At 44.9% G+C, this 126,626-nt stretch overlaps 24 protein-coding genes and 3 non-coding genes across 32 annotated transcripts in view; 13 read left to right on the forward strand and 14 right to left on the reverse strand.

Moving 5' to 3' along the window:
* LOC101765171 (DNA mismatch repair protein MLH1) overlaps nt 1-3,865 on the forward strand; it is a 6,406-nt gene extending 2,541 nt beyond the window's left edge. Inside the window, exons 8-16 of the mRNA XM_004971271.2 lie at nt 45-117; nt 306-438; nt 771-865; nt 950-1,058; nt 1,419-1,578; nt 1,726-1,887; nt 2,241-2,406; nt 2,732-2,880; nt 3,500-3,865. Coding sequence (XP_004971328.1) covers nt 45-117; nt 306-438; nt 771-865; nt 950-1,058; nt 1,419-1,578; nt 1,726-1,887; nt 2,241-2,406; nt 2,732-2,880; nt 3,500-3,544 — 1,092 coding nt within the window. The 3' untranslated portion in view covers nt 3,545-3,865. The remainder of the gene's footprint in view (nt 1-44; nt 118-305; nt 439-770; nt 866-949; nt 1,059-1,418; nt 1,579-1,725; nt 1,888-2,240; nt 2,407-2,731; nt 2,881-3,499) is intronic.
* A 345-nt stretch (nt 3,866-4,210) lies between these two features.
* Nucleotides 4,211-8,504, forward strand: LOC101765576 (serine/arginine-rich splicing factor SR45). 2 transcript variants are annotated; one of them, XM_022826264.1, is made up of 12 exons: nt 4,211-4,493; nt 5,281-5,406; nt 5,913-6,001; nt 6,257-6,303; nt 6,400-6,480; nt 6,571-6,736; nt 6,833-7,073; nt 7,150-7,218; nt 7,529-7,648; nt 7,736-7,808; nt 7,935-7,972; nt 8,063-8,504. In XM_022826264.1, the coding sequence occupies exons 1-12, from the start codon at nt 4,315-4,317 to the stop codon at nt 8,130-8,132; spliced, it is 1,299 nt and encodes a 432-aa protein (XP_022681999.1). In that variant the 5' UTR covers nt 4,211-4,314; the 3' UTR covers nt 8,133-8,504. The 2 variants fall into 2 exon arrangements, with proteins under 2 accessions (XP_022681999.1, XP_004971329.1); XM_004971272.4 differs by having other exon boundaries at nt 4,212-4,493; nt 5,281-5,391.
* A 108-nt stretch (nt 8,505-8,612) lies between these two features.
* LOC101765989 (pentatricopeptide repeat-containing protein At3g13880) lies at nt 8,613-12,035 on the forward strand. Its single transcript, XM_004971273.4, has 2 exons — nt 8,613-10,848; nt 10,960-12,035. The coding sequence occupies exons 1-2, from the start codon at nt 9,224-9,226 to the stop codon at nt 11,708-11,710; spliced, it is 2,376 nt and encodes a 791-aa protein (XP_004971330.1). The 5' UTR covers nt 8,613-9,223; the 3' UTR covers nt 11,711-12,035.
* Nucleotides 12,036-12,184: 149 nt separating this feature from the next.
* On the forward strand, nt 12,185-12,257 carry TRNAA-UGC. Its single transcript has one exon. It is a non-coding gene; the product is annotated as a tRNA-Ala (tRNA).
* A 1,327-nt stretch (nt 12,258-13,584) lies between these two features.
* LOC101766397 (phosphatidylserine decarboxylase proenzyme 2) lies at nt 13,585-21,826 on the reverse strand. The gene is made up of 21 exons (XM_004971274.2): nt 21,524-21,826; nt 21,294-21,373; nt 20,971-20,995; nt 20,447-20,506; nt 20,172-20,240; nt 19,736-19,828; nt 19,594-19,644; nt 18,707-18,790; nt 18,536-18,627; nt 18,276-18,431; nt 18,071-18,155; nt 17,852-17,963; nt 17,162-17,262; nt 16,202-16,249; nt 15,889-16,035; nt 15,118-15,213; nt 14,904-14,978; nt 14,693-14,785; nt 14,210-14,296; nt 14,058-14,108; nt 13,585-13,933 (listed from the first exon to the last, which is right to left on the reverse strand). Exons 1-21 carry the CDS (start codon nt 21,704-21,706, stop codon nt 13,790-13,792), a joined length of 1,932 nt encoding a protein of 643 aa, XP_004971331.1. The 5' UTR covers nt 21,707-21,826; the 3' UTR covers nt 13,585-13,789.
* Nucleotides 21,827-23,204: 1,378 nt separating this feature from the next.
* On the forward strand, nt 23,205-24,760 carry LOC101767228 (NAD(P)H-quinone oxidoreductase subunit O, chloroplastic). The gene is made up of 6 exons (XM_004971276.3): nt 23,205-23,530; nt 23,646-23,701; nt 23,834-23,899; nt 24,010-24,051; nt 24,162-24,221; nt 24,460-24,760. Exons 1-6 carry the CDS (start codon nt 23,284-23,286, stop codon nt 24,487-24,489), a joined length of 501 nt encoding a protein of 166 aa, XP_004971333.1. The 5' UTR covers nt 23,205-23,283; the 3' UTR covers nt 24,490-24,760.
* Nucleotides 24,761-27,851: 3,091 nt separating this feature from the next.
* On the forward strand, nt 27,852-29,788 carry LOC101767627 (probable gamma-secretase subunit PEN-2). The gene is made up of 2 exons (XM_004971277.3): nt 27,852-28,209; nt 29,224-29,788. The coding sequence occupies exons 1-2, from the start codon at nt 27,906-27,908 to the stop codon at nt 29,385-29,387; spliced, it is 468 nt and encodes a 155-aa protein (XP_004971334.1). The 5' UTR covers nt 27,852-27,905; the 3' UTR covers nt 29,388-29,788.
* A 331-nt stretch (nt 29,789-30,119) lies between these two features.
* TRNAF-GAA lies at nt 30,120-30,192 on the reverse strand. The gene has a single exon. It is a non-coding gene; the product is annotated as a tRNA-Phe (tRNA).
* An 8,190-nt stretch (nt 30,193-38,382) lies between these two features.
* Nucleotides 38,383-42,016, forward strand: LOC101768027. The gene is made up of 4 exons (XM_012845864.2): nt 38,383-40,146; nt 40,259-40,452; nt 40,590-40,813; nt 40,900-42,016. Exons 1-4 carry the CDS (start codon nt 38,670-38,672, stop codon nt 41,645-41,647), a joined length of 2,643 nt encoding a protein of 880 aa, XP_012701318.1. The 5' UTR covers nt 38,383-38,669; the 3' UTR covers nt 41,648-42,016.
* Nucleotides 42,017-42,482: 466 nt separating this feature from the next.
* Nucleotides 42,483-49,304, reverse strand: LOC101768424 (tRNA uridine 5-carboxymethylaminomethyl modification enzyme MnmG). 2 transcript variants are annotated; one of them, XM_004971279.2, is made up of 13 exons: nt 49,060-49,302; nt 48,757-48,902; nt 48,155-48,246; nt 47,904-48,017; nt 47,081-47,411; nt 46,221-46,400; nt 45,957-46,037; nt 45,536-45,754; nt 45,290-45,432; nt 44,535-44,701; nt 43,839-44,056; nt 43,377-43,469; nt 42,483-42,999 (listed from the first exon to the last, which is right to left on the reverse strand). In XM_004971279.2, exons 1-13 carry the CDS (start codon nt 49,232-49,234, stop codon nt 42,808-42,810), a joined length of 2,151 nt encoding a protein of 716 aa, XP_004971336.1. In that variant the 5' UTR covers nt 49,235-49,302; the 3' UTR covers nt 42,483-42,807. The 2 variants fall into 2 exon arrangements, with proteins under 2 accessions (XP_004971336.1, XP_022682650.1); XM_022826915.1 differs by lacking the exons at nt 42,483-42,999; nt 43,377-43,469 and adding an exon at nt 43,476-43,656 and having other exon boundaries at nt 49,060-49,304.
* Nucleotides 49,305-49,883: 579 nt separating this feature from the next.
* LOC101769100 (E3 ubiquitin-protein ligase RGLG3) lies at nt 49,884-54,001 on the reverse strand. The gene is made up of 12 exons (XM_004971283.4): nt 53,756-54,001; nt 53,184-53,325; nt 52,526-52,610; nt 52,269-52,409; nt 52,054-52,167; nt 51,662-51,759; nt 51,512-51,588; nt 51,336-51,441; nt 50,956-51,083; nt 50,697-50,841; nt 50,568-50,624; nt 49,884-50,326 (listed from the first exon to the last, which is right to left on the reverse strand). Exons 2-12 carry the CDS (start codon nt 53,310-53,312, stop codon nt 50,243-50,245), a joined length of 1,164 nt encoding a protein of 387 aa, XP_004971340.1. The 5' UTR covers nt 53,313-53,325; nt 53,756-54,001; the 3' UTR covers nt 49,884-50,242.
* Nucleotides 54,002-55,510: 1,509 nt separating this feature from the next.
* On the reverse strand, nt 55,511-55,583 carry TRNAR-UCU. Its single transcript has one exon. It is a non-coding gene; the product is annotated as a tRNA-Arg (tRNA).
* Nucleotides 55,584-56,266: 683 nt separating this feature from the next.
* LOC101770051 (mitochondrial import inner membrane translocase subunit PAM16 like 2) lies at nt 56,267-58,360 on the reverse strand. Its single transcript, XM_004971284.4, has 4 exons — nt 58,103-58,360; nt 57,883-57,970; nt 56,705-56,835; nt 56,267-56,568 (listed from the first exon to the last, which is right to left on the reverse strand). Exons 1-4 carry the CDS (start codon nt 58,103-58,105, stop codon nt 56,449-56,451), a joined length of 342 nt encoding a protein of 113 aa, XP_004971341.1. The 5' UTR covers nt 58,106-58,360; the 3' UTR covers nt 56,267-56,448.
* Nucleotides 58,361-59,835: 1,475 nt separating this feature from the next.
* On the reverse strand, nt 59,836-62,213 carry LOC101770452 (protein NRT1/ PTR FAMILY 2.7). The gene is made up of 4 exons (XM_004971285.3): nt 62,082-62,213; nt 61,743-61,960; nt 61,020-61,609; nt 59,836-60,862 (listed from the first exon to the last, which is right to left on the reverse strand). Exons 1-4 carry the CDS (start codon nt 62,170-62,172, stop codon nt 60,037-60,039), a joined length of 1,725 nt encoding a protein of 574 aa, XP_004971342.1. The 5' UTR covers nt 62,173-62,213; the 3' UTR covers nt 59,836-60,036.
* A 3,801-nt stretch (nt 62,214-66,014) lies between these two features.
* Nucleotides 66,015-66,679, forward strand: LOC101770868. Its single transcript, XM_012846584.3, has one exon. The coding sequence runs from the start codon at nt 66,214-66,216 to the stop codon at nt 66,481-66,483; it is 270 nt and encodes an 89-aa protein (XP_012702038.1). The 5' UTR covers nt 66,015-66,213; the 3' UTR covers nt 66,484-66,679.
* Nucleotides 66,680-69,722: 3,043 nt separating this feature from the next.
* Nucleotides 69,723-73,057, forward strand: LOC101771253 (melanoma-associated antigen 1). 3 transcript variants are annotated; one of them, XM_022827078.1, is made up of 7 exons: nt 69,736-70,864; nt 70,944-71,193; nt 71,321-71,473; nt 71,556-71,664; nt 71,739-71,853; nt 72,487-72,547; nt 72,666-73,057. In XM_022827078.1, the coding sequence occupies exons 1-6, from the start codon at nt 70,820-70,822 to the stop codon at nt 72,526-72,528; spliced, it is 714 nt and encodes a 237-aa protein (XP_022682813.1). In that variant the 5' UTR covers nt 69,736-70,819; the 3' UTR covers nt 72,529-72,547; nt 72,666-73,057. The 3 variants fall into 3 exon arrangements, with proteins under 3 accessions (XP_022682811.1, XP_022682813.1, XP_022682812.1); XM_022827077.1 differs by having other exon boundaries at nt 69,742-70,864; nt 72,487-72,551; XM_022827076.1 differs by lacking the exon at nt 72,487-72,547 and having other exon boundaries at nt 69,723-70,864.
* A 2,149-nt stretch (nt 73,058-75,206) lies between these two features.
* Nucleotides 75,207-79,724, forward strand: LOC101772182 (CBS domain-containing protein CBSCBSPB3). Of its 2 annotated transcripts, none has more exons than XM_012846596.2 (14): nt 75,207-75,487; nt 75,568-75,727; nt 76,085-76,217; nt 76,645-76,815; nt 76,931-77,009; nt 77,090-77,203; nt 77,340-77,406; nt 77,534-77,639; nt 77,715-77,773; nt 78,020-78,123; nt 78,205-78,329; nt 78,420-78,502; nt 78,846-78,935; nt 79,039-79,724. In XM_012846596.2, the coding sequence occupies exons 2-14, from the start codon at nt 75,653-75,655 to the stop codon at nt 79,219-79,221; spliced, it is 1,389 nt and encodes a 462-aa protein (XP_012702050.1). In that variant the 5' UTR covers nt 75,207-75,487; nt 75,568-75,652; the 3' UTR covers nt 79,222-79,724. The 2 variants fall into 2 exon arrangements, with proteins under 2 accessions (XP_012702050.1, XP_004971347.1); XM_004971290.3 differs by having other exon boundaries at nt 75,216-75,483.
* A 318-nt stretch (nt 79,725-80,042) lies between these two features.
* LOC101772585 lies at nt 80,043-82,405 on the forward strand. Its single transcript, XM_004971291.4, has 3 exons — nt 80,043-81,090; nt 81,181-81,360; nt 81,479-82,405. Exons 1-3 carry the CDS (start codon nt 80,926-80,928, stop codon nt 82,127-82,129), a joined length of 996 nt encoding a protein of 331 aa, XP_004971348.1. The 5' UTR covers nt 80,043-80,925; the 3' UTR covers nt 82,130-82,405.
* Nucleotides 82,406-82,790: 385 nt separating this feature from the next.
* LOC101772993 (chlorophyllide a oxygenase, chloroplastic) lies at nt 82,791-86,405 on the reverse strand. Its single transcript, XM_004971292.4, has 9 exons — nt 86,225-86,405; nt 85,674-85,916; nt 85,367-85,471; nt 85,012-85,290; nt 84,773-84,920; nt 84,215-84,399; nt 84,017-84,129; nt 83,608-83,902; nt 82,791-83,349 (listed from the first exon to the last, which is right to left on the reverse strand). Exons 1-9 carry the CDS (start codon nt 86,297-86,299, stop codon nt 83,167-83,169), a joined length of 1,626 nt encoding a protein of 541 aa, XP_004971349.1. The 5' UTR covers nt 86,300-86,405; the 3' UTR covers nt 82,791-83,166.
* A 3,073-nt stretch (nt 86,406-89,478) lies between these two features.
* Nucleotides 89,479-92,703, reverse strand: LOC101773401. The gene is made up of 7 exons (XM_004971293.3): nt 92,325-92,703; nt 91,810-91,909; nt 91,601-91,721; nt 91,131-91,252; nt 90,917-91,038; nt 90,396-90,555; nt 89,479-89,795 (listed from the first exon to the last, which is right to left on the reverse strand). The coding sequence occupies exons 1-7, from the start codon at nt 92,461-92,463 to the stop codon at nt 89,672-89,674; spliced, it is 888 nt and encodes a 295-aa protein (XP_004971350.1). The 5' UTR covers nt 92,464-92,703; the 3' UTR covers nt 89,479-89,671.
* A 138-nt stretch (nt 92,704-92,841) lies between these two features.
* LOC101773816 (V-type proton ATPase 16 kDa proteolipid subunit-like) lies at nt 92,842-93,911 on the forward strand. Its single transcript, XM_004971294.3, has 2 exons — nt 92,842-93,262; nt 93,337-93,911. The coding sequence occupies exons 1-2, from the start codon at nt 93,181-93,183 to the stop codon at nt 93,753-93,755; spliced, it is 501 nt and encodes a 166-aa protein (XP_004971351.1). The 5' UTR covers nt 92,842-93,180; the 3' UTR covers nt 93,756-93,911.
* A 1,440-nt stretch (nt 93,912-95,351) lies between these two features.
* Nucleotides 95,352-97,660, reverse strand: LOC101774220 (ubiquitin-fold modifier 1). Its single transcript, XM_004971295.3, has 4 exons — nt 97,425-97,660; nt 97,231-97,328; nt 96,107-96,139; nt 95,352-95,600 (listed from the first exon to the last, which is right to left on the reverse strand). Exons 1-4 carry the CDS (start codon nt 97,511-97,513, stop codon nt 95,521-95,523), a joined length of 300 nt encoding a protein of 99 aa, XP_004971352.1. The 5' UTR covers nt 97,514-97,660; the 3' UTR covers nt 95,352-95,520.
* Nucleotides 97,661-98,094: 434 nt separating this feature from the next.
* LOC101774626 (putative box C/D snoRNA protein SPCC613.07) lies at nt 98,095-101,640 on the reverse strand. Its single transcript, XM_004971296.3, has 5 exons — nt 101,051-101,640; nt 100,755-100,968; nt 100,122-100,190; nt 99,574-99,706; nt 98,095-99,479 (listed from the first exon to the last, which is right to left on the reverse strand). The coding sequence occupies exons 1-5, from the start codon at nt 101,316-101,318 to the stop codon at nt 98,496-98,498; spliced, it is 1,668 nt and encodes a 555-aa protein (XP_004971353.1). The 5' UTR covers nt 101,319-101,640; the 3' UTR covers nt 98,095-98,495.
* Nucleotides 101,641-101,899: 259 nt separating this feature from the next.
* LOC101775018 (40S ribosomal protein S10-1) lies at nt 101,900-104,186 on the reverse strand. Its single transcript, XM_004971300.3, has 5 exons — nt 104,052-104,186; nt 103,904-103,952; nt 103,144-103,426; nt 102,650-102,785; nt 101,900-102,240 (listed from the first exon to the last, which is right to left on the reverse strand). Exons 1-5 carry the CDS (start codon nt 104,052-104,054, stop codon nt 102,172-102,174), a joined length of 540 nt encoding a protein of 179 aa, XP_004971357.1. The 5' UTR covers nt 104,055-104,186; the 3' UTR covers nt 101,900-102,171.
* A 2,979-nt stretch (nt 104,187-107,165) lies between these two features.
* On the forward strand, nt 107,166-109,227 carry LOC101776237 (cationic peroxidase SPC4). The gene has a single exon (XM_004971301.4). It carries the CDS (start codon nt 107,666-107,668, stop codon nt 108,737-108,739), a length of 1,074 nt encoding a protein of 357 aa, XP_004971358.1. The 5' UTR covers nt 107,166-107,665; the 3' UTR covers nt 108,740-109,227.
* Nucleotides 109,228-111,353: 2,126 nt separating this feature from the next.
* LOC101776639 lies at nt 111,354-118,618 on the reverse strand. Its single transcript, XM_004971302.4, is given in 2 exon segments — nt 111,354-112,405; nt 117,561-118,618. Coding segments are annotated over 2 exon segments (2,007 nt in total). The 5' UTR covers nt 118,516-118,618.
* A 6,355-nt stretch (nt 118,619-124,973) lies between these two features.
* On the reverse strand, nt 124,974-126,332 carry LOC101777066 (cytosolic sulfotransferase 18). Its single transcript, XM_004972305.3, has one exon. It carries the CDS (start codon nt 126,292-126,294, stop codon nt 125,332-125,334), a length of 963 nt encoding a protein of 320 aa, XP_004972362.2. The 5' UTR covers nt 126,295-126,332; the 3' UTR covers nt 124,974-125,331.
* Nucleotides 126,333-126,626: the final 294 nt, after the last annotated feature.

Genomic DNA, 126,626 nt, shown 5'->3' on the forward strand with positions numbered 1-126,626 from the left:
TTTTCTGCCCATTGATGGTGCTGTTACATGCACGTTGTGTGCAGGCAATAAACCCCTCGGCACTTACTCAAGCTAACACGCAGAAGGAAAAGGGTACTGAGGTCAAAATGGCATCTGGTATGCAGAATGTCAACCAACGCTTATATTGGATCTTATCTCTTTAAGCTTAGATGTGTTCTAGTGATGCCCTAGGCGGCCATGGCACGCTAGCTAATTATTTATTACTATTTGTTAACAAATTAGTGGTACCTGAAACCTCCACTGCACCCAGCATATCATCTCACTGTAACCATCTTGTACTGTAGGAATGAAATCTCAAAAGACTCCTGTTAGCCAAATGGTCAGAACTGATCCACGTGATCCATCAGGAAGGTTGCACACTTACTGGCACGGGCAATCTTCAAATCTTGAAAAGAAATCTGACCTTGTTTCTGTAAGGTATGGTCCTAATTAGCAAGCTGGCAACCATCTAGCGTTCATTTTAGATTTTCTGCCAGATTTGATTTGATCTTGTATTTGTTTCATGGAGCCCCACTCACATGCACCCGCTAACTTTTTGTTTACAAAGCACCTATTCTATGCCTTTCATCATGTAAAGATTTTTTTTGTTTACATGCTGTTGGTTGTTTGGTTGGAAGTACTGTCTTTTTTTGTCCTTATTTCTACATTGGTTGTTAATTCAAAACAATATACTTTTAAACGCAAAAAAGTGCGATTTTTAGTTGATTTTTCTGTGGCTGATTTTCTTTTTCAATGTTTGGTTCTACTAGAAATGTAGTAAGATCAAGGAGAAATCCAAAAGATGCTTGTGATTTATCCAGTCGTCATGAGCTTCTTACAGAAGTTGATTCTCAATGCCATCCCGGTGAGCTCATCAGTCATCTCAGCCTTTGATGACTGAAAGGAGTGCCTCTATTATTTTTGAATGATGTTTTATCTATTGCTGCAGGTCTGTTAGAGGTTGTTAAGAATTGCACATATGTTGGACTGACTGATGAAGTTTTCGCTTTGATACAGCACAATACTCGCTTATACCTTGTCAATGTTGTAAATGTTAGGTAAACTCTAGTGAATTACTGTATCTCTCATCCTTTCCACATATGAATAGTGTCTTATCCAAGCTAAAACTTTCAATTTTTGTCGTAGAAGGTACGAGAAACCCAATTTCACTCTACCCATAAAAGGATAACGTGCATGCATGGCTACATAAAATTGTTCAGGGCTTTAGACTGCCATGCCAGACCATCATAAAACTGCTTCCCTATGCATCTAATATCCATCTGTTCTAAAAAAAACAACATCTGCAAGCTTGCAATTACTGCCACCACTTCAAATAACGGATTGATATTTATTTATTTATTGGGACGTTTTGGCATTTGCTTTCATGTGGTATGTTTGTTGTTCAATTTGTGGTGCAGTAAAGAACTCATGTACCAGCAAGCACTTTGCCGTTTTGGAAACTTCAATGCTATACAGCTTAGCGAACCAGCTCCTCTTCGGGAGCTGCTACTGATGGCACTGAAGGATGATGAACTAATGGGTGATGAAAATGATGAGGAGAAAATGGAAATTGCAGAAGTAAGTTGTTTTCTGAATGGCTCAATTCTTTGTTAATGTAGTAGGTGTCTAGGTGATATTTGTATTTCTGAATTCTTTTATTGCAGTTAAGTCCACTGACTTTTTGTTGCATAGCTCCTTTGATGAACATGACATATTTTGTTGCAGGTAAACTCCGAGATACTGAAAGAAAACGCCGAGATGATTAATGAGTACTTCTCTATTCACGTTGACAAAGATGGAAACCTGACCAGGCTTCCAGTTGTACTTGATCAGTACACCCCTGATATGGACCATCTCCCAGAATTTGTGCTGACTATGGCGAATGATGTAGGTTTTCTCTTATCAAGTCATCAAGTTCATCATATATGCTAATTTAAAGTCAAGCATGGCATTAGACTATGCACTCCCTGTTGAGATGGCAAGTAATACATTTTTTTTAGAAAAAGGAAATCATTCCGGCCTCTGCGAGCAAGTAATACATTTGCAAATCAGTTTCAAAGTTTCAAATTTAAATGGTTTTCGTGTAGATATGGCAGCTAAATATCTGAACTTAATTTTTTTAAAAAAGAAAAACTTATTTCATAGTTTGAACCCAGTACGTGTTGCTTCATTACTTTTTTAACCCTCTGCAGTTCTAGTTCTGGCAATCCTGATTTTTAGCAATTACGATCTTTCAATAGGTTACTTGGGATGATGAAAAAGAGTGCTTCCGGACGGCAGCTGCTGCTATTGGGAATTTTTACGCTCTCCATCCTCCCATCCTTCCAAATCCATATGGGAGTGGCATTCAGTTGTACAAGAAAAATAAAGATTGCATGGCAAGTGGTAAATGTGTTGATAATACAGGTGAGCTTATTGGATATATGTACTCTACAACAATTACTCATTGAAGTGCTAGTGGTGCCAGGACATAATCAAGATCTGCCAAAGTTTACACCTTAGTAGATACTTATTATCAAGATTATTGATCCTGGAATTTGTCCCAGTTGACAACTCTGAAACCACTCAGATGACATGAGATGGAGTTTAATGGCACACAAATTTCCGTGATATATGATGCCAGGGCTACATCCTCCATAGGCTCAACTGTAGCACAAAAATTTCCCTGATATATGATGTCTTTTCATCAATATTAAATTGCTATTATTGCTAAAATTAAATTGCACCACAGATGAAGATGATATTGATCAAGAACTACTTGCGGAAGCAGAAACAGCATGGTCTCAACGAGAGTGGACCATTCAGCATGTCTTGTTTCCATCCATGCGACTTTTCCTAAAGCCCCCAAAGTCAATGGCAACAGATGGAACATTTGTTCAGGTTTGTTCTTGTGTTTCGAAACTTATGGAAGTCCAGAGACACCATTAGATATGGCTAGGCTCCTGATGCTGCACTTTTGCCTGTTGATGGTTTAATTGCTGCACCTAGTTCCTTGTCATGCTTTATGTACAAGTTCCTTGGTATTTCTCATCAGCTTGGCATTGAATTGTTTGACAAATTGGTGATACGGGTTCCCCATTTATAGATGCATGTACATGTGCTATTGGCTATTGCTACCGTCAGTGTCTCCAGAGTCCAGATTTGTACATACTTCCAAAATTGAGAGCACTATCCCATCTTCTAACCATTGCAATGTCCTTGGCACGATCTTGAGGCATTCTGGAGGGTCAAGGCAGCACATGTAAATGTGGTTTTGCATTTTCTTAAAATTGCTAGTAGCTGCAAATCATTTCAGACAAATCATAGTGTCAGCTTTTAACCCTGTTCACCTATGGGTTACATTGTTATGAGTAGATTATCTCATTCTCTGTCAACAGGTGACCAGAAGCTTTGAAATGAATTTTAGTGTTACCACTTGTGCATGATTTGCCTTTGCCAATGATGATAATAACAATGGTTGCTAATCTTTTCCATTGTTATTTCTCAACTGTGCATGCAGGTTGCTTCTCTGGAGAAACTTTACAAGATTTTTGAGAGATGTTAGCTCACGCAAGTGCAACTTACGTAGAGGACGAAGTAACACCCTACTGAAACATTTTGCGCTGTATATATTTTGTACGGATAGTGCCGTAAAGGTTTGAGTAGTAGACAGATTGAAGTGTACCACCACCTGCAAACCACGCGTGTACTGTCAATTGCACAATCCTCTTGCTGTGTGGCTAAATTTTATGTTTCTGATGTGTTGGTAACTTGTTGAAATTGTCTGCGCTTAGGTTCATATGGTGTTGCCCGCACAGTTCGCCTAGGTTCATATTTTTGTTTTATCCGAGTGGTGCAAGTTTATACTTTAAGCCCATGTCATAAACTATACTCCATTTGTTTCTAAATATTTCAAGTTTAAAAACAAGAGGGCGTACTCAATTTACCTCCCAATAAACTGCACTTATTTGAAAAAACTTTTCAGTTTATTTTCTGTGAAATTCACCTGTTCTGTTCTTTCGTTTTCCAATCCATCGCGTCTGCCCAGAACAGGTGAATTTCTCAGAAAATAAACTGAAAATGCCTTGTCCAGCTGTCCGAGGCTGCAGGTGGGCCCGACGAAATGCCTTGCCCAGTGGTCCTATTCTGCATGTGGGCCCGACGAGTACGACTACCAATCCCACACGTCCACCACGTAGGCGGTAGGCCGGAGCCATAAACTCCAACCTCATCTTTGCCCCCAAACCCGCCGGATTCCTCCTCCTCCCTACCCGCTCTAAACCCTAGCCCAACACCACCAAGCCGCCCCCGCTCGCCCGGCCGCCGCCGGGGACGATGGCGAAGCCTCGGCGCGGCCGCTCCGCGTCGCGCTCCTCCTCGGGCTCCTCCTCCCGCTCGCCGTCCCGCTCCGTCTCCTCGGGCTCCGTCTCGTCTCGCTCCCGGTCGCGCTCCCGCTCCTTCTCGTCGTCGTCCTCCCAGTCCCGGAGCCGCTCCCCTCCCCCGGCTAAGCGCAGGTGAGGCACGACTCTCCACGATATGGATCCACTTATTTTACCCTTGTTCCTTCTGAATGGATGCTGTTTAAGCCTTTTCGATTTACTGATTCGAGTGGCACTTCGTCAAAACAACGAAACCCTAGGTGTTCCGTTACTTCATCCTAAGGCATTGGGTGGCTGCAACTGGAGTGTTTAGTATGAGGCTGGTTGATTCAGATAATTGCACAGTTACATTCTGTGGGGGTTCCTTGTGTGTTAAACTACCTTCTGTTAATACAGTTAGTCCTTGTGGCACTGAACAGTATGGATGCAGTCATTTCAGTGTAAAATAGAACCAGAGTTTGGTAATAGTTCTACTGATCCTTTGCAAATTCATTTTTTATTATTCTCGTGATAGGCTGTAAACCTAAGTTAAATGTTGGACCCTGCATTCGGAATTCAGATGAACACCTTGAGTTGTTCAATTCCTTGCTGTGAGCTTATTGTTTAGCCGTGCTTTTGTTATCCTGTAGTGGTGGAGGCCTGTGGTGACCAGCATTTGCTACTGAAATCATATTGTTGACACTGTTTATTAAATTCATCATGCCTCATGCTTTTGTTTGTTCCTGTTGCCACATTTTCTATTGCTGAAATGGGCTCTTGGCAATTTAAAGTTATTCTTATATATGAATTTACTTGATTACACTACAAGCGTTCTGCTTTTGTGAACATGGATATTTGGTATTTTTCTCATGAACTATAATTTTCTTATGCTGGTTCTCTCTAACCGGAGTGCATTCACTTATGGATACTGTTATCTGCCCAGCTCACCTGGAGCACGGAAAGGTCGATCACCTTCACCACCTCCTAAAAGAGGTTCACCCTCAAAGAAAGTCCGTTCGCCATCACCACCACCTAAAAAGGCTTCATCCCCTAGGTACAAGCTTGCATGGTAACTGCATATTTTACTTTAATTCCCTGCTGTTATGTTGATTATATTTAAGCATGTTGTTTCACTTGTTAGTTACGTATTACCATCATGTTTATCTTTTATGAAATAAATGTAGTTTTCAAAACTGGATGCTGTTTGTGGGGTAACAATACAAAAGCTTGTTCAAAATTCCTGTTATATTGGATGTTTCAATCCTCATGTTAGCAAGAAAAATGCAATAGTAGCCTCTGATACAATTTCTCTTGTAGGTATGATATTGCTACTTACTATTCATAATTTGATTGACTTTTTTACACTGTTTTCTGGGGAACTTGTCATGTACATAACCTGCTTCTGGACGTTTACTTCTTGTCTCCCATATTTGGAGTTATATTTTATTTCCAGAGATTTTGTAGAGTTCCCAGGCAATATTGACTTTGCATTGTTTTTTTGCTCCCTGAGTGTCTTGACCTCTACATCTGACTCTTGTGCCCTAGATTACTGAAAAAGTGATTATTTGATTTCAGGAAAGCGTCTCCTCCTGCTGAGTCCACTGTTATCTGCATTGACCATTTATCAAGGAATGTTAATGAGGCTCACTTGAAAGAGATATTTGGTGAGCTTACTTTCTTGTGCTTTATTCTGTTGGAAGTTCAGTGTTATGATTTTAGTTATTATGGCTCGGACAGTGAAACTAGATTTATATTTGCTTCTGCATGAATTTGCCTTGTGCAATTGTTACCTGAATGACCTCTTAGTGTTTAGGGACTCTTTTGATGGCATGCATTTTGTTTAGTATTTAAGTCTATAAGCTTTGGAGCCATTTATTTTATATTTCTATCTCCAACTACCATGTTTTCTGTATTTCTAGGAAATTTTGGCGAAGTGGTGAATGTGGAGCTATCAATGGACCGATTGGTAAGTGAATTTGTTTCTCTTGTTCTCTCTTATTATGGAAATCTGTACCTGGCACTCTCCTCTTAAGTCTTAACACCTATTATTTGTTTTTCGTAGGTAAATCTTCCTCGTGGGTATGGATATGTTGAATTCAAGAAGAGAGCTGATGCTGAGAAGGCTCTTCTTTACATGGATGGTGTATGCATTCTACCCTATGCTTTTGCTTTTGCTTTTTTTTTTCCGGTTGATAAGTAAGTGGCTTGCATGTTCTACTAAAAATGTTTTCAGGGTCAAATTGATGGGAATGTTGTTAAGTTGAGATTCACTCTTCAACCACGCCAAAGGGCTGCATCACCTATGAAGGTGCCTCCCCCTCCTCCAAAAAGAGATGCTCCTCAGACTGACAAGGGTGCTGGCAGTGCTGAAAAGGATGCTCAGCAGCGTCCTAGGGAATGTAAGCTTGTTACTTCTCCTACCAAGGATTTCTTTTCTTCTGAAGGTGCATATTTCAGCTTAATAATTATTTAATTGTTTACATACGTGCTTGCAGCATCTCCACGGAAGAAGCCTGCTTCACCTCCACGGAAGCGATCTCCCCCAAATCGAAGGGTTGAGTCACCCAGGCGCCCACCTGACCCATCTCCTAGGCGTCGTCCTGATTCTCCACCTATCCGTCGCCGACCAGATCCTTCTCCTGTCAGGCGTGGTGACACACCTCCTCGCAGGAGACCACTGTCTCCCCTTAGGAGGCGTTCTCCCTCTCCACCCAGAAGGCATAGGTCACCGATGCGGTAATCACTGCTCACATACATTCTATAAGTTTAAGGTATTGTAACTAGAATTGCTGACAATATTTTGCAACAACAGTCCTTCACCTAGGAGGGGTCGTGGCAGCCCATCGCCACGCAGGCGCTCCCCTGGACCTCTTAGGCGGCGGTGAGTCCATTTGAGCATGTCTCTAATTTCCATTTATTTGCAATGCCCTGCAGTACGATATATTGTGCACTTCCTGATGCGCTGAATGTGTCGTCAATTGTTCACCTCCATTTTACCTATTGCACATGATCATGCTATTTGCTCAAATTACCCTTCCTAGTGTTTGGATAATTGTTTTACCTGCTTGTTTTTTGTCTTGGGTTTTGTTCTTCTGTTGTGTACGAAGGTTCTATTGATCTTTTTTTGGTCCTCCCCCTTATTGTGCCAGTTTAGCCATTTTGTTCATTCCTTTCTCTTTTTCTCTCTCTAGCTCACCACCACCAAGGCGGTTGAGGAGCCCACCAAGAAGGCCACCACCTCCACGTCGTTATAGTCGTTCTCCTCCTCGCCGACCCCTTCGCTCCCGCTCCAGATCGATTTCTCCAAGAAGGTAGTGGATCTGATGCTCAAATCTTTCAGCAGAGGTTGTGCCTCTTTTGCATCTTGACAGTTCTAAAATCCTGTTTGTATAATGCAGGGGTCGAGGGCCTCCATTGAGGCGTGGAAGGTCAGACTCATCATATTCTCGATCGCCTAGTCCACCAAGAAAGGTGAGTTCTACATCTGCCGTGGTATTTGTAGCCTCAGAGGAAATAATGTTGAATTCTTGCTTCTATTGCTGGTCATGCTATGTAATACTAATAAGCGGTTAAATGTGACTTTATTTTCTCGTATAGGGGCCAAGAAGGGTATCAAGGAGTCGTAGCCCTAGGAGGTAACCCATTTTTGAAATGTTGCAATTTTTTTTTTGTATTTTGCATATGTCAAGAATATTCCGTTGCTGAAAATGTCTTGTTTTGTGCAGGCCTCCTAGAGGAAGAAGCATCTCTAGTGACAGCCGAAGCAGCAGCTCACCATCCCCTAGACGCAGGTAGAACGAACTTGTGGTATTGTGTTTCCGGCAGGTAAAACCTTTTATCCCTTCACTCAATCTGTATCGTTTGCCTGTGCTTGTGACTTGCTGTGAGCTCAAGTGTTGGTTCGAGGAGATGATAAGAGAAACCTACGGCAATGCTTCCAATGGATCTGCTTAACATGCTTGGTGGACTCTCTAGCTTGTGATATGTACCCAAGACGATTATCTGCTATGTTTGGCTTATGTACTTGATGCATGTACCGAAGTATTTTGAATTTCTGAAGTTGTTTCCGGTTAGAACTCTGGGTCTAAAGTTTCTGTGGTAAACCTTGTGCGACTCAGTGTTGAAAGTGTTGTTGAACTTTTGTTTCGTGTGTGCTGCTTACTGCTATTCTGTTGTGCAAGACTGCTGGTCGTTGTATCTTCGTTCCTGTTTACAAGCTTTGTGCCTGTTATTCTGCGTCGTATAATTTTCAGTCTCGACCAAAGATATTAGTGAGGCGGCGAATGTGTATTGTTGGATCAAAAATGACAGCGAGTCACGACCATCTGCAGCACGCTTGGCCGCCTCCCTCCGGCGTCCCCGGTGCTGAGGCCGCCCGACCCTGACCGGTAACCGCTCCAGTTTTGTGCTCCCCCGCCATAGCCCATCCACCCAGCATTCGTCGCAATGCCATCACTGCATCACATGATCAACTCCGAGACGGTGGTCTGCTTCAGTAGTCGAATTATTGACGTGTCATAACATTGTTTGCCGAAACGGCTGTTTAGCCTGTTTATTAAACATGACATTAGCTAGTGGTCTCTTGTTTAATTAGCCGTTTAGCCTGGTAGGATGTTTGCCATTTTAGTGGTTAGGTGAAGTTTGCATGTAGAATGTTCACAGGTAACAGGGCCTCGTGCCATTTTCCTGCTCCGAAGGAAACGATGCTCTCTCTCTGTTCGAGGCGTGCACGACCGCCTGCGGTTGTGCTCGTGTGAAAAGTGCTGGCCGTCTCCTCGCTCCCCCTCGATCTTGACCGCGAACTGCTGATCGAACGGCTACTGATCACACCAAATGCCAGTTCAAGCTTCTCCCGCCTCTCCCCCTAGCGGAGACGGGAGGCCAAGATGCTGCCGCCGCCGCCGTTCGCCTCCATGGACGCCTTCTACCTCCACCTGCTCCGCTCCTGCGCAGCGCTGCCGCACGTGGCCGCCGTGCACGCCCACATCGCTCGCGCCCACCCCGCCGCCTCCCTCTTCCTCCGCAACTCCCTCCTCTCAGCCTACTGCCGCCTCGGGGGGCCCCTTCCCGCCGCCCGCCTGCTCGACGAAATGCCCCGCCGCAACTCTGTCTCCTTCAACCTCCTCATCGACGCCTACTCCCGCGCCGGCCTCGCGGACCGCTCCCTGGGGACCTTCGAACGCGCGCGGGCCGCGGGGGTCAAGGCCGACCGGTTCACGTTCGCCGCGGCGCTCGCCGCGTGCTCGCGGGCGGGCGACGTGAGGACTGGAAAGGCCGTGCACGCGCTAGCCGTTCTGGATGGTCTCGCCAAGGGGATGCTTGTGTCCAACTCGCTCATCAGCATGTACGCCAGGTGCTGCGAGATGGACGAGGCCCGACGTGTGTTTGATGCCGCCGACGAGCATGACGATGTCTCGTGGAACTCGCTCCTCTCTGGGTACGTCCGGGCCGGTGCACACCAGGAGATGCTGAAGGTGTTCACTCTGATGTGCCGATGCGGCATGGGTTGGAATTCGTTCGCGCTCGGGAGCATCATCAAGTGTTGTCCTTCTGGTGTTGATATTGCCGGGCACATTGCAGAGGCAGTCCATGGGTGCGTGGTGAAGACTGGGCTTGCGACTGACGTGTTTCTTGCAAGCGCATTGATCGACATGTATGCTAAGAAAGGCGCATTGAGCAATGCTGTTGCGCTTTTCAAGTCAGTGCAAGACCCAAATGTGATTGTTTTCAATGCAATGATTGCAGGATTCTGTCGGGATGAAGCTGCAGTTGGCAAGGAAGTCACGAGAGAAGCTTTGAATCTGTATTCAGAGCTGCTGAGCCGAGGGATGGAACCTACTGAGTTCACATTCTCGAGTGTTGTACGGGCATGTAACTTGGCTGGTGAATTTGAATTTGGGAAACAATTACATGGTCAAGTGCTCAAACACAGTCTCCAAGGCGATGACTATATCGGCAGTGCACTCATCGACTTGTACTCCAACTCTGGTTGCACGGAAGATGGGTACAGGTGCTTCAGATCTCTTTATAAGCAAGACATTGTCACCTGGACATCAATGATTTCAGGGTTTGTTCAGAACGAGCTTTTCGAGAAGGCACTGAGATTGTTCCAAGAATTATTATGTTATGGATTGAAACCTGATCTTTTCACCATATCGAGCGTGATGAATGCATGTGCCAGTTTGGCTGTTGCAAGGACTGGTGAGCAGATCCAGTGCCTTGCCACGAAATCAGGTTTTAACCGGTTCACTGTCATGGGGAATTCCTGCATACATATGTATGCTAGGTCAGGGGATGTTGATGCTGCAACTCTGAGGTTTAAGGAAATGGAATCACGTGATGTTGTCTCTTGGTCCGCAGTGATATCAAGCCATGCTCAGCATGGTTGTGCAAAGGATGCTTTATGCATTTTCAATGAAATGATGGATGCAAAGGTTGTGCCTAATGAGATTACTTTTCTTGGTGTCCTTACTGCATGTAGTCATGGAGGACTGGTTGATGAGGGACTCAGGTAAGCATGCAATTTCTTCTTCTTTTTTATCAGAGTATTCATTCAACTGGCAATGCAACTTATTTTGTTATACATATCTCATATGTCCATCTCATTAATGGTCTCATGCAGGTATTATGAAATTATGAATAAGGAATATGGGCTGGCCCCAACCATAAAGCATTGTACTTGTGTTGTTGATCTCCTTGGACGGGCTGGGAGGCTAGGTGATGCTGAGGCTTTTATAAGGGATTCAGTCTTCCTCGATGACCCTGTCATTTGGCGGTCTCTGTTGGCCTCATGTCGTATCCATGGAGACATGGAGAGAGGTCAACTTGCTGCAGATCGGATAATGGAGCTGGAACCCACCACCTCGGCATCATATGTAATTCTTTACAACATGTACCTGGATGCTGGGGAGCTTTCCCTAGCTTCAAAAACTAGAGATCTGATGAAAGAGCGAGGTGTAAAGAAAGAACCTGGTCTTAGCTGGATTGAACTGAAGTCTGGAGTTCACTCTTTTGTTGCTGGTGACAAGTCCCATCCAGAGAGCAATGCAATATACGAAAAACTGTCAGAGATGCTTTCCAAGATAGAAAAGCTTGGAAGCACTGGTAATGCTAGCACAGAGTCAACTGGCATCTCTGGCAGGGAACAAAATTTAGTGGGTTGCCACAGTGAGAAACTAGCTGTGGCATTTGGAATGATTCATTTACCACAATCAGCTCCGGTTCGAGTAATGAAGAACCTGAGAGTTTGCCGCGAATGCCACTCAACTATGAAACTAATATCCAGGAGTGAGAATAGAGAAATAATTTTGAGAGATGCAATTCGATTCCATCACTTCAGAGGCGGAGCTTGTTCCTGTGGTGATTACTGGTGATGACTTAATCTAGGTTTTGAGTCCAGGAAGGTAGATATGACACTTGCTGTACATTACATGGTGCCATAGCATGAAAGGAAAGACCTGTGTGCTGATGAAATATTTCAATTTTCACATGATATCTTAAAGTATAGCAGTTTATGCATTGGACACCTGTGAGTGCACGTACACGGAGCCTTTGTCCTGTTTTCTATATAGGTGTGATGAAGTAGTTGATATGTGCTCCAATCTTGAGTTCTTCCCTGATGTAGTGTGCTTCGAGGGTGATGATCAGTGTTGGCTTACTGGAGCGTGCTATGTAAAGGCGAATGATATCTTTCAGTTTTGTGAAACTTGTGGTAGCCATTCGCTGTAGAATCTTATTTTTATCTGGAGTTTGTTCACGAAAACTCCGTGACTAGCAGGTGACACGGATTGTTTCTGTGCCCGTGGGACACTGTTAAGTAGGGTCTTAGGCAACCACTTATCACAATTGGGGATGTAGCTCAAATGGTAGAGCGCTCGCTTTGCATGCGAGAGGCACGGGGTTCGATCCCCCGCATCTCCACTACGTATTTTGTTTGTTTTGTTTTTTCGTTTTTTTTTTTTGCGTTCTCTCTAGCGTGCGGTAAATATCCGAGTCGGATAAAAGGGCTTCAGTTTATTTTCCCCCCTTTTGTTACGTTCTCTCTGGCAAGCCGCTGAACGATCGATTTCTACCATGCGTGTTGCTCTCAACCTCTTAAGGAGTGAAAAAGCAAAAACTGAACAATCAGAAGTAGACCGGAATAGATTCCATTCCATCCGAGCAGAGCATTGCTCATTGGCAGTCCTCCAACCAGATAACTCTGAACTTGACAACCTTGTCTACCAAGAAACCACCTCGATCAGCTTCTCGGTCGTCGGTCAGAGCAGCATGGATGGAATGGTATAGTCACCAGTAGAGTGAGTGTCATTGATGACCGAAGCAAGACAGTTAGTTCTCAGAGATGACACCTCACGTGCAGTGAGCTCTTGGTCCATGACAGCTGGGCCCAAGCCCACGTGTCAGACTAGCGTTTACATCACATCAGCGATCGTGACTCCTTAAGCATAATAATCACACTTACCTGCTCCATCCCGAGAGATATAATACTTAATACTACTCTACTACAATAGGCCAATAGCTCATCGCTTACCTTGACCTACGGTTAAATAAATAAATAAAGTCAAATAAAAAAACCCGATAGGACTAAACTTATACTCCTTGCTTACCCTGACCTACAGTTAATTAACCTTTAATATACTTAAGTAGTATCTAAATATTCGATGTGACAGGGACTAAACTCTAATCTCCGGAACCAAACACCCCCTGAATTAAAAAAACGAGGGCAGCAGAAGCAAGAATCGAAGTGGCAATCTTCCGCAGGAAGCTTGGAGGCAGAATAGAGAGTGGCAGCCTATAAATTGGTGCTTGCCCAGACCTCAGAGCATCAACACACATTCAGAGTCACGCACTCCCACGCCCCCCCAGTAAAAAGGCACAAGAGCTGAAGAAGCCATGAGTCTCTCCTGCATGCCATCGCTCGCCAAGGTGTTCCCCAAGAAGCCGTCGTCCTCCTCATCTTCGGCGTCTTCATTCAGGTCGCATGATGATGATGATGCCATCAAGAAGCAACACGAGAAGCAGCAGCAACTGGAGAAGCAGAAGAAGCAAGACGAAGGGAAGAGGAAGAAGAGTAGCAATCTTGCTGGCGCCGCCTCGACGACGCCCTACTTCCCCTTCCAATCTAGGCCAGGGCTCCTCTAGGATGTTCGGCTTCCATGTGCTATTTCCATTATTATTTGGATGTTGCGTATGATCTGAGAGTATATATATATGCGTATATATCCTCTCGTGAGTCGTGACCAGGAACTTTTCAAAGCTTGTTTACTTTTTCTTTGGAGAGAGTAAAAAAAACTGTGTACTTGAGCACCATAAAGAACGTAGTTCAAATGAATATATGACGCTAGTTCTTCCTTGCTAATTGTCAAATCAAATGGCAGCTGCTAGCTAAATACACCCTACTATTAACCCATTTGCGATTAACTTACAGCTCTGTACCATGTCGCACCTCTCTGTCAATCAAGCGAACATTTCTGCAGCTCGGGCACTTGCAGCCCCTTGTTCCTTGTGGAAACGCCCAGAGTCATGCCAACAGAAACAAGGGTTTCCAGTGACCTTTCGCTGTTGGCAACAAGATCAGCATCGAACTGGATCGCATCCTGCCATAGGAAGTGAACTTTTCTTGAGCAACTACTCTGGTTTGAGAATCTGTTTGTATGGGTGGCATCGATTTTTCTTTTAAAAGTAGAAAAGAAAACCGTTACTAAGGGAGGATGAGCATACCTTCTCAAAGACGCATATCACTGTGCTCCCTCCAAAGGAGAAATACCCAAACTGGACCAAGAAAGATAAAATAAGGTAATGTTACACCTTGACACAAGCAACAGAAGAAATTCTTATTAAGATATGATAAGTGGTAATGCGTGAATGCAAACCTCATCTCCTTTCTGGACGTAATCACCCTCCTTTTTCAAGAAAGTGATGCTTCCTACCATGGTTGCTCCAATCGCGACAAACGCTACCTGAACCATGCCATCAGAAAAAGCATTGCATGATGAGTGACGGAGAAGTATACAAGCTACTGGCAACACTCCAGGATGTTCTGAGTTCATCTCAAGGCTATGGTAAACAAATGAATTAAGCAATATACTGACAATTTTTAAGATCCTGGTAAGACAAGATAGGCTACAGACATATATCACAAATTCCACCATAGCATCGAGCCTACTGCTCCCAAAGATTTAATAGAAAATGGGGAAAGAAGTCCAAGCTACACGGGCATTCAACATCCTTTTCTGTAAACTTTTCTCACAAGAGATAACTGAATGAGTACAACTAATCCAACATTCTGACAGCAGCGATAGTGATAGGTGGATCGATGCCTGGTCATATACAAGGAAAAGAACAGAAATACAAACCTTTCCAAACTCTGAAGTTGATATTATTGAGATAACTCTCTTATTTTCTGTGAATACATTGCAATACTTGCTATTCACAGCAATGGGATTGACCTATCAAATGAAAAGATACTAGCATCAGCCAGATGCTAAGAAATGGTAGAAAGAGAACAGAACACAGACAGATCCCTTTCCACAAAGATGAAAGCATGCAAATATAAGTATTCTATACCGTGTACAGGCATCCAGGAATTTCCACAAATTTCTCCACGGTTCCTGAGACTGGTACATGAAACCTATGGTAATCCTGCATACTAGAAAGTGTAAGATTCACAATTGCATAGTATGCTTCCAACAAAAAATTGAGCCTCTAGGAACCAAATAGATATACGCATATTAAATCACAAGTGATGATCCTTTTTCTTAAAGGAGATTAAAACCTGTACCTGAGGTGCAAGCCGGAAAATGACCAACGATCCATTGCTTAAAGCATTCGAGTGGGCACTGGTCCCTAGGAGACCCTCAATTGAAAATTTGCGGCCCTAGGAATGGAAAAGGGGTCATGCTGTGATTGCATGAACATATCTCAACACACATAATATAGGTAAAATTAATTTGTTTACACATTGGAGTTGTGATAATGCGTCTTAAGAATCGTGTTATATTTACAGTGTCCTGAAAGTACAAGCAAAGCAATCAATGCATCGTGTCAGATTTTATACAGACATTATCTTGGCCGGATAGGAAAGCTACCCACTATATGCTGGTTCATAAAATGCTACAATTGCTATCTGTAACCGAACCATTGAATTAACGGCCAATAGAAAAGTGACAAGCATTGAGGACCAGCTAGACAGACCGCACTATGAATTACTGCTTACGCTACTAATGTGGTGAGCTTTCCTAAATATGATGTAATGGCCAATAGAAATGACAGGCATTGAAGGCCAACTATACAGAGAAAAATATGCATTATTGACAGCATGAAATATACTTTGACATGATTGTTTACCCTTTACCATGCGCATGAAAGAGAAAATCAGGACATATTGCAGGAATAGATACCTTTTAGTGAGATTATATTTTTTATGAGATTATACTGGTCCAAGGAAATATTGGTGTCCATTTATTGCAAGCACTTAGGCTTTTATATAGAACTTAAACCCTAATATTGTGATGTACTGATTCAGTTAAAATTAGTCAACTAATGCCCTTACCTTGATCCAAAGTCTTGTGCTCTCATCAACAGAACTGAAAGCCATTAAACGGCTATCAGCAGCACAGGTGGCGATACCATCTTGATCACAATATGCAATTGGTCTGGCACCAGGTTTCAGTCCTCTTATGAAAAATTCATTAAAAGTCTACAAACAAGAAGTAATTCAGTGCATACCGAAAGCTTTCCAAAAATCAAATGTGCCATCCAATCGATGCCTCGTTTCATTCCAAAATTATTAGCATTATGGGAAGTCCAAAAGATAAGATAATGAACACAATAATGGGGGCTAGGTTACTGTAATAGTTACACACCTTAAAACTTTCAATAGGATCCTTGACCTCGTCCATGTTAATTTGATCCTGCAGTTATATACAAAGGAATATTTATGGTGTCAACATCTGTCTTATATAAATGTAAATGATTGACATATATTAGAATTTGAGATAGATAACCAAGAAAATAGATCGATAGATAAATAACAAGACCAAACGATCAGTATTTTAGCCAAGTAATAATTATGGAGATGGTCAAAGTATTGACAAGGATAGAAATTTATTAACCAAATTCAGACTAAACAGCTAAGATTGAGCTGGGGGGGAAATCAGAAATGTAGACTGCATAGCAAACATGTTTCAGAAGATGTAGAACTTTGCATACCTCTAAGGACTCAATCTAATTAAAAAGAATTTCGCATTTCTTCCAAGACTATCTAAATTAAAAAAATAGCAACTGCATGGGGAAAATGAGGTGTGTTGTTCTCCTGCTTTTGTGGTTTCAATGTGTTTCCAAAAACAGGCCTTCAGTAACCAGCATAGATTTCTTGAATCACATATCCTTCAACACATAATGTATATTCTGCATGTCATCTGACCGCATACTATTTGAAGGATAGGAAAACACCAAACATGATAAAAGTACACTATTTTCAGAAATTTGTTGTAATTCACTTTATATCCAAGAACAAGGACTTTCAGTTCCACAGTACTTATGTTGCTTGAAAATGACAGGTGAAATATACCAAATGCTGAAATTAAAAGGGCTCCGACAGACATGAAATGTGTGTATTGTAGGTGCATGTTACTGTGCTATGAAAAGAAAATAAGGGGAAAAAGGAACACTGAGAAACGGCATAACTTCAGGCAGGGCTGACAATAAGCAATTGCAACATACATAAAGGATCCCAGGATATCTCCACATCATATGGTTTCTAGATTTTGTTAGGTTGGTACATCAAGCATGCTCTTTAGAAAAGGCTTAGTTATATTCTGCACCTTAAATGACTCAAGGAACTTGGGAATATCTTTTGCAGATTCCGGTGAGTTCATCTTTTTCCCTTGCTTCTCAGATAGGTTCTTCAAGAGGTCTTTAACACCTACATGACAACAATCACAACTATATCTAAGGTATCAATCCATATAAAGACGCACATACTAGATGGTGATCAAGACCAACTCTAGAAAAGAGAAAAACATTGTGATAAGTTTACATATCACTGTATATCAGACATCCTAATTCTAATATAGCAGACAATCCCTCAAGGCTGTACCAAAAACACTAGTCATAATTCCAACATCTTTCTTGCAATGACTTCTGTGTGCTGGTTTCTTAAGCAGCTCATAGTGATCGAGGTTTGCCTTGTCTACAACTACACAAGCACAATGGCGTGATGAGCTACAAAAATGTAGAACTTTTCAAAATTCAAGATTGTAGTTAGTGATCAAAAGTTAATTTCTTGTTCATAACCTGCTTCACCAACTAAATATTGATTAGAAAAATTATTATACATCACAATAGGACAATAAGCAAACCAGAATTCTTAAGTGTGATTCCATTGTTGTGAATTTACGAGTGAAAAAACTCAGATAATTTTGAGTGAATCTAGTACACCTTGTCAGGATATTACTACGTAATTTATTAATGGGAAATATGAAAAGAGCTAAGACTATATGGTTCCAACATACCTGTATTGATGAGAGTGAGCCCTACTTTTGATTGGTATAAAGCCCTCATGGACAACACAATTTTTCCATCAATAACTTCTTCAACTATCCTCTTTGTTCGCCGGTCGAAAACCTTATATCATAGTACTGATTTATTAAAAGAAAGGAGCAATAAAATTGGCACATCTTCCTTCATTCAAAACTTAAAGTTACTTTAACATATGGAGTAACTTAACACACCAGGATATGGGAAGCTGTAGAGCCGGAGTGCAAACCAACATCATACGTAGAAAAATGTGCCCATTCACTGAGCTTGAACATCCACCTGCATGCAACAACTATATGACTATGGCATAACTTGTTCACATTTGCATGATATTTCAGAACAAAAAAGCTTAAATGGCAGTAGTCACAGTCAGAATCATCAATAAATGAAGCATCTTACCCATAAGAAGCCTGCTTATCAGTTAGAAATCCACCAGTCATTATCTGATTACCAGTTCCCTCATCGAAGCAAAGTGTCATATGTATCATATCATTTATTTTATCATATTTTCCAAGATCTTCACCACATACAGGGCAGTTACTTATAAGTGGTTCTCTGAAAAAAGAGGGTGGCGTAATCAATGATACTGCTACATTCGGGTGCAAATCAATAACTAATTTTGAAACATAACTAAATATGAAGAAGTAGCAAGTTGTTACTTCTCTTGTTGATCGGCCAGTAAGGCTGCCAGTTCATCTATATCAACTATGCCATCACCATTTTTATCCGCTTGACGGAAAAGCTCTTCAATCTAATGCAGGAAAGAAATTAAAGGGACTGCATACAAGTACAAGGAACATACTCTCAAAGGAAATGGAATACACCCTGACCTTTGCAACTGCAAAGTTATTGCCAAAAGCTTTGATCAAGTCTGAGAATTCAGATAACGAAAGCGTTCCATCTTCATTGTAATCCTATGGTAGCACAAGCAGTGTCATGTTTTGCAGGTTGGAATACAAAGAAATAAAGGCAACACATGCAATGTGAAATTGACAAGCAGCATATTCAAAAGAATGCAGCAATGTTGTGAGCACCGTAAATGAAAGAATATTGCCTTTTTAAGTCAAACAATTGGTAGAGGACAATAGTGACAGCAATAACAAACTAGAAGAGGCACATGCACAGTAAATAAGGCATATCATAATACAAGCACAATTGAACATCCATTTAAGAAAAGTATATTAGAAAAGAAACAAGGAAGAGTTGAAGGCTTAGAAGTCATAAAGGATTTTAAATAGGAAAACCGTCAGTCCAGCAGGACGAGCACACCCCAATACATTTTTCTTTAACAGTTCTGCTAGAACTCTACCTTACATTCCTTAGTTAAGCTATGATACCAATTCAATTTGTATGATTGTATCACATATTCACATGTACTTAGTTCCATGTTCCCTAAGGGGGAAATCATGTCTAATTAAAAGTTTAGACTATCATAGCAGCACAACTAAACCTAGTTTCATGATTAGGGTAAACAACAGTCTTCAAATTATTGAAGAGTCTGTGGTTTTGCTATGCTGGCCTCAAACAGTCAATGCAGGCTGAGAAATGCTGCAGTACCTATCCACCCACTTGTTATAGCTTTACACTTTCACAGCTAAAAGCTTTTATATACAAACATAACACGAACACAGTTAATCAAAAACAGCATACAAAACTTTGGCATGATTCTTATCTACTAATCATATATGAAGACACGGTATTGGTACTAGGAGAATACCACTATAGCTAACACACGACGGGCAAAGCTTTGTTCTGTTTCAACAGGATCCTGCAACAGAACCAACGGACAAAAATAAAATCAGCACTTGTATGATGTTCCCTGAGTTCTGATCATAAAATAAATAAGCAAGAGCACTTACTTCGATGTAACATGAGATGGTTATGCTACCCACGGTAGTATTGGGTGATGATGGGTCCAACAGAGGAAGCTCCTCAGAGTGTTCGTCCAAGTCCTGATAGGGAAAACTTGAGTTATAATAATCAAGTTCAGGTCCATCAGATAGTTTTGAAACATTTCAAAATTGTCTAATACAGAGCATGAGATGTATGTCCAAAGGAATAGAAAACTTGATCAGCCGGGGGAAATGCGCTATATCTGGACTTGAAAATCCAGATACTCTACATCATGTAACTAACTTAAAAGAAACACAAAACATTGCCTATGATCTTCTCTTGATAAAAGGTATACAGCCTATTAGACTGGAAAAGAACATGAGCCTCTTCAATAGAAAACCAAGAAACAGCCCAGATAGAGAGATGAACGTATTTTAAGAATGAGATGAAGAACAGTGTTACCTTAGTAAGAATTTCAAGGAGATCAACTTCGCAGTAACCAACCAAAGTATTCTTGGAGAACCGGTTAGTCTGCAAAAATGTACAGAGCATGTAACGGCACTGTATAGCAACTGCAGTTTGACTTGTACTTCCATGAGTACAGATTCTTCTGAAGCTATCCACCAATAATTTGCTTTATGTGGAAGCATTGTATACAAAATGATTACATTCAATCAGAAATAACACAGCTAGGCATGTAGACAAACTTATTTTTAGTTAATGCAAGGGCAGCATACCTCAAAAACAGAGATGCGTGCAATATGAGGCCCTTTTGTCTCGACTATAATTTTCTTTTCCTGCAAATTTATCGGCATTATCATAAACAATGCGTAACTAGATGCCTTAGAGCAACTCCAAGAGTACTCCAAAAAATTCTTCCCCAAAACTATGTATTGGGGGTTCTTTCAAAAAAAATTTCCCCCAAAAACATATCAATCCATAGCCGATCACTAATAAATAGCCCCCAATATTTTAAAACAGGCCACGTCATCGTATTGGGCCCATCGGAAGGGACGCGCGAGCGTGCGGGAATCAGGATTGGGGGAGGAATGCCAACGCTAAAATATACGCGGTGGTAGGCTGTTTTTTAGCGTTGCTAAAAAATTGGGGAAGGTTTGGGTGGACTGTTGGAGTTCGTTTTTTCTCCTTTTTTCCCTAAAAAAAGTATTGGGGGTAAGATTAGCGGCCTCTTGGAGTTGCTCTTAGCAATCTGAAATTGACATTTCAGAAGGATCACAGCGGAAAAGTGAAGCTTACTCACCGAGTCCCATACAGGCCTGTACGTACTGCAAAAAAAAAGTCCATAGATTCCAAATGAGAAAAAAAAATAGATATGTCTCATCATTACGAGGCTAACGAATACATAAGTAAGAAGGAAGTAGAAGCAATTAACAACATGAAGTGGGTGTGGTGTTTTCCAGGAAACCCGTGTGTAAGTTAAATTGTACTGAATTGGAGTTGGAGGGCTCAGAAACGTGAGGGTCGCCATTTCGAGGGGCGCTGACAGCACAGGTATGAACAGTTTTGGTGACGGATGGAAGAGACATGGTGAGAGTAAAGGTAGCGGGAGCAAAGGCAACGCACTTGTCGGACGTCTCGGTGCGGTAGGTGCGCTCCCCTAGCGAAAGGCAGGCGAAGAACTTGTCCTTGAACCGCATATCCGCCTGCGGCCACCACCAACCGGGGATCAAATAAAACACGAAGTCAACAGAGATGCGAATCAAATCCTCCATGGATTCCGCCCGCGCAAGCATGCATAACCTAGAAAGCAGCGGTAACGTAGCACTAGCAGCAGAGTCGATCAGTCGCCCTACCTTGACTATCCGGATGCGCGCGATGCCGGCGAACTCGTCCTCGGCGATGGCCTTGGCGGAGTCGTCGCCGCCGCTGCGGCGGCGGCGGTGCAGGCGGAGCCGGCGGCGGAAGCGCGCGAAGCGGGACGGCAGCGGGTCGCCGGCGCCGGCGCAGGCATTGGGCCGCGACGGCGAGTGGCCCATCCGTCAGTGAAGGAGGAGGAGTTGGTGAGGACGAACCGAACCGCGCGGCGTAGCGGGTGGGGCCCGGCTAGTGGGGTGGGCGTCAGAGGAGAGACTACCCGGCAGACGGGGCGGTGTTGGAATTGACGCCCCCCTAAAGCCGAGCGCCTTTTGAATCCAGGCAAACAGCCCACGCGCACGCGTCGAGGGAAGAGGAGGTTCATCCTGGGCCCACGTGCCAGTGGGTCTTTGGTGGCGCATGTGCAGGACCGGTCCCACGAGTCAGTGGGGTTTGCGAGGGTCGTCCGGCCGGCGGGTTCCAATTCCAGTCAGCGGCGAATACGCGCCTCACTGAGACTGCCGTGTGGCCCCCTCCCTTGACCCTCGCAACCTGCCTTTGTCGTCTTCCGCTAGCGCATCGTCGGACGTGGTTGGCCCCGCTCGCCAGTGACTGGGAAGGCAGATAGTGTTGAGAGTCAAATTGTAGCATCACATTATCAAATCATGTACTAATTAATTTTAATAGATTCGTCTCACGAATTAGTCTCTATCTGTGCAATAGATTTTATAAATAGCTCATATTTAGTTCTCATAATTAGTATCTAAATATTTGATGTGAAGATCACGGCCAGCGGCTTCATTAATGCCATGGACGATCTCTTCATCTTGTACATTTCGTTTTGAAACTCGTAGCAGCTGTTACATTTTGGATAGGAATCGGTCGTTCTTGGTGGCGCACACGCCTGCAGCCTCAGGGCAGCGATAAAAGTAGACCGTGATTTGGATTTCGAAAAGGACGGGGAACAAAAAGTTGACGATGATTTGCACATTTGTAAAATATCGCAAACTTTTTCCCAACCACTTGCCTTTGTTCACACTTTTCTTTTTTTGCGCTGTAAAAGCAAAGACTAGTTATTTTTTAATTAAAAAAAGTAAAGGAAGCAATGTCTAGTTATTACATCATTTTTATTTTCCAGGCTATACACACGGTCAAAGTGGAAAACAATTGTTTATTGCTACATGTTTCAATTCTTGCGGGTTAAGCAACCACAAATGCTGGCCTTACTCTCCCTTGAATACAGGTGTCATATGCTAAACTATGACAATGATTTCAGAGTTAGAGCTCCTAATTTCTTTCTTTCTTTCTTTCTTTCTTTCTTTCTTTCTTTCTTTTTCATCGGTAGAGCTCTGTCTCTCGGATCGGTACAACCCCTAATTTCATCATCACACAGAAAAAAGAAGAGATGCGAGTAAATGAAGCTGGGTCGTAGTTTGCGAAAACATTTTGCATACCTTTCAACCTATTTTTTTTTAAAAAAAACGAAAACTTTGTAAAATTGGGCTAGCTATGTGGGCGGGCTGGTATCCAGGTCCATGGACCATCATCCATCGTGGCTCAAATGGGCCGGTGCGTGTGCGGCCCGATTTGCAGCCCGACCGATGGATGGATGATACGATTCACCGCGACGCGCGCGCGCGCGCGTCGCCGTCGCGTCGTATCGTCTTATCCGCCACGGCGCAGTTCGTGTGGCGGCACGTCCAGACTCGCCTGCCACACCACACCACACCAGGTTGAGCTGCTATCTCTCTCCGACGCCATGGAGACCCTCGCCGCGACGCCTCGGCCGCTCTTCCCGGGCGCGTCCCCGGCGGCATTGATGGCAACGGCGGCGAGACGGACGACGCCACCGGCCCGGCGTCGCTGCGCCGGCGCCGCTCCTGTCAGAGCCGCCTCCGCTGCGGCCGCCGGGGAGGAGAAGCCGGCTGCGGCTCCGAAGGCAGCCGCCGCGGCCGGGGATGGCGCGGCGCCCAAGAAGCTCCTGAAGAAGAAGCCAGTCTACTCGAGTAAGATACCGGATGCATGGATCCCGCAGAACAGTTGATTGATTCTGCATATCGTAGCCTTGATGAACTGAACTGAACTTTGGATCCTTCTCTCTCTGTTTGTGGCTGCGTGCAGTGAAGAAAGGGCAGATTGTGCGCGTGGACAAGGAGAAGTACCTGAACAGCATCAACGTGCGTTGGGTTCATACTTTCAATTAGTCGTCGATCGTTTCTCTCATGCGTGCGTGTAGTGTATAGTGCAGTGCAGTACAGTACAGTATGCAATTCGCTGACTGCTAGCTGCACATGATGTGTGTATTTCAGTACCTGTCAGTGGGACATCCACCCTTCTACAAAGGCCTGGACTACATCTACGAAGACCGCGGCGAGGTATATAACTAGCTAATTTCTCATGACTCCATTCAGTTCAGTGAGGTGATCAACCATCAGCTCAGCAACAAGACCGCTACGAGTTTGATGATTTGTATCGACGAGTGCAGGTCTTGGACATCAAAATCTTTGAAACCGGAGAATACGCCCTGGTCAGTCAATTCCAGCTGCATGCATGCTACCTGCTCTTTAATCTGCCGTTCTGATCTTCTTCAGATCAAATCGTGCCTTGCTGATCGATGTGATTTCCTGACGCATGCAGATCGCGTGGGTGGGGATTCCGACACCACCGGCATGGCTGCCAACTTACATGCTCATCAAGGTATCTTAATACTACTGCATCACTTGGCATTATTATTCTGCTGCGTGCGTCCGTGCGTATAAACGACGATGCCATTAACCGTGCCTTGCTGATCGATCTGATTTCCCAGCCGATGATCTGCCCGCTGTCTGAGTAAATAGAAATCAGCAGTAGCTTAAGTTACCGAAACCGATTGCCTCTACAGTATATATGAATCAGGGAAGCACTCACCTCTCTCGTGACATGTGATTGTTTGCAGTCGGACAAGCTGGACTACGAGAGGATATGATGGCCGCGGCCGGCCTCGCAAGGACCTTTTTCAGTTAACAGTTCTCAGTTCATCCGGCGGAGCACGCGCCATCGCCATGCCACATGTTCAGTCTGTTGTACTAGATGCAAAATGCCAACACAGTCAAGAGGCAATCTGCCGTTACACCACCTGAGCTGAATAATAAGGAAGAAAGGCCAAAGTGACGACAAGATTCAAATTTATTTGCTGTACTGCACTTGTTATTATACAAAAAAAACTCATATTTTGTGTTGAGACCAGGATTCGAACATGAATGTGTAGCAGGATAGGTACGGCCTCAGAAAATCTTATACTAACAGCAAAATTCACCAACTTTTAAAGAACAAGCCAACGTTATTAGGTTAGACTCGGCACTTGTTCCTCCCCTTCCTCCGCTCGTCGACCGCATTCTTCCCGCCCGCCGCCTTCTGCCCCATCCGCCCCTGTAAGACGCCGACCCCTTCTCCCCCCTCCCTCCTCGTCCCATCCCTTCGTTCTCGTCTGCCGTAATGCTTGTACGCGACGCGTTGGGGGTTCGACATTCTCTTGACCTAGCTATCTGGACCGTAGTTTTGGTTCGAATCCTTCCGTCCTGCATGGACAGGAGCATCTTTAGTGGTTCTCTTAAAATGCTGGACGCTGAAACTTTTCCCATTGTGCACTAACTTTGGTTATTCAGAGATTAACTGAGCCGAACCTAGTATGATTCTGGAGTTAGATTGGTTCACAGATTGCTTTTTTCTCCCTTCTTACATTTATCAACATTTATTTGGGGCTTACTGGAAACCTTATTGGTCATGAGCAATCACAGAACCTGTATTTCTGACCTTTTGATTAGTTGGCCTGTGTTAGTGTCATGGCATTTGCTTTACCGGTTTGACCCAAAGTTGGACATCTGCTTCAGTGTTGGGAAGATGCCGGAATGTCAGAGGGGTGGCGTTGATCCCACAAGAAGCTGGAAGAGGAATGAAATAGCTGATGATCTCACAGGAAGCTCAACAGAGAACAAAACGATTTGCAAGAGAGAAGAGACAACTGGATTATCGATTTCAGGTCTGCTGGTCCTATTTATTTTCTTGCAAACACTTAGACCTCTTCTGTGGTTGGCGTACCGTACACCCCTGTATGATCTTAAACTTCCTACACGGTTGAACACTAATCGAGAAGGTGAGCACACAGCCACACATTAACACCATTGAATATTTGTTATTATGCAATTCATGCAATGATAATTATTTTTGAAATTGTCTCAAATGGTGTAAATTTAGCTTTTATGCTTTGTACTCTACTGAATGGTAACAATCAAAATAATGGTATGCAGGAGAAAAAAAGTTTTTTTTTTTTGCATGCAATGGGTTTTTCATAAAATGGAATGGACGTACAACTATTCTGACTTCAGCGAGCTTGATTAGAGATCCTGATGATAATGCAAAGATTCTTGAAAATTTGAGGGTTAGTGATAATTATTCTTTGATCCGCATTCTTTCAATATACTTTTTTTTATTAAGTCTCAGTTGTGTCATATGCAAATTGAAGTCTTACGATCCAAACAACCAGCATGCTACAACATTATAATTTGCATTACAACGTTGCTCTAGTCTATGTTGAGGATTTTTGTTCTCACGAACCAGCAATTATTCAAGATGGGTGGTACGACAATTGTAAATTACTAGCTGTAGGGTGTTGCTTCAAATCCGGCATGTTGATGGCTTCAACAGGGTATCAGTTTGTCGGGCCGTTCATATTCGATTGCGAATATCTTGAACACACTAAATGCAGAATCACTAAGGTACGGTTGTTTTCTTTTCTTTACCTACTTTTTACATGGTTAAATCAAATAGTTGCTTCAGAATGTGTTAGCTGCAATATCTTTTCGGCATTAACAACGACTTCATGCCACCTGGTTAGGCTGGCATTGAAGGACCTCTCCTTAAATTTGACGGGACATTTGTTGGCATGAACTTCTATGATCAGATGGGGAATACTTGTCATCGAGTGTGATTTTGGCTATCCTAGATAATTTCAAGACAAAAAGGTATGTCTAGATTTCATTTTGGGTTTTCAAGTGCTAGTCATGTACTGCATTCAGGTATCAAGGACGCTCACTTGGCTATAAGATTTGTAGAACCAATTTAAAAATCTTATTGAAGCAGGCTCCGTGAAGTAGAGTTTTCAGTTAAATATGTTCTTTGGTTTTTGATAGGAATGTCTCTGAAGGTGGTCATGACAGGAAGAAATCTCGTGTGCTTGACTGGACTATGGATGATGACGATAGTTATCGACCTAATAGGTATTCTAATACATATACCATTACTAACAGATTAAATGTTCCATATATATTTATGGATCACATTGCATTATTGTTCGCAAAATGTCATTACTATCAGATTAAACGTTACATATATATTTGTGGATCACATTGCATTGTTTGCAAAATGTCTAATGACAGTTGGCCCGTGCCCAAGCCCTTTTGGTGTCATACCGGCGATCTTAAGAAGCATAAAGCTAAAATTTGGCGCAGAAGGCCCCCCATCTCATAGATATGCGAATGGAGATGATTGTACACATGGAAGCCATCAATTTTATTTCGGTTTGAGTTGTAATAACGAAAATAACCTGTTGCGACATCTATGGTACTGCCTTCTTAAGTGCGATGATACAATATTGTCTAGTACTATGTAGCAGTGCAAAGTATATATGGTGGTAAAGTTTTACTGCAACATCACTTGGTGTTGTGCTAAGTACTGTTGTTGAACTCAGAATCTTGAATCTTGAAGATGATTTGGCATGGGTAAGCTACACATCACATGCTCCAAATAGCAGCATTTTTTCGTACGGTCATCCGTGAAATCAAATGCTGAACTAATTTTTGGAAGGTCCATCCTTTTCATTTTCGTGTTATGACAACATTTGTTTTCATTTTTTTAATCATTTGAAGCTTCAAAGTGTCATTCTTTTCGTTTTCGTGTTATGACAACATTTGTTTTCATTTTTTTAATCATTTGAAGCTTCAAAGTGTCATACTGGTATGCTATATTATTGTTAGTTTGTTACTTGGTGGTGCTATGGAGACAATCGTCTAATTTTTTCCATCTGACTTTCACTTTCTTATGATGTACGAAATAGCGGACTATAGCAGTTGATGCTAGCTGCCGATACAACAGCGTTGTACTAATTAGCGGGCTATAACGGTGCTATAGTGGTTGAGCACAGCTCTACGCTAAATCCTATAGCCCGCTATTTTGTATGTTGCTTTCTTACGCCTCCTGAGAATACTCACATGAGATAAATCCTTTTCTCAGAATTAAAAGAAAAGGATTTCAAAGGGCTGAAATAAAACCAAATCCAAAAGCAGCAATACAAAGGGGTTAACCGAGTAAACTCGGAAGAGGAAAAGGGGGAAGAGCAACACAGCAATGGAGGCGAGGGTTGCAGGAGTGCCCGAAGACGAGGAGTCCGGCCTCCTCCCCCGCCCGTCCGCCGCCGGCCGCCGTCCATCCTCGCGTGGTCCCCGCTTGCCGCCTCCACCGCCTGCCTGGGCGACGGTGGACGGCCCCCTCGGGCTGCCGCTGGAGGAGGCGGAGGGCCATGCCCGGCGCTTCTTCCTGTGGGGTTTCGCGTGCCTCCCCTTTCTCTGGGCCATCAACTGCTGCTACTTCTGGCCGCTCCTCCGCTCGCCGGCGGCATCCTCACCCGCCGCCTTCGGGCCCATCCGCCCCTGTAAGACTTGCGGTCCCTTCTTCCCCCTCCTCGTCCCATCTCTTTGTTCTCGTGTGAAAGATCTGATCTGTCGTAATGGCAATATGTGACGCGGCGGGGGCTTTGACCTGCTCTTTACCTTTCTGGATCGTATAATTTAGGTTCGAATCATCTCGTGCTGCATTTGACAGTAGCATCTTTAGTGATTTTCTTAGGACTTTGGATGCTGAAATATTTCATTGTTCACTAACTTTGTGCAGAAAGTGTAGTTGTAGGGGATCTCCAGAGATTAACCGAACCTAGTATGATTCTGGAGTAGATCGGTTCATTTTTTTAAAATAAACTGGAGGCTACTGTTGATGTGTTATCTTTAGTTCAGGGAAACATTAATTCTATCTTGACAATTCGATTTTGTCTGCAGAATCAAACTGTACTTAGTATTGTTGTCTCAAAAGTGTACAATGAGTTGGGCCATCCCCTGAGTAAGAATTTGTTACATACAGTACATGTGATTGCATCAGCATTCTTTGCAATTGAGTATCACTTCTAATAGCAGCATTTTGTATGGGGCTATGGGCCACCTATGAATTTGAATGCTGAACTAATTTTTGGAAGAGACAACATAATCGTTCTTGTTATGACAATATTGAGGGCACCATTTTTAGAACCATTTGAGGTTTTTCATGTGGCATACTGTTACTCGTTGTTGGTTGCTATGAGGTTCACTAGGATATATGCCTATGGAGATAAGGGATTGATCCAATCTGTTTCATCTGAAAAGGCTTTCACTTTCTTACGCCTCTTGAGAATAGATGTCTAATTTCATAGAGCCATATTACTCACAGGAGCTAAACAGTGTAGTTGATCTCTAGTAGTTTGTTGATTGAATATGCAAATTATAAGCTTTGACTTCCTTTGGTAACTGCTATATAAACAAAAAAATCACAACTATAGGTTAACAAGCTCAACTGGTACCCTCTCTATCTTGTGGTGTTATCATTTCCAGTTTCTTACACATGTGAACATTCTGTGCAGATGTTGTGCGATCAGCGATTGGCTTTACCATATTTTCTGTTGTTCTGATCACTTGGGCCACGACTTTCATTGTTGGAGGCGAACGATTGTTTGGACCAGCGTGGAATGATCTCGTAATGTACAATGTTGCTGACAAGCTTGGCCTCTCTGGATTTATGGGATAGCCTCCGCTGGCTCCGACCATCTCACTGGTTGTACTCCATTGCTTTTCCCTGGAGGAGATAGTTTCGTCTTCGTGGGGCTTGGTACTATTTGCTGTTATCTAATATCAATGGCTGGTTAGACTGAAGGTTAGTGTGGGCTGTGTTGTAGAAAGGGATGAATGATTTGTGTTGGAGAGGTCATGTTACCATAGATCTGAGGTAAATATCTATGAAGAAACCGGACTCAAGGATAATGCTTTTGTATTGCTAGACATTCTGATATGTGTTTTATGATACGACGTTGCACCGTGCTTTGTGTCCGTTTTGCTGGTGTCCGTTTTGCTGGAATGAATCGGGCATTTGTATTCCCTCATATGAGAAATCAGACTCAATTTGATGGATAATGCTTTTGTATTGCTAGACATTCTGATATACGTTTTACGATACGACGTCGCACTCTGCTTTGTGTCCGTTTTGCTGGAATGAATCAGGTATTTGTATGCCCTCGTTTGAAATTAAATATTGACGTCAGTGAAATAGAGGCACATCCAATGAGAAACCAAGCTGGTTTGGTGCTTACAAAGTTACAATAAAAACAATAAGTTTTAACTGTTATATATGTCCAGTTTTAGTAATTGAAGATGGAATAGCTCGATCATCTTGTGCATAGAAGGGAAAAAAGGGGGGGAAAATTGACCTTGACTGGATGAGCTTGCATTTCGGCCCAGAAGAACAAAAAAAACATAACAAAAATGCGGTGAGCGTGGATCGAACACGCGACCTTCAGATCTTCAGTCTGACGCTCTCCCAACTGAGCTATCCCCGCTTTGTGTTCTGGTGACGCAAGGATTCCAGATGAACTCTGTCTTTCTCCCGCAGCCATTGGCTCTGCCAAACTGCATCCACAACAGCCGTACGCGCCCGCTATTTCCGCTCCAGCCTCCAGCTTCTTCTTCCAGCCGAAATTGACCTTTGAACACGTGATGTGGCTGCAAGCTAGCCTCCTACCATATGACACAGCAGCTACACACAGATAGGATGGCTATGCAGAAATTTCAAGACCAAGAGGAGGCTGTTGGACTGGATGGAAATGGAAGCGGCTTGCGAAGCAACCGGTTCGTTATTAGTTGACTGAGCCTGTTTTTGCGAAGTTGATACTCTTTTTTTGCGAAGAGTTGACTGTGCCTTTTCTTTGGCCATCTTACTTAATTTTGATTGAAAAAAAAATAAGGATTCATATGTACTCAAGGCAGGGTCTAGCGGGTAGCTAGGAATGCACATTGACATTATTCCGTTGAATCTCCTAACCCCTTGAACAAGTTTTGGACCAAAAGTCAGATGGAGAGGGAAAACGTCAATAACTGTAATGTATATGTTGTGTCACAAGTGTCAACCATGGTGGTTCCATCCACGTACGACTTGATGTTACAGCTGATGATGAATACAATGTGAGGGGGGTCATTAAAGTCAATGTATCGCCCACTGGTGTACATGCATGGCTCTAGTAGTTGCTACCCTCCATCCCCAAAGTGCTCACATGAGGTGATGGTCTTATTCAACTGCAAACACACTTGAGGTGAGCCAGTAACATTGTTTGGGTGCTCATGTTTTTGTCCTGCATACTGTCTACTACTAGTAGCTAGTATGTCCCTAGCTAGGGGAGAAAGACAGCAGGAACCTTATATAAGCTACACTGCTCACTAACTATGTTAGCTAGCTAATCATGCAAGGTAGGGAGCAATAATGGACCTGCATGTTGTGATATAACCGGCAGGTCAATGTACTGTAATTGATTAAGCAATACGTATACATGTATTTAAATAAAGCTCAACGTAGTACATATTTAGCAACAAATTGCAACCACTATTGGTTGGTTGCGTTGAGTACAAGTTTGCAACAATTATATAAGTTTCATTTTCTACGATCGTGTACATGTGACGACTGCATGTTGTTCCTGCTGGCAGCTACGTGTAGCTAACTGGGATCAGTGTCCGTTTCTTGCTTCCCAACTCATACTAGTATTTCCTATACGTTACCCCTATCATTGCAATGGCCCAGCGAGAAGCGACTCGCCTAGCTACTAGTACTAGCTAGCAACTAAAATAGCAGACGATGGAAGAAGCAGCAACAATATTAAGTTAATTACCTAGCTAGCAGCAGCTAAATTAAATTAATTAGCCTTAATTACCTGCTATACTACATATGCATATAGATGTGTTAATGCAATGCGCGCAATCACCAATGATTCGATATACACATGATGATGGTGTCCGATGGATCGATGAATGAATAGCATAATAAGCAGCGTGCCCATTACACATGATGATGAATGATCGATCAATTTTGTTTAGTTCCACTGATCGCAGCAAGCCTGTGTGCTTGCAAATGATTAGTAGTTTTGATTATTATTACATAAGTAAGTATTATTTGTTTTGCGATGGATTGATGTTTACGCAAGTCGCAAGTACGACGACCTGGCCGACAGCTAGCTCGTGCACTGGATCATTATGCATGTGGATGCAGTTAGCTAGCTCTCTCGATACTGATCCCTTCGTCCCAAATTACTATTCGTTTTGGTTTTTCTAGGTATATATAACTTTTTGCTATATATCTAGACATAATATATATCTATTGACAGACGGTGATCCTGTTTCCATAAGTCATCCGGGGACTCATTGCCTATATATACTTGTACTCTTGTATCTCCTATAATCAATCTATTATCCCCGGCAATCTCTGTTACTTACATGGTATCACGAGTCCAGGATTCTCCCCATTAGCTTTCGTAACCCTAAGCGCACCGCCGGCCAACATCCCGTCAATGACACCGCCGCCAACAAGCGCGCGAAAGACTAGCGCGTCGCGAAGGAAGAGCGCGGCCACTAGGAGTGCAATTCCCAAATGGAGAAAGATGGAACAAGACCAAATCGATCGAGGTATCGTACCAGCAACTATTGACTGTCCTGATCGATCGAAGAATTGGTATTACGCTCACGGAGGCACCCTTAGCCCTGAGGATAGGACACTTATTTTCAACGAAACAATACTTGAGAAGGCCCTCAGGCTTATCGAAAACATTGAAGATTCTAAAGCGGGAAAGTTCAAGCCTGATAGAGAGAACGATGAGCTAACTTTGGTACTCGGGAATCCCGAACACCCAGGAAGTTGCCGAGGCTTCGGGATGGTTCCGTGGTAGTTTGCTTTCCGTAGAGACATCGACATGTACAGAAGCCGGAAGAGAAAAAAGGAACATCAAGAGGAGAGGTGGCAACACATGTTAGAAGCTAAAGTGCATGAAGAAGACGTAAGAATGCAGGAAGAAATTAATCGACGAGTGGCTCTGGCAGTTACTGAGATGGCCCAATCTGGAGCACTGCCCTTCTCAACACCGAAGCAGTTGTGCTTCCACAGGGGTCCCTGATGAGAACATGCCATTACCCGTGGTTGCGCAGGACAACCAATGGTACCCTGTGGATGACACCACTCAGCGCACCTCATATAAGCTGTACATACCATTTGGCAATTTGGCACTCACTATTAAGGTATACATATATATAATTTATACAATTATCTCAATTGATCCATGCCTCAGGAGTTTAATAACTTATTTATTTCTCCTATATGTACAGGTGACGTATGGAAGTGCTTTACCAATCCTGCCAGGACAGACAAGCCATGGCATGGCGATTCCACCTGGCTACTCTAGCGTTGGGGTGGAATAGATTTGTGATAGTCAATATGAAGGCCTATAGCTCGACCTCCCGGGAGGTGACAGGGAAAGGATACTAGGAGATGCACTTCACGGTGTCATTCTATGGCGCAAACGTTACATCATCATCTCCGGCTAAGAGGTATCATTTCTTCCCATAGATCCCCCGCAGCCACCATCTCCTCAGAACTCAAGACTGTCATCTCCAGCACATCCACCTCCAGGACCGTCGTCACCACCGGGACCGTTGCATCCACCAAAACACCCCTCCCTGATCACCGTCGGCAGCACCGGGACAAAAGTCTGGTACGAGCAAGGAACCTGTAGCACCTCTCAAGAAGTCACGACCACCGCCTTCCAAGCCAAAGCAACCAAAGGTAAAAGAACTGAGGAAGAAAACAAAGAAGTATGAACCTATTAAGAAGCTAGCAGGCGATATGACTCCTGAGGAATTGGAGGAGGCATCGCAAGCATATGTAAGGGAGTGGTTTGAAAAAAATCACTGCAGAAACAAAAGCGAAGGAGATGGAGCCTAACCCAGTAGATCCAGCCAAATTAAAGTTTTTTATTGGCATGAAAAAAGAAGTCAAGAAGACGTTACTATCGAACTACGATCGTTCGTTAGTTAAGTCTTATCGAAAGAAAAAACAAGGAGAGTTGTCGTACTGACCCCCAGCTCGGGTAGCAAGATCAGCAAGTAGATAAAGACACTCTAGCTATAGCAGCTATACCTTTAGAACAACAAATCAACGTCATTAAGTTTATAGAAGACATAGGTCTCTCGCTTGCTGAAGCTCTAGGGCCAGCCGAACCGCCACCTCCAGAAAAGACTATACCTAAATGGCCCTTTGAGTTAGGCAAGCCTTTAGTCAAGCATGAATTGGTACAAAAGCTCTCAACTAAGATGTATGAATTCCATCAGTGGTACATAGAGCAGTTGGCCAAGGAAAGGTCATGTTCGCTCTTCTTGTTAAACCGATTGATTTTTTTGGTGAAGGTGAGAAACTGTTGTGGTTGGAATTCAAGAATATTTATGAAGTGTACCATCAAGATGCCCTTGATGCCTCTCTCATCAACGCCTGGGTTCTGTAAGTGTGTGTTTATTAGATGTTAATTTTAGCTCAGGTCATTATTTTATGTGTGTATGTGTCACCCTACTAACTTTGTCATTCATTTTATGTAGGATGCAAATTCAGAGGTGCTGCCAAGAATCGTACTCTAACATTGGCTTCATGGACCCAACGCTTGTTAACCAAGATCAGATTCGGGATCACCCAAAGGATACATTGGACCGAATATACAAATTCTTGGAGGAACAGAATTACAAGAAATACATACTGCTGCCTTACAACTTTAAGTAAGTGTGGGTACCGTCTATTTTTGTTTTCCTTTTCCTTACCTAATTAATATTAGTTAGTTCTAATATGAACATTTATGTACGCAGTTTTCACCAGATTCTCCTTATAATTATGATTGATCAAATCAACATTTTAATTCGCGGAGCATGGAAATGATTCCGTAAGCAACACCGTGGTGATTTCAAAGAAAAACTTACATTCAGTACAACGTTCCTGGTACGTACGAAGTTTGCACATTTTGTACATTCTATAATACGAATATTTCATAACTTATTTTTTTCCAATAAAGTGCTTGAGATAGGAACAAGGGAATAATTTATGTGGATACTAGTCTGTGAGCACATGTACCATTTCGTGAGGGGCAAGATGATATGGGACAATATAACTATACTATTAATGTGAGCACATGTACCATTTCGCGAGGGGCAAGATGATATGGGACAATATAACTATACTATTAATAATCAATCGTTTTCTAGCTCCTTATATTTAATTGTTGGTGTAACATTCACATATTTTCCAAATTACAGATGATGCATATTAGAGAAGAACTCTTGGAGAAGGAGAGGCTTTTGGCAATCCAAGAAACTCTCATAGGATTTCTAGTGGACGAGGTGATAAATTCCAATGGAGAATTTTATTACGATGGACCAAACCGAGCAACACCATGACGGGAGAATCCTAAGAATTACGAGGACAAATTATTGTATATATAGTAATTATATAAATACTAGTTTGATGTGTATAAACTACTAAGAATTGTTATATAGTGGTTAAAATTAATATTATGAATATACTATCATGAAATATATATACGACATGCATACAATACGAGCATATACGTGTAAGTAGTGTACGCTAAGGATGTATACGTATAGAAATAAGTAGCATTAATATGGAAAAGAATTCAGGGTAAAAAAAGAAAAAAGTCTTTAGTCCCGGTTGTTAATACCAACCGAGACTAAAGGGGCCACGTGCATGCGCCTACATGGCGGCTTATTACCAACCGGGACTAAATGAGGTCTTTAGTCCTGGGTGAATGACCTGGAACTAGAGGGCTTTAGTTTCGAAAGATTAGTCATGGTTAAAATTTCGAGATATATGAGTCTATCCAATTGAGACTAATGTCGTTTTTCAACCGGTAGATTGTTGTCGCATTCTTCGCAAGGGGGACAAGGAAAGGTTCTAGTATGCAGGTTAGTCGTCGTTAAGTTGGTGACTGATGATTGTGAATAACACACTGTGTGTGTATGTGTGTGTGTATATATATATAGTTTATCAACAACTTAATTAACGACGAAAGCAACAGACATACACTAGCAACAAGCTTATTAGCCTTTATTAGAGGACGACAAGCATGCATTGCAGCGTGATGGAGTTGGTTCTCTGCTACTAGCCGAGCCGGGGTAAAAAGAGGACGCGGCATGCATGGTACGAGCTCGAGGAGGAGGAGGATACGATCGAGCGAATCTTTCAAACCCAACAGCTAGCTAGCTAGCTAGAGGACGACAAGGATCGATAGATGTGCACCCAATAATGCATGTATCCACCGCCTTTATTTTTGTTGCACAAAACTGGACGGGCACTGCATGCATTGCAGTGTGATGGCACAAAGCTAAGCTAGCCGAGCCGGGGTATGGAAAAAAGAGGACGCGGCATGGTTCTAGGTAGTGCTAGATTCATCAGTTCACACATCTCTAGTACGTACGTAGTATGCTTTTGCTTTGCTTGGCTACATTTCTTTCTTTTGAAAAGAATCTTGGCTACATTTCCTTAGTGGCCACCGATGTAATCGCCGATCTAAGATTCCAAACAGTTTCTCCCCAAAACCCCAAAACGACTTCACCGGTAAAGCTAAAGTCAAAATAAACCCTATCTAATTAGCTAGGAGCAGCTAAGCAAACCTTTTGATTACTTGTGGGGGCAGCAGCCCAAGAAATAGAAACTTGTCGTCCAGGGACCTCTCCTGTCCTGCGGTTCAATGGATGCTTGCCTTGCTTTTCATCAGGCCGCCTTTTTCCACGCGGCTTGTGGACTTTAGTTTCTTTGGTTGAGACAAAAACAAAACAAAACCCACCGCACGGTTACTAGGAGTTTACCTCTGAAATTGGATTGAGACTATACATAATATAATCAATACAGTTACAGTACTGCAGACTACTGCACACCCCAATGCTTTCTGTTCGTCAGGATCGAATCATATTGTGCCATCACAGCTTCAACAATGCAAACTCTCTAGTCTAGCTACATGTATATGTAGCTAGAGTCCACCACTCTCGGATGAAAGTTTAAATTTGGTCCCAAATTCTCCATCAATTCAGAACACCGATTACATACTAGTATATGTTAGCTGATATTCCACAGCAAAAAGAAACCATGTTTGTTCTTTTTTTTAAAAAAAAAGGTCACCCGATTTACACTTTTTGTACGTACTAGCCGCCGAGTACTAGCGCTAGGACCAATTTGCACTCTCCAAAATTCAAACCAAGTGTCAAACCATGGGGGTTTTTGTTTCTCCATGCGCCTTTCAGCCAGGGCAAGGACAAGCAAAGCTAGCAAGCTTTCGTTACGGTGGTATAGAGGCTGCCACGTGGGCCACAGCTAAGCAGCCATCAAGGACGGAAATCTTCGAGGTCTCCGTCAGACTCCGCGTGCGATTGCGTTGCATGGCAAGCGCTCCTTCCGTTTCCGTCCCGTTTGTGACCGCGTTGGGGAGGACAAAACCAAGCTCCTGTTGGACTCCGTCGACCGGGTGCTTTTGCACAAAGGTCCTCGCACAACTACTGTAATCTTTTCTGAGAAATATATAACTAATGCTTCTGGCAGCTCTAATAATGTGCCAATTAAGTGGCATGTATATATAATATATTCTCCATCGCCACTAATTAATTTGCCAACGGAAGGTGGGAGGCACGCTTACAAGTTTATAGAATTTATTTATAAAATCTTCTTTATAAAACTATGAAATCAATATGTTCTCAAATTGCCAGTAAGCTGTATTTTTTAGGCTTTATGATTCTTCTCTCTGTTCTAAAATCATGGAACAAATTAAACAAGTTCTATAAGAATCAGTATGTGTCTCAATAACTTTGTGAAATCAATGGAAAGAAAGCATAGACTATACGGTTTAATGGTTGTCATGTTAATCGCAATACACCTGTGATCACATAAACAACCAAGAAAGGAGGAAACAATAGGGAGAATTGATTATTTTATGAAATCAGGTGACGGTTATAGATGCTGAATAACTTTATGGAGGGCCCAGCCGACCACTAATGGGTCGGCCCGACTTGATGAAAAAGGTTGAAGATGGAGTTCGAGTAGGACTCCCCACGTGTTGTACGACTAGATCTCATCTATAGCAACTAACTAGGGGACTTGCCATATAACACTACCCCTCGGAGTATATAAGAGGAGGTAGGGGTATCCATCTAATCCCACCATACGAACCCAACGCATGTTAACTCTTCACACCTGCGATCAGTAATACAATCCACCAAAACACAGGACATAGGGTATTACTCACCGAAGACCCGAACCTGTCTAAACCTTGCGCCCCTGTGTTACCATTCGAGTTTTTGTCTTACGATCTCCCCCGCCTACAAATCTACTACGTGGGTAACCCCTGATGGACCGTCGGTCACTAAATTCGACATCAGGTTTCCTCACAATTTGTGACATAAAAACCTCATATAAATCTATTATACAGATTTAACAGTGAAGTAAAAGAGAAGAAGCTATTATAATTTATACCCCCACTTAATGGTTGTCATGTGTATACTAATCTCACTCAATACACCTCTGATCAGAATCAGATCACGCAAAGGTGAAAGAAAGCAAATCAGACGAAACGGAAGGGCGAGAAAGCAAAAAAAAGAAGGAGAGGACACCGAAACCGAAGAGAAAAGGCCCAACTACTCCTTCCATTCTCGTCTCCCCCCTCCGTCTCATCACACTGTGCCCGCCTGCCGTGCCGCCTCTCCCTCTCTCCACGCGCCTTCCGCCTCCCCTCCCGATTCCGCCGGCGCCGGCGCCGCCTTCCGCCTTCCATCTCCATCACCGCCTCACCGTTGCCGCCATATTCCGTGCCCCGTTCCCGAACCCGAGTCGGAGACGCGGACCCCGCGCGCCGGACCGACCCGACCCACGCCGCCTTATAATGGACGGCGACGAGCCACCGGAGCGCAACCTCTCCGTACGCCGCCGCCGTTGCAGCTAGGGTTTTCGCGCTCGCGAATGGGCTGCACTACCTCCCACGACGCGTTCGCCGCCGCGGTCACCTCCAGGGCGCGCCGCGCCGCCTCGTCGTCCTCGTCGCGCCCGCGGGGCGCCGCCGACCCCGCGGCGCTGTGCCGCGAGCGCGTGGCGCTCATCCGCGCCGCGGCCGACCGGAGGTTCGCGCTCGCCGCCGCGCACGCCGCCTACTTCCGCTCGCTTGCCGCCGTCGGGGACGCGCTCCGGCGCTTCGCGGCGGCAGCGCTCGCGCAGGCCTCGCCCGCGCCCGGCTCCTCGCCGGTGCTCAGGCTCCCGCCTTCCCCCACCAAGCAGGTCGCCTCCTCTGCCGCGGCCACTGCGTCCAGCCTCCCGCCGTCGCCGTCCTCGTCCTCTACCGTCTCGTCGCTCTCGCACTCCCTCTCCGACGACGACGGCGACATCGAGGAGGCGCTCCATGACGCCAAGCACGGACGCGGCGGCGGAAGCGACAAGGCGTCGTCGTCGTCCACGAAGCACCACCACCACTACATGAGGAGGTCGTCCACCGTGCCCACCGTGGTCTACGAGGACCCCAACGCCCAGGTCCAGTACACCCAACCCGAGGCCAGCTATGGATACGGCTACGCCTACGAGTACCCGTACGGGCCCTACGGCGAAGTGGTTGCGGGAGAGAGACCGGAGCGGGCGCCGAGGCCGCCCGGACCGCCGCCTTCGCCGCCGACCGCGGAGGTTTCGCCGTGGGATTTCTTTGACCCCTTCACGCAGTACGACCAGTTTATGGAGGACTACTCTCGCGGGAATCTGCCAACCAACAGCCCCAACTACGCCGAGCTCAGGAGGATGGAGGGAATCCCGGAGCTTGAGGACGAGGCGGAAATGGAGGCAAAGGCGCCGGCAGAGGCACCCAAGCCATCGACTTCTGGGGTTGCTGATCAAAATGCCAAGGGGAAGGGACCAATTGCAGACAATGCCGCTTCAAACGGCAATCCTTCCAAGGAATCGGAAGAACCAGCTTCTGGTGGCAAGCTACAGAGTAAGGGATCGGGGACATCTCCTGCTGGCAAGTTACAGAGGAAGGGATCAGAGACAGCTCCTGATGCCAATGCCGAGGCAGGGAAACTGGTGTCCAGGAACGACTCAGTGCCAAGCAATGCCAGCTCGAAGAGCAGGGAAGGGAGGAAGAACACGGCCAGCCTAAAGGGTACCTTTAGCGGTAACATTGATGGCAGCAGCACCGATGGGAAGAAGAAAGCTGTGGCCTTCGATGACAAACAGTCCATCAGAGCAGAAGGAGGTGGTGACAGCCATGGCAAGTCAGTGCAGTCGGTGGTGAGCAGCGAGCCATTCTCGCCATTGCATCATGGAACGAGAGATGTCAGGGAGGCAATGGACGAGGTCAAGGAGCTGTTCGACGAGGCGGTAAACTGCAGCGCAGAGGTCTCAAGGCTGCTGGAGGTGGGGAAAATGCCTCCCCAGAGCACCCCCAGAGTTCTTAGATGTGGGTAATGCGTTGCTTTATTTGAGTGCAAACATACTTGAAATTGCTTTTAGCTTTGTAGGTTGTGTTATATGTGCTATCGCAATAATGTAAAACCATTTTTTTTTTGCAGATATCTCTTCCAGAGTAGTCGATCCTCTAGGTCTTACCGTGTCGACATCATCTTGCCTCCCAAGACCACATGGCAGGAATTCAAGAGCATCAAACAGCAAGGCGAGCACTTCAGCCTCGTCAAGTGCTGGCCACCTCTCATCAACTCTGGAGAAGCTGTGGGCCTGGGAAAAGAAGCTCTATCAGGAGATTAAGGTACGCACCTGTACTTTCATAGGAAAAAACTTATAAATGAAGTAGTTGGGTTATTAGTATAGGGCAAGAAACTCTAGGTGCTATTTATCTGATTTACTGCCAAATATGTGTTGAGCGCCGTTAGGTGGTTGTTCTAGGATGAAGAGAAGCTACGGATGCAGTATGAGAAGAACCACAGGAGGTTGAAATCTCTGGATAAACGAGGGGCTGAATCAAGTACAATCGACTCCACCCGGCTGTCAGTAAGGCTTCTACGGTCCAAGATCAGCATCAGCGTTAGAACCGCCAATGCCTTCTCGTCAAAGATACAGAAGATTCGAGATGAAGAACTTTACCCTCAACTGGTTGATCTCATCCAAAGGTATGAATATTCCTTCTTTGAATTGTCTGGTCTTCAAAAGATTGAATTTATCTAATGCAATATGGTTGCTTGTTCCAAATTTACAGGTTCAGAAGATTGTGGGAAGGTGTTCTGGAATGCCATGAGAAGCAGCTATTGGCCATACATGACAGCGAATTTCACCAGCTGAAGGCGATGACCATAAGCCAATCTGGTGTTGCTTCAGAGGCCTCAAGGGAATTGGAGAGGGAGCTCACAAAATGGTATCGCTGCTTCAACAAGTGGATCAGCTCACAAAGGTCTTGTGTCGAGGCGCTGAATGGATGGCTCAAGAAATGGTTCCCTGAGGCTGAGGCGCCACAGGAAGATACAGCCGATGGAGTCCCACCTTTCTCTCCTGGAAGGCTTGGCGCCCCACCTGTATTCGTCACCTCAAATGATTGGTTCCAAGCGATTGAGATGGTCTCCAAGACTGATGCACTGAGAGCAATCGACCATTTCTCTAAGCTTGTGCATGAATTCAAGAAGAGCCTGGAAGAAGAGCAGCGGCAGAAGCGGAAAGCTGACCATGCTTCCAGAGATTATAACAGAAAGTCTGAGGTTTTGCAGGAAGAACTTGGGCTGAGTACAATGGAGAACCCTCACTACAGCCATGATGACCGAGTAATGGACTTGGAAAGGTTGAGGAAAAGAAGGGACGAGGAGAGGACCAGCCATGAAAAGATCCTAAACCATGCTCATGTTGCAGCCTCAGCCACTCTGCTGATTGGTTTGGTTCCTGTGCTGCAACAGATCACCACCTTCTTTCAGAAAAATCAGCAGGTCTACATGGGAATCAGAATTCTAGGCACTTGAGCTGCAGACCACATAGAAATAGATTTCAGTGGAAGATTAACACACGAGAGTTCAGTTTACGACAGGCACATTTGTGGCTGATGCGGCGACCAATAGTAGTGCACTTTTTGTATAGAATTATAGATGTGATTTGGGGTTAGGCTCTGATTAGCTCTTACAATTCTTGCAGAATGTTAGGGTTCTACGTTACTCTGACCCTTGCTTTGTACAGGGTAGTGCTACTAACTATCCATATATTGTTCGGAAGTTTTAGCGATTATTATTTATTCTGTACATGATATACAAATTAGTGATTTATTCACTTGGTAGTATATGTGTTCATAGCTTCATATGCTACTTATTTGAAGCCCAAATTAGTACTTCAACCAAGACTACACTTGCTTTACATTCTGTTCTTCTTTACCACTCAAGTTCTAAACTTCTGATGATACAACCGCGCATGTGCAGACATGGTCTCTCTGTAAAAATTATATGACTCTTGCATTCAGGTACTTGAAAAGATTCCATGTGTTTGCACAGATGAACCGTGACCTCTCTCTGTTGTCATTCTTTACACTCTGCCTTGGGGTGTACATACATTTTGAATCTCTACAATTTGTATTCGCCAAACTGATGTGACATTTTGAATTTCTAAGCTACAACCTTCTTCGCCCCAAGGGCTCACGTTCTTCAAGGGGTAAAATGATCTTTTCATAGGAAATTTAACGGTGGTTGGATGAAAAAACGAATAGAGTGTCAATTTGGGAACGAAAGTCAAATAAGGAATGAAAAAATTTTGAGGACAAAAATGGAATGGGTCATTTTTCTGGTGTCAAATAGGGAATTCTCTCGGATTCCATGCTACAAGGATGAACGGTGAGAGCTCTCTATTATCATACCGCATTTTCGTGGTTGTCATTCTTTACAATCTGCCTTCTGATTCAAATAGCATTAGAAACTCTCTACAATTGTAACTGGCCAAGCCGATCAGATATTCTAGTTCCTAAAGCCAGCATATCCGCTCCACAACAGGAAGGGCCAGAGGACCACTACATTTCTTCAGGTCGTCGAAATAGCCCCATCATATCCACTCCACATGCATTATTTTGCACCTCCTGCATAATTTTTACCGAGTACCTCACCAAACTTGTTGCTTCCAGTTCAGTTGCCTGGAGATTCTCCTATGCAGTGCTGGCACGGGCCACTTCCTCTGAAGAATCATCAACCTTCACCGCAGCTGCTCTCAGCTGGTCTTGCTGCCTCCTGTGGTTAGCCATGCGACGGTTGCTCTCCATCCAGATGAGGAGAACAGTCATGTCAGCTGGGCTCACCCCGCCAATTCTGCTAGCCTGACCTATTGTTTGCGGACGTACCTACAGATCAGTCACGATACAATATAGATAAAATTAGACCACAAAACTGAATCCTGATCTGCATCGCTGCAAGCTTAAGAGATAGAGATGTAAGCACAGTTATGTCAGGTTCATGTTTTCTTTTATGGCTTATTTTGAGCTTCTGCTTGCATACGACACCAGGTTTCAGGCAAGACATGGCCCAGTAGTCCAAATTTATAGTAACTGATATCTTAAAAGTTCAGTCATGGGTTGTCACAAAAGATTGAACCTGTTTTATGGGGCCAAAAGAAACAAAGGGAAATGTCCTTAATAAATGAAGAACTGCAGAATGGTTGTTGTTTACGTTCACAGGTTATCTTTTACTGAACATTTCTCACAGCAGGTGAGTCGCTTACCCTGGAAAGTTTCTCACGAGCTTCAATTGACAGATTTTTCATTGAGTGGTAATCCAAATCTTCAGGAAGTTTCCTGTGTTCTTGGTTCACAATCTCAACAGAGGGAAAAGATACAATGAAGAGTTAGCTGCCTTTTCAATTAAATAAATAAACAAAACAAATGAACTCATCAATATCAATGAACGTGCACCTTTTCTTAAGCAAAGGAAGAAAAAAAATTACACTGACGAAGATAAAGAACCAACCACTGCCCCCATAATCTCAACAGAACACCAAAGAGCTGAACAAGTTACTCGGTATAAAAAAAATAAATCCATAGAATGGCAAATATACCAATATCATACAAGGGATGCATAATGCATATTGTTGGACATCTTGAATGATGTATGTACCATTTTTCTAGCACTAACTTCCTTCATAAATCTACTCCTGTACAAAAACACATAATCATAAGCAAATTACCTGGTGTAATTGACTCTGTTGTCGTGCAATGAAACCTTCATACTTGATATCAATCTCTATGCATTCCTTCTCAATTCGAGATAAATTTTCATTTCCAAATCCATGCTTATCAAGAAGCTTATATTGCACATGTGGCTTCTTTAGTATAGCTTCAAGTGTAGATGAATCCTTTACTGGTTGGTTGGATACTGCACTAACTTCAGCAGCAAATTCACCTCCTGATAACAGGAAATTTTGAATTACAGCAAGTGAATTCTAATGACATGATAGCAACAGCAAGTAATATATCAACACCAGTCAAAATACATGTCTCCCACCTCCCTCCTTTCTGCTGATGTCAATCAGGACATCAACAGTCTCCAATAAATGTATTTGACCATTCCTCCTAATTATATGCTAGCAGAACTCCTAGCTTTGATGACATATCTAGTTATGAAATTTTGTGTGACAAAATTTAAATACTTTTATGTAAAATTTTAATGAATGCATTCGAGGATACCTAACAAAATGAATGATGCAGTATTTTGAAATGTCATTATTCATTAGCTTAGAAAATATGTAATGCCCACTGGTACTTTGTAATCAGAGAACCAGGGTGTGTGTGGGGTGTGTTTGTATGGCTATTTTGGCCTTTTTCTCTCCTATCTCAATGCAATGATACACAGCTCTCCTGTGTATTCGAGAAAAAATGCCCACCTGGTACTTTTGTAGATTTCAACCGTTCTTTTTCTTGCTTAATGCGAGCTTGCTTTGACTGATAAAGCTCCCAGCGTCTGTCATCTATTAAACCAATATCTCGTCCCAAAGGGGTCAAACGACTATCAGCATTATCTGCTCGAAGCAACAACCGGTGTTCTGATCGGCTGGATATCCATAAATGCCCCAGAAATAAAAAGAAGTTAAGAAATTTATGAACAGAAAAGTCATGTTGAATTAGACAACATATGTTTCAAAGCACTCAGCATGTAATTTTATTTTACTAAAACAAAACCATGTGTACTCTAGTTAGGAATTTACAATCGCAAATACTGTTAAACTAGCTCCATCTGATACACATTGCATGATGAGAATCATGATGAAAGGGTCCATTGCTGTACTCACATTTTTAGCTTACCAAAAGATGAGCAAATATCTGGTGCCCAAGAGTATATTGGTGAACATATGTACAAATTCAATCCCTCCCTCTGATCCAAGAGGCCCAAAGTTGAGGGTGGGAGTTCTCTCATCCCTCCTGTGCTGATTTAGGTCAATTTAGCCTAATTAAAAGGTGGACAAGGTAATGAGGGATTCCCACCTCTCACTTGGACCGCTCATATTGGATCTACTAAAAAATAAAAAATGCAAATATTGCACAACACTACTTAGGCTTACTACATAGGAGCCTATAACTATTTTTGGCATCGGTTCTTTAAGCATCAATAATAAGAATATTTTCTACAGAAATTATGCACCTTGTTAGCATGCGATAGGGCTCCCTAAGATCTTTTGTAACAAGATCATCAATAAGAGTCCCTATATAACTGCTTTCCCTCTCAAGAATAATTAACGATTTTCCATCAGAATGCCTAGCTGCATTGACTCCAGAAATTATACCCTACAAACAAAAGTCAGAAAGCTTAGGATCCAGCAAATCTAGTTCAGCCAACTTATCAAATACAATTAACTCAAGAAGAACAGAGCAGGAACAATGAATAAACCTGAGCTGCAGCTTCTTCATATCCTGTTGTTCCATTTATCTGGCCAGAGAAGAATAAGCCCTCAAACTTCTTTGTCATAAGTGATCTTGAGCATTGATATGCAGGTAAGTAATCATATTCGACAGCATAAGCAGGCCTTAGCATTAGACAGTTCTCCAGCCCTGGTATAGTTCGCACAAGTGATAACTGCAATCTTTCAGGAAGCCCAGTGGAAAAGCCCTGATAAAGATGTATAAATGATCATAAGTAGTAGGTTTCACATCTAGAAAAAAGGAGGGCTTGGGTAAGCAACAGTGCCTAAATATTACTTTCACACACAGACAGGGACAGCTAGGAAAAAAGCACAATGTATGTCAATGTCTGGATTAATAAATTTGACCAAAGAAAAGGAAAGAATGGAGAGAGGTTAGAAGGAAGATACCTGCAGATACAGTTCAGGAACATTTCTACCCTCAGGTTCAAGAAAGATCTGATGAGACTCTTTATCTTTGAACCTTACAATCTGAAAACAATGAACTTGGTTATCTTCAGAATAGTGGGTAGTACATGTTTTTAAAGGTATAATGCTTAATTCTTTGCAAGAAATTACAAAAGTTTTTTTGAAGGGAAAGTTATGTTGCCAATCCAAGAAACAAAATAAAAAAGGTTGCCATGTAACAAACCAAAAAGGTCCATGATATAGTACCTTATCTTCAATTGCTGGGCAGTATCTTGGTCCCTTTGCTTCAACCCACCCACCATAAGTTGGTGTTTCATCTAAGTTGTCTCTAACAATTTGGTGTGTCTCTTTTGTGGTTCGTGTTAAATAGCAACACATCTGCTCTCTCTCAACATGAAATTCAGGATCGAAACTAAACCAACCTACCTGTTTCAAAAGGCACCATCCTTTTATTAAAATATATATATGAAACATAAAAGAAACTTGAATTCAAGATTAACCATCCTGACAAGCCCTAAATTTAAAAAATACAATTGATTTCCTTGAACATGTGGGTGCAAAGCTGCAAGGTACACAGCATATACTTGATGCAGGAAAAGTTGTGAAACTTCTGTGGGAAAATACACCCTATACAGTTGAAAAGGTGGGATCAGCTAAATCAGCTGGTGAATGGATATACATTATTATGTGCAAGTCTTCCAGTGCACTTAAAGCAAGGCTTCTTTTGATCTTACATGCAAGGAATACTGTTCATGGGATACTTTGTTATCAGATTTGTAAACTTTCCTTTTAAAAAAAAAAAGATTTGTAAACTACAAATTCATGCATAGAAATGACTAATTAAAGAGAAACCAGTCTAACTGGGTCATTTCAAATGCAGTCTTACTATGTCTAACTACTAGACGATACACAAATGCAGCATTTAATTTGAAATTACTGATTTCGTTATTTGCCCCAATATGCAATGCAATACAACTGAATAAAAAAGGACAGTAATGAAAAGCTATTGAATTAACCTACAATTCTTGATAAGTGGGGGAAATTCTACAGATGCAGATAACCAAGAATATGCCAACAATAAAGTTTGGTGCATGTATTATGTATACCTCTTCATCACCATGCTGGGGTTCCAATCCAGAAAAGTCAACTGTCCTGCGATCAATTCGTGGTGGTGTACCAGTTTTTAAGCGGTCAGTTTCAAAACCCAGCTGCTGCAAGTTTTCAGTAAGTCCATGAGAAGCTGATTCTCCAGCTCGCCCAGCAGGCATTGATGTCCTACCAACCCAAATCTTACCACTCATAAATGTTCCGGTGGTAAGTACAACAGATGGTGCATAAAAGTCCATGCCGAAGAAAGTGTGAACACCCTCAACACTATCATTTTTTCCAATCAACACTTCTGTAGCCATTGCCTCTCTAATGAAAAGATTTTCTGTACTGAAGCATAGTACATGGCGAAGTCAATAAGCAGTGTGAAAGATATCACACTAGAGTATATGCGATCAACAATAGTAAACATCAACATAGCATCACAATATTTCACCTCTATTCACTTATTTGGTAGGCAGAGAAATATTAAACTCTTGTGTCAGAAACAATTTTAAGAATAAAATATTTACCTCTACCTTAAGACTAGTCAAGTAGAACCACGGACTGAATCCGGTAATGAAAACATCGCATGCCAAAATTGTGAGGGCATCACGTATGGTATAGTTTAAACTAAAGAAGATCACAAGTTTGTGAGTACAACCTAAGAACCTCTGAAATGGTGACCAAGTTAACATAATTAACATAATTAAATGAGATCACCAAAATGAAACATAATCAGAATTTATGTAGCATTAACTACTTTTGGAGCTGCCAGCCAAGAGCACAAATTCAAGTGAAGTGTTAGCAAATTATGACTAAAGCAGTTTAGTATACACTGACCTTTCCACGATGTTCTTCATCTCTATTGCGTACTCTCTCTTATCAGTCTGAGCACGCAGCGCACGAACAGCAGGGCCTTTTGAGCTGTTCAGTACACGCTTTTGCAAATAGCACCTATCAGATGATGTAATGAGTACACTAAGGTATCTTTGTTGATTTGCTAGTAAATGAAGTCTGAACTCTCAGCCCAATACATACAAAAGCAAAAGAGAGAATTCACTCTCCATATAAGTGCACATTTGAACTTGTACCTATCAGCAATTTTTCCAATTTCACCACCAAGGGCATCTACCTCATGGACAAGTTGAGACTTTGCAGGCCCACCCACAGCTGGGTTACAAGGCTGCATATGGCAGAGAACGAGTCAGGAAGCAGAACCACACTTCTAATAAGTGTAAAATAGCATAAAATCTACATGCAATTCCTTGGCAAAGGATGCTTCCTTATAGCATACTGAGATATGTAACATCATAAAAATTCGTCTTTTTACCATACCTTTGAACAGTTTCAGTTTCTGCATTATACTATTCTTTCATCAAATACAAATACCACATACTGACATACAAATTTTGAACAGAATCTGTGCCCTGTAAACATGCTGTCACAGATTAATTCCTAGTTTCCTACGCACAGGGAAAGATGTATCAATTCTTCATATACAGGGCTTGAATTTTACTATGTGACATCAGGACTCAATGTTTACAACTTTTTTTTGACACATGAACTTTACTAGAATATTTAACATCAGGAATCAGAAAGAATGGTTTGTTGATTCCAAGGCTAAGTTAATATGTAACTGCAAATGAATACAAGAAATGTAGAACTGAAAACGGCAAGAAAACTCAGTGCAGACCTGCCATGCAATCCTATCAATGTTGAGCGTAAGAAGAAGGGTGCGTGCGCCGAGGCGAGCCGACGCAAGCGCGGCCTCACATCCGGCATGGCCACCTCCGACAACAATGACGTCGTACCGCTCCGAATCCAATCGGCCTCTAGAATCTAGTGCCACAAGAGAAACTCGTCAGTAAGCATTCCCTCGTTTTCAGTTAGCATCAGCTAGCTTGAAAAAACAAAGGGAAACCGTCTCTCAACAGCCTATAGAGCTCAATTTGTCGAATCAACGACAATTACGATGGAACAAGGAGAAAGGCGTTACCCTTCGCGACGGCGGCGGCGGCGGCGGTGGAGAGGCGGCGCCGGGGAGGGGTCCGCCAGGATGTTAAGGGAAGGAGGTCGCGGAATGAAGGGGAGGGGAGGAAGGACGAGAGTCTCGCAGCAGCAGCTGCAGCCGCGGTGGCCGGCTGCGGCGGCGGGCGGAGGCGGAGCAGCATGGCCGCCGACGGGAGAGCGGAGGCTGAGAGCTATCTTCTCTACTCTTCTCGCGGTGTGGCTCTCAAATCTCTTGACGACGGAGGAGAAAATTTACAAAAACACCCATACAGTTTAGGATTTCTGTCAATTACATTTTTTTCCTCATTTTTTATTTACATTTCCTGTACACAGTATAAGCGTCAACCCTTTGCATGTCAAATTGGAAAGAAAATTTGGCAGTGATTTCTTGAACGTGAGCTAATTATAAAACCAATTGCATAAATGGAGACTAGTTCGCGAGACGAATCTCTTAAACCTAATTATGGATAATTTGATAATGTGATGCTACAGTAAACATGTGTTGATCATGAATTAATTAGGCTTAATAGATTCATCTCGCGAATTAGCCTCCATCTGTGCAATTGATTTTGTAATTAATTTATATTTAATATTTCTAATTAGTATCTAACATTCGATGTGTCAGAAACTAAATTTTAGTCCGTGGAACCAAAACCCCCTCTAAAAGCACATAGAGCCGTATTCCAATTTGCTCCACTTCCTGCCATGGTGCAGTGCAGCTCTTACAAATGCCAAACGAAATTGTAACTGCATTTCTCAGAATATATGAGAACTTAAAGCAATCGTTTTCCAAACTTGCACAAGACTACAAGAGTTAACCGTTCCCGAACATAACAGAGCACAATTCATCCATCAAAAGTATCTGTCCTCTGGTATGATGATATGAACATAGATATGTGACACGATTGCTGGTATAGCATTCAACACAAGAACACAATTTCCCTGCTACTGATGCCTGATAACGATAAACTTTTACATGCAATAGGATGAAATTATTCATCAGCCAACATTACTGAATAGGCACGGAGAAGTTTCTGTACATGGTTTTCATGACATTCACATCTCGAGACCGTAGCGCAAAGTCCTGCGCTTCCGAGATCTTGCTCCTTACTGATTGGCATCCCATGGATGGAGCGGTCAATCCCTTCTCTCCAGAACATCGCATCATCTTAAGAATAGATCCTCACGCGCATGGTAATTGGCTTACGGCACAATGGGCAGGTTGGTAGAGTTGGGCCACATTCCTTGCATGTCTTACACAAAGAAAAAAAGGGTCTATCAATCACTCATCCAACAAAAGAACTTGTCTGAATTTTTATCCATGTTCTGTCACTATTCAACTTAATTTAGGTTAACCATACTTTCAAATCTTAAGTTAGGTTACTTTATTTGGGTAAGTTCACTAGCAATAGGTACTTAATTATTGTTGACCATTTCACCCTTTTGCAATTAGATACTTCACCCTTGGAGATAGCACGTGGATAGAAATCTTACCAGGTGACCACACTGAAAAGCCATGTCCTTTGGATTGGTTAAACATATGGGGCATACCTGTACGTGCCAAAGATACAGTTTAAGGTTCCATCACTCCAATATAGGGAAGAGTTACTGGTCCCAAAGTACCTGCTCGTCGGCAGCACTTTTGCCAATGCCAGTTGACCGGGAGCTTGCGGTTGGAGGAGGATGTGAAGCTGCTGCATTATCATGTTCAAGAACTTTGTTTGGAGGAGGAAGAATCCTAGGAGAGCCAATCCTTTGTGCATGCTTTCTGGGAGATTAGTTTGAATAACACAACAAATAGAAGATCAGAAGATGGACAAGAAATAGCAATGATGCCAAGAAACTAATTCAGGAGTGCAAACAGCTGAGTAAGAACAAGTACTCTGAAGGTCGGAGGCCTTGAGTTGCTTTATACTGAGAAGGTATTTCCATAAGAGCTGCAAGAGCAAATGCAGCCTCCTTCTTTGACATATCCTTACTTGTTGACATAATACCAGTGAAGTTCACAAACTGCAATGGCCTATCAGTAAGATTTTTGGAAGAGCAACAGGCAAGAAATTGAAATTGCACCACGTACTCAAAAGGCAATGGCAGAATAAAAAAATATTTCAAGTCAGTATATTTTTTCTTACTGGAATAATCAATACACCCGCAACATTGTGTTTTTAAAAACAGGTACAATAACTAGCCCGGGGTATTGTTACAAGTGGAGCAACATTAACAATTTGGAATTTAAACATCGTATAGTAGTATTATAATCACCTGGAAATTGTCAAAAGCTCTTTCAGGGATACAGTCATCAAAATGCTGCATGGCATCCCATGGTCCATCACCCACTCCAACCATTACTATTGAAAGAGGATAGTAGCTGGCAACCAAATAAATAGGTTTCACTAATGCTGCAAAACCAAAACAACCAAATGAAGAAGTGAATTTACCTAGCATCAACAATTGCTTGTATAGTTGCCTGTTCCTGTGGACTTAATCTTCCATCATTTGTATTAGCAGCAGTCACCTACAACTTTTGCTCAGGTCAAACATGTTGATGCTTATAGCGAAGTATTTTGCTGCTATTATGAACATGTCACCTGTCCATCGGCTATGATTACGAGGACATGGTATTGCCAATTACTATTTTCAACAACAGAAATCGCTGCATAAATCAGAGGTGCAAAAGAAGTTGGTCCTGCACACCAAATAAGTAACACGTAAGCATAGACCAGTACTGCCAAGAGTGGATCATAACAAGTAGCAAGGAGTTTAACGACCTGCACAACTAGGCTATATACAGTAGTTTTGCAGGACCTTGAAACTTTTTCTCTTCTGAAAATATAAGCTATAAAATAAAGCATAGCAAAGCATTGCCTATTTTAAGTCATAATATATCCAGGACTCCAGGTTCTGGAAGTTACTGAAATATCCAGCCTTCTATTTGTGCGCAATATCTACTGTACAAAAGGGGGGGAACAAGCCTTGTTACCTGAAAGATTCAAATGTGGAACAATTTGTCGATACCTTACAAGAACCTCCTCAAAGCCACGACAGGGATGGTTGTCCTGGTAGAAGCTGAAGACAGAGTGATCATGCGTAGAAGCTACAGAATGAATTACATTTTGTCAATTCATGTATGACTGTACCAATTTCCTCAAATCAAAGTCATAATGAGAAAATAACAGAACAAGGGTAAATACTTACCATCACCAAATCCAAAACATGGTATTAAGTTATCATCATCAAAAGGTGACAGTGTTCGCCCGATTATAGAGATAGCTTGCTCATATGGATTTGGGTTACCGTTAATGGCATGCAAAGATTTTCTTCCAAAGGAATGCCTACCTGCAGGATTCAGAAGAGCACATCTTCATAACAAGGAGGATCTCAAGTAAAGCTGCTATTAAGCCAAGATGTAGAAGCGGACAGCAGATATGATAGGATTATGGGAGTAATATCACCTGACCACTCATTGCTTTTGGTGAAGTCAATACCAAGAATTAGATTTGATGATTCGAGACCAGCTTCTCTCAGTGCAGTAATGACCTTTGTAAATCGAAATGAATAAAAAAATCATACAGCAGAACAAACAAATGCAGCGGGTTTTCTTTTTTCTTGGAAAACAGAAAAGGAAATGGGGTGGTTCAAGGGCATGAGCAGTGTTGACTGTTGACTACAAGAAATGAAATACATACATGTTGTGGTCAAGGACTTATACACTAAAGGGATGATGCTAGATTCTCGTTTTAAACACTGACAGTGCCATGACTTAACTGCCGTTTTCCATGTTTATTAAGCCTAGATGCCGAAGCTTGAACTATTAGCATACAAGATTTAGGGTAGTTTCCAAAACTTTTAGAGAAAGAAAAAAGAAGAAGAAAGGTAGGGCCAGCTCGCAGACCTCAATTTGAACTTTTCTGGGTTTAACTTTCTTCTAAGATAATGGAACTTATCTGTTTCTGAAAAGTCAACTTATGTTCAACACAGATTCTCATCAAAAAGAAAAAGGAGGATGACAGGAGAGATTATGGCTCAAAGCAGGCTGAAAATTTTGTTTAAGACTTCAGATATATATACAAGATGACATCATGAGATTCTTACTGGTGCAGTGGTGCTTACCTCATCAACCGAGCTATAATTGTCTGGTATAAATTTGGGCTGCTGTTTGCCATGTTTCTCGCCCTTGGAACTTCCAGATGGACCATGACCTTGATGCCAGTGCTTGTGATGAGTTTTCTCACCCCACATTATAAGAAATGATCTGCCAAAGGACTTGGAGGTCACATTTTTGCAGCTGAAGCTAAGAAAACAAGAAGAAACCAGCCAGAGCATATGTCGGTATGAATAATTTTGTTGAGTGTTAGAAAAAATAAGCCGAATCATGGAATTTTCTGATCCGTTGCTGGGTGACATCCCAGCTAGTAGAAAACTTGTGATCTAACAACAACAGATGGATCTAGTAAAGTGGGTCAGCAGTAACTAAGATTGCTAACTGCCCCCAACCAACCTGCTAACCTAACCTCAGTCAGGAATCGATCGAAACCAGATATCTTGCTTGGGAAATTCCTTTCGCCCCCGTGACCCCATCAGTGGCGCAAGTCACCCACCCCACAGCTAAAATTCCCGCACCAAATCGAACTACCCTGTTGCTACGCTAGAGGAGGGGGCAGAGAGAGGATTGCGTTCGTTACCAGGCGATTGACGCGGCGGGGACTGGTGCCGCCGGGACTGGCTGCTGAGCAGCAGCGGGCTAGCGGTGAGGACAGACCGACCACGGGCGCAGGGAGAGCAGAGCAAGTCAGAGGAGACTGGACGAGTCGCCCTCCCTGGTGTGGAGAGCTTCGAGGATGCTGCGAGGAGCGGGCAAGGCCAGCGGAAGCGTGCACGACGGTGCTGGAAGTAACCGAGCAGAGCAGACCATCGCAAGCAACCCAAAAGGAGAGAGATCCCGCCGCGGTCACATGATACGGCATCATCCCCATAGATTTCGCTTTCGGGGCTGTTTGGATACGAGGTGCTAAACTTTAACAGTGTCACATCGGATGTTTGGATGCTAATTAGAAGGATTAAACATGAGCTAATTATAAAACTAATTGCAGAACCCTGTGCTAGTTCGCGAGACAAATCTATTAAGCCTAATTAATCCATCATTAGCAAATGGTTATTGTAGCACCACATTGTCAAATCATGGAGTAATTAGACTTAATAGATTCATCTCGCGAATTAGACTCCATCTGTGCAATTAGTTTTGTAATTAGCCTATGTTTAATACTCCTAATTAGCATCCAAACATCTGATATGACAGGTGCAAACTTTAATAGGGGTATCAAAACACCCCCTTACTCCATCGCTGCAAAAGTGTGGCTTTCAATCCCAACCTTATCTAAAGACATATTCCATCACAGTCCAATGGCATATGATTTACAGCACAAGGGAGGCACTGTCTGGTTCCCTTGCTTATTTTTAGTACGTGTCACATCGAATGTTTAGATATTAATTAGGAGTATTAAACGTAGGCTATTTACAAAACTCATTACATAAGTGGAGTTAGCACGTGTCACATCGAATGTTTAGATATTAATTAGGAGTACCTAAACATAAGCTGGAGGCTAAACGGCGAGATGAATCTATTAAACCTAATTAAACCATCATTAACAAATGTTTACTGTAGCAACCCATTGTCAAATTATGGACTAATTAGGCTTAATAGATTCGTCTCGCCGTTTAGCCTCCACTTATGTAATGGGTTTTGTAAATAGTCTACGTTTAATACTCCTAATTAGTATCTAAACATTCGATGTGACAGGTGCTAAAAATAAGTCAGAGGAACCAAACCAGGTCTAAGTTCGTTTGGTTAAAAACAGTTCCACCCCCGGAGTTGTTTTATATGGATAAAGCTCTAACTTCTGTTAGAGAGGGTGTTTGGATACCACCCGTTAAAGTTTAGCATATGTCACATTTGATGTTTAATACTAATTAGATATTAAATATAGGCTAATTATAAAATTAATTGCACAGATGGAGTTTAATTCGCGAGACGAATCTATTAAGCCTAATTAGTCCATGATCTGATAATGTGGTGCCACAGTAACCATTTGCTAATGATGGATTAATTAGGCTTAATAGATTTGTCTCGCGATTTAGCCTCGGGGTCTGCAATTAGTTTTATAATTAGCTCATATTTAATCCTCCTAATTAGCATCTGAACATGTGATGTAACACTAGCACATAGTATCCAAACACCTCTACTAAAATTTAGCACATAGTAGTAGGAGTTCGAGGCCTACCAAGAACTAGCCCCATTACATCAATCTTTTTTTTTGTCCTCGTTTGTGTAAAAAAAAATTATCCTCGTTTGTGTAAAAGAAAAAAAGAGGCTAGAGGTTTCTACAGGCGCCCAGGTCCCCAAAAAATACTAAAGAACGTAACAGTAATAAAAAATAAATCACGCCCGGTGGGACTCGAACCCACAATCGCCTGATTAGAAGTCAGACGCCTTATCCATTAGGCCACGGGCGCTTTCTTGATACAAGTCGAGAGGAAACATATAGGTACATACTTACAACTTCAGGGTTTTACTTACAACCCACCTGCGCCTCTGCCTGAGCAGGAACCTCAAGCTATTCTTGCTAATAGAACGCACACGGATACTTATATTCTGTGTCCACATGCGTGTGGATCTCCATCCAATCTGTTGGGCTAATTCAAGTTTCAAGGGAAAAGGGGAAGGTACTACCAACCAATATTTAGAGGGGTTTGATACTGTATGCTAAACTTTAGTAGTGTCACATCAGATGTTTGGATGCTAATTAGAAGGATTAAACATGAGCTAATTATAAAACTAATTGCAGAACCCTGTGCTAGTTCGCGAGACAAATCTATTAAGCCTAATTAATCCATCATTAGCAAATGGTTATTGTAGCACCACATTGTCAAATCATGGAGTAATTAGACTTAATAGATTCATCTCGCGAATTAGACTCCATCTGTGCAATTAGTTTTGTAATTAGCCTATGTTTAATACTCCTAATTAGCATCCAAACATCTGATATGACAGGTGCAAACTTTAATAGGGGTATCAAAACACCCCCTTACTCCATCGCTGCAAAAGTGTGGCTTTCAATCCAACCTTATCTAAAAGACATATTCCATCACAGCCAATTGGCATATGAATTTACAGCACAAGGGAGGCACTGCCAAAGTGAATCAGACAAAATCTCATATCTTTGTTAAACATTATTCTGAGTCCAGCAAAGGTCCCTTTTACAACCAATCAACCTGATGCACCCAGCATAACTCAAAAACAGAATGATCTCTAGCCACATCGGCAAACTGATCAGTTAAGCGTAATGGTTCAAACGGATGCTAGGCATCTACGCCAATCTCAGTTTGGTACATCAGGCTTTTGATATAAAGGTTCCAGACATTCTTTTGCGCGATGGACCTTCGATTGGAGGTAGAAGCTCCCGTTCTTCGCATTCCTCTCAAACATTGTGTCATACTTCTGCAGAGTAATCGAACAAAAGAAATTTGACGTTAGGCTTGCCTCAGTCAATGGTTCTACAGTATGAAATTAACAGACTAATGGCTACATGGACATATTTTGTTCACAGATTAATATATTTTCAGTTGTCACGGACCTGAACAATCTCTTCCCAAGTCGATTTTTCACTAATACCCAGTATCTGCCGGGCTTCTTGCTCAGTCATGACCTTGCTAGCCCGTCTGATACCATTTATAGCTTCTTGGGCAGCTCCAGTTTGGTTCGCATCTACAAGAAAAATCAGAAACAATTAATTGCATTTCACGTGGATACTGTAGCCATGCAGATGCATGTTTCAGAATGAAAGCAAACTCCTTAGGTAAATGATGTTTCAGGATTAAGTAAGTCAGACAAGCCATCTAGTTCAGCATTCTCGTGTTGTTATCCATCTAAGGCTATGCATTAAAAATCTGATCTAATCAAATGTCAAATGGAGACAGTATGAAATTGACTTAGGCACACGTGTATGCAAGCACTTCATACATGCTTCAATATTAATAAAGTGAGACAACATATCCTCCTGATGGGAGCAGACCATATTGTGGAACTTACCATCGCTTATTAGTTCACAAATGCAGAATTATTTAAAAGAAGAAAGTAATTCATTTTTCACATCTTTGATTTGCAATTTAACAACATGGCACCCCAAGCTATTCGATGCTCCTAATGAAAGGACCAACCAACAGAAATACACAATGGCTGGCTAGTGGCTACCCTGGTACAGCAACATCATAATCATATCACCACCACCCAAACTGTGACAGGCTGGCAGAATGGCTACCAGGGACAAATGCCTCAAAAAAAAAATTTGAACCGACATTACAAGCTTTATAGAATGCATACATGAAAAGATTCACAAGTAGCAGTAACAGGGGTAAAATTTTCAATCTCTAATTGTATTTTAACAAATAGAGCTGTTCCAAATGGTACCCCTAAATCTTAAAGATTACTCAGGTAACCTCCCATCAGAAACCTGGGACAAGAGAGGACACACTAGGGGCAAAAGGACTTCAAATTCGTATTTGGGATTGACATTGTGAGCCAGTCAGCTGTCAGCCAGATACCACCACCAAGCAAAAAGAGTTGGAGATGGCTCTAATCTTTTTTTTTTGAGGGCAGTTGGAGATGACTCTAGTCACTGACAATTACAGTCTGCATAAATGACTAGCCCAGAGAATGATACGCCATGGTTTCACGATGTCAGGCACCCAATGTAGAATCAAAGTAGGCCGCAAATCCTAGTTTTTGACAAGGCAAAGAGGAGCGAGCACTCACTGACGATGGCTTTGCGATAGGCCTGGAGCATGGCCCTGCCCATGACGCTCCCGCCCATGACGATGAGATTCGCGAGGAGCCTGGCCGCCTGTTAAAAGATCGATCAGAAGCGTCAGGGGAGGGAGTAACCTCGCAAGGGGAAGGGGAAGGAGCGCATGGACGAATCGCTCGCTAGTAGGGGGAAAAAAAATTCGATGGAGGAATCAGAACATCGGCGTACCATGACGATGTATTCCTTTCCTCCTCCTGTGACGGCGGCGGCGGCGGGGAAGGAACCCTAGGGGATAGGCGCGACCTCGGAGCAGGCGCTCGCCGGGGACGGGCGGCAGCGAATCGCGAGGAGGGAAGGAGGGCACGCCGCCGGACGGCTACGGCCTCTCCGATTGGCTCAGAGAAGTGGCGGCTGCGTTGCTTCGGGTTTGGCTCGTCGCGTCGGGGCGGGTTGGTTTGTTTGGTGTTGGGGTCCGTTTTGGCCTCTCAGCCGTCTTTGAGCACTAGGGCTCATCTTGTGCGGCACGAAAGACGGTTGTGGTGGAGTGCCACGCGGACCGGAACACAAACGCACTAGTTGGGCCAATTCTAAGGGCCCACCACCGGGCCCAATATGTCCATCGTTGCCCGAGGACTTCCGAAAGTATTACCCAACTTCCACCGTTTGAGATGCGTGCACACACCACCGTCCGTTAGATGTATCTTCACTTGATTAAGGCCATGTTTAGTTACCCCCAACTCTCACCATGTAAAAAGAAGATTCTCCATCACATCACACTTACGGTACATGCATGGAGTACTCAATGTAGACGAAATTAAAAACTAATTGTACAGTTTTATTGTACTTTGCGAGACGAATCTTTTGAGCCTAATTAGTCAATATTTGGACAATAATTCACAAATACAAACGAAACGCTACAGTGTTTGCATCTTCAAAGTTGGGCAACTAAACAAGACCTAAATAAACCTGGAACAAGGTTACAATAGCACCCAATTCTCACATCATGAATCATATACGAATGATGAATCACAGGCCTATTTAGAAAAATGTCATTCCAAAAATAGTCACACAGTAATAACAAGGGATGAACCGATGAAGATTAGAAATCTAGGACTGAGGATATACATGTTTCCTGTACAGATTGGGCGTCCATGTCTGCTGTAATCTTAATTGGGTGGCCTCTGATGGGCTGGAAAAGCAGAGGTGGTGCGCGGGATTCATGGGTAATGGAAAGTGGTGATGCTGGAGGCAAGGCTTAGAGACTCGTCGAGCTAGATGCAGCGCTGGCCGGCGGAGGCCTTCACGGTGGACAGCGTCACATCAAGGTGTCTGGACTTCTCGCCGGCTTCCCGTCGTAATCGAAGGTGGGGATGGGCTGTGTGTATATCCAATTACACTTGTTTAGCACTTTTTCCTTGGGGCTCTTCCCTGATTTGGGTCACCGGCAATCACACGGGCGCCGTGAAGGAGATGGCAACGGCACGAGGCAGACGAGGAAGCTCGGCGGGGTGTGGTAGCATCAGATGCAGGGGCAAGGAATGGCGGACGGGAGAGTCAACAGAAGGCGGGCGTAGCGGTAGCGGCGCTGGTGCTGCCGTGCTGGAGGGAGGGGAGGGAGAGCAGCGGCGCCGTAGCCCATCGGCTTCGGCGCGTCTGCACGATTTGGTGTTGCGCTTGGGGAACGAAGAATCCAGATGAGTCTGGATCCTGTGTGCCAAGCATGATGCAGCCGACGTCATGGAGGCTTGATCCGATGTTTCTGGTTCTGCGCATCTCTGATCTGACGGCTCTCAAGGAAATGATGACGTGGCGTGATGGATTTTCTGTACCGCGACGCGGTTTCAGTCTTCAAAGATTCTCCACCGATTCCCGCGGGAGATCTGTCAAACAGTTTTTCACAGAAGAGGAGTGATTCTCTGCTGATTCAGTGATTCTCTGAAATGAATTAAGAGACTGGAAGCTGAAAAAAAATAGCTTTTTCTGATTTTGCGAAGTGATTCTCGAGAAGTATTTTCAACCACAGAATCATTTCTCTCAGAGAATCAACTCTAGTAGAGAATCAGAATAAGATAAGCTCTACTAAACGTACCCTAACTTCAAAGTTAACATGCGCGCACAGTACTGATACATTTTAGCAGCCAACTTGGATTCCGGTCGAAGTTTTACTTCTCGTCCATTATCTGATTGTCCTTTCCGTCGCCGTCGACGACATTCTTGTACTGGTACGTGATCGCGCACACAAGGAAGTAGCCCAAGTTCACGGCGGCGACCAAGGCCAGCGTCCAGTACACCATGTCCAGGCGCGACCGGTTCAGGTCGTCGGGCAGCCACCCCGTGGCGCGCCGCACGGCATCCACGAACGCCGTGCTCAGGTACGACCCGACGGCGATGAACAGAGGCGGCATCGCGGTCGCCGTGCTCCGCAGCGTCGCCGGGAACTCCTGGTAGAACAGCGCCGTGTTCCCCGGCAGGTGCAGCGCCTCCTCCGCGCCGGTCAGCGCCAGCTGCGCCACCAGCCACAGCGCCGACATCGGCACGGTGGCTGCTGAGCCATGGGCGTGCGCCACGCGGATCCGTCTCCGCTCCACGAGCGCGGCGACGGCCATGCTGGCGACGTTCAGGGCGTGCCCGAGGCCGACGCGTTGGAGCGGGGTCGGCTTGCGGCCGCCGGCGAGCCTCTCCCAGAGCGGGGCGACGAGGCGGTCGTAGAGCGCGGCGGAGAGGACGAAGGCGATCAGCACGGTGACGGTCATGGAGGCGGCCGGGACGGCGAAGCGGGGCCCGAGGGCGCGGTCCATGGTGAGGGCCTGGAGGACGGTGAGGCTCACCTGCGCGTTCACCGTCGTGCTCACCAGGATCCCCGACGACCACAGCGGCAGCACGCGGAGGAGCGATTTCAAGTCCTCCACCTCTCGCACCGTGCACAGGCGCCATGGCTTGCCTACGGACACCTCACCTTCCGCAACCATCGCAGCTCGGTTCAAGAACCTGACAGGAGTATGATCATGACCTGTTTGAAACCCAAGAATTTGGAAAGATTCGGACGGAAACAATTCAAATTTCATAGGAACCAGGGATAATGCATTTCCAAATGGGGCCTCAATTTTGAAAATGTCTTCTGAGAATTTCAGGTAGATTCACAGACCTGAATCTCTGGCTTGGAGCATGATATTGTGTTTGAGTGGTCGCGTCAGAGTGACGACTTGATCCATGGTGATACTGCATTCTCGCAAGTGAGGTCGAGCTCAGCGTTGCCTTCCTCGCAGCGGCCACCACCACCCTCGCCAGGGCCGTAAACGGGCTCCCTTTCTGAACGGGCCGTCTGTAATATCTCGACCCGGCAAGCAACGCGATGAGGCCCAGTCCAGTCGTGACAACACAGACGCCGAAGCCCAGGGCCCAGCTGACGCTGTCCTGCACGTACACGAGCGCGGTGTCGCCGGCCACGTAGGAGGCGTAGAGGCAGACGAAGTACCAGCTGAAGAAGGAGGCGTCCCGGCCGCGCCGCCGCTCCTCCTCGCCGCCGACGAACTGGTCCGCGCCCAGCGCCGCCGCGTTGTACCGCGTCCCGCCGTTGCCGACGGCCAGGAGGCACACCGCCGCGTAGAGGACCGCTGCTTGGATGGCGCTCGGCGGTTGGCATGATGGTGGCGACGACGACGCGGCGGCGCCCGGCGCGCACGCCGGCGGACGCAGCGACGGGAACGCGGCCGTCAGCGTGAAAACCACAAATGACTGCACATTTTACTTAGCATAAGTAAATCACACAGCCGCAGAACGAAGCTAATGATCAGGAATTCAGAGGATAAGTGTGTGTAAAATCAGTGTGTGAATAATTGAGCTGTCGATATTTGATTATATATATTACAAGCAGAGAGATGGCGACGCCGGCTGCGACGACGGGGTAGCAGCCGAAGTAGGCGTCGGAGACGGCGGCGCCGATGACGGGCGCGAGCTGCATGCAGCCGCGGACGATGTTGGAGATCTGGGCGGCGTCGATGCTCTTGACGTTGTACTTCCTGATGAGGTAGACGATGAGGTTGCTGCTCGTGGCGCTCATGGCCATCCCCAGACCTATCACGCTCCCTGAACGTATATACACGCACACCGTACGAAACATCTCAAGAAATATACGCTAGTAAGTGTACAGTGAAGCTTCATTCTCGTTGCCAGGAAAAAAAAGAAAAAGAAAAGACGGTTTCGCAACCTGCAAGAAACGGCAGAGTGATCCAGCCTCCTCCTTTCTTCCTGACAGGTGTCTGATGGTCAGATGATACAGTAGATGCAGCTGTTCTCATGTTGCTCAGGCAGCTAACTGTGTACTGAGGTGAGGAGAGAGTAAGGCAATGCGTGTGAACTTGTCCGAGCACTGTCCCTATATATGTGTACATATACAAGCTAACGTCAAAATCTGCAAGAAAAAGAAAAAAGAAGTAAAAGGCAGTGTAGTAAAATTTTATCCAGTAGAAAAAGAAGGGATAAGAATGTACAATTGTATGGATGAATGAATAATGGAAGAGCTTTATTCGCTTAGTTAGTTTATAAAGATTTGGTCTACACACTACGTATACAGCACCTACGTACGTAGAGATCACAGAGTATCTTTTGCCTTTGCCGTAATAGGACGCTAGACTACTCGATCCCGTCGTCTGTCATGATGATCGACAACATGGATCATTTCATTTCATGCATGATAGAGATCTATCTATCTCAAAGTCAAATCGCTAGAGAATAAAAAAGCTTCTTGAAAGAAACAGCACGGAGGGCAACACTGAAAGAAACTGCATATGATTCAGTATCTTGCTGCTGTGTGGGTAAGATATGATCGATGTTCCACTAACTGCAATGCACTTGATCATATGTGCGTCCATTTTGTCCCAGGACTGAAAAGGATTCCTAGTGCTTGTGAGCCGGTGCTTTTTTTGAACTAGTGGATCCATCATAGGCGATGATCCGATGCAAGCACGCACAGCTTTCATATGTCCTTTTCGGTCTCTTCCTTTTATTTTATTTTTTTTCAAGGAAGAGCATAACACTACTGGAATCCGGAGGTTTCCCTACGGTTTCTTTCTTTCCCTGGGAAAAATTGCAGTATCCTAGGGAAAGTTTGTTTCCCTTAGAGTGATGTTCTAGTAGTGCAATGTAAGTCGCATACTATGAGTTTCCAGCCCAGGTGTCAAGCGCTTGAACCACTGTCTGGTGGGGTCGCTTCCTAGCATGTGTCGACCATATTACCTCATCATCGTTTCAGAGTTTTGACTTAGGCGTGGTCTCTCCGACAATATATTTTGACTGTGGATATCTTTTATGTTTATATGCAGTTCATGATCATAAGATAAAAAAAACATATGAAACTGCTTTTAAACATATGTAATAATCCAATGATCCTAAACGTACATAATGGCTTTTGGCATTTATGGCTCTTCAGTCATGAATAAGTGAAGTTCCTTGTTGCCGCTTGGTTGCAAATTGCTTTTACATTTGTTGAATTTGGTTAAATTTTCCGTCACAAATAAGTGAAGTTTGTTGAGTAAGTTTTCCTCATAGAAAATCAGTTCTTAATGTTATCGGTAGTATCATTATTTCCTCTATGCAGATACATTTCAACAAAACATACGCTTTAGATGCAAAGCTGTGCTAATTAATGTTCAAAACATCACTTATTCATTACCGGAGGGCGAGTATATGCTGCTGTGTATACATTTTCATTATATTTTGGTACTCTTTTCTATTACCATTAAACTACATATATAGCTCGTGCCTAGGCCTTCAACATAATGTTCTTGAGCATCTTCTTGTCATTTTTGCTTTTGTAAAAAAAATGTTACACGTTTATTGTGCGCATGCATACTATAATCAAAATGCAGACTCAACATGTACCACTTTCATTAATTTACTACCTTGAATAAGACGTGTGGCCTACTATCAAAACGGAATGTCAAATGCCATGTAATTTAATTTATTCCACGCACCAACGATATGTAATATCACCCTTAAAGACGAAGTGGACAAGACATATTGAAAGTTGAAGGGGCTGTCTCTGAAATACTCGAGTGTTGAAGGAACTCCGCGCACTCGAATTTTTGAGCCATCATGTTGAAAATGGAGGGGCCTGATGAATCTTTGCTTTCCTCTTATCTTCTTCCCAACGACTAGCTCACATCTCTCATGGAAGAAGAGGAGAAGAGTTGTCGTTCGTCGATTGGTGTAAAATAAAATTCTGAGTGCAAGAGCTTCTCGAAATACTCAAGTGTGATGTAGCTTTCTCCAAGTTGAAGTACAACCAAACAAGCAACAAAAGCAACAAAGGTTAAGTTGGATATGAAGCCCACGAAATCCAGCACTGTTTATTGCACGATGGATGGCAACACGAGTATAAGCTCCCTACGTACACGTGTCTAACATTTAGCAAGTTGTTGCACGAAGTACGTAATCAACAACACCGCTTGTTTCCCGAGAAAGAAAAGAAATGAAAATACAACAGTGGCACCTGCTTAAAATTGGAATCAGGTTAACTCAACAAAAAATGATGAATCAGTTGTTAGTTGTTACTAACCTCGGCATGTCAAGTGGACCCCTCCCTTCCGAAATAAGCGCACATCTTGTTTCTAAGGAATCAAATGTTTTTAGTTTGACTAAAATGTTTTTAAGTTTGATTAAGAATATAAAAAATAGTACCAATATTTATATCTCCAAGTAAATTTATTAGGAAAGTATACTCAATGCTCAATCTAATGGTACTTATTATGCATCACGAATAGTAGTACATTTTTACATAAATTTTAATTAAATTTAAAAAATTTAACTTCTCAGGGAGTGAGACGTGGGATCATTTAGGACGGAGGAAGCATGCTACCGCCAGATTCCATCGGGTCTTGTCATCATGGATCTGGTAAGACCATCCTACGTACGCGGCTATCAATGGAACACGAGAGATGAGCAGAAGTGTCGACACCCTAACCCCCTGAACCAGCTGAAACGACGCCTAGGGGTGCGTGCCCCGGTGGCCCGGGGCGATGAGCACACCATGTCCTCATCCGGGCCCCGCCGGCCGCGCGCCCCTCGCGATCAGCCGCAGCTCCAAGCCGAGTCCGACGCACTCACGCGAGAATGAAACCTCCCTGACCCTACCGAATTCGGATTCGCACGTCGAATACTCGTATTTCTAGTAGGGCGACTTGTTGGTATCCTTCCAACTAGAATTCAGATTCACCAATTCGTAATTCTCAGTTAGTTGTTAGCTGCTTCGCACCAGTGCAAGCTACAAAGCATATGCATACATCAATCGATCTTCAAGCTAGCTAAGTCATCTGGAGAATGGGGATTTTTCTACAAAACTTGTTGAAGAACATCTGCTGCTATGGAATTATTCCAAACAAAATTTCAGCAGATTCCCCGGCGCATCATCATGTTTCGAACTATTTGCGCGCATTGTGATGGGACGGGGTGTTTAATTTTCGGCTAGCTAGCTAGCTACTAGCTAGGGGGCGTTGGCATTGTGATGAACTATTTGCAGTTGCAGATCATCAGCTGCAGTACTGAAAACTGTCGTGCGTCACATGGCAATGAGCACATCATGTTGCTAATCGCTGTCGCAGATGGCGCATGCAAGATTATTGATTCTCTTGCAGTTATTTTTTGTCACCGTCCGCGTACGTGCTTTTTCAACGTGCTTAACCTTTACTTCCAAACTTAGATCTCATTTGGCGAGACTTCTGCTTCTCCATCAGTTTTTGGTGAAGCAGCAATTTCAAAACGGCTCCACTACCGAAGCTCGGAGGAGCCACAAAACGGCATGCACTATAAAGGAGGAGGAAAAAAAAGTAGCTTCACCGGCTTCTCCTCTCTCTCTTCAAGCATTAAGTGATCATAAAATTACCCATATTACCATTGAGAAGTTGTTTCACTAAACATTTTGCAAAACGGTTTTAGCTCCACTAGAAAAACGACTCTATCAAATAAGCTGGAGCCAAAGTTGTTATGGGAGAAGCTGGAGCTCTACCAAACGGGACAAGCAAGCTGATTTCAAATAAATGCGCACACAATAGTACGTATGGTAGATCCATGTTGCTTTCAAGCCCATCAATATTAATCTGCAAGGTACGTACATTTCCGAAAAAAAAAAAGGTATTTGCAACAAGGTACATGACAAAAACAAGCTACCTGCCCGTCCAAAGCACACGCCGGCCGTGAGCTAGCTACCTAGCAAGAGCTCAGCTTCAGCAAAGAAAGAGAAGCAAAGAGGTAAGGGCACCTCTTGCGCGCATCTGTTGCAGCAGTTGCAGGTCTAGCGATACAAAAAGCAGCGGCAGCAGCAAGAGAGCGAGGCAGGCTAGACGATGGCGTCCATGGACTGCGCGCTCCATGTCCTGCTGCGGGTGATGATGAGAAGAAGCATCTGCAGACTGCAAGAGGTCGTTGACATGGCCGTGGACATCGGCACGGCGCTCTTCGTGGCGGTACGGGTCTCCGGCCTGGTCTCCCGCCGGCGGCTGCCGTCGTCGTCGTCGCGCGTGCCGTCGATCTCGGCCAGCACTACAACTACATACTACTACTCCCCGCCGGCGGCAGCATCCTTGATCGGCATGTCCCGGATTGACAGGCACTAGAGCTAGTAGCTAGGGTGAGCTACATCTGGCATGTAAGTACCAATGATTATTATTTGTGCGTTTTGTGAGTAGTAAATTTGATTAGTCGTTTAGCTATATGTTGTGCTACTGATCTATATGTAGTAATTGGATGAATTGAGGTCGAAAATCCAAATAAAATTCTTCGAATCGAGCTGAGAAAGAAATGGTGATCTAATTCACTGGATCTGATAGTCCCGTAGATGTATGTTTTCCTCGCTCCGATCCTGAACTTTCATCTACTCACCTCTTTGATTTGCTGGTTTCATTTTACTTCTGTAATTATATGTCAGGCTATAGCTGAATTATTGAAACACCACAGGTAAGGCTGCAAAGGGAAAAAGTGTACGCAGCATTAGGTCTGGAGACTATACAGAATATAGAACTACTTATGGCGGGTCAGCAAGAACAAGATCGAATTGAAATCTGCAGAAAATTAACAAGCCAAACTAGATGGTGACTCCGGAGTCCGGACAGAGGGTGAGACTCCTTTGGGAATGGGACTATAAGCTGTTCCCTGTTCATTCTTTTAAAATTTTGTTGAAACAAATATCTTGACCTGTCGATGCCAATTTCTCCATCACTCATTTTATGTCCTTCTGCATCTTCCTTTGACCACACAATTTATGGCCATATATCACATGCCTACACCTAAAAACTTACTCATCAAGTAGTGTAATTTCCAAGTTTATATCTAGCAGCTAGATTTTTCACAAGGGCAATATAATGTGACCATTCGCTACCTTTATTTCTTTTGGTTGTATGTATGAAGGAAAATTTGTGAGCGGAGCATCTCCAGTTGTTCCCAAAACCCACTCTCAAATCCCAAAAAAAAGTTGCATTAATGGAGTTTGGGAGTCCCCGGCCCTCCTCCTGAAAGAAAGGGATCCACTTGCATTGTTATTATTAGAGGTGCATGTATTAATATAGTATTTGGCGTGAGATTATTGAGAGACTGATGCACAACACCTATCTTAGTAATTGTAAGAGTAATATTTGGGCTCTGATATAAAACAGATGGTGATGTTGTAGGTGATTATGAGTGGCAATTAGCTCTGAGGAATGGATATTCAGCTTGCAGCGTTTTTGTGCGAAAACACTAGTATGTATAGGTATACTTCCATTATTCGTATATTTATCACACTACTCGAAAATTTAGCATTTATCCTGAGGTTTAGTATCGGTTGCATTTTGCCTTGGTACTAATGCTCGGCTAGTCCCCGAGGAGCCCCTCGTGACCACCTTTAGTACTAGGTGGAGGCTTCACCCGGTACTAAAGGTCACAAATTATTACCGGTTGAAGTCTCCAACCGGTACTAATGTGCCTGAGGACTTTTAGTACCGGGTGGAGGCTTCACCCGGTACCAAATCGCAACCTCTCCTCATGCATCGTTAGCCCCCCTTCTCTCTCTCACCCCACCACGCTCACCCTGCTCCCCACACTTATCCGCTCGTCCCCTCATCCTCTCACCCGTGTCTCTCTCTCTTCTTCTCCTCACTGAATCCTCTCTCTCCCTAATTGAATCCCCTCCCTCTCCTCTACACAGATCCCATCGTTGCCCCTCTCCTCCCCCCTCCGCTCGCCCCTTACCTCTTACATGTGGCGAGGAGCGGCGGCGGGGCAAGGAGCAGCGAAGGCAAGAAGTAAGGGTGCGGTGAGGTGGCAGAGCATCGGCAAGGCGTGGCGGAGTAAGGAGCGGTGGAGCTTCGACGGGAGGGCACAGCGGCGGAGCGTCGGCAGGGCGTGGCGAAGCAAGGTGCGCGTGGATCTCTGAGTAGCGGCTACCTCTCCCTTAGATCCGACGGCGGTGGCTGAGCAGTGTAAGTACGCCGCCTCCCCCCCTCCCTCCCCCTCTCTCTCTTTGGTGCGGGGCTCAGGTGTTGTACGATTGGGGCTCCGGCACTCGGGCGGACGGTGGCGGGGTGCGGCCGGGGCTCATCTAGATATTACGATGAATAAATTTTTATTCCCTCTGTTCTAAAGTGTAAGATATTTTAGTTTTGTCATAAACTAAACTCATCTAACTTCGACCATATTTATATAAAATATATTAACATCCACGTAAATGCACACTATCAGGGTATATTTCATGATAGATTTAATGGATTTAGTTTGATGTTTGTAGATGTTGGTTTATTTTTCATATAAGATTGGTCAGAATTAGAAACTTTTAATTACTTATTAGAATGAAACTAAAAACATGTTATATCATGGAGAAATGGGTGGAGTATTTCTTTTCAAAGGTTAAGCTTTTTCTGAAGTTCTTGATGCAGGCTAGGTAACTTGTACATGTAAATACGGTGCTCCGCGGTCTGATGCAACTGCACCTGGAGCTTTGTTCGAAATGATGTATAATGAAAACTGGCTAGAATGCTGATTAATATAAAGCAAATACCAACCGATGGAACCATGGTACAGCCATCATTTTGCAAATGAAATAAAATCGGAAGCTTGATCCACGAGCAATCTTGCCCTCTAACGACCCTGCCTTAAGCAGCGCTATTATTAGCTGAAACAAGATGAATTGCTTTAGATCTCATCATTTATTAGATGATTGCTGATGCATATCTTGAGAATTGGCAGCCTGCATGGTTCAGATATAGATGCATGGCAGACACTATCCTTACCGCCGAAATGCATTGAGATTCGTGATCGAGGATTGTACATAGCTACTTGTGCTCTTGCTTTCCTTTTACAGAAGGTCCCTTTTTTTCTCTTAGTATTTTTTTCTTAAAGCTATGCAGTTATGAATCTCTAAAGGTGGCATTAGACAATGCTGACGGGAAACATATACGTCCTGCTCATGTTACCATCTCTATAACGGGGTACCGTTTCCAGGCTACACGTCAGCCGCTTAAGCACTGAGCAGAGTCAACAAGCAGAGCTCTATTGATGTGTTCCGAGCTCTATTGAAAAGAGGAGAATGGATTTGATTGCGAGGATTGTGACGGCTTGGACCAGAAGAGCATGTTCTCTGCTGTCTGCTCAAACGTTTTTCAGCATGCTGGTGTCACCAGGTCAAGCAGAGGCTGATGGATAATGTAAAGTAACTGACTGAACTACTGAAGTATGATAGGAGCTATGCCGATGCAGCCATGCAGGAGGATTTCAAGGAACAGAGTAGTGCCCATGCAGTTTCTTGCAAGGTCCTGGCTATATGAATCCTACCTCAGCCTTCAGTTCAGAAGCACATGGGCAGTGCCGTCTAGTGTTGTCCTCAACTCTTGATGCACACAAGAGATGTTGGCCTACTGATCGGTTGGCAAGGCAAAAGAGTTGAAACTTGAAAGGGCGACTGGATACATTCTGTGCCGAAAAGACGAGAGAAAATTTTATAAAATACACGGCTAGCTCTCTAGCTGTCTCTCACTACCTTCTTCCCCATCCTATACATTGTTCCCGTCGCTAGCTTTGCTTGATGCACTACGCAAAAGTGATGGAGCCTTGCCTTGTCGCCCTCGACAGACTCCATCAACAGTAGCTTGATGCCTTGATCCACTCTGTAGCCTACTGGTTGGCCAAACAAAAACTTTAGAAACAAGATCGAACCGAGAGAAACCAGAAGATAAGATCAGAAAAGTTCTCCACGTATTTTCGAGGGACTGCAGACTGCAGACAACGCTAGATGGTTCTAACCAGAGAAGGCGCATCATCGATCCATCTGGACTTTGTTCTCTAGTGATTTTGCTATGTTAATTCTGTGATATGATGCAAAGTTAAGGTGAATTTCCCATTTTGCTAAATGAATGAAGTGCGGCTTCTGCGCGTCGGGCGCCGGCGGGCTCCTCCCCGGCGCGTGCCTGGTGTCGAACAGCACGGCGCGCGACACTTGCGGCGGCGAGGGCCGGCGGTGGTACACGCGCGGGTGCCCGAGACGGTTCGGGTGGCTGGCGCTGGTCGGGCTTGCACTCTACATCATCTTCTTCTCCCCCGGGATGGGCACCGTGCCGTGGATCGTCAACTCGGAGATCTACCCGCTGCGGCACCGGGGCGTGTGCGGCGGCGCGGCGGCGACGGCGAACTGGGTGTCCAACCTCGCCGTGGCTAACTGTCTTGGTCTTGTTCAGTGTTGCTAGGAACTCGGCCCAGCACGGCCAGCCTTCCCCCAATTCGGTGGCGCCAAATCGCTCGGGTGCGCGCGCAAATCCAATCCCCACGACCCCACCTCTTCCATCGATTCCCCTTCCCTTCCCCTCGAGCCATTCTCGCGCGAACCGAACGGCGACTCCTCTTCCCCCGGCAGCCTAGGGTTCTCCTCCTCCGATCAGCCGTCAGCGGGCACTCCGCGACAAGTCCTCACCTCCCCGTGCTCCTCGGATGGCGACCAGCGAGGAGCTCGCCCAGATCGACATCTCCAAGGAGGTTCGTGCGCCCCCACCCTCCCCGCTGCAGAGCGCACGCGAGGTGTTCGACGTTTTGTCTGACCGGCCCCGTCCTGCAGGAGAAGGACAAGCTGGTGGCGGAGGTGATGCGGTACATGCTCTTCAAGACGCACCAGACCTCCGGCTGCCCCATCAAGCGGGAGGAGCTCACGGGGATCGTCACCAAGAACTACCGCCAGCGTGCCCTGCCCGCGCTCGTCATCAACGAGGCCCGGGACAGGCTCGCCGCCACCTTTGGGTACGAGATGAGGGAGCTCCAGAGGACCCGCGCCCCGTCCACGCGCTCTGGCCGGCCGTCACAGCCGCAGCGTAAGGCATCCTCTTTGTTTCTTTCTTAATCCTTTCCTCTCAATTCTTTGCCATTTCCTCTGCGTCTGTCACCATAACAGCTGCCCGGCAGGCAATGGCTAATGAACTTTGTGGGAAATGTGTTTAGCGAATGCGGAGGCGAAGAGCTATGTTCTGGTCAGCCAGCTAGACCATGAGGTATATAGCAAGTATGTTGAGGATAAGGAGGCTGCCCCTCTGTCTGGCTTTGCTTTCACTATCATTAGCCTTATTCATCTTGCTGGTGGCAAAATCCCTGAAGGTAAGGGAAGGGGAAAATTATTTGCTTTGGTTAGGAAGACTTCATGGTCTGATGTTCCTGAGCTCTGTCAATCACTTTCCAGAGGACCTCTGGCATCAGTTGAAGCGGTTGGGTTTGAAGAATGATAATGACGAGAAGCACCCTGCTCTTGGTAACAATAAGCAGGCGCTTGAACTCCTTGCGCAGCAAAGGTTGGTTTGGTATGTGCTGTGGAATCTGTAATTCATTGCAAACTTTTTCGGTTCATCTTTGTTGCTTAATGCAGGTACTTGCTGAAGGAGAAACTTGCTGGACCAGAAGGTCATGTTGTGATGTATGAGCTTGCTGAGAGGGCATTGGATGAATCCATCAGTGGGAAGCTTAAAGACTACATTGCACAGGTATGCATGCAACCGCCTTTGCCAATAATGTTACAAATTTTGATCTATCAAAGGCACTGTTTTTTTAGAGTAGGCAATATAAAGGTGATACAAATGTCATGAAAACAATAGCCTCCGGAAACCATCATCATACTTGTACACGATCCAGTAACTGCATTCTTCTTCCATAAACATGTGTTGTTTGCAGAGTTCTTTTTTCAACCATCTCCAGGGTTATGTATAGTATCACGACTCATACAGTCATACCTGTGATTGCCATGTCTTTTAAATTTCCTTTTATTACCGTTCCAGAAATATTAGTTGCATTAGTTTAGCTGAAGCATATGTATGTGAATGAAAAGTTGCTTGTGTTCCGCTGCCACTGCTACACTATATGAAAAGGTGAATAAACCGGTTTGGCAGGCTAGTAGCATTTTCTGAATTTTACTTCTGATAATGAACTGCACAGAAACAATCAGCAGCAGCCAGCAGGGGAATATTCCATTCCTGAATCCAACATTCCATCCTAAAATCAAGTCTTGTCAAGATCATGTTAGGAAATTATGTGAGATGTGTTGAGTCTTTCGTTTCAAAAAGATGTTTTGAATCTGCTAAAAACTAAGCTCAATTTCCTCCCTTTTCATGGTGGAGTAGATTGTGGGCACAAGCACTGTCGCAGAAGAAAATTCAAGTTGATAGTATGACATGGTGATCAGTAGGTATTTTGATTGCTTCACCTTTACTTGTTTCTTGATCGAAATGATATGCCTTGTCAATTCCTTTTAGGAACAATAGCTAGTAACGTGTTTTCTCATCATTTCTCGGCCTTGCAGGGTATCTGCCCTGTTCGTTGTGGGCGAGGACGAGCTGACTCTATTCAGGATGGGAAGCTATATCATCTTGCAGGGTCGCTAAGTCCTGTCGAAACAGGGCGTATTTTGTAAAGGAGAGCAGATGTGTGCCTCTCAGATTAGGCGGTAGTGTCTTTAACTGAACAATGTTAGTGCCATGCTGTAACCAGCTTACCATGCTTGGATCACCTTTTGTTGGGTAGTATATGTATGTCAGTCTGTGTCGTTGAACGAAGCTGCTTAGCTTAACCAGACCGTACAGTCACTAATTCTGTCCACTGCCGTACTGTCACAAGCAAAGCCATATGTTGTGTCGTGGCACTGGATGCGGCGAGGTTTCTTTGATCCTAACTAAGCAATCCACACTGATCAAACCAATGGCAGCGTGAGGTGCATCTGATGTCTTACCAATATGTCCCTTGGCCCTTTGATCAAGACTTGAGACACCGCTATTAGTTGATCAATCATGTCACCGGTGTTGGACGTTCATCAGATGAGAAACCCTTTGGCAATTCCATCAACTTGTCGGAACACTTGAATTGACCTGATGCAAACAAGAACCGCGAAAGTCGATGGAATTGTGCATTTGGAGCATTGGGTCTGTTCGCTTCAGCTTATTCAGCCGGCTTACCCGTTACCGAACCGTGAGAGGTGCCCATAAATGGTGGCGCTCCTGGAGGGTGGTGTGTGTGGATCCAAGCTCTCGATCCGGCAGTAAAAACAGGGGTTGGCTGCTGATCGTTTGATCGAATAAGTTTGGTATGCCCACAGGCACAGATAGATCCAAGCTCTCGATCCGGTATAAATTAGGTATGTCGTCTTGCTTATCCGTGGCCCATTTGCTAATGTAATGCCCGGTGTTTCGAGTTTAAATATGCATGGCATTTGAATGTGGTGGGGGAAAAGAAGGGCGAGCCACTTTCAGCAGTAGATGCATGCATAAATGACGTGATAAATCATAAAATCTATCGCACTTTTTGTGATATGTTTACATGTCAAACCATATTAGGTTTATCCAAGTTTATGTAGACTAGTATCAAGTATCAACACCAACCACATCAAAAGAGATGCGATACGAAATACACTATTAATAATGGATCCAGTCTAATAATACTAAATTTTCACCTGAATGTTAGTCAAATTGATTTGACTTACTCCCTCTATCCTAAATTACTATTCGTTTTGGCTTCTAGATAAATAATATGTTTATATACTTTAAAAAAAACGAATAGTAATTTGGAATCGAGGGAGTATCTGTATATTAGACCAAGGGAGTAACATAATGGAATAGAAGTGAGTAGAATACTAGACCGAGGGAGTAACAAAATGGAATAGAAGTGAGTAGAATACGCTGTGGTAAATCGAAGAAGCCGGCTCCAGTGCATAGATCAATGTGGGCAGCCAGAGGCACAAACCAGGGAGGCTTCCTACTATCAGCAGGGCCGGCGAGCAGGGGCCGCGCGACATGCATGTATGAACCACCATGAATGCTCCGTTATGCTCTGTGTTTTTTTTTATGGACGGGAGATGATGAAAAGAATAGGATATCCTAAAATTCCTATCACATCGAATGTTTGATACTAATTAAAAGTATTAAACATAAACTAATTATAAAATCAATTGCACAGATGGAGATTAATTTGCGAGACGAATCTATTAAGTCTGATTAATCCATGATTTGATAATATGGTGCTATAGTAAACATGTGCTAATGATGAATTAATTAAGCTCAATAGATTCGTCCGTGAATTAGCCTCCATCTATATAATTAGTTTTATAATTAGCTCATATTTAGTCTTCCTAATTAACATCCGAATATTCGATGTGCCATAAATTTTAATCCGAACTAAATAACCAAACACTCCTAAGATTAAACACTCCCTAAGATTAAGTGCCGGACTTGATGCAGGCTTGGTAGTAGCTTTTATTACACGCAATGACGCAAATGTGGTACTCTCCGCCACTGATGCAACAGCACTAATTGCAACTGGGGGTGTAATTTGTCCGGATCATGCTTCTAATAATCAAGAAAGAAACGTTATTAGCTGAGACGTACAGGTACAGGTAAGATAAGGGTGGTAAATGACTCTAATTCTACCCAGTAAATTTAAGAATCGGGTTCAATAAAAATCGGACCATAATATTATATGATTTTAAAATAAAAATAGATAGGATTGAGTTAGATTGTGAAGGAGATCGAGAATCATCGTCGATTACCACCCCTAGGTACGGTACGGGTCTCGTGGCGGTACAACGCTGACTAGCTAATGCAGTATCGAGGAGGGTACATGCTATCCATCGGTTGAAGTCTTTGCTTGGTGCGCAATCTGATGGAGTACACCTGTCGGTATTTTCAGGGGGGGGGGGGGGGAGGGGGAAGAAAAAAAATGGGAGCACAGAATGCGGCCGCTGCGGTACACCGTGGCAATGGGACCAGAAAGTCACTGGCAGCCCTGGCCCACATACAGCTAGGTCCACTGGCAAACCAAACTAACTGCTCTGCTGCTCCGCTGCAGCACGCGACGACCTTCCTCTTCTCCTGTCCCGCGGTGGCACAAGTCTTGCCTTCGACTCCATCCATTTCAAACCCCCCCGCCGCGTCCATCGCCACGTCCCCCTGCTGCCGTCTCCCAATCCTCCTCCTCCTCCGGGGATCGCCGCAGCTGGCGGAGGCGATGTCCACCCGCTCCGCGTCTCGGACCCGCCGCCCACCACGCCGCGCGCCTTCGCCGCCCCCTCCGGCCGCCGCGAACGGGAAGGCGGCGGCGGCGTCCAAGCCCACCTCTCCGGTCCACCCATCGTGAGTACGCGCCACTCTCTCACCCCGAATCACACCATTCCTCTGACACACGCTGAATGATCGCGGCGCTTTATGCACGCGCAGGTTGGAGAGGACGGTGAAGAAGCTGCGGCTGACGAGGGCGCTGACCCTCCCGGAGGCCACCGCCGTGTCGGAGGCCTGCCGCAGGATGGCGGCCAAGCGCGTCGACGCCGCCCTGCTCACCGACGCGAATGGGATGCTCTCGGGCATCCTCACGGCCGAGGTGAGAACTCAGAATCGGGCAGTTGGAAAAGGATGTGGCATCTCCGTAGCCTGCCTGTAGGTGGAAAGGGGACACGAATGTGTGGTGAGAGGTGCACAGAATTGGGGGGCTGAATTATTTTGTTGGCTTTCACTTTTCTTAACTTAATAACATTTTCGGCCAAGCTCATGAGCTACAACGAGTTTATTCGCATGTGAAGTTTCCTCAAACATATCATTCTTCTCATGAAGCTGGCAAAGATGGATGTATCATTAGGCTTTAAAAATAGAAGACAGTTGGATTGGAATTGGATTGTTCATGACCAATATTTTGACGGCACAAAAATTCATTGGTGATTTGTATGTGCCCTTTGTGTAGGACATTGCCGGACGGGTCATAGCTGAGGGTCTCAACCCTGAAGAAACTAGTGTGGTGAAGGTGATGACGCGGAACCCAGTTTTTGTTATGTCCAATTCATCCGCCATTGAGGCACTGCAGAAGATGGTTCAAGGTTTCCTTGTTATTTATTTTTCATCATTCACAATATCAGCATCCATTATTAGTTTCATCTATAGTCATAACCTCACTGTGATGTCCTGTTCAAAGAGGTATTGCTTTGCTGACCACAGTAGTACCTAGAACCACTGCAAATTAGCTTCTGAGCAACATATATTATTTCTAGAATTATAAACCAGTGTTTTCATAATAAAATTCATTAACCGGAACTAAATCAAAATGCATTTACAGATGAAGAGGATGTAGCAGAGGAACAGTTCCAGTAGAGCATCAGTTGGTACAGTCAAACGAATAAAAGTCAACCATCTATGTGAAGAAAAACTGGATGAATATATCATTACCGTAGGATTGTGTAAAGCTTCAGATCACTGTGCAAAAAGATGGATGGTTTGTCTCTTTGGTGATGTGGCTTTTATGCACAGGTAAATTTAGGCACCTTCCAGTAGTGGAACATGGTGAAGTCATTGCCATGTTGGACATTACAAAGTTCCTTTATGATGCGATTTCAAGGATGGAGATGGCTGCAGAACAAGGCAGCTTAATAGCAACTGCTATAGAAGGGGTTGAGCGACAATGGGGAAATGACTTTCCAGGTTTATTTTCTGTGAATGACATTCATAATATGGAACTGACACTGACTCCTTAGTTCGCGACCAAACTGGTGTACTAACAAACTGATGCTGTATTTTTTCTATTCCTTATACTCAGGGCCACATGCATTCATGGAATCTCTTCGAGAACAGATGTTCAAGCCTTCCTTGTCAACTATCATAACTGAAAATAGCAGGTGCATTTCGTACTGCCTGGAAAATCTGTGATACCAAAATTTATTCTCACTGGATTTTTCCACTGTTTCATGTTTTCTAGTGTTCCAGTGGTATCTCCTTCAGATCCAGTAATTCTAGCCGCCAAAAAGATGAGGGAACATCGAGTTAACTCGGTGGTTGTCATGACAGGGAACATGTTACTAGGAATTTTCACGTACGTTTTCTTTTTGGAAAAAGAATCATTTATGCTATTGATTATTCAGTGCTGATAGTAGGATGTGGACTTGCCAATTTCTAGTATGTAATTCAGTTTGATAGTGATTATCTCAAACTGTATGGACCTTCTTCAGTTCCAAGGATCTGGCTTTGCGAGTAGTGGCACAGAATTTACCCCCAGAGACAACTCTTGTAGAAAAGGTACACTTACAAATTGATTCGCTCATATGTATTTCTATGTTGTTGTTCTTGTATATGTATTTCTATGATCCTGTTCTTTACAGTTTTTTTTCACAATTTGTTTGCAAATGTTTGTGTGTTTCTGAAGGCTATGACTGCAAATCCTGAATGTGCTACATTGGACACATCAATCCTTGATGCTTTACATTCGATGCAAGATGGGAAATTTCTGCATATTCCTGTCATTGACAAAAGCAAGTATTGCATTGTAACAGCAAAGTAATGTTCCTTTTTTAAGTGTATAATATCTAACTTGAGCCTTTGGATAGATGGACATATTATTGCCTGTTTGGATGCTCTACAATTAACCCATGCAACAATCTCGATGGTGAGGACCACAACTTTTCTTGCTGCCATGCTATACTGTACACTTCTTTGTTATGATAATTTTAAAATGTGAACGGAATTGACATTTCAAGAGAGGATGAGATACATTAGGCTTAATCAGGATGGCGAAATTAGATTTTGGTTTTTGTGGAATTGGGATACGAAGTGGTTTGATAAGCTTCTATATTGTATAAGCAGACACTTTATTTGTTATCACAATGTAATCCTTATCTTTTGTTTCCATTAGGTTGAGGGAGCCTCTGGAGCAAATGATGTGGCAAATAGTATGATGCAGAAGTTTTGGGATTCTGCTCTTGCCATGCATCCTGCAGAGGAATCTGATGCTCGTAGGTTGACCATTTTCTACTTGCCCGTTTGATTTCCATTTACAATAGTCCGGTTTTTTCTTAGTATTTTGTTAAAGCTATGCAGTGACGAGTCTCGGATGGTGGCATCAGATAGTGCTGACGGGAAACATATACTGCCTCCTCATGTTAACAGTTCATTCTGTTTTAAAATTGAGGATAGAAAAGGGCGTATGCACAGATTCAGTTGTGGTTAGTGCTCATTGCTCTTTCCTGATTGCTGTTTGCTGAGGATGTATCATAAGGTTGTGCTTATCTGCTTTCTTTTCTGTCTGGATGCAGTTTCAGAAAGCTTAGATGAGCTTGTGTCTGCTGTAGCGTGCAGAATAGGAACGGATAATGACAAGTCGAACATTAAGCTTTTGGTAAGGGGTGAATTCTTGTCTTGCAACTTGGAAGCACAATTGTTAGTAGAACGGTATCTAGGTCTTCCACATTATCTAGGTCTTCCACATGCTGATGCTGTTGTTGGTAAAAACAAAAACTATATGGACCTGATTTGCCCTTTCTGTCTGAAGATGTTGCACTATTTATTCTTTTCAGTAGTTTAAGATTGCCTATATCTAGGCAATGCTTTTTTGAAATGAAGAATAAGCCAAAACTTGTGTTTGGCAGAGCTAGTGGTTGGAATGATTGAAATTTAAGATCTGCATAGGATTTTATCTTTTACCTGAAATAATGACTATTTTGCACTCACTTGTTGAACAGTATAACGATGATGAAGGCGATAGAGTTATCCTGACAACGGACAGTGACCTGACTGCAGCAATTGAACACGCCAAATCAGCAGGGTGGAAGGTAACTGTAGTAATTCCCTTCCTGTCTGCTTAGTGAATAGTGAACCGACCCACTGAACCTCCTTACACAAGCAAATCTTACAGAGTTTGCATTGCTGCTTCAGGTTCTGAGACTGCATATGGACGACCCTGAGGAGGCCAGGACGGAATTCACCGCGTCGCCTGCGTATCTCTCGGCCGCGCATAGAGGACGGCCGGCTCCTCTCCGGTTCGGCATCGTGGCTGGCGCGGCTGCCGTCGCCGCCGGCGTCGTGGTAATCGTCTACCTGAAGCGGTCTCAGCTCTGACTCCAGACTTTAAGGTGCTCTAACTTCCACGCTGTACAGAATATGTACACTTATCCACGACAAGGTGAATACACAGCGGGCTGTATACGTACTTGGAGATACACAAGTAACACACAACAGAATAAAGGGTGGTTATCTTTTTCCTTCTTCCACCCGTGTCAAGCAAGTACAGTAGAAAAACAAAAAGGAAATTTGAGGGTGCAAATAGGAATGGTGTTTTAAATTAATTTACCCCTTTTATTCACCATATTTTCTTTTTGGTGTTTTGTACAAGAGGGTGTTTTATTTGAAAATAGAATAAAATGTCAAGGCATCTTTTCTGTACACTGAAAGTGTAACTGCAACAGAAAGAAGCTAAATCGGAACAGAAAATAGCTATAGCTGCTGTTGAGTTCTGAGTTTGGTCTGTTTATTTATTTCCGAAAAAAAGTTTAGGGCATGTTTGGTTTGAGTTGCTTATTATAAGTAATTTAAAGTTGTTTACTTGGAGTTGATTATTTTTAGTCTAGCTGTTTGGATAGCCTTGCTTATGAGCATTGAATGAGGTGGACATTGTCATATTTGTCCCTTGTGTTGATACCCCTCTTTACCTCCCCACGCTTCTTCTTTCCTGCACACCCCCGACCCTGGGGGCTGGCGGCGGGCAGGGAGCAGCAGCAGGTGACCGGGGCGGCGGCGGGGCGGGAGCGGCAGGCGGAGGCCGGCGGCGGCAGCGGGGCGGGAGCGACGGGCAGAGGCCGTCCGCCTGCGCGGAGGCTGACGGCGGCGGGGAGGGGGCGGGAGCAGCGGGCCGGCGCAGAGGAAGGGGATCTGGCAACAGGGAAGGGGAGAGAGAGAGGAGTAGAGTGCATTGAATGAGGGCAGAAGGTATAAAGTGCACCAAAAGCTCCCATATGCAACTCTTGTGTTGCTTATGTGCTAAAAATAAGCAGTTCCATAAGTAACTTAATAAGAAAGGGTAATTGGCTTCATAAGTAAATAAGTTGCTTGCTTATGCATAAGCAACTCAAATCAAATAGGACCTTAGGCTGTTTAGCATGGTAACATTAATATTCAGGCAAGACAAAGCTCTGAATACTCCAGTCAGCACCGCGGAAAGGTCATGCTATCCTGCCTACTCTGCATGTCTGAAGAGCAGACAGTATATGTGTCAGAGAGGAGGAGAGCAAACACTTTTTACGCTTGTACGTAGGCTGAATGGCTGATGGATGGATAGGATCAAAAGCTGGAAGAAGCAGAGCGACCCATCCAAGAGGCAGAGCCGCAGAGAGTATACTGGAGACAGTAGCAATGGATAGGATCGCGACCAGGCGGCAAGAAACATGGTGACGAGGCAGAGCGTGATGGGGTCTCCGTGGCAGAGCCGAGGATACGTGCTCGCCTGCTGGGCACGTGTGCCGTCTCGCCGGAGCTCACGTGTCCACCTTTGACCCCACGCTCCCACTTCTTCGGCCTATCTCGGGAAATAACGAGCCCGACAAGCTACGGTTCAACTCGACTGCACTGCCGGCCCATCCACTTCCGTCGTTCCAGCTCCATCCATCGTCGCCGCATCGTCATCGACACCATTTCCTCGTTCATGATCATCTTCTGCGCTCTTATGTGGTGTGAGTAATGAGTTCAGAGAGAACCTAGCTACAGTATAGGAGTACAAGACGACAGAGGCGCCATGGCTCGATCCGGCGGTAACTAGCAGGCAGAGGCATGGTGGTTGCCTGGGGTTGCTGTTTCTTCCTCGCGGCGTGCGCGCGCGCGATCCGGCGGCTGATCCAGCTCCCGGCGCTCCTCTGCTGCGAGGCCATGGTGTGGGCGGTGACCTTCCTCGCCTTCCCACTCCGCATGCTCACCGCCGTCGACAGGGAAAGAAAGGTGTTCTTTTTTGTTAGGCATCGTTAGAGATTGGCAACAAGAATTCAAAGAAGGTGATGTGTTTAAATTTGCCTTTTTGTTCTGTTCCAGCTGGGCAGGCTGATTGGGGAGATGCAGGCGCAGATGGACGACCTGGTGTGGGTGAACAAGGAGCTGGAGGAGAAGCTGCAGGCGGCGCTCAGGGAGCAGGAGGCCATGGACGCGCTTCTTGACGAGATGGAGGACCAGAACGAGGACGCCTTTGCCAGGATCCATGACCTCGAGGCCCAGGTACACAGGAGTGAATAATAATGGGTGCCCGTTGTCGGAGCCCGGATGCTACCGTATACATGCTGCGTGCGTTGCAATTCATTGGAGCTCTAATCCCCTTGCTTGCTCGGCTTGGCAGCTCAAGGCGCTGAGGCAGGAGAACATGCGGCTCAACGAGCACAAGGGCAAGTCCATGTGGGACAAGGCGCCGCCGCCACCGGATCGTCGTGGTCATGGCAAGGATGGCAATACTAAGGCATCGGAGTCGGAGACGAAACAGGCGAGAAGCCCGCCGGTGGCATCGGGCAGAGAACGGGCAGAGGAGGAAGCCGTGGCGGGGACACAGGAGGAGGCCGGGGCCGCCGCGGCCGCCGCCGCCTTGAAGGTGAAATCTGCCGACCCCGCGTCGGTTCTGTCCCTGACGACGACCGCGCCGGCCGCGGACGATGCCTTGGCGCGGCAGGCCAAGGCAGTGGCGCGGCGGCGGAGCCTGTTCAGCCTGGCCATGTCGCTGGCGGTGGGCGGCGTGGCGTGGTCGGCGGACGCGCCGTGCCTGCCGCTGCTGGCGGGGCTCTTCGCCGTCGTGGGCGTGTCCATGCGCAGCGTGTCGCGGTGCTGCGCCACGCTGCGACGGGGCGGGCCCGCCGCGGACGCCGTGGCGCTGCTCAGCCTCAACTGGTTCCTCCTCGGCGTCCTCACCTCGCCCATGCTGCCGGGCGTCGCGCACGCCGTCGTCCCGCGCGCCGGCCGCGTAGTCCTCACGTGGGTCGCCGCTGCGGCGCCCGCCTGACTGAAAGCAGGCAAAGCGGCAGCGCCATGCCGTCCGTTCCATTGTTGTTGAGATACTGGATTCTGGACGCTCTGCCTGTAACGTGTTACACGTATACAACAGTGTGGTTTATACCAAGTTACCTTGCCGTTTTTACTCTCATTCTACATGAAGCTAGCTGATACAAACAATGGCGAGTCCTGAAGCCTCCAGGGATCACGTCGACCTTTGTGCAACTCGATTACAGCGGAAAACCATTCAAAATATAAGAGGACACAGATGAATGTTGCATCCAGATGAGATGACCGCTGCATTCTTGCCTCTATCCACCTCGGAATCCCCCCCTTCCAAGTTCCAACAATGGTTTTGACGATCTGTCTGTCTGTCTGTCTCTAGGGCAGTTCCATTCCATCGATGCCAACTTATCCGTTTGGAAAACTTGTTCATATTGTTAAGATTTTAAAAAGATTCTTATATAAGGAGTTTATCAATGAAGAAGATTAAAAAAACATGCAGAAATAATAAGTTAATAACTGGAGATAGATCTGAACAGCAGGGCTCTCATGTTGTAACATTTGTTCATGGTACCTTCCACAACTGAATTTTTCCAACGGAGACTTCGGTTCTCTGAATCAGCACACCACAAGGAAGTGACTAAAAATGAGTCAGGCAAACGGGACTCTGCTGCTGTAGGAATAGCTGCCATTTCTCATATGAACATGTCTCCGTAGCTGGTAGTATGATTATAGTACATGCTTTGACAGAGTAACATTCGCTGAATCTTTACATAAAAGGGTGAAAAAGAAGAAGAGGAAAAAAAACAGATCAATCTCAGATTACAATTGCATCCCGTGATGCCGTCGCTAGTGTACAATGTTGACATCAGACAATGATGTTGCCCATCATTCTCTGATTCAGCCCTCCTTCCCAGAATGTTCCAATGCAGAGCGGTCTCAGGCAAATGGTGAATTGTGGATATGATTCCAGCAGCTAATTCTGGCCACCGTCTTGCTAAGAAATGCGACGAGAAATAGACTACAGGTGAAGCACTCCACTGGCTACGATCCAGTATCAGCTTGGTTACTGAATGGTAACCGGTCGGAGCCCCTCTCGACTGCATCCCTCCACAACCGATACCGGATTCCGAGCTTGTCATACGATACCGGCCAGTTCCAGACGTTGGCACCATTGATCATTCGTTCTTGTTGCCCAAGAACAAGCCGTAGGTCCTCATTCAAGACCTGCACGAGATCACCCAGGATCAGTATAGGATCAGAAATTAGAGTTGTAAGAGCAACTGTTGAAAATTACCCTAGGTGCATTCTGAATTAAGTCTGCACAAGAAAGGTGTTGATTATTAGTACTAATTTAGATTTAGCAGTCCCTGTATCATATTGCTATCTTGTATAGATAATATTGCAGAAAATATAACCATTGCTAGTGTTAGGCACAAGCTGAGGAATAAGAATATATAGTATCTGTCAAGGCATAAGACTTGCCTTCTCGGCGAAATGTGACCACAGTAGGTGCATGTACGGTATGTGCTTGAGCCAGGGAGCGAAGTCTAGTGACATCCGGTACAGCAGCCTAGTTTTATTCCTAGAGGAAGGCAAGCAAACATGGAGTTGATGTAGATGTGTCGAGCATTGCTGGGTGCTCTTCCCTTCTAGCTTTCCAGGCTTTGAAATGCCGATGGTTGATAAGACCATGCACGGTGGTCGGAACTCCATGTCGATGGGGTAAGGATCCCAGTATCCTTGGAGCCCAGATGAAGGTGTCAGGAACTTCACCAAGCTGACAAAGACAAAACAACATCAGAATGTTGTTGATTTGCACATGTAACAACCGATATGAAAGTTCATATGCATCTGTCAATAATCTGAGGTGAGATGCAGGGTACATAAGTACCTTGGAACACTCCAACCCTTGGCAAAGGTGGATGTATGTGTAAAAGGAGCATGAGCAAGGTCCAACAGATTGTCCAGAAGAAGGCCATGCTCAACAGGTAGCTCCATCACTATCTGTAGAATGATCAAGAACTCCATTAAAACATAAGAAACTTACATAACAACACAATCACTGAAGCATAATAGGATTTCCTTTTACCTCTGCGTGAACCATAAATCCTGAAGGAGGCAGCAGAGAAGGGATTGTGGCCTTTGGCGGCTCATCCCCAGGCCAAATCCAAACCATTCCTTCTTGCTCAAAGCATGGCAATGACTGGATGCGCACATCGATCTTTTTTGTTGATGGCATTTTTTCACATTTTCCATCAGTTGAGTACTCCCAGCCTGAAGGTTATTTTAAAATCTAGACGTTAATTATGCATCATCGTTGTTTTTCCATAATATTAGGAGCACAAAAAGGTCAACATAACAAATGTCTTTCTTTGTCAGAACATTTTCTGGTATTTTTAAGGCTGTAGAACTGGATGTGCAGGATCCAAAACCTCGACCTTATAAGAGAGAATTGTGTTTTGCAAGCAGAACTATCTAATTGTCACTATTAATTCAGACAGGATAAACAAGTAGGCGCACTTCTGAAAGAAGATAACCTCTAACATCACGAATCAAATTGCAGAAACATGTGAGAAGAAATGTGTAGCATTTTCATGTACTCAAGTATTAGAATTCTAAGTTACATTATGAAACTTTCCATTCTTACCATGGTAAGGGCACTGGATTCTGCCCTCGTTTACTGAACCGAGATGAAGGGGGCAAGCTCTGTGAGCACATGTGTTCTGAACACAGCCAGGCCTTCCATCTTTTCCGCGGAATATCACCCACTGTTCCTCGAAACAATCTATTGGTACCTGAGAATGCACATGAACCCATCAAGTAAGCACAGGCTTCTGTAACTCCAAGCTCTGACTTTGCAATGGCCTGAAACATTCAGTGTTTTACCATTGTGTCATCTTTCAGATCGCTGGAGAAGGCAACTGGGTACCAGAAGTTCTTCAAGCTGGGATTGTAAGGCTTCACAGGACCAGACACGTCAAGACTCCGACGTGGTTGTTTCTTGGCTCGGACTTGGGTGGTCGATGATGTACTTGGAGCCAGGGAAGTGGCCTCAGCTGTGGATGAGCTAGAGGCTACATCCGGCAATAGCCTGTCATTTACCAGGGTCTCCATATGTGCTAACTTGTCGAGCGCAGATGATACCCTTGCTTCCGATAAATGAACCTGCATCTTACATGTAAACATCAGGTTGCAGGTGGAGGTACTGAATAATTCCATATGGTGTCTTCCAGTAGCCCACCTGATTGTGAGCTTTTGCAAGTTCCTCCTGTAACTCGTCAAGCTCTTTCCTCAAGGTTCCAATCGACTTGAATTCCCTTGCTAAAGGATTGAGAACCTCAACCACCTGCATTTCAGTTTGAGCAATGCACCATGGTACGTTCAGTTGGACTATTTCAACCTCAAACAATTGATTCAAAGTTGCACTTTTTATGCATATAAGTTTATGGCTACCAATCACTTCATGCATACTGAATATCTGATAAGCAGCAAGTGCAGACTGAAACCAAACCTGGCTCTGAACTTAGCGCTGAAACTGGATTTCATACCTTGTTGTGGAGAACCATGATGGTTAGGAGATCCTGCCGCGCCCTCCAATCGCAGTACTGGATGTCGAATCGGACCACCTCGAGAGCCTCATTCACATCCAGGAACTTGCCCTTCTTGATTGGGACCCTCGGCCCAGGGTCATCGACATGGAACAGGGCCTCCAGGTTGTTGTTCTTTGCGAATTCAGCTCCATCTTCCCTGAGTACCGCATACACCTTGATTCCACCATAGCGACCAACTCCCTGAGCAGAAACATCATTAAATCTCAAGAGCTAATTGGATTACTGTAGAATCGCCAGAAATCTAGTGGTGAAGCTTGTGGCTAGATCTCAGCGATTAGCAGAGATAGGCCTCCATCTCCTGCGGATTGCCCAGTCCGTCCACGAATTGGACGCAGCGAAGCAAGAATTCAACGAGAAGCAGGATTCGTTTAGAAAACTGAAGATCCATTTCTACAGGATAATTCGGCAACTGAAAGCTTGTAACTGTGGTTTCGCCAACTGAAAGAGGAGAAATCCGGAAACGGGTAGCAGAAGGAGAAAGAGCTCACCTTTCTGGAGAAGCACGTGAAGGCAGGTTTAATGAGCAAGTGCGGCGCCAAAGAGAGCGAAGCCACCGTGTTCATGGAGATGGACGACGCCTCCGCCGCCGCCGCCGCGAATGAGCAGGGGTTGTTGAAGAGAGAAAACGGAAAAAACGAAGATGGTTATGCCTAATCTTTTTTTTGGGAAAAAAAATGAATTTTCGCGTCTGAAGTGGGCTTGTCGATAAGAGGCCGGAGGTGCTCGCGATCTCCATGAGCCTCACACGCGCTGCCACGTGTGATCCGTCGCAGGGCTCGCGCTCCGACGTGGCGGCCTCGAGCACCAAGGGTCGGGAGCCCAGACTTTTTGCACCTGCAAATCTACGGCAACAGTGCTGTGACCCGGGGATGGAATTTTTCACTCTGAACCTTTAGGTTTGTAAGAATGGAAATTTGGTGAGACATGACGTTCGTCCAACTTCTTTGGGCCAAAAGGACACGAAGATGACAATGTGTACGGTACGGATGTTCAGTTATGTTCTACGCACACTGAAATTAGAATGCACGTCTAGTGGGTTTGCTAACCCCATTCGTTTCAAAAAAAAAATATAAACATGCTGGTTGGATTTTTGGTAGCGCAACATTTTCATACGGATTTGAATATCTAGCTCAGCATGTGCCCACATATGTGCTTTCATGGTGATGAGTTTGCATGCGCATGTATAAACACCTTTGTTTGTACAATAATTCTAGGAAGAAAGAAAGGGAAAAAGGATATAAATGCTTCAATGCATTTTCCTGCCTCTACGTAGCTACTTGCATGCCTCCCCTTCCTATAAAGATATAAAATGAAGCAATACCGTAACAAATTTCGAAGCAAAAGGCATTCTAGTAAATACATTTTAAAAAAAAAGGAAAAAATAAGCCGTTGGAAGTTTAGTGGAAACCCAAGAAAGCAATACTCCTTTTCTCCTTTTGTTTGAAAATAAGTCTTCATTTAGAAAATTTCAGACACATTAATAGTTGTGAGAAATATCTATGTTACCCCTAATAACTAACACTAATTGTGATTGAAAATGGTATCATCCGTTTAGTTTTCTGGATCCTGAATAAATACACGTGCATTGAAATTAGAGAAATATTGTTAATCGATCATTTGATTGGATCTACACGCTTTTTCATAAACTTTTTTTATTGGTGTGAGTGTTTCTTTAATTACATGAGGTTTACTATAAGTTAAAAAATAGTTTTTGTGGGATAAAATTTGAAGGGTAAAAGAACACTTATTTTGAGATGGGAAGTATATGAATTTGATAGGAGAGCAGGGGTGCTACGGGGAAAGAGGATTCGCCAGCGTAGCGATAGCTTGGGCCCAGCGCAAGGATAAGAGGCCGGTTGCGTCTTCGTCGGGACGCGCCAGGGTGGCAGCGGGTTGAGCTCACCACTAGTTCCCACTCCCGCACGCTGCTGTTGCTGCGTTGCTTGTAGAAGGATCCCACTGCGATCGCGATCGCGTCTGGGCCTGGGCCTTCATCTCCTTCGTATGGCCCAGTTTAGCTTGCTGCGTTGCAAGAGGGCTAGCGGGCTTAGCCCAAAATAAACAGTGAAGCCCAGCCCAGGACTACCCGCTTCCGGCCGGAAGGAAGAACGACTCGAGGCCGGCCCGATTTCACCCCCGCTCCGATGCCGACCTATCCAAACCCGTTGTTTCCCTTCTCCTCGCCCTCCCGCACCTTGTCAGTCTCCATCGCCGTCGCCGCTGGAGCCCACCTCTCGCCGGATTCTGATCGATCCTTTGCCATCGGAGGTGCATATAGCTCCGCTCTAGCTTCCGTATGGAGCCTCTGCCTCTCCTTTCCTGTGCCGTTCCCTCGTCCTTCTTCTCCGTCGCCGCCGTCGTCTATCCCGGTGCCGGCCGACTGCGCCAGAAAGCCCTCGAGGATCACGAGAAGGAAACCAAGAAATTCCTCAAGAAGCCCACCTACCTCGCCTACATCGACCTGCTGCTGGCAGACATGGATGCCGCTGCCAAGAGACAAGAAGCGATGGAGTCTGTCAACGGTTTCATACGGACGGTGCTAGCTAGCTGCTTCGGCCGGATCTGCACGGCACGGCATGGGCACCTACGAGGCCAGGGCGCTCGACTTCCTGGAGCACGCCGGCTGCGGCGCGTCCTCGCTGCTGGGGATATCGGGCAGACACGGCATGGGCAATCCACCCTTCTCAGGATCATACACGACAATTACTCAAGCTATCGGCCCTTCGAATACATCTTAGAACTGGCCTACGGATGTACGGCGGCTATGTTCCACGATGTTTTTGCCAGGACGGTCGGCAGCAGGCGGAATCAGACGTCGAGCGCCCTGCTGGCCAAGACTATCTCCAGACGTCTCGAGGATAAAACGTTTCTGCTAATGCTGGATGATGTCCGGGACGATGGCATTGATCTGTCAGCTATCGGCCTGCCGATGCCACTCGATCGGGCACCGGCAGAAAGTCGTCTTCACGGCGAGGGATCAGGCTGTCTGCGCCAAGATGGGGTGTGCTGAAGGGAACACCATCCAGATGCAGCGCTTGGGGGTGGTATAGAACCTGTGTAAGTGTGTAATTAAACGAGAGAAAGAGGTTTGCTCCATGCAACTGTTATCATCATTATAGGGTGGATATGTTCATATTAGAAAATATAGCTACCAGTGGGGGCAATAATAGAGATTTCTAGAAAGGAACGAGAACAAGTTCCACCTTTTAATTGGTGCATAGAATAAACAGTTTCAACTGGGGCAGATCCGAGGTCATAACTCTCTCATCCGAACTCCAAATCGAACGTTCTATGTATGAATTTTGATCTACTCGACGAGAGCTACACAATGATGAAGTCTAATTTACACTTTGAGCACTTTGATAAAACCGGTCTAAACAGATCTGTCCAGGTCTGCCAATTTTGGTCACGAACAGTGGGGTGCAAAACTGTAGATTGGCACTCAAAGCATGACATGGCTTATAAGCGGGATCACGTTAGATGTAAGTAAAGGAGAAATCCAAGAGCAGTGGAGTGAGTCACTGCTTCCAGCAAAACCAAATCAGAACACATCTTGCCAGCAGCTGTACTTGTGGCGCTAGTAGTTCGTGATGCTTCTGCTTTATTTATTCTGGGCAAATTAGCTAACCTCACTAGCAATTGGTCTCTTTGTGATTCTTCCTCCTCCCTCCCCTTCACTGACCAGCAAAAGTACCCTAGTACATGAGTAGACCTACCATCTTGTCTTGGTAAAAAACGGGAAAGGTTGGGAAAGAGAGTTTCAGCACACATTTATTATTGCTATATGCACAACATTTGGTAAGTGTTGTCTACAACATTGCCAGGCACCATGACTAGCAGCGATGAAACTCAACTGGGGTCATGAATTTCCAAGTATAAGGATGCAGGCCACTTTCTCTTCTTTCCTTACAAGTACACAGTATGCTAGATGCTTTTCACTGTTCAGGTGTAGTTGAAACAACAGCGTAGTTGCAATCGACACCGATTGTTTTCCCATCCTCAGACCGACTTTCTCTCACAGTAATCAACTTGATCTTCCACTTCTGGAGTAAGCTTACCCTGAATTACAGGAAAAAACAACACTAGTTACACTTGTACAAAGGTGAAAACCTTATATATACTAGGACGGATGATGCATATCCGCAGTACACTCTCAATGCAAGTACACTGATTACGTTGTCATGGTAGCTATAAGATGAATGCAGAAACTAACCTTTTACACATAGCACTGAGACCACACAGGGCAGGTTTGAATTACATATAAAACAAAACTAAAGAAAAGGCTGCAGCTCTGGTGCCATTATCAACTAATCTTAAGGATAAGACTAATGCTGTCAATTAATTCATCATAGCTCCAAGTAATTAATCCCTTGCTTTCCTTTTTTTATTGGGGGTTAGTGTTACTGGGTATAGAAGCTGTGTAACTATACAAGAGAAAGAGGTTTGCTCCATGCAACTGTGACTATGTTCGGTATAAGAAAATATAGCTACCAGTGGGGGGCAATAATAGATTTCGCGAAACGAACAAACAAGTTCCACCTTTTAATTGATGCTAGAATAAACAGTTCAACTGGTTGAACCATGATCATATGTTCTCAGTTGATGCATTTAACACGAATTAAAAAATGTTGTCATTAAACAAGTAGCACAGAAGCATACCTTTCTGGCTCAATAGTCCTTTTGGCTAGCATGAGGGCCAAGAAAACAGGTACCATCGCAGCACAAAGATGCTTAAGAGTATGACCACTAACAATCTGATGAGTCCATTTATAGATAGGCTTGTCAGCAGCCTCTTCTACTTTAGCAAGGACGTAGAATCCTGAATTGTTTTTCGACAAATCAGAACAAATAGAAAACAAATCAGAACAAACTGAAAACACAGGTTGCAGCAGATCATTAATAAACTATGCTTACAAGAATTAAGAAATGCCTAACAGCCAGCAATAAAGATCTGTGTTCTGAGTAGACAGCTGGCTGTTCTACAAAAATCCAGATAACAACATTTAGGAGGGAAAAACCGAATTATCTTCTCATTGAATTGAAGAGCTCACTACTTTGCAAATACCATGATTTGCTCCACCCACATATAAAGTCCTAACCTTTTCTTAAATATAATGTCCAAAAGATCAAAACGACCAAAAGAACATGCATGACATTGATTTTGAGCAACTCTCACAAACCTGCTGCCCACAACCAGTAGCTTGAATGCGTATACATCGGCGGAATTACTATAGCCATCACAGGTATAGCAATGCATGGAACAAACTGAACTATTGCGTACGGGCGAAGATCATCAAAGTAACTGCAGAGAGTAAAGACATGAAAAATGGAGGGGGTGGAAGCAATGGAAATATTCCAAAAGGGAAGAAGATTTGAACACTTGAGAAAACTTGCCTCCAATACAGGATGCTCAGGGCACCAGCAATCACAAGTGGTGCAAGGGACTTTGCTCCTGCTCTATCATCAACCCTTTCGATGATGAAAATGGCCATGATCGAGGTAAAAGCAATCGTCATCTAAAAAAATCAATCATGTCAACATTCACCGCAAAAAAAAATCTAGAATATAAGTAAGAAATGCCATCAAGATTGTAAAATGAGAGTACCATTTAGTCTCTGTACTAGGAAATTTTATTTTAAAAAAACAAGTATATGGGAGTATATCAGGTAACAGATCCTAGTGAGTAGTGAAATCAGAGACAATGGTCTCTCCCTGATTTCTTTGTCCCCGTGATTCTGGTATATTGCATACATGGAAACTAATGGAACTCCTTACACATCATATATTATGGGACTCCTTAGGATTCAACACAACTAGAAGCTATTGGACTCCATGGAGTATTAGGTAAACCGAGAGAAACTCACAGGTAGTCTGTCCCAAACTAGGGTGGCATCATTCGGGTTGAGATGGTAATAGGAAGAACCAAAAGCAACAGCAGTGACGCCAGCGAAGAAGAGTGACCAACTCCAGAGCTCCCCCTGTGAGCTGCCAGCAGGATTACCATCAGAGCGCTTCGAATCTCAAATAGAATGAGGAGAACAAACAAAAAGTGTACAAAGCATCCATTGAGCACCTCAGCCTGAAGTAATCTTTGTAATGGCACAAGATGAGGCCCGTGACACCCACGAAAAAGAAGGGGATGTTTGAAATCACATTCAACGTGTTGGGGATACCTGCGAAATTAAAAGGGCTCGTTATCAACATGATTAGCATCATCATAAAAATTTAGGCAGTATCACCAAAATAACAAACAGCATAGAAATCTCAATCGTGCATAGTATAGTGGTGACATTGACCAACCAGCAAACCCAATGACATCGCACCCTGCGATTAGAAGTGCCCGGTTTGACCCCTTCACCCCTTGTGAACTCATATAAGTTCATAATAAATCGAAGAAGCAAACAGCAAAAGTGGCCGTGCGCACTGGTAATTAATAAATCGAAGAAGCAAGCAGCAAAAGTGGCCGTGCGCACTGGTAATTCCTAGCTAGGTGTGAATTGTTCGTAAGCGCAGAGCAGAGGGGAGCAGCGATTCAGGCGCTTGGGGGCATCAAAACTGAGGCTTGGGGATGGCGGTGGCTTACTGTACCTAGGAAGAGGGTGCGCTGGTCGGCGAAGTCGTGGTACTCCTGGTTCTGCGGGATGGCGGGCGTGACGAGCATGAGGACGACGAAGATGGCGGCCGCCACCGCCCAGGCGACCCACTTCTTCCTCCTGCTCCCGTCCATGGCGTCTCGCCGGCGGCGGCGGCGCTGCTTGGCTGGTGCGCGGTGGTTGATGGAGGTACGGATCGGGAGGATGCCTGCCCGGCGGTGGCCGGTGGGCCGTGGGGGAGCGCGGATCGGCGACTCGGCGTGGGGATTTGGAGTTGTTTCTCTTTCTTGTTTGGGCTGCTCGCTTCGCTGGCGCGACCAAGACTTCGCCTTTGCACTCTCTCCGCCTCGGCCTCTGCCTCTGCCTCCGCACAAGGGAAGTCGTCCCCTCGACTCGATTCAACTTCCTCCCTCCTTAAGCATAGTATTTTCTTGATTTTTTTTTAAAAAATAAAAAATCTTTAAGATTCGTTCAAGTGTTGCGATTCCATTCGATTCCAGTGCATGACATCCGCATACAGGGACGAACTGGAGTCAGGTACGTTCGAGAAAGCGCAATCCTGCACGCATTATGTGTAAGTATTGTATTCTGAAATTAGTTTGGAAGAAAAAAGATATTTTTTGAAATGATTTTGAACGGGACTCCAAGCAAATTAAAACCTGATCACAACGGCAAAGCTTTTGGTTCTGGTTGCGGACTTGTGGTTGGTTGGGTTAAGCACCGGCCCTGCCCTCCCCCCGGGACGATTCATAAACTCCTCTGCTTCCCCTGCCCCCGGCCCTCGCCGCGCGTGCTTCCCTGATCTCAACGCCGTCTCCGTCGTGTCGCCTGCCGCACCAAGCCAGCCCACAATGTCGTCCGTCATGTTCAACGGCGACGAGGTCGCCCCCTTCTTCGGCTTCATCGGCGCCGCCTCCGCGCTCGTCTTCTCCTGTAAGTCAATCAATATCATTGCACAACTTCTTCGTCGGATTACCATAGATGATAATTGAGCTTACTACCTATAGGCATGGGCGCGGCGTACGGCACGGCGAAGAGCGGCGTCGGCGTGGCGCACATGGGCGTGATGCGGCCGGAGCTGGTGACCAAGTCCATCGTCCCCGTCGTCATGGCCGGGGTGCTCGGCATCTACGGCCTCATCGTCGCCGTCATCATCTCCTCCGGGATCAACCCTGTCGCCAAGCCCTACTACCTCTTCGACGGCTTCGCCCACCTCGCCGCCGGCCTCTCCTGCGGCGTCTCGGGGCTCGCCGCCGGCATGGCCATCGGCATCGTCGGCGACGCGGGGGTCAGGGCCAACGCGCAGCAGCCCAAGCTGTTCGTCGGCATGATCCTCATGCTCATCTTCGCCGAAGCGCTCGCACTCTACGGGCTCATCATCGGCATCATCCTCTGCACGCGTGCGGGACAGTCCCGGGCAGATTAATTTGTTAATTAGAGGCACATCTTCTTGGCATCTTCGCTGTAATTAGTTACTACAGTAGTATCATCTAGTACTAGGTAGGTTTGTGATTTTGATGGTACCCTTTGTATCAAATTGTTTTTTTGCGGATAAACCCACTAAAAATGCAGGGATGATTTTATTGAAGCTGATTTCTCTTTTCTTTTATTATGAAATAAAATAAGTACTTGGCTTATACTTTATTATATACAAATTGTATCTTATAGTCTCGAACTTTCAACTCAAACTCCAGCGAGACCATAATTTTTCCTTTTCTTTAGTAAAAAAACGTGCTAAGGCACAATTGTGCACAAAAAGAAAAGGAGAAGAAGAAAGGAAAGCAACGCGGCCCAACTCAGAAGACGGCCGGAATCCCTAGGCAATTCAGGACCGAATCGAATCGAAATGGAAAAAGTCCATTTTACCTCCTTGAATTATTACGGAAGTCAGGTTTTGCTCCCTCGACTACAAAACCATATTACCCACCTCCCTGAAGTCACAAACCAGTTTTTTTTTCCTCACAAGCTGGTTTTATCCTAGTATTAAGCTGAGCTAGCGTTGACTCATTCAGATTTGGTGAAGTTGGAGTTCGATCTGAACATAGGAGTGTTCAATTTTGATAGAATTGGACATCAATCTAACTAAATCGATTTAGTAGTATCGGAGTGGAGGTAGAGGGGAACGAGCAGAAGACGGTGTGTGCGAGCTCGCAGTGGGCGGCCTCCAACGTGCTCTTATGGACACCTTGGATGATGACGTGGATGAGGTCCAGCGTGATGTTCTCCTCAAATGGGCGAGCGGAGCTTCACCACTGCGGCGTCGCCACGGGCAAGGTGGGATGGCGTGTGGACGCGGATAGAGCACGGTCGCCGCCAAGCATAGGGTGGAGGCGAATGTGAGCGTAGTCTGACAAGTGGGGCGGGATGGCGTGAGCCACCACCGCAGGCAAGGTCCCCGTTGATGATGTTGTGGAGCGCTTGGAGGATAAGCACGGTCACGAGGCACAAATGCAGGGTGAGGTAGGATGGAGCATGTCTGGATTCGGCAGATCCGCAACCATCGTGCTCGGGCCAAGGTGCGGGTGGAGGTCGGGCGGAGATGTGCGAATTTGAAGAATTGTATTCTTTTGCCAAAAGTAAGAGGGTAGCTCAGTACAAGGCGGTTGCTGCATGCCTTTAATTAATTAGTCCAACCCTTTATAATTAGTGGCAGCAGCTTGAAGCTCTACTCCAAAATATCACTTTGCAAGATGAAAATGACATTTGCAAAGTTGTTTAGAAAATAGGGCCATTCGCCAAATAAATAGGGCCGACAAGCAGGGTTAGGGTTAGGATCGCGGCCCAAGTTAGATGGATCCTCCGCTAATTTCGACACAAAGGAAATTTTGCATCACAACTTATAAAAAACAATTTTGCATTCAGTTTAAAAACAAAAAGAATTTTGCATCCTCTTGGAGCCATCAGGACTTATAATATCGCTTAACCTACTTCTATGTTCAGGGGAACCTGGGGAGGAAAAGTAAAAGCTGAACCCACGCGTCGCAAACACAAAGGGGCAGTCAGTTCAGTTACTCCATTCGCCTGCAGAAATCTGTTTCTACATTCTTCGAGCCACCAAGTGCAAGCGGAAGAACATACAAATTATAGGAAACATGTATGTTCATATATTTATTCATGTCAAATTTTACAACCAAGCACAGCTAACATCAAACTTTATTCGCTCGAGTTTTGCTCATAATGTACTGTATCATCTAGAAAGATACATCCACACCTCCAACTCTATCACGAGGGATGAGACGCAGCTCTGAACCATGTTTCAGAAACACGTTGCCTGAGAGAGAAAAACAACAGTTTATGTCAGAAATTGGGACTCGAAAAAAGATTGTAAAGTCAAAGAAATGCATTTGGCAGAGAATCCTCACTAGATGACAGGGGGACTAATCCCCTCAAAAAAGAACAGTACAGCATAGCAGTACATTTGTTGGAAGCGTGTTCAAGTGCTTACATAGTAGATAAGAATCCTCACTAGATGAGGAGCAACTATCTACCTCCCTCCTAACACAACCCAAGCTGATGCAACTACAGCCAATCACCCAATTGGGGATTTCAATTGCCAACTTTTGTGTTCGCACAATTCAAAAATAACTAAATGTTTATATGGATGTTCTATATTCTGAATATAAAACTGTCCTGCTGATGCAGATTCTTCTATGAAACATATTTCATGCCAGAAAAATATTTCACTGGTGGCTTTCTGGAAGGTATTAGGACATCATATGCCAGGAAAATGCACAGATCTGAAACAAATTGTATGTGGGTAGTATCTGTAAATGGTACCTGCACTTTGCTGGGGGTTGATGCCAACTCCATCTGCAAAGGAGAGAATACAACAAGATAAAGTAAAATATTGTGTATGACAAGCAACAAGAATATTTACTGATCATCACATGTTATATGCAGAGAACTTAAAGATCATCACATGTCCTGAGTTTTGACTGTTAATAACCAATAATAGTTGCATTAAGAAGTGCGACAGTACACTGATCCCAACAGGCAAGAACACTAAAGAAAGCTGAAATAAACTACCTTGGAAGTTACATGCTTTTCTGGTATTGCACCTATGGTTGCTTAAATTTTTATGTTCATAATGAGATTTACTATTATGAAATGAACTCATCATTTCATCAAGATGGAATAATCCAAGAACTATCATTCTGCATTTCGAATTATACTCAACCAAGAGTTAGGTGATCAACCAGAGCGCCAAATATCTGACAATAACTACAGGGAACCAAATGATGTTGCACCAACAGTTTGAAAGGTATAAATTACATTCCCAAATCAATGAACACCTAAATTATCAGGATAAATACAGCCATGAGGAGGAACTAATCAGAACAATCTGAAACTACAGGCTGCCATTGCCTAGGATGTTAACCACGAAGCAAAACAAAAAATTAAAACAACTCTGGAAGCACCATCCATCCACATCCCAGTGATGGATTCTGTTTCTGGGGAAATTGGTTCCATGCACGTCATCCACTTAAAGCATCAAACCAATATACGGATTTAGTTTCGCACACTTCCCAAATAAATGAGAAATCAATCTAAAGCCTGGACCTAACTAACATGTAACCTAGCAGGCATTCAAATTCAGGGGAGCATACTGCAGGTTAAATTGATGAACTTCATGCCTCACGAAATGAATTCCATGGTTGCCCAAACCTAAAACTTTCACTGAATTCCATATCTACATACTGATACCACACAGCAATTTCCACAGCGCGCTATCATCCCAACTCGAAAAGCAGCAAACTGCCAACTCGATTACCTAAATTGCTACCACGATCCGGTAGATCCTTCAAAGGCAACAAAGCATCTAGGAAAAGAATAGTCTAAATCGTGCACAAGCAGCCGAAATCACGATCGAAGAGAACTGTGCGAGGCGGGGAATGGCGTACCGTTGGTGATGATGGCGCTGGTCTGGGGCGGGACCTTGAACTCCTCGGCGGCGAACTTGAGCACCGCGGTGAAGGGCGCCGCCTCGGGCACGCTGAACCTGTGGGAATTCAGAGCGGGCGGGTCGGGGTCGCCCCGGATCAGGGCCAGCAGGGCCGATCGATGGAAGGATCAGATCCGAGGGAGCGAGACTCACACTTTGAAGGGGAGCTTGGGGTCGGAGGTGAGGATGATCTTGAAGGACACCTTCCCTCCGCCGCCGCCGCCCGCCGCCACCGCCGCCATGGGTTCGCCTGGTAGGAAGGACTAGATGGGTTCTGCTCGGTGGGCCTGCGCTCCGACTCGCGAGTCCTTTTGCTTGCGAGAGAGAGAGCAGTAGCAGCGGATTCGCGTGCGTCACCAGGCCCACCAAGAGGGGGTCTGCGTTTTTCTCAGGCGAGCACGTCTCACCTCACGTTTTGCCGCGCGTTCCTGCACATCTCTTTTCCTTTCTTTCTTTTTTCCTTATTATATTTTCTACTGAAAAATAAATACAGCAAGGACCACGATTAATACTTGTGGATTTCGACGTGTTCAGGTGGTTTTGATTTTTTTAGATTCATAGAGTTCACTATCCACTTAGATATATACCCTGTGTCTAGATGCATAATAATATCTATATATCTAGAAAAGTGAAAACGACGTGTAATTTGGAAAGGACGGAGGGAGTACATAGGTAGCGCAAGTAGATTTCAATATCATCTATGTTCTTTCCAGCTCTCAATAAAAATTAGTTTGCTGCGATTATGCAATGCATTTCAACGAATAATAAACACCACGTTCAGCATGTGGTAGGTTCTCAGTCACAAGCATCTGATCCCAACAAATTACTTGTCTCTGTAGACCATGAATGAATTCTGCAGAATACTGTATACTACATATACAACTTAATGCTGTTCATTGTTTGGATTCAACTCAGAATTGCTCGGTAACAAGCATTACAAAGTTACAACCCCCAAAATTTCTGCAGCAAGGAGCAACAGGCTACCTTGGCTCAAACGGCACCCAGCACTATGCTAGTCTGGCATCGGCAGGTGCAAAAAACAAAAAACCAGAGGAACTGAACAAAATGAAATCTTAAAAAAAATAACAAAAGCTGCATAATCTTAGTTGTAGCTGCAGGTACATATGAGTGCTCTACCATTACGTTACAGAACGTCCCAGGAAAAGCACGATGCAGACTCATTTGCTCGAACTAGCACAAGCTCTAAAGTATCATGTTCTTCCTTCACATTGTTGGAATCTCCCCTTCCTCCAAGTCGTCCCACAGTAACCCAGACATTGCTTCCACTGATTCGTCTGCGGTCATCGTTTCAAAATCACAGCTTAAGAAATCGTCAACATCCATATCCCCAAACAGTTCTGGGTAGGTATCCATCATTTCTTGCTCAAAGGCCAAGTCCGGTACCTCCAGTAACAACCCTCCATTGTTGTCCTCAAAGTCCAGTGGATAAACTTTCATGAAAGATTTCTTTTTCAGAGCTTCAGGAGTTGAGCTTGGTATCTGTCTGCTCTGTTGACTCTGTTCTTGCTGAGGACCAGTCGCACCATCAGGTGCAAGGATGTTGATGGAAGATGGCACTAAAGAATCTGTCTTGCGGTCTATCTTAGATAAAGCTGCAACTCCCGCTTCCGCAAGGCTACCAGGATATGAAGTTCCATGCTCCTTGAGATCTGCAATGTGCTCACTTGAGCACAACTCACTTTCCCTTGCCTTCTCCATATCTAGAGGGCAGGCTTCCATGCGGGACTTAGTTTCTGTACGCCCAGAGCTTCCATTTGATGACATCTTGCTATATTGATTCGGTTCTTTCTGCTGACCATGTACAGCTTGACTGCTGGAATATGAGAGCACCAAAGAATCAACATTGTTATCCCTCCTAGATTCACCTGTAACCTCTGCTGCAGCAAGTTTACTGGCATTCGAAGGTCCACAGTCCTTGAGATCTATAATCTCCGTCTCAGGTGAAAACTCTCCTTCCTCTATTTCCTCCTCATGAAACTTGTTGCCTTCTACAGGTGGCTCGTCAGTTGTGCTGCCAGTGGTTTTCCCATCTTTCGCAAGCTTGTTCGCCATTTTCTCGACTTCAAAGTCATAACTGTCCGATGGAAGGAAGACTTTGATACTTGGGTACTCGACAACAAGTATACCCCTCAACTGCGGGCGCAAAGGTTCTTCTATATTGAGTAGGCGGTATGGTGACTCTGATTCCTACAGCAAGTTAAAATAAAGCATTATTTCATAAAATAAAGTAGAGCAAATATCAATAAGCATTTTGCACACATGATGACTTGATTTACAATACCTTAGCAGACTTTTGAATGAACAGTTTCAGGTCACGCAATTCTGTATTGCGATATTGTGTGAGCTGATCCTTCCAAGGGCCAGGACAAAGATGCTTTTCCAATAGAGAGAGCAAGGTTGTGTGCTCATCTATTCTGAAAAAGAAGACACAGAATGAGCACACAAAGAAAGGGGTGATAGTATACCAGATACACCAGGCTTTCTGCAGTCAACACATATGTTTCTATTTCACACTCAAAAACTTTTGGGACAGTATAATAAATAATTTTGACCAACTTCTTTGCTACCAAATTTTTCGTTGAACCAAGTAAAGACAGAACAATAACATGTGTAACAGTAGGAAGTTTGAGAATGACACAGACATCTTAAAAAAAAGAGACTGTAACAACAAAGAACAATTATTTCAGGAACTGAAAGTTTCTGTAATTCTGTTCTACTATGAGTTCCTGAAAGTTTTTGTAATTCTGTTCTACTATGAGATATAGCCATATTGAAAAAGGCCCAAAATTGCAAGGCAAGCAAACTGGGAGGAGGAGGAAGAATACTTACTCATGGTCAGTTAGGACAACATCTGTTGAGTTGAATTTCCATTCAAGTGTCCAGTATATGCAATCCTTTCTGCAAAAGGGGGATTCGGATGTAAATCAGCTTTCCTATGTGATGCAAAGAAATAAAAATTGTACTACTGGCATCATTAACTGGGATATAAATCAATGTCTGAGGAGCGGAGAATACGTTTAACGAGTCTTTTTTTTCTAGTAACCACTGAACTCGATTGATTGTGAATGCCTGTGCTAGTTATGTAATGACCAAGGGCTGATGCTAAGCAAGAACAGTGAAACATAGCATTTATTCTTGAGATAGCGTACTCGGCATTGGATAACTAATACTGATTAACTTCCAGCAGTAACTGCACAACACACCATTAATCAAGGACGTCTCATTACATCTTTTGTATATCTGGCAAGCATCCAAATATTGGAATAATTCATAGCTGAACTGAATCAAAATCCTTTTAAATAAACCACAAGAAAGCAAAAAGGAAAACCTGCTGAACATCTCAGCAGCAATGCATCATACTGATGGCAAGGAATTTTGAACATACAAGTCAAGCAATGCAATACAAAGACAGAGGCGGTAGAGGAAAAAAAAGATGTCTTAGAGCAGCAAAGCCTAAAGCACCTGTGGTTGTGCCGGGAACGGTTCTGCTCTCTCCTGGCCATGCCCCTGGGGAGGAAGTAGAGCCTGATACCCCTGCGTTGCGCGGCCTTGCGGAGGAAAAACAGCCAGCTTGGCAGCTGGGCGCCCCCCTGCCCCCCGAAGTTGCGGCCGAAGCCGCCGATGAGCCTGTGCGCCGACTCCCTGACCTGCTTGGTCTCCTCCAGAAAGTTGTAATCTTTACAAGAACACAAGGTAGCAATTCAAGAGGCGGTCGGTCGATTGCTGATGAGAGGAAGGAAGAAAGGTCGGAGGCTTACCGGAGATGAGCTGGTTGTCGTCGAATTGGGCGAGCGGGACGGGGTCGGTGCGGGGGCGCTTGCCGGTGCAGGCTGTGCGGCGCTTGTGCGCCTGGACGCAGGGGAGGCTGCAGGTGAGGCGGGCGCAGCCGGGGCAGCGGTACTTCCATGCCTGCTCCCCGCACTCCTCGCACGGGGACCCCTTCTTCCCGGCGGCGGCGGCGGAGCTGGAGCTATCGTCGGCGGACGCGTTCTCCGCGGGCGGCGGCTCCTCCCGATCGTCCTCCATTCCGGAGGCGGCTCGACGCTCGAGGGGCGGCGCGTACGAACGGGTGGCGGGTGCTGCGTGCGGCGCGCGGCGGGGAGATGCTAGGGTTTAACTGGAGGTTTATCAGCCACCAGCGCGGCCGCCTTGGCGCGTCTCCAACTAGGGGCGGGGATTCATACAGGAGGCGAGGGTTTTCTCTTTGGATTTTGACCGTTTTGTTCTGACACATCGCGGCGGCGCCGGAGAACGTTAGCGATGCGACGACGGCGAGGTGCTCGCCGGAAAACTACGGGTGTGGCGACGGCAGGGCGCACAATTTACAGCTTCAGCCAACAGAAATTGAGCGTTTGTGCTATCAGTCTGCGAGCATGCTCGGCTGTTCGAATGCGATTAGGTGGATTACAGGAGATTTTGTAGCGAGCATTTTAGAACCTTCATACAATCGTTTAAACGCTAGCCGGCACATCAGGCAGCAGAGATTAGCAGATTGGATAGCATGCACGATGCACCAGCAGTCGAGGAACTAAGCAGCACACTGACGAGTACATGCTTTTAAAATCCAGCTTCTCAGGAAATCACCACATAATTCAACTCGACCAAACTGGGAGCAAGAGAGCGGAATCATATATGGGAAGTTGGAAACAGGAGACGACAGGGACTGAATGATAGCTTGCTTATAACATGCTAAAACATGGTCTACCAACAGCCTCCATTTCAAGAATTTCATCTAACAGAAACGAAAATCACAAAACCATGTCTCAGAGAACCACGGCTACAACTGGTAAACAAAATCTCATTGTCCTCATAATTCAAAGATCAACAGAGAAGACGCCTGTTTGCACGCCACCTCCCAATGTGCCAGCTAACTGATGCATCACTCCATGGAAGATCCCCCAGCACCAAAAGCGCCACCAACACCACGGCCAAAGCCAGGTCTGCTACCCTGAACAACAAAAAACAACGGGGTGTCAATTTATAAGATATTTGCCTGCATTATTAGCAACGCAGGGACCTATAAACATGACATGAAACTTGATTGCTGCATACAGTAAGCAAGTAAAAACCACTAGAGGATTATCAAATACAGGTCCTGAAGATCAATTCCAGTTGTTTATCAACAAACAACAGTGCTGAAACTTCTACGAGCAGCTCAAAGTTTGTAAATCATCATTTAAGACATGAACATAGCATGGAAATAACATAGGGACTGAAGGAAATTTAAACTAAGTATTAAAGTATGAGAACTAGTGCAAAATTAAGCTTATGGCTTGTAGCTATCCTGAAGTAAGCTTGACAATGTAAATACGCACACCAACGTAAATAGATGCGACCCTGATCTCTAGAATTCTTACCCTAAAAGATGGCTGGAAGTCTGCAGGAGCACCACCCTTCTCACCACCAAAATCACCTGGAGCACCACGTGGACCTCCTCTGTAACCATCCCTGTCTCCGAACCTTGGTCTGTCACCCTCAAAACGAGGGGGACCCCTGCCAAATTAACAGCTTATGTCAGTAACCATGGCATGAGAATTAATAATCAAGAAAGACTGGAAAGAAAGAAAAAAAACAAAAAGTCTGATCACAGACATCATCAACCCATCTCCAATATAATAGGCAGTTCAATTTGCATTATCTAAATTCTAGCTTTCAGAATGCTAAACTAGAAACAACATAATTCTAGTGTTATCTTAGTAAAAAAAGGTTAACACTCACCCTCCTCAGGACAGTACAATAACCAACCTATTGTCTAAGGACAAACTTTCAAATCACAAATTTCCTAGTAACAATTGCACCAGTTGTCCCTTCTGAGGTGGATGGATAAGAAGCTGGTGATTACAAGTTTTACCTGGGGCGGTCACCCGGTGGGCCAGAGCCGAAGGGACGGGACGGGGGCTTGGAGGACTTCTTGAGGGTATTAGGCACAACCTCTGATGGCAGGTTGAGGAAGGTGCGGAGGTACTCAATGCCATCGTTGGTCAGGTACCAGTAGTAGTATTGCCAGGAGAAGGTCTCCCTGACATACTCCTTTGACTTGAAGCTCTGCATGAGCTTAATGACCTCCAAGTTGGGCACGTCAAGCTTTGGGTGCTTAGCCAGGTTGTAGTCCTTCTTGGCATACAAGACCCCCTCTGCACCATAAGTTCAAAAGTTTAACAAACATACCCTCAACCTAAAACAAGGATAAGCATTCGTTCTACATAAGTGGTATTGTCTTGCCCTCGAAAATTAAATTAAAATGTCTGAATTGTAGAGCATATAACTAGCAGGCATAGCTCATTACTCCTAAAACATTCTATATCACATTGCAATTGCATAGAGAACATAAAATACATTTTAAATCACTCGGTGGATATGAAAAGATCCATGCCCTCGACAGGACACCTATATATAGCGAACAAACATTTCGAGATTATGTTGCAATCACGACCTCCTTTAGCAAGTAACGACTGCAACAACCCATACTACTGACCAGCATTACGTTGAGAATTATGAACCTATCGGGCCAAAAGTACCAACAGCAGGCATCTAATCACAAAATGAGAATCCGCACAAACCAATATTTTGGGCGCCCAAATAAAGGGGAAAACAATGGATAAGACGCTCACCGTGGAAGAGGTACTTGCAGATCTCGCGGCGGTTCTTCTTGGAGATGATCTGCGAGGAAGGGGAAAAACACATCATCGCGTTAGAAGACGCCGCTGGAACAAATGCATTGGCAACCCCACAGATGTAGAATCCCTAAGAGCGGCTCACCATGGTTGAGGACGAGGGCCGGAGACGGCAGCGGAGGAGGGAGGGAGACGACGGCGGCGCCGGATGGGGGGTGGTGATTGGGGCACGAGAAAGAGGTGGCGCGCTGCGGGGAGAGAAAACCCTAGCTGTGTGGCCAGTTGATATATAGGGGTAGGCGGATCTGGGCCGCGTAGTGGGTCTGTTTTGATTTCCTCCTCGTTCTGGGCCTTGCCCGGTTTCGTTTCGGATGAAAAATCGGCCCATATTCTGCTGTCTGGGGCTCAAGATCTAGGCTGGAAAATTTTGTTGCTGGAGGTAAACTGACCCAACAAGCAAAAACCTGTAGTATTGGTCTGGCAAATACAAATTCCATTTACAGACATCATGCAACGGATGACTTGTTTATTCATGCAAATTAACGTGGAAGATGATGCCAAATCATACAAGAAATATGCGAAACAACATGGTGCAGGTTTTTAGATAAAAGACCATTTTCTGGTCCTGCTTTATTAAGAAAGCAACTGTTTGGCTGGGGTTACCAGCTTGCAAGAACAAGAGTTTAGGAACAGTAAGCTATTACATTGAAGCATTTTGACAAAATAAGATTGCTGACACTCTCTAATTCACTCTCTAAACAAAAAGAAGAACATAAGAGAAAAGCTTAAGTTGATTCCTCCGTCATTTTTCCTTCCGACAAGCTACTCTCCTTCAGACCGTAAGGATGACAGTTGAAGTTTGAACTGCTGAATCACTACCTCGATCCATTGTCGCCCCTGCCCCTGAACATCTTCCATTTCTGCATAAACGATATTACACGGTACAAACTTACATCAGGAGAAGATACTACTATATTATTGAAAACAAGATCATTCCTAATGAGCCAAAGGCTCCAAGCAACACAACCAAGAAGGAAAATTAAATTCATAGTTTGCTTGATAGGCTCCCTCATTACTCGCTCTCGAAGATCATCCACACTCTGCGGTAAGATATTCCACTCTAGCACATCTCTAGATACACACCATACCAACCGAGCAATTGCGCAGAAGAAAATCATATGATTTATGCTTTCCAGCTGACCATATAATTTGCACTCAACCTCCCCTGGCCAATTTCTCTTTTTCAGTTGTTCTGCAGATTGGATCTTGTCATTGCACACCTGCCAAAGGAACACTTTTATCTTCAAGGGTAGTTTGGCCTTCCATATACACAGTAACCATTTATTAGCAAACCCTGTGAATTTTAGTTCATTGTACAGAGAAGCAACACATGGTACATGTCAAAGCACAAGGCCAGATCCCTTGAGTTTCTCTTCCACAATGCAATCCAGTTTTCTCCCCGTGTCTTCAGTCATGCGTTTCACCCAATCCCCCACCTTCCCTCAATTTCCAGAAGCACGCTGACTTCTCAACGATGAGAGAGAGAGAATGTATTTCATTTAATGAAACCATGTTTGACTGTTTTCAACATATATGTGTCAATATAGCTTGTGTTGAATGAAACACCAAATGAAGCAATGTACCTGAGGTAGTAGATGCTTGGGCCTGAAAGTGAAACTCTCCTGTGAGGACCAACGTGCGAGGTGGATTGGGCTCGTGGGATTGCACGGGTAGTGCGGGCTGGATGATGATGGATGGAAGGGAAGATGGGGAATCCCCTTGAGCCACCAATCGAAGCAGCTCGCTCGTCACTCCCGCCGCCGACCCTCGCCGCTGTCTCGCTCCTGCCGTGACGGCGCTGCTGCGCTTCCCATCTCACAGACGCAGTAGGTGCCGATGAACGACGTCGTCTGCGAGTGTGTGGATGGAAGGCGACGCGACGCCAAGCGCTGGGCTGGCGTCCCGTCGGCACGGGCACAAGGAAATCCACCGCAGCAGCGTAGATGCCATGAACAAATAAGCTTCCTCTTCCTTGCCAACTTGCATTGCACTTGAGTCAGATAAGCACAAGCGACAGTCGAGTCGACAGTGACGTTAACCGATCGACAGTATACAGGATACAGCTTCTAGGAGATCGATCGACAAGGTATACGAAAATTCTCCCTAGTGTGAGTGTGATATCCTTTTCGGATTCAGACGTTCTGCCACTTCTGTGATGGTGATGTAGCTAGTTGTTAGGCTTGAGAGTTAGTCTAATCATGGCCTCATGGGCCGGCCGCTATGGTATGATCACAGACAGGATGATAGGATTGACAAAAGTGCAAGTGATGACCATCGAGATGCTTGGAAAAAAGGCGATTCCACTCTGCATCTGCTTGTTTGCTTCCTACTTTGCTCGTCGTCAACCTCAAGGAGGAAAGATGCATATGCTAGCTAGGAAACTTGGATAAGGCAACCCAACTTCACCACGTGTGTTTTGCGCACATATTCATCGTCCACCTTTTTCCCCGTTGCAGCAGAAGGCAAAAGCAAGAAAAAAAATTGCTGTGTCTGTCTGCCTACTAGATTATTTTTTGACCTAAAAGACAGAGAAGGTTAGCTAAAGCATCATCCAACTGATGGAACTGTGGCTGGATCATATCGGAGGCAGCTTCCTTCCTCCTCTCATGATCTCCTTCCTCATCCGTCAGCGCGCTTTATATTTGATTCAATCTTAATAATCTGCATGATGATTATACGTGTGCCTATCTACGATCACTGACATATCATGATGTATGGTAGTTTGATTGAGAAACGAATACACAGACAGCAGTAGTAGTGATGGACAGGGACAGATAGATATTCTCTGCAGACTGAAAAAGAAGAAGTCAGCGGATAATGTGGGAAATTAAAGGAGCTCGAGGCCGGAGGAAAGTTGATTGGAAAAGGCATAACTATCCCAGCTAGGTAGCCCATGGTTTACAAAAGTCAAGCAGCCGCCTAGCTTGCAAAGCAAATTGCACCTCCGGAAAGAGAGAGGGAGAGAGAGAGGGGGGGAGGCGGGCAACTCCATCCCGATTCAGAGCTCCAAAAGACAGGGCCGCCGGCTAGCTGATGGGAGTGCGGAAATGATCTCGATGGATCGGAGCCTTTCTTCCGCTTGTTCTTCACTTGGTAATAAGTTGCGGTACACGGAAAATTCCTAGTTTCGTTTTAGCTTTTTTATTTTATTGTATAGTTTTTACTTTACACTTACATATAACGTATGTATACATACATAGAAAAGTCTATGAATTTAACTATAAAAGCTAAAATGATCTACGATTTAATGGAGGGAATATGTATTAAATCATCATATGAAAAGTCTATTACATTGTTCTTTGGTACGAGCTATAGAACCTAGAATATTTGTGCAGTGAACCACGGAGACGTGGGTACAAGGTACAGCGTGCAGGGACCGAGAAATCGACGTGGTGAACCCGTGCAGCAGCGCAGCTCCACGTACGTACGCACTCTTTCTTTCCTCCATGCCGACGGTGCTTCGTCGATCCATCATCCATCTCGAGTCTCCAGTTTGACCAGAAATAATCCAGCCACCATGGATCGGATCGAGCTGCAAGGAAATCACCTCAGCTTGCATTGCAGCGTCTACTGGTGGCGGCGAACACTTGCTGAATGCTGACCGTGACCGGCCAGCTATAAAATGAAGCCGCCCGGGGCGCAGGGTCTCCACACGCCTCCTCCCTCTCCCCACCTAGCCAACAAGCTCAACAAGCTAGCATGGCGGGGAGCACGGCAGGCCCTGCTGCTCTGCTGCCACTTGTGGCCGTGATCGCTTTGCTGATGACTGCTCCGGCGGCGGCGGCTAGGTACCCGCCGCTGGCGCCGGGGCTGTCGTTCGACTTCTACAAGAAGAGCTGCCCCAAGGCGGAGTCCATCGTCAGGGACTACCTCACCTCCGCCATCAGGAGCAACGTGGGCCTCGCCGCCGCGCTCATCCGGCTCCACTTCCACGACTGCTTCGTCCAGGGCTGCGACGCCTCCATCCTGCTCGACTCCACGCCCACCCAGAAGAGCGAGCGGGACGCGTTCCCCAACCAGACGCTCCGCCCGGCGGCGTTCAAGGCCGTCAACGACATCCGCGACCGCCTCGAGAAGGCCTGCGGCCGCGTCGTCTCCTGCGCCGACATCGTCACCCTCGCCGCCCGCGACTCCGTGGTCCTGGGTGGCGGCCCGGCGTACAAGGTGCCCCTGGGCCGGCGCGACGGCCTGGCACCGGCGTCGGAGGACGCCATCCTCGGCGCGCTACCGCCGCCGACGTCCAAGGTGCCGACGCTGGTGTCGTTCCTGGCCAAGATCAACCTGGACGTGACCGACCTCGTGGCGCTCTCCGGCGGGCACACCGTCGGCATCGCCCACTGCGGGTCCTTCGAGAAGCGGCTGTTCCCGACGCAGGACCCCACCCTCAACCAGTGGTTCGCCGGCCAGCTGCGGCTCACCTGCCCCGTCGAGGGCGCCACCAACACCACCGTCAACGACATCCGGACCCCCAACACCTTTGACAACAAGTACTACGTGGACCTGCTGAACAGGGAGGGGCTCTTCACCTCCGACCAGGACCTGCTCAGCAACACCACCACCAGGCCCATCGTCACCAAGTTCGCCGTCGACCAGGACGCCTTCTTCGAGCAGTTCGTCTACTCCTACGTCAAGATGGGGCAGATCAACGTGCTCACGGGGTCCTCGCAGGGACAGATCCGCGCCAACTGCTCCGTGCGCAACGCCGCCGCCGGCAACGACGACCTGCTGCCGTGGTCCGTCGTCGAGACCGCTGCCGAGACCCTCGTGCTCTAGAGTCCACTAGCTAGTGTGCTATATATACTTGTTAGGCTCGCTAGTACACTTTGCAGCGTGCACGCGTACGTGCTTGTATGGTTGGGTAGTGTGTGTGAGGCTAGCAGAGGCGAATAAAGCTAGCGGCACGTGTGCATGGTGCCACGTACGCCATGCCGGCACAAGCCACAAGAAGTGGTGACTTGGTGTTACAACTACAATAGGGGCCCGGCCCATCTTCCAAAGGCCCATCTTCTTGTCCGTCCCAACAAGAGAGCTGCGTAGCGATCGTCTTCCTCTCCCTCGATAAGCCCCTTATATAATTTGTTTTTTCCCTAGAAAACAAACAATCTAATCTGCTGCTTCAGTCTCTTGGAAAAGATGCCGAAAACTAAGAGAGGTGGTGATGATGTCACAAGAAGATCGCATAAGATGTACATGAGTTACTGGCCTCAGGTCTGCTACCTGATGGTTCTCCCTCTTTTATCAGCTAGCGTCTCTTTTGATTCCTTGGTCCGCGACGACAGTTTTACCTACAGTAATGCTTGCTCATGTTGATGCCTCCAAAAATTCTGCTTCAGCCTTGGAAGATATGCGGGGAACTACGTACTAACAGGGCTACTGATCATCTCACAGTAAGATCGTACTGTAAGAGTAGAGGAGCTCGCGATGTTGGACAACAGACAAACGAGTCATTGGCCTCGTGTCTGCTGGTTCTCCCTCTTCTGTTACTGTCTCTTTGATTTCATTGCTTGGTCGACCTGTCAAAGTTTGGAGATTACAGCGACAGTGGTTACCCGACTAAAGTTCAGTCCCTGTCACATCGAATGTTTAGATACTAATTAGGAGTATTAAACATAGATTAATTACAAAACAATTGCACAGATGAACGCTAATTCGCGAGACGAATCTATTAAGTCTAATTAGTCTATGATTTGATAATGTGATGTTACAGGAAACATGTGCTAATCATGAATTAATTAGGCTTAATAGATTCGTCTCGCGAATTAGCCTCCACATGTGTAATTAGTTTTATAATTAACTCATGTTTAGTCCTCCTAATTACCTCCGAAGATTTGACGTGACGTGAAGCTCAACGATCCAAATACTCCTTAATGGACTAAACTTTAGCAGCTAGGTTCATGTTTTGTGATGGATACACGGGTCAATTACATTTCACAGCTAGTGAGGCAATGCTCCAAAAGTCTGTAGCTCGAGATTCCCTCGGAGAACATGCTGAAAGCAGCTTCCAATTCGATGTTACGTTCCGTCTGAATCGATACTTGCTTTAGGTCCTGTTTGGATACTAGGAGCTAAAGTAGATACTTGCTTTAGGTCCTGTTTGGATACTAGGAGCTAAACTTTAGTCTTGTCACATTGGATGTTTGATACTAATCAAGAGTATTAAATATAAACTAATTATAAAACTAATTGCATAGATGTAGGCTAATTCACGAGACGAATCTATTAAGCCTAATTAGTCCATGATTTGACAATGTGGTGCTACAGTAACCATTTGCTAATGATGGATTAATTAGGATTAATAGATTCGTCTCGTGAATTAGCTCAGGGCTTCTGCAATTAGTTTTATAATTAGCTCATGTTTAGTTCTTCTAATTAGCATCCGAATATTTGATGTGACAAGGATTAAACTTTAGCTCGAGGATCAAACACATCCTTATTATCAAAGTGCCATCGGGACACGAAGGTCTTTGGCTCTCGGCACATATACAGCCCGGCAACCACAACTGACTATGGATTTTGGGAATAGTGAAAGGGGCATACGGGTTGAGCGAAGCTTTGGAGACTGGACCGTCTCTAGATAGGTCAGGCCACCGTCATCTCGAGGGATCTCAATGAATTGCACCATCTCCTGGGGATGATGGAAGAGAAGAGGGGGATGATGAAAGAGAAGAGGGTGATTGCCAAACTCATAATTCACCCTCTCCCGCTGATGTTTCGGCCCCCCGCGTCCCTCGCGCGTGCCGGCTCTACTGCCGCCTCCCGTGGGCATGCCGGCCTCACTGCCTCCGCGTTGCACACGCCGTGGTCTGAGAAGCTGACTGAGGTTGAAGAAGAAGAAAAATGCGAAAATGTCGGCTCTTCTTTGAAAAACATGTTGAATCTGGTTTTCCAAAATGTTGAAGTAGGCAGATAAAAATGTTGAATGTAGTTTTTTTCCTTATGAAATGTTGATCTAGAATGAAAATGTTCAATCTGTTCAGTTTAGATATTGATTAAACTGTTGAAAAATATTGAAACTAGTTTATTAAAATGTTGACTTAAACTTTTAAACGGATCTAATGACCTTTAAAACTATGTTGCTTATCTAGCTTCCACTAGCTACGTAGGAGGCCCCGCGGCACTACCACTCTACCAGTAGAAATTTCGCTCAATCAAAAAGAAAGCAGCAAGTAGAAATTCCATTAAAGAATCATGACTTGCGCAATGGATAACTTTGTTTATTAATTCAAACATTCGAAACATGACGTGAAAACATACAGCAACATATAAGAAAAGCAAACCACATGAACATAAAGAACCATCCCTTCAGTTTCTTCCATTTCTTCACTCATGTGATTCAACCGGGTCCAGCTTCTCCTTTCTTTAGTGATTGTGGGCAATCATGACGCGTTTAAGAGAAAAGTACAACATACAAATATGACACGTTTATTCTTGCAAACATGCAAATATGATGGCAAATATAAAGCATACAAAGAAAATAAAGCAAAAGGAGATGCACAAGGTCAGTTCCCTTCAGTTTCTCTTCCACAATGCAATCTAGCTTTCTCCCCATCTCTTGGCTCATGTGATTCACCCAATCCCCCACCTTCCCTTTCCTGAAGAACACGGACTTCTCAACAATTAGGTTGCCACGCCGGATGAGGTCACCTGTCTGGTTGGTGTCCAAGCTGCTAAGCTTATCAAAGCTGCACAACCTCACCACCTCCTCAGGTATCCCATCTTCTTCTTACTTGATACTGAAAGGGACACCGAGAAATGTTGCAAGTCTGATGACATACTTCACTGGCTCTGACATCATATCTTCGTACTTGAGAAAAAGAATCCTGTTAGGGCATGGGATGCTCTCCCTCCAGTACTCGAGGCAATGCTCCCAAAAAGGTCCGTAGTTTGAGAAACCTTCGGAAAACATGTTGACAGCAGCCTCAAAGTCAACACTACGTTCCCTATGGACCTTACTCTCGAAGTGCCACCAGGACACAAGGGCGTCCTTTGGATCTCGACAAACGTACACAATACGACAACCACAAGTAGCTAAGGAATCTGGGAACAACGAGAGGGGCATATGGGTGGCAAGAAGCCTTGGAGATGGGAGTGTCTCTACGTAGGTCATGTCACCATCTCGAGGGATCTCGAGGAATGGCACCACCTCCAGGGGATGACGGAAGAGAAGAGGGTGATTGCAAAACTCATACCGGAAGCGATTGGTGATTGCGAAGGCGAGCGCCTTGATCCACGTGGTGCCACACTTGGGGTTCGTTGCGAGAACGATGTCGTCGTGGCGAGGTTCGAAGGTGTTCTGGAGGCGCATGATGGTTGCAGCGAAACGTGGACGGAGCCAGTAGTTCTTGTAGAGCACCAATGGCTCCGACCACCCCTCCCTCGTTGGAAGTTTGGATAGAGGATCACCAGTACCGTGGCTATTTGTGGCGCTTCCCTCCATGCCTTGTGCCATAGCTCAGCTGCTTTGGAGTGTTCTAACCTTAAAAGCTGGGACGATGGATTGGGTGGGTGCGTGTAGACCTGCGGATTGAATACAGAGAGCAGCTCTGATGCTGGTGGCTATCAATGCTGTGCAAGTTACCATATATAGGATTAAAATATAATCTCGTGATTAGCGAGTATGTTTTTATATTCCTAAAGAAAAGGGACAGATAAGATCATATGGCGGGGACATAGCTCAAGTTCTTTAATTTGGATCCTGACAAAGGGTTGCTTGGATGAGAAAAGTATTATGTAACAACATACTTACTATCTCGACTCTAAAAAATCCAAAAAGGCGAAAAAAAACTTCCTAGGTCAGGGTTCCTCCGGTCGGTTCTGCGTCCACGAGCCACCCCGCGCCGCCTGCTTCGGCTCCCTCCAGCTCGCACTTCCTGGTTTGCCCTCCGATCGATTCGGCGTCCGCGAGCCTCCCCCGCGTCGTCCGCTTCGCCTCCCTCTATCCTGCCCTTCCCGGTTTGCCCTCCGATCTCCAGCGCCACCCGCCCTACTCCTCCGCGGTCTCCCTGCGCCGCCACCGCCGCCCGCCCTACTCCTCTCCGCAGTCTTCCTGCGCCGCCGCCGCCGCTCACCCTCCTCCTCTCCGCGGTCTCCATGAGCCGAGCGCCGCTACCCGCCCTCCTTCTCTCCTCGGTCTCCCTGCGCCGCTGCCACCGCTCGCCCTCCGCCACCGCCGCCCTACTCCTCTCCTCGGTCTCCCTGCGCCTCCTCCGCCGCTCGCCCTGCGCTGCCATCACCTGCCCTCCTCCTCTCCTCGCTCGCCCCGCGCCGCAGTCACCTGCCCTCCTCGTTCTCCCTGCGCTGAAGTCGCCCGCCCTCCTCCACGCTCTCCCTGCGCCGCAGTTGCCCGCCACTACTCCTAGTTGTCGTGCCGTCGTCGGGGACACGCTACCAACGAGCCAGGTACCTCTTCTCAGACGACCTACAACACCGGAGTTCGATTACATCCTGTATTGTTCAAACATAAGTCTTCACCATAGTCTCTGTGATTGAAAGCATCTTTTTTTTGTGTGTTCTATACAATGTTAGTCACTCCTCTTTGAGAACAACCGAAGAGGGTGTTTTGTCATAGGGCAACATGCTATATGTCGTGCCCCAGATACATGCTGAATTGAAAATGTAATTTGTGTGCAGTTGCTTGGCTACCTATGTTTTGACCAATATGAGGCGCAAAGGAAAAGTTCCTCATTTATCGTTTCTTTAGCTATTATTAGTAGTGTGGTAGAAGATCCCAATTTGTACTTATTAGCAGGAGAGTAGAATTACCTTGATCACCTCATAGAACTTCGGATCCAAGTGAACTGGCCTACTATACAACCACGGCAGCTCTAATGTCCAAGTTGAGAAACAATGCTAATAGCACAAATACTGTTGGAGAGGCACGCCATTTCTGCAAAGAAAGAAATCAGATCAAGCTAAAACAACACTATTTGAATGAAAAATGAAATGTGGTGCATGCCTGAATCAATTTGAACTGCACCAGCCTACAAAGTGGTCGGCCAGTCGATTTAACTGTAATTTTCATTTCTGGACCAACAACAACTGATCTCGAACAATACAGGTTCCAGTTTCTAACAAAAACTGCATTTATCCAATCACTGTTACAAACTATTATTTGATGGGTCTAAAATATAAAATAAACAAGGATGGCGAATTTCATCCATTAGAAAGTGACAGCCCACTATCTATGCTTGAATTGCTCCTAGAACCTGTGGACTGTCACATATAATCTGCTACTGCCCTTCAGGTGATACAGCTGAATCATTTGCAATCAGCCAAACTGCATATTTCAGGACAGTTCACTGACAACTGATGACCAAGATATCTGATAATTTGGCATAGATAGCGAGCATCCCCATCTGTAGTCGTCAACAGCAGAACGAAATTACCTTGAACATCTGACAGAGCTTCGTATCCCAAGTGAATTGGTGCCCAGCTTGTAGGGCGAGCGAGGAGGAGGGCGGGCGGCGGCGGCGGCGCAGGGCAACACCGGAGTTCGATTCTGTTGTCTAGGGGGTGTTTGGATCCTTGAGCTAAAGTTTAGTCCGTGTCACATCGAATATTCGGAGGCTAATTAGGAGGATTAAATATGAGTTAATTATAAAACTAATTGCACAGATGGAGACTAAACGGCAAGACGAATCTATTAAGCCTAATAAATCCATCGTTATGAAATGATTACTGTAGCAGCACATTGTCAAATCATGAACTAATTAGGTTTAATAGATTCATCTCGCCGTTTAGCCTCCATCTGTGCAATAAGTTTTGTAAATATTCGATGTGATAGGGGCTAAAGTTTAGCCCTGGAACCAAACGACCCCTTAGTTGGCTTCTCTGAATTTTGATTACTGAATAGCAATTGGTATGCTAACGTGATTTGAACCATTGTTCATCCAGTGCATGTCAAAGTCAAACTAAAGATCATTCTTTGGCTAGAGATATTTTGTGTTTGGCTAGATCATTCCTTGGATGGATTTTGAATAAATAAATTCATGATTAGCCTGTTTAGAAATTGCACAGATCCATTATGTCTGAGTGTTTTCTAAATGAAACTTCTGATCTAGGCCACACCACATTGATATAATCATATTCAGTATTCAGTACTCAATTAGGCATTAATCACGTAACAAGTTGTTGCCAGGGCAAATTACAGTGCTCATTTTAGCGATTCTTGTTGATCTCTCTTTGTTGGGTATGGTCAGGTCTTACTTAGTTCAATGTTTCATGATACTATGATGTGCAACAATTCAGTTTATTTTACATATTTCATTTAAATTATGTTCAGCTATCTTTCTAAATCCCCTGCAAGACTGGATAGGCATTCAGGCTGCAGAACTGTTGGATGCTTACTATAAATTAGGCTTTTACCATCTACTGACTGTCCTAGGCTGCTAGGAATCTCAGCAAATAAGAATTGTTGGATGCTTACTATAAATTAGGCATCAATCACGCAACAAGTTGTTGCCAGGGCAAATTACAATGCTCATTTCAGTGATTCTTGTTGATCTCTCTCTGTTTGGTATGGTCAGATCTTGCTTAGTTCAATGCTTTGATCTAGCATATTTTTGTAATTAACTGTGTTATTACTAATGTACAGGAGTGTTATGAATGGTTCGGGAAACCATTACAACGTAACGAGGATGAAAATATCGGAAGCCCGAGTGACGTTAGAGAAATAATGGAACCTAACGAGATTCAGCAGATCAAACAAAAGAGGAAATCCACAAACGGCCATGAAAATGCACTTAAACCGAAGAAAATCGATACAGAGATTGATTCAGATAAGCAAGATGTTCTTCTATACTACAAGGACTGGCCCTTGAAGAGAGATGAGTTAGCTGAGATTTTTTATGATTATGTTTTGACAATCGAGGATCCTGCGGAATTGAAGTAAGCTCAGTAGTTCATACTTCATCACTTTCGTTCACTAATAGTATTGCCGTTTATTATGATTTCTTATGCATCGTCCCTATCTATTGTTTTGCAGTATAGTTTGGGTAAGCAGTGATTTGCCCTATAAAAGTGTGTATAAACTCGGTGATCTCAAGGTGTTGTTGAAACGAGGTTCACCCATACCTGAACCATTTTTCAACTTAGGTGTCCGGTTTCTTGCAAACCGAGAGGTTAAAGGGATGATAAGGTACAACAACAAGGTTGCAAAGCATCACGTGGATCTGCGGTTTTGTGTAAGTTAGCTTGTTTATAATTACAATCATACTGTGGAATATACTGCATTCATTATCTGTCTATTTATATTTATTATACATAAAATTGATAAGTGGTACTGATCATGGCTATATATCATTCCGCTTCAGAAAATGTTGGAGTTAACACGTCATGAAAAATATTGTACACATCGCAATGGTAAAGAGTTGGGTGATGTGATTGGTGGATGGGAAATAGTAAAATATAACATACTAGGTTGCAGATATGTAAGTTCTTTTCATGTTGTTATTTGTTCATTACATATCCTTTGTGGTCTTAATATTGAGTGCTTTGCAGTTTCTCTTGCCACGGAAACACGTCAATACCTACCTGCTTTATGTACTCGACATTAAGCGGAGAAACTTATTGTGATTGACACTAAACTCATTCCAAAATATGCCACAGATGTGCCATATAAACATTATGCGATATAGATTGTAGGGTTTCGCCTAAAATTTTTGGTCGCATTTAGACAGCTTAAACCTGATTCATGGGAGGATGTTCACAAATAGGAATTTAAACGTGCGAAAGGGATTGCGGAAGACACTGATGGGTAAGACCAGCTCTGACACACCGGCATTTTAGAGTGTCAATATCCTTTATTTCTTAAAATATATGTTTCTATATTTATATAGCTGACGATTCATCGTACCACAGATTTTCAGATGGATGGTTTATTCTACAGTACATGGCATGGTGGGATAGTCCTCGAAACGTGCACATCGATACAGTGAGTAAATATACTTTATTGTACGTTCCTTTGTGATTTTACAATATACGATAAATCTAATCACACGAGAGCTAAACTTGAAGTAAGCACTCAACTTACGTACATGATGCTATTACGATGCGGCGCAACTTCTTCATCGATCTTTTGGTGCACGAAGCGAATGCCTGGAGGACACTACTACCAGGCATTGTGAAACATTATCTTTGGCGCATCACAGGCAAAGAAATAGGATAGATGGGGGTGGCCTTTGGATGAACTCTATTCGTATTTGTTCCACATGATTATTATCCTGCTGAATCCAATGTTGAAGGTTGTTTAAGTCGCCGTTAGAGCTTGCTAGAGATAAATACGATGTAAAGGTGATTAACTGCCATATATTGTTTGGGAATTGGTCACATAATTATTCTTTTGCAAGTTGACATAAAGAGCATCCAAGCGTACTTATGCTTATGTTATTACTCATTACAAAGTCATTTTTTATTTCACATTGGGGGCATTTGGAAGTAAATATTTCACACGATAATGTTGATGTTTATAGACGAAATTTGTTTTGCCCGTAGCAACGCACGGACACGATCGTGTACTTAAAAACCAAAGCCGTAGCGGTGACGGTGGTCCAGCTCTTCTCTCCTCACCACTGACACATGCACCCACATGTTTTTCATAACACAAGGCCGGATCCCTTGAGCTTCTCTTCCATGATGTAATCCAACTTTCTCCCCATCTCTTCACTCATATAATTTACCCAATCACCTACCTTGCCTCTCCTGAAGAAGGCTGATTTCTCGTAGACCACATTGGGTCTTGGACGGAGCTTCAAGTTTCCGGCCCTATTAGCCTCCAAGCCACTAAGCATCTCAAAGCTGCACAACCTTACCACCTGCTCATGAACACCATCCTCTTCTTCCTCGCCGGTGAATGGGACACCGAGGAACAATGCAAGTTTCTTGACATACCTCACAGGATCTGACATCATGTCTTCATATTTCAGGAACAGAATCCTATCAGGGCTCGCGATGCTTTCTTTCCAGTACTCGAGACAATGGTTCCAAAAGGGCCCACTGGGCAAAGAACCCTCGCAAAACCTATTGAACATGGAGTCCAAGTCAGGAGCATGTCCTCCATGTATCCTTTTCAAGAAATGCCACAATGACACAAAGGCATCCTTGGGCTCTCGGCAAATATAAACAATACGACAACCATGGCTAGCTATGGATCCAGGAAGAAGTGACATGGGCATGTGGGTAGACACAAGCCTCGGGGAGGGAAGCGTCTCAACATAGCTTAGGTCCTCATTTGTAGGAATTTCCAGGAAAGGCACTACCTCCTGTGGATGATGGGTGAGGAGCGGGTGGTCATGGAAGTTGTAACGGTGGCGGGTGGTGATAGTGAAGGCAAGTGCCTTGAGCCATGTGGTGCCACACTTGGGGTTTGTGGCGAGGATGATATCGTCGTGGCGAGGCTTGAAGATGTCTTGGAGGAGCATGATGTTTTTGGCGGTCTGTGGCCACAGCCAATAGTTCTTGTAGAGCACCAAGCCTTCTTTTGGTGGAAGTTTGGACACAAGATCATCAATGTGGCTCTCGGCTGAGCTTCCCTCGTTGTTGGGATGAGCCATGGCTGGTTTTATATTTTGGGCCTTTTGGCAGGTGATGGATCCAACAAACAGGCAGCTAGCTAGCTAAAAGGTTCTGCTTCAACCCGCGGATTGAGCTAGCTGCTCTGCCTGGTGGAGCTGATACTATTATATAGTTGAATTGAATGTCGCTGATATTATTATTGAATTAGTTCACTAGTCACTATTGTATAGTGAGGTATGGGCATGGATGGTAACATCATATCTTCCTATCTGTGGTATGGGCATGGATGGTAACATCATATCTTCCTATTTGTGGTATGGGCATGCATGGTATGGGCATGGATGGTGTTTTTTTTTTGGAAGTTTGGATAGAGGATCATCAGTACCTTGGCTATTTGTGGCGCTTCCCTCCATGGCTTGTGCCATAGCTCTCAGCTGCTTTGGAGTTCTTGCGCGCTCTACAGCTGGGACGATGGATTGGGTGGGTGCGTGTAGACCTGCGGATTGAGCAGCTCTGCTGATTGGCTTGCGCATGCATCTCCGGCTGTTGGGATAATACTCCCTTCGTTCTAAATTGTAGGTCGTTTTGACTCTTTTAGGTTCATAGATATTATTGTACATCTATATATGTGTAGAAAAATTTTAAAACGGAGGAAGGAAGTATATAAGATGAACGTATGCTCTTGCAATTGTTGAGTTAGTTCACTGATTAATGTATACAGTTGAGGAGATGGATGTATACTGCCTAACAGAATAGCATGAATGCACGCTTGTTTCAGTGAGGCCGTCTTTCTAGCTAGGACACTGTAACCTCGAGCCGTACAGATGTTAATGTGCTGGTGACCCAATATAATTTGACTATAGTTTATCATTTTCCCTTCCTTTTGCCTTTCATTTGATCCGTATCGCTGTTTCAGAAAATTGGTCGTTTCTTGTATTTTGCTAGGTCGTCAGAGACCATTTCAGTAATCGTAAGTCAACGCAAGGTCCAAGATGTTCCTTTAGTTTTTTTTTAAAAAATAAGGCTTATTATAGTTGAAGGGCCTAAATTTGAGGCAGAATCTTGTTTGGGCCTGAAAGTGAAACTGTTGGGATTGGGCTGGTGGGCTTGATCGCGGGCTTATACGGGTTTGTTTCGTGAATACCGTACTGCCAGCCCGAGAGTGCACGTTCATGAATGGTAACCTCAAGTTCAGATGCACCTGTACATTGCTGGGGGCATGAGGGATATGGGTATCCCATAGGTTCCCACCGATACGGATCTGATAAGTAGGCCCGCTCGTTCAGGACATGCGGGCTGAGGACATGAAGTTATCCAAATCTACCCGTATACTGTGGCACGCGTACTGTAATCCGATTTAGATTTGTTAGGATTGATCTCTTTCCAGATTTAGTCCAACGGCCAAATCCGAGAAGGATCCCCAATGGCGTCCTCGACGACTACTTCACTCAAGACCGACGGTCAGTGTCTCTTTCTCCAGGATGTCACCGTGTAGATCTAGTACTTCATGTTGTTTATCTAAATCAAGTAGAAGACCCACTAGATTAGCACCTAGAAGTTCCTGTTAATCCTATCAAGATTACCTTTCCATGTAATACCGAGTATATTAGATTCAAATCGACATGTAACTCTTAGTCGTTCAACTATATAAGGCAGCTAAGAACGCCTCCAAAGGCAATGGAAAAATAGATCATCAGATCAATACTGGGCAATACAATCCAAAAAATACAGGACGTAGGGTATTATCCTCCGAAGGTCTAAAATTATCTAAATCCCTCGTGTTCCCTTTGTGTCCTCGCGATCACCTTCGAGTTCTGGGCCCTCGGATCCATCCTGCTCGACTCCCTCGGATCCATCCTGCTCGACTCCACGCCCACCCAGAGGAGCAAGCACTAGTAGAGAATTGGGCTTTAGTCCCGGTTGGTAGGGTGCAAATATCCCGAAAATCCATCCGGGATAAACCAACCGGGACAAAAGGGGGGTCTTTTATCCCGGGTCACTCAACCGGGACAAAAGACTCCCTTTTATCTCGGTTGGTAATACCAATCGGGATAAAACGGGTCACCATGGCCAGCGCTGCAAAAAAAAAATCCCGAGCTCCCAGGAGGCCCACACACGCACGTCGCAAGTCACAAGTCACGTAATTTTTCACGCGAAATATGCGCGTGCGCGGTTCGTGGGATTCGATCCCACAACCTCTTGAGGATGACGGAAGAGAAGAGGGTGATTGCCAAACTCATACCGGGAGCGATTGGTGATTGCGAAGGCGAGGGCCTTGATCCACGTGGTGCCACACTTGGGGTTCGTTGCGAGAACGATGTCGTCGTGGTGAGGTTCGAAGGTGTTCCGGAGGTGCATGATGGTTGCAGCGAAACGTGGACGGAGCCGGTAGTTCTTGTAGAGCACCAATGGCTGCGCCCACCCCTCCCTCGTCGGAAGTTTGGATAGAGGATCATCAGTACCGTGGCTATTTGTGGCGCTTCCCTCCACGCGTTGTGCCATAGCTCAGCTGCTTTGGAGTGTTCTTGCGCGCTCTACAGCTGGGACGATGGATTGGGTGGCTACTTGTATAATTCATGCATGCTTCTTTGGGTACAGATTCGGTCAATAATGGTGTGTAGTATTAAAGTATAATCTCGCGATTAGCGAGTATGTTTTTTTATTCCTAATAAAGAAAAGGGACAGATAAGATCATATGGTGGGGACATAGCTCAAGTTCTTTAATTTGGATCTCCAGCAGGGATATGGCCCCGGCTGCGGCGGACGGAGCTCCGATCGATCCTCCCTAGAACAATGCAGAAACATGCATGCTTCGACGGCTAGAACATCCGCCGGAGACGAGGATGACAGCTACCACGCGACGGAGGATGCCGACGGCGATGAGAGCGCCGTCCATCGTGCTCCGGTACCGTCGGTGGGGTTCTCGATGTCCGCCGTGACATGTCACATTCATCTGTCCTTTTGCCATAAAAAAAGGCAGCCCCATGTGCGTGGTCTGCTCTGCTCCTCCATGCAGGATGTCCGCATGGTCTGCTACGAGCACACGCAGGTTCTTCGCAGGCAGATCGATCAGGTCGATGCGCCGACCCAGCTCATCAGCTCCTCCACGTACGGTCGCCGCCGGCTTTGTTCTTGCATCCTCTCGCAAACTTCCTTCCTAACCTGACATGGGACGAAACGAAACACATCAAGCAAAAATGTTGCTCAAGCCGGCCTTACTGGTTGTGTTTCTCTAAAGCTCAAGGACAAGTAGGATCGTATCACATCACCTACCTTGCCTCTCCTGAAGCCTGATTTCTCGTAGACCACATTGGGTCATGGATGGGGTTCTCAATCACTACCGGAAACCGAGTGTTTGCCGAGTGCAAGAATCTTTGCCGAGTGCATTCTATCGGGCACTTGGCAAAGAAGCTCTTTGCCGAGTGCTGCCAAAAACACTCAGCAAAAGAGCCAAAAAATACTGGGCAAAGCCTGGCACTTGGCAACCCAGAAAACAAACAATCGGCAAAGATAGGCACTCAACAAAGAAATATGTTTGCCGAGTGTAATTATTTAGCACTTGGCAAATAATTTCACTTTTTTTTTCTATTCTGGCTTTGAAACTTTTTCTACTCTCCACATAAAATATGTGGTATTCCATGTTAAAATTTGATATATTTCTGGATCCGTTTGCTATATTTAATTAGTTTATTGCATTTCTAGGAATTTTTTAGTATAAGTCAAACTTGAACAACAAGTGATTCAAATAATTGAATAAAATGAGTAGAAAAATTGATATTTATGTTATTGAGTCTAGTGTGAGACCTTACCCAGGAAATGAAAAGAAATTTCGAACATCTTGTTCAGAAAACACGACCACTAACGTTTGGCCGAATGGTTTTTAAATTCTAAAAAAAGCAAATGAAGTCCGAAAATCATGAGATTTTTCTGTGTGATGATATCATACATGGAGGCTGTGGTAAAAAATTGAGATTTTGCACAATTTGTCATGTACGATGTTTACAAACCGAAGCATCTCAGAAAAAGAATCGTAGCGTTGAGAAGGATTCGGTAAGATTTGGAGTCAAAGTGACGGTCGAATTGGGGTTTGACTTCAAAATCTTTTGTATAGGCAATAGAGAACATAGATTATTTCATGTGAAATTTTGATAATTTTTTTGGATCCGTTTGATAATTTTAATTTATTAAGTGTAATTATAAAATTTTAATTGATATAAATTAAATTTGAGCTGTAATTGCACAAAATAATGGAGTAATATTTGTAGAAAAATCATATATATATATATATATATATTGTTGAGTCAATTTGATAAGGTATTTTCAAAGGACATCAGGAAAATACGGTATGGAAAAGAAGAAAATGGGAACCGAGTCTTTACTGAGTGCCATGTCTGACACTCGGTAAAGTAGCTTTGCCGAGTGTCCTAGATTCGACACTCAGCACCTTATAAAACTCACCCGGCCGCCCCCCCTTCCTCCCCCCTCCCCTCCCTCTCCCGGCGCCACCCCACTCTCCTACCGGCACCGCCCCCTCCCCTCCCTCCGTCTCCCACCAGCGCCCCCTCCCTCTCCCGCTGGCACCGCCCCCTCCCCTCCCTCTCCCCCCATCTCCCTCTTTTTTTTTTGCACAGGCGGTGGCGGCGGCGTTGTGGTGGCGGCGACGGTGTCATGATGGTCACGGCGGGCGTGTTTTTATATTTTTCGAAATATTTTTTGCCGAGTGTCGATTTAGCACTCGGCAACGTCTTTGCCGAGTGCTAAAAAAAAACATTCGGCAAAGACAGCTTTGCCGAGTCTCTGTTTGCTGAGTGCCGTTTGCTAAGTGAAACACTTGGCAAAAGCTTTTCCGAGTGTTTTTTTTACCTTCGCCGTGTGCCATGGGTACACGGCAAACCTGGGCATTCCGGCAGTGAATGTTGGCCATGCATGCATCGTCCTAGCTAGGCTTAATGACACCTACCCATCGAGATAAATGGTATCGAATTTAGTTTCTGCTGATTGGACTCTAAACAGAAAAGATTAACACCTCTAATTTTGATGACCCAGGTATATAATAAGGATTAATTTGCGAGCACGATTGAGCTAATCTAATCTGTACTCCCTCAGTCCCAAAATAAGTGTTCATTTAGAAAATTTTGGACACATTAGTAGTTGTGAGTAGTGACCATGCTATTCCTTATTACTCATATTAGTTGTGGTTAAAAGCTATCCAGTCTGTTTGATTTTCTGGATCTTGAATACATGCACGTGCATTGGAACCAGAGAAAAACATCAATTGATCATTTTATTGGATCTATGAACTTCTCAACACACTTGTTTTTATTGGTGCGAGTGTTACTTTAATTAGATGAGTCTCGCTCGAAGCTAAATGAACTTTTGACAAAATTTGAAAGATATACGAACACTTATTTTGGGATAGATCGGGACGGAGGGAGTAAGCCGATACTTAAAATAAGGAAGATGGTTGGTGGCATGTCACGTTCCTCTGTCCTTTTACCATCAAACAAAGCATTATATTATTACATGGATCGATGAACTCTCACACCGGCAGCGGCGGCTCCTCGTCGGCTTGCAGTTTCCCCTCTATATTTCCGTAGACACGACGACGACGACGAAAACGCAGCAGCAGCCAGCGAGGAGGAATCCCATGGGCCATGGCCCCCAGGACGAGCAGGACCACAGCCACCACGCGAACGCCCAGGCCGGCCGCCCGATGAGCACGGTAGAAGAGCATCGAGAGGACGCAGAAGGCGATGAGCGCGCCAACCATGCACAGCAGCGGCGCGCATCGACGGTCGGATCCGGCCTCGCGTCAACGACGCCGCTGCCGCCGCCGGGATTCTCGATGTCCGCCATAGCAGCTAGCCTTTGGTGTTCGTTACTAGCTAGGGGGAAAAAAAGCAAGCGAGCTCAATGCAATCAACGTAAAGTCTCCCGAAAAGGGCCCCACAAGCGAATGCACCGCCTCCCGCCGTCCCGTGGGCGCTCGGTCCCCACGCGCGCCGGCGGCACCAACCTCTCCCGCTGATGCTCCGGTCCCCCGCGCGTGCCGGCTCTACCGCCGCCTCCCGCGGGCACGCCGGCCTTACTGCCTCCGCGTTGCACACGCCGTGGTCTGAGAAGCTGACTGAGGTTGAAGAAGAACAAAAATCTGAAAATGTCGGCTCTTCTTTGAAAAAAATGTTGAATCCGGTTTTCCAAAATGTTGAAGTAGATAGATAAAAATGTTGAATGTAGTTTTTTCCCTTATGAAATGTTGATCTAGAATGAAAATGTTGAATCTGTTCAGTTTAGATGTTGATTAAACTGTTGAAAAATGTTGAAACTAATTTGTTAAAATGTTGACTTAAACTTTTAAACGGGTCTAATGGCCTTTAAAACTATGTTGCTTATCTAGCTTCCACTAGCTACATAGGAGGCCCCGCGGCACTACTAGCAGAAATTTCGCTCAATCAAAAAGAAAGCAGCAAGTAGAATTCCATTAAAGAATCATGACTTGCGCAATGGATGACTTTGTTTATTAATTCAAACAATCGAAACATGACGTTAAAACATACAACAACATATAAGAAAAGTAAACCACATGAACATAAAGAACCAGGAAGGCCAATTTCTTCCATTTCTTCACTCATGTGATTCAACCGGGTCCAGCTTCTCCTTTCTTCAGGGATTGTCGGCAATCATGACGCGTTTAAGAGAAATGTACAACATGCAAATATGACATGTTTATTCTTGCAAACATGCAAATATGATGGCAAATATAAAGCATACAAAGAAAATAAAGCAAAAGGAGATGCACATTATGATGGCAAATATAAAGCATACAAAGAAAATAAAGCAAAAGGAGATGCACATTAGAGCACAAAGCCAGTTCCCTTCAGTTTCTCTTCCACGATGCAATCTAGCTTTCTCCCCATCTCTTGGCTCATGTGATTCACCCAATCCCCCACCTTCCCTTTCCTGAAGAACACTGACTTCTCAACAATTATGTTGCCACGCCGGACCATGTCACCTGTCTGGTTGATGTCCAAGCTGCTAAGCTTATCAAAGCTGCACAACCGCACCACCTCCTCAGGTATCCCGTCTTCTTCTTCCTTGATACTGAAAGGGACACCGAGGAATGTTGCAAGTCTGATGACATGCTTCACTGGTTCTGACATCATATCTTCATACTTGAGAAAAAGAATTTTGTTAGGGCATGCGATGCTCTCCCTCCAGTACTCAAGGCAATGCTCCCAAAAAGGTCCGTAGGGTGAGAAACCTTCGGAAAACATGTTGAAAGCAGCCTCAAAGTCGATGCTATGTTCCCTATGAAGCTTTTTCTCGAAGTGCCACCGGGACACAAAGGCGTCCTTTGGATCTCGACAAACGTACACAATACGACAACCACAAGTAGCTAAGAAATTTGGGAACAACGAGAGGGGCATATGGGTAGCAAGAAGCCTTGGAGATGGGAGTGTCTCTACATAGGTCATGTCACCATCTCGAGGGATCTCGAGGAATGGCACCACCTCCTGGGGATGACGGAAGAGAAGAGGGTGATTGCCAAACTCATACCGGGAGCGATTGGTGATTGCGAAGGCGAGAGCCTTGATCCACGTGGTGCCACACTTGGGGTTCGTTGCGAGAACGATGTCGTCGTGGCGAGCTTCGAAGGTGTTCTGGAGGCGCATGATGGTTGCAGCGAAACGTGGACGGAGCCAGTAGTTCTTGTAGAGCACCAATGGCTCCGACCACCCCTCCCTCGTTGGAAGTTTGGATAGAGGATCATCAGTGCCGTGGCTATTTGTGGCGCTTCCCTCCATGGCTTGTGCCATAGCTCAGCTGCTTTGGAGTGTTCTTGCGCGCTTTACATCTGGGAGACTGGGACGATGGATTGGGTGGGTGCGTGTAGACCTGCGGATTGAATACAGAGAGCAGCTCTGGTCAATCTCGTGATTAGCGAGTATGTTTTTTATTCCTAATAAAGAAAAGGGACAGATAAGATCATATGGTGGGGATCGACATAGCTGAAGTTCTTTAATTTGGATCTCCAGCAGGATATGGCCCCTGCTGCGCGGACGGAGCTCCGATCCTCCCTAGAACAATGCAGAAACATGCATACTTCGACGGCGAGAACATCCGCCGAGACGAGGATGCCAGCTACCAC

Source organism: Setaria italica, chromosome V (assembly GCF_000263155.2).
Source record: "Setaria italica strain Yugu1 chromosome V, Setaria_italica_v2.0, whole genome shotgun sequence".
NCBI lineage: Eukaryota > Viridiplantae > Streptophyta > Magnoliopsida > Poales > Poaceae > Setaria > Setaria italica.

Excerpts from the sequence above, each read along its gene's own strand:
- LOC101765576 (XM_022826264.1), top strand. The coding sequence starts at position 4,315 with ATGGCGAAGCCTCGGCGCGGCCGCTCCGCGTCGCGCTCCTCCTCGGGC. Across the intron at positions 7,074-7,149 it reads AGGCATAGGTCACCGATGCG|TCCTTCACCTAGGAGGGGTC; the intron begins GTAATCACTGCT and ends TTGCAACAACAG. Across the intron at positions 7,649-7,735 it reads AGATCGATTTCTCCAAGAAG|GGGTCGAGGGCCTCCATTGA; the intron begins GTAGTGGATCTG and ends TGTATAATGCAG.
- LOC101765989 (XM_004971273.4), top strand. The coding sequence starts at position 9,224 with ATGCTGCCGCCGCCGCCGTTCGCCTCCATGGACGCCTTCTACCTCCAC. Across the intron at positions 10,849-10,959 it reads CTGGTTGATGAGGGACTCAG|GTATTATGAAATTATGAATA; the intron begins GTAAGCATGCAA and ends GGTCTCATGCAG.
- LOC101766397 (XM_004971274.2), bottom strand. The coding sequence starts at position 21,706 with ATGGGCCACTCGCCGTCGCGGCCCAATGCCTGCGCCGGCGCCGGCGAC. Across the intron at positions 19,645-19,735 it reads CCATCTCATGTTACATCGAA|GATCCTGTTGAAACAGAACA; the intron begins GTAAGTGCTCTT and ends GTTCTGTTGCAG. Across the intron at positions 14,979-15,117 it reads TTTTCCGGCTTGCACCTCAG|GATTACCATAGGTTTCATGT; the intron begins GTACAGGTTTTA and ends TCTAGTATGCAG.
- LOC101767228 (XM_004971276.3), top strand. The coding sequence starts at position 23,284 with ATGGAGACCCTCGCCGCGACGCCTCGGCCGCTCTTCCCGGGCGCGTCC. Across the intron at positions 23,531-23,645 it reads GAAGAAGCCAGTCTACTCGA|TGAAGAAAGGGCAGATTGTG; the intron begins GTAAGATACCGG and ends GGCTGCGTGCAG. Across the intron at positions 24,222-24,459 it reads CAACTTACATGCTCATCAAG|TCGGACAAGCTGGACTACGA; the intron begins GTATCTTAATAC and ends GATTGTTTGCAG.
- LOC101767627 (XM_004971277.3), top strand. The coding sequence starts at position 27,906 with ATGGAGGCGAGGGTTGCAGGAGTGCCCGAAGACGAGGAGTCCGGCCTC. Across the intron at positions 28,210-29,223 it reads CTTCGGGCCCATCCGCCCCT|ATGTTGTGCGATCAGCGATT; the intron begins GTAAGACTTGCG and ends CATTCTGTGCAG.
- LOC101768027 (XM_012845864.2), top strand. The coding sequence starts at position 38,670 with ATGGGCTGCACTACCTCCCACGACGCGTTCGCCGCCGCGGTCACCTCC. Across the intron at positions 40,453-40,589 it reads AGCTCTATCAGGAGATTAAG|GATGAAGAGAAGCTACGGAT; the intron begins GTACGCACCTGT and ends TGGTTGTTCTAG. Across the intron at positions 40,814-40,899 it reads CTGGTTGATCTCATCCAAAG|GTTCAGAAGATTGTGGGAAG; the intron begins GTATGAATATTC and ends CCAAATTTACAG.
- LOC101768424 (XM_004971279.2), bottom strand. The coding sequence starts at position 49,234 with ATGCTGCTCCGCCTCCGCCCGCCGCCGCAGCCGGCCACCGCGGCTGCA. Across the intron at positions 46,038-46,220 it reads GCCCAGCAATTGAAGATAAG|ATTGTAAGGTTCAAAGATAA; the intron begins GTACTATATCAT and ends CATTGTTTTCAG. Across the intron at positions 44,057-44,534 it reads GAAATCTACAAAAGTACCAG|GAGGTGAATTTGCTGCTGAA; the intron begins GTGGGCATTTTT and ends TCCTGTTATCAG.
- LOC101769100 (XM_004971283.4), bottom strand. The coding sequence starts at position 53,312 with ATGTGGGGTGAGAAAACTCATCACAAGCACTGGCATCAAGGTCATGGT. Across the intron at positions 52,611-53,183 it reads ATTATAGCTCGGTTGATGAG|GTCATTACTGCACTGAGAGA; the intron begins GTAAGCACCACT and ends CGATTTACAAAG. Across the intron at positions 52,168-52,268 it reads ATGTTTTGGATTTGGTGATG|CTTCTACGCATGATCACTCT; the intron begins GTAAGTATTTAC and ends TTCATTCTGTAG.
- LOC101770051 (XM_004971284.4), bottom strand. Across the intron at positions 56,836-57,882 it reads CTATCGCAAAGCCATCGTCA|ATGCGAACCAAACTGGAGCT; the intron begins GTGAGTGCTCGC and ends TTTTTCTTGTAG. Across the intron at positions 56,569-56,704 it reads CTTGGGAAGAGATTGTTCAG|AAGTATGACACAATGTTTGA; the intron begins GTCCGTGACAAC and ends ATTACTCTGCAG.
- LOC101770452 (XM_004971285.3), bottom strand. The coding sequence starts at position 62,172 with ATGAGAACAGCTGCATCTACTGTATCATCTGACCATCAGACACCTGTC. Across the intron at positions 61,961-62,081 it reads CACTCTGCCGTTTCTTGCAG|GGAGCGTGATAGGTCTGGGG; the intron begins GTTGCGAAACCG and ends ATATACGTTCAG. Across the intron at positions 61,610-61,742 it reads GCGTCGCCATCTCTCTGCTT|TCATTTGTGGTTTTCACGCT; the intron begins GTAATATATATA and ends TAAAATGTGCAG.
- LOC101770868 (XM_012846584.3), top strand. The coding sequence starts at position 66,214 with ATGGCGTCCATGGACTGCGCGCTCCATGTCCTGCTGCGGGTGATGATG.
- LOC101771253 (XM_022827076.1), top strand. The coding sequence starts at position 70,820 with ATGGCGACCAGCGAGGAGCTCGCCCAGATCGACATCTCCAAGGAG. Across the intron at positions 71,194-71,320 it reads CCGGCCGTCACAGCCGCAGC|CGAATGCGGAGGCGAAGAGC; the intron begins GTAAGGCATCCT and ends AAATGTGTTTAG. Across the intron at positions 71,474-71,555 it reads TGGTGGCAAAATCCCTGAAG|AGGACCTCTGGCATCAGTTG; the intron begins GTAAGGGAAGGG and ends ATCACTTTCCAG.
- LOC101772182 (XM_004971290.3), top strand. The coding sequence starts at position 75,359 with ATGTCCACCCGCTCCGCGTCTCGGACCCGCCGCCCACCACGCCGCGCG. Across the intron at positions 77,407-77,533 it reads AGACAACTCTTGTAGAAAAG|GCTATGACTGCAAATCCTGA; the intron begins GTACACTTACAA and ends GTGTTTCTGAAG. Across the intron at positions 78,330-78,419 it reads TATGCACAGATTCAGTTGTG|TTTCAGAAAGCTTAGATGAG; the intron begins GTTAGTGCTCAT and ends GTCTGGATGCAG.
- LOC101772585 (XM_004971291.4), top strand. The coding sequence starts at position 80,926 with ATGGTGGTTGCCTGGGGTTGCTGTTTCTTCCTCGCGGCGTGCGCGCGC. Across the intron at positions 81,091-81,180 it reads CCGTCGACAGGGAAAGAAAG|CTGGGCAGGCTGATTGGGGA; the intron begins GTGTTCTTTTTT and ends GTTCTGTTCCAG. Across the intron at positions 81,361-81,478 it reads TCCATGACCTCGAGGCCCAG|CTCAAGGCGCTGAGGCAGGA; the intron begins GTACACAGGAGT and ends TCGGCTTGGCAG.
- LOC101772993 (XM_004971292.4), bottom strand. The coding sequence starts at position 86,299 with ATGAACACGGTGGCTTCGCTCTCTTTGGCGCCGCACTTGCTCATTAAA. Across the intron at positions 85,472-85,673 it reads TCATGGTTCTCCACAACAAG|GTGGTTGAGGTTCTCAATCC; the intron begins GTATGAAATCCA and ends ACTGAAATGCAG. Across the intron at positions 84,130-84,214 it reads GATTTATGGTTCACGCAGAG|ATAGTGATGGAGCTACCTGT; the intron begins GTAAAAGGAAAT and ends ATCATTCTACAG.
- LOC101773401 (XM_004971293.3), bottom strand. The coding sequence starts at position 92,463 with ATGGACGGGAGCAGGAGGAAGAAGTGGGTCGCCTGGGCGGTGGCGGCC. Across the intron at positions 91,039-91,130 it reads CTGAGCATCCTGTATTGGAG|TTACTTTGATGATCTTCGCC; the intron begins GCAAGTTTTCTC and ends TACTCTCTGCAG. Across the intron at positions 90,556-90,916 it reads CTACTGGTTGTGGGCAGCAG|GATTCTACGTCCTTGCTAAA; the intron begins GTTTGTGAGAGT and ends AAAACAATTCAG.
- LOC101773816 (XM_004971294.3), top strand. The coding sequence starts at position 93,181 with ATGTCGTCCGTCATGTTCAACGGCGACGAGGTCGCCCCCTTCTTCGGC. Across the intron at positions 93,263-93,336 it reads CTCCGCGCTCGTCTTCTCCT|GCATGGGCGCGGCGTACGGC; the intron begins GTAAGTCAATCA and ends TACTACCTATAG.
- LOC101774220 (XM_004971295.3), bottom strand. The coding sequence starts at position 97,513 with ATGGCGGCGGTGGCGGCGGGCGGCGGCGGCGGAGGGAAGGTGTCCTTC. Across the intron at positions 97,329-97,424 it reads CCCAAGCTCCCCTTCAAAGT|GTTCAGCGTGCCCGAGGCGG; the intron begins GTGAGTCTCGCT and ends GAATTCCCACAG. Across the intron at positions 96,140-97,230 it reads CAGCGCCATCATCACCAACG|ATGGAGTTGGCATCAACCCC; the intron begins GTACGCCATTCC and ends TCTCCTTTGCAG.
- LOC101774626 (XM_004971296.3), bottom strand. The coding sequence starts at position 101,318 with ATGGAGGACGATCGGGAGGAGCCGCCGCCCGCGGAGAACGCGTCCGCC. Across the intron at positions 100,969-101,050 it reads CGACAACCAGCTCATCTCCG|ATTACAACTTTCTGGAGGAG; the intron begins GTAAGCCTCCGA and ends GTTCTTGTAAAG. Across the intron at positions 99,707-100,121 it reads GTTGTCCTAACTGACCATGA|AATAGATGAGCACACAACCT; the intron begins GTAAGTATTCTT and ends CTTCTTTTTCAG.
- LOC101775018 (XM_004971300.3), bottom strand. Across the intron at positions 103,427-103,903 it reads CTGCAAGTACCTCTTCCACG|AGGGGGTCTTGTATGCCAAG; the intron begins GTGAGCGTCTTA and ends CTTATGGTGCAG. Across the intron at positions 102,241-102,649 it reads ACTTCCAGCCATCTTTTAGG|GGTAGCAGACCTGGCTTTGG; the intron begins GTAAGAATTCTA and ends TTTGTTGTTCAG.
- LOC101776237 (XM_004971301.4), top strand. The coding sequence starts at position 107,666 with ATGGCGGGGAGCACGGCAGGCCCTGCTGCTCTGCTGCCACTTGTGGCC.
- LOC101777066 (XM_004972305.3), bottom strand. The coding sequence starts at position 126,294 with ATGGCACAAGCCATGGAGGGAAGCGCCACAAATAGCCACGGCACTGAT.